Here is a 144,179-nt window from a genome sequence, read left to right on the forward strand (position 1 = left end):
AGGGTGAGGTTTTCCCTCTCTTCCTTTTTTTGCTATTCTATTACTCAGGGTCCCTAATTTTTATTTATATAAGATTGAAGATTTGTTAGGTCAGCGGTTCGTGTCCACAGCACTACTCACCATGCTGCCTGGTCCCATCCTCTGCAGGTTGCGGCCTGCATGCTCTTTTCCAGCTTGGAAATATTAGGGCATACACGTGCTCACGTCTGGCTTCTTAAAGGGCCCCATCCAATTCCTGGAGTCCCTGGGTATTTTAGGCACCTTCACCAGTCAGAGGGTGCCTGAGCTTTAGGTTCCTTGTTGACCAGCAAAGGCATTTGATGGTCTAGTGCTATCATAATTTACCTGCTTTTATTCTGTGTTATTTCCTGCCTGTGTTCCTATTGTGCCATGCCTGTGTTATCCTAGACTTACAGTTTAGTTTGAACTATCCATTCTGCCTGCTCTGTCTTCACTATTACCCTGTCTGAAAGTCTGTCCTGTGTCTACCTTTATTTACGCTACCAGTGTACTGTCTGTAAACTGCTCCTGCAGTTTTCTTAGATTCTGGTGCAGTTTCTGCATCCTGAGCTTCTGGTGCTGGCACCAGAATCCCTGACCCCAGTGGGTCAGATGCCAATTATACTGGGACTATCCCAAGAGGTAGCGGTCTGGTTGCTCGTCGGCACCATAGTTCAGATCCCTGTACACAGGTTAAAGGGTGAATACCAGGGGACCGTCAAAATAACGCTCTTAGGGTTAGCCAAAAGTCAAACCAGTTAGTTAGCACAGTGATTAGCACTCACTGATCTGTCAAGGTTAAGTTTTAGGATTTGTCTTTACTGTGATGACCAGAACATATTGCCAGAATGCCCTTCTAGTACAAAAATGAAGCCAGGGGAGCATGTGGATATGTACATTCATTGTAGAACTCTCTTTTTTCTTTCTCTACCTGACCATTATAGTCGTTGTCACATTGATGACTATTCAGCATGTATGAACATATTTTGTAGACCCAGAATAAGTAAAGCTGCTTACTTTTGATAAACAGCGCACAGGAGTCCTCTTGTATCCACATGCCCATGTGAGTCAATGGAATGCCGTCCAGGTCATTTCCTATTGGCTGTCTGTATTTTTCCAGATGTTTCCACCGTCTGCATAAATGTACTGCAAATGATTTAAGGTGCAGAGAAACACTGCGCTTAGTTCTAAGACACCGACAGCGATCTAGGGAGGAAATATTGGGAGAAATGTCTCTGGTTGTTTATTTTGTGGTTATATTCTTATGTCTCGGATTTATGGATCAAGAGGCAAATGGAGCTTTCATGCAGAAGTTGGCAAAGAAGAAACTTTGTGCTGATGACGAATGTGTTTGTAAGTCTGCCAGGAGCGTAACTTTTAATGTATTTTTTTTTTTAAACTGATGTTACTGGGGCTTTATAATCTCTTGATAAATGTTCTTTATTTCATTACCAGGCCTTTTCTTCTAACGACTGCATTAATATTGGATCTTTCTAATTTCCCATTTTTAACTTGAATGTCTATGAGATTATTTCCTTCCTCGCAGAATATAAAACTCTAAGTTGATGCGGTTACACTTACAATGTCTTGTAAAGTCATCTTGTCTTGGGGTTTGTACTAAGATTAATGTATGTAGTGTATATGTAATGCACCCATGCCCTTATGTATGAAAACCCTGGGATCCTATCCAGCTTTATTATTTTCCTTTATTTGAGTATATTATTTATGTACCTTTATTTTTTCACACTATGTACTAAAGATATTGCTATTGGCAGGGGGATTTTTCATTTTACTCTTGTTTCCTTTTCTCCGATACAGATTTATGCGCATAACGATGGAGGAACAAACTTTGAATATTAATTAAGGCTAAACAACCTTTTTGGCCAGTTTAAGTTCGTGGAAAATTTACTGAAATAAGCTGAAAGGTCTTTATTTTTTATGTCTTTTAGACGCTATATCCCTTGGGAAGGCTTTTGATGATTACAATGCTCCAGACTGCAGATTTATAAACATCAAGAAAGGCGAACTGGTCTATGTCTACACTAAGCTAGTAAAGGAAGATGATGATGCAGGAGAATTCTGGTCTGGAAGTGTAAGAGTATATTTTATTATGTTTCATTTGGAAATGTATGCAATATACTAGATTTTTGCAAACCTATTTGCAACATTTGTATGGCCATCTCCACCATTATAGCAAGTAAATACTAGACCCATTTCCTCTTGCTAAATCAACTTTCTTATTGCATTGTGGCTTTTGGCTATGGAGAGTTATTGTAATTATTTAGTAGAGTGCAGGTGTTTGAAGATTTTACATACATTTCTTTTGTATTTTGGTTGCTCATATTCCATCCTGTTTAGAAATTTGGCTGTAGGACTTGATTTGGAAAGGACACATGAAAGGTGGCACAGACTTTAGCCTGTTTAACTCTGTTGCTTTGTCTTACTATAAATTTTTAAAGGGAAGCTATCAGCATGAAAACACTGTCAAATCTGCAGGCAGCATGTTATAGAGCTGGAGGAGGAAATCACAGATCCGACCAGTCAACTGTCATTAAAGTCAAGATGTCAACCAGAGGTAATTAATTAGTAGCGTCACAGCAGAAGTAAAAAATTGCCCCATTAAACGTAACCTTTAATAGTATTCATGAAAATGAAAAATTAACCCCAGTAAAAAAAACTACAACATCCCTACACTTGCCCTGCCTGAGAGCGGAACTGATGCCCTCACAAGGGCAATCTCACTGTCTTCATAGCTTTCCCTGTATTACCCTGATACCACTAAAGTCCAAGAAGGCAGGGGGTCGCCAGATATAGGCTCGAAAAATTATTTATGTACTCTATTTTAGTCAGTCACTGGTACCTTGGTACATAATAATCATAGGGCATCATAGGAAAAAGGTATATACATCGTCCAGCATAAAGTCCTCAAATGTCTAGACAGCAGTAGGGTTCACAGCTGTCTAGATATCATCAGATAAATTAGGTCCACAGGTCTACAGAACAGAATAGATCCACAGCTGTCTATCTAGGAGGCTCCATCCAACAGATGACTACCCCTAATTAGGGGCCAAGATAGGTGCTTAAACTCAGCTGACTGTCTGTTCTGTGTATCTATAGGCCTGGGAGCATAGAATACAGTGATATATAATTATGGAGCCTACTTTCATTATTTATTACGCACCTAGCAGCAGTATGCACTGTCATCTCATTAAAGGAGGGGTTTCCTTGCTTTTTACGCATATAATCCTTAAGTGGTATATCAAAATGATGTACCTTAGCTGCTATTGAACACTAAATACTGGACATATTGGCACTATAACTGCAGATAGTGATTAATACAGAGGGATGTTATCTGGTCTATTTTGCCAGTAGACCTGACGTCCATTTCTGTACTATGAGTCTATGAGTCCCTGATGAACCCCAGATTATTGACAATCTGGGGGGAAACGTGTCAGACCTGATGATGTCTAGACACCTGCGAATCTATTCTGTTCTATAGACACAAGGACCTATTTATCTTATAATATCTAGATAGCTGTGAACCCTACTGCTGTCTAGACATTTGAGGACTTTATACTGGACTATGTATTTACTTTTTCCCTACAATGCCCTATTAATATTATGTAGCAACGTACCAGTGACTGACTAAAATACAGTACGCATATCACTGACACGAGTGGTGGAACATTTGTGACAAATTTTTCAAACCTATATCTGGCAATCCACTGCCTTCTTGGACCCCATGGTTTCAGAGTAATAGAGGGAAAGCTAATAAGAGCGCTAACAAAAGGAGCCTCTAGAACAAACAAATATAAGACAGCCCAATAGGGCCTAAACAAGACATACACAGTGTGGTGACAAAAAAAGAGAAAAATGGAAAAACAGGAACGTTCTCACCCATGTATGCAGTAGAACTAGGTGTTGAATTCTCTTCCGTGTTGCGGATGTCAGACAGTAGACATTATTAATGTGTCACCACACCGAATCATTATCATCACCACAGCATAGACAGGAATCCGGAGCAGCAGGCCCTAGAATACCCTACTAGAGGGGCAGGGGCTATTGCACCCTACCTGTCTATACGAGGAACTTGCCCCGCAAGGGGACGCTCCTTGAATGGCAAATACCTCGCTGCCAGATACAATAGTCCTTTAAAGGACTGTGTATGTCTTGTTTAGGCCCTATTGGGCTGTCTTATATTTGTTTGTTCTAGAGTCTCCTTTTGTTAGCGCTCATTCATTTTAGGAGCATTTACATTAAATGTTAAGTTTTACCCCTTTGTCCCCTAGGGCAGTGTTTTCCAACCAGTGTGCCTCCAGCTGTTGCAAAACTACAACTCCCAGCATGCCCGCACAGCCAAAGGCTGTGCGGGCATGCTGGGAGTCGTAGTTTTGCAACAGCTGGAGGCACACTGGTTGGGAAACACTGCCCTAGGGGATCAGTATATTTGCCATAAATTTTTGGGAGTAATTGGTCTAGTTCGTTCACTTGACCTTACAGTTTGATAGAAAGCTAATAAGACAGTCGGATTGCCCTTTTAAGGGTGGCAGTTTAGCTCTCAGGCAGGGCAAGAGTAGGGACATTGTTACTGTTGATCAAGCATGCTCGGCTGAACACCAGTTCGGCTCGAGCATCGCGATGCTCGAGTCTCCTCCCCGCACATTTGTTGGCTGCTACAAAGCCAATAAACGTGCAGGTAAGTACTGCCACTCACTGTAATGCCGTAGCCATGTTGGTTACTGGCATTACAGTGATTGGCTGGCTGGAACGCGTCATCGGGTGCTATAAAGCACCCGATGACACGTGGTTCGGCTCAGTGTTAGTCAGGGAGAGCTGTGCTGTAGAAGGGACAGATAGTGTAGGAAATTGATTCAATTGAATTACATTTTTTTGTTAGGCAGGGTTGGTGTTAGAGACCCAAAAGTCCTTTAAAGGACTATTGTATCTGGCAGCAATATATATTTTTATTACAACCTGCGCTAAATAGCTTGCAATTGTTTGGCCGCTGTAGACAGCGAGATTATCTGCGCTACATCTCCTGTCTAACGTGTGCGCAGCCTAAAAATATCTGTGACATCCAGTGTACTTTTTCCGTAGACGCTGGGGACAGCGACATTATCTGCGCTACATCTCCTGTTTAAATTGTGTGCATACTAAAAATATCTTTGACATCCAGTGTACTTTTTCCGTAGACGGTGTCGGCTGCGAACAGTTATATGACCTGCGCTACATCTCCTGTATAACGTTTCCGCATCCCAAATATCTGTGACATTGAATGTCATTTTTTCTTAGCTGCTGGTGACAGCAGCGACATTACCTGCGCTACATCTTCTGTATAACGTTAGCCGCTGGGGACAGCAGCGATATTACCTGCGCTACATCTCCTGTATAACGTTAGCTGCTGGTGACAGCAGTGACATTACCTGCGCTACATCTCCTGTATAACGTTTGCGCATACCAAATAGCTGTGAAATTCCCTGTAATTTTTTAATAGCCGCTGGTAACAGAGACATTACCTGCGCTACATCTCCTGTATAACGTTTGCACATCCTAAATATCAGTGACATTCAGTTTAATTTATTTGCGCATAAACTTACAAAACCTGAGCTACTGTATGTGTGACATACTTGCAAGCATATATACCATTTAATATGCAGAAGACGAGCAGTAAGGGACGGGGAAGTGGCCGTGCTGCTGATGGTGTACGCAGAGGCCGTGGCCCTGGGCATGGAGAAACTGTGCCTGCTGCCAGAGCACAAGGAACACACTCATCCACTATACCTAGCTTCATGTCCCAGATTGCAGGGCGGCGCAGGATACCACTCTCGAAGTAACACCAGTGCGACCAGGTGGTCGGTTGGATTGCAGTAGATAATGCTTCCAGTTGGTTAAGCACCACCCTGTCTTCCACAAAGTCCAGCCCCTAATGTTTTAGATGGTCAGCTCAGCAGAAGGCCCTCGTCCATAATGTTTTAGATGGTCAGATCAGAAGCAGGCATTCACCCCTAATGTTTTAGAGAGTCAGCTCAACAGCAGACCCTCCCCCATAATGTTTTAGATGGTGAGCTTAGCAGCAGACCCTCACCCCTAATATTTTAGATGGTCAGTTCAGCAGCAGACCCTCACCCCTAATGTTTTAGATGGTAAGATCAACAGCAGGCCCTCGCCACTAATGTTTTAGAGGGTCGCCAACAGGCCCTTGCTCCTAATGTTTTTGAGGGTCACCAGCAGGCCATCAATCATAATTTTTCAAGGCTGTGTATGATGCCCTCCTTTATGTGTAATAAAGGGTGTATTGGAGTGCCGGTTCCTTGTAATTTTTGGCAGCCCTTTCACCAAGTGCATAGGCTTTATGAGTGTAGGAGTCCCACTACCTGAACAATTGTACCACAATGTGAATAAGGCCCTCCATGTTGTATCGGAGTGCCTTTTCCTTGTAATTTTTGGCAGCACTTGCACTTTATTTACAAGTAAATATACAGGAAAGAATGTTTCCTAACAATTTTTCCTCTAAAATCGATTTTATCTTCGGTTTTGTGCGTACTATTGTCAGTCTGTAAAAGTGGCGCACTACTCGGACAACATCGTTCCCAGCAGCAACCTGGGAGTCCAAGATGCATCAAGACATCCTCCCTATGCTGTTCCCGAACCATTTCAGTGGTGTTTCCATCAGGTTCTGACCTTTTACTATGAACTAGACACCCTCCCCTCTTCAGAGCTGGGGGTGCCTGGTTTAATGCTCGGGTTCTCCCATTGACTTCCATAGTGCTTGGGTGCTCAGTAGAGCACCCGAGCATCCCGAGGTGTTTTACTCGAGCACCTGAGCACTTTGGTGCTCGATCAACACTAGACATTGTAGATTTTTTTTTACTGAGGTTCATTTTTTATATTTATATGAATACTATTAAAAGGTTACATTTTAGGGGGTAATTTTTTGTTTCTGCTGTGACACTATAGAGCTGGGGGAGCTTAGAATATTGATATAGTTTGTAAGAAAATATTCAGTGAAACTTCTTATGCTGTATATTTATTTCAATTCTTAAGAGTCCAGTTGGCGGTCCTTCTCAGTGACTGACAGCTAACTCTGCATGACTAAAGCATACAAATTCAATAGCTCAAGACCTTCTGGCGGCAGCTTATCCCCTGGGAGAACAAAAGGACTATCCAAAAATATTAATTTCACCCGATCCTTCTCCCCCCCCTACATTTAATCTTTTCCCATAAAACTATACATCAATCTGCTCAGCTCCTCCTGCTCTATGACATGCTGATTGCAATTCTTTTTCTTGGTTCCATTAACCAAAAATTTCAGCAATGGGGTATTTATACATGAACTTTTGTAGACTGTCTGCTGTCTTTCACATGGTGTTGGATAGCTTTATCTCCATATGCTGCCAACTATTAGAACCAAACTTTCAGTTTTCATATTCTCTTTCTGTATTATTCCTCAAATATTCCTCAATGGATTTGCTTGCATATAAGGTGGCATAAAAGAATTTGTCAGCCATTGATGGAATTTTCTTTCACATCCTATATGCCAATGTGAACTGAAAAAATTTAATCTGCCCTCTTCTATATACAGTACAGACCAAAAGTTTGGACACACCTTCTCATTCAAAGAGTTTTCTTTATTTTCATGACTATGAAGGCATCAAAACTATGATTACTGCTTTGCACACTCTTGCCATTCTCTTGATGAGCTTCAAGACGTAGTCCCCTGAAATGGTCTTCCAACAGTCTTGAAGGAGTTCCCAGATATGCTTAGCACTTGTTGGCCCTTTTGCCTTCACTCTGCGGTCCAGCTCACCCCAAACCATCTCGATTGGGTTCAGGTCCGGTGACTGTGGAGGCCAGGTTATCTGGCGCAGCACCCCATCACTCTCCTTCATGGTCAAATAGCCCTTACTTTCAAAGTTTTCCCAATTTTTCGGCTGACTGACTGGCCTTAATTTCTTAAAGTAATGATGGCCACTCGTTTTTCTTTACTTAGCTGCTTTTTTCTTGCCATAATACAAATTCTAACAGTCTATTCAGTAGGACTATCAGCTGTGTATCCACCTGACTTCTCCTCAATGCAACTGATGGTCCCAACCCCATTTATAAGGCAAGAAATCCCACTTGTTAAACCTGACAGGGCACACCTGTGAAGTGAAAACCATTTCAGGGGACTACCTCTTGAAGCTCATCAAGAGAATGCCAAGAGTGTGCAAAGCAGTAATCAAAGCAAAAGGTGGCTACTTTGAAGAACCTAGAATATGACATATTTTCAGTTGTTTCACACTTGTTTGTTATGTATATAATTCCACATGTGTTAATTCATAGTTTTGATGCCTTCAGTGTGAATCTACAATTTTCATAGTCATGAAAATAAAGAAAACTCTTTGAATGAGAAGGTGTGTCCAAACTTTTGGTCTGTACTGTATATCACTTAATATATGCAGAAACATATGAATAATTAAAGGCTTACTTTTGAGAAGAAGAAAAAGTGTCTAATCGTTGCTTGGTTTTCAAGGTTCATTGAAATGGACCGTCAGAAAAGAGTATGAATATCTGCCTATTGTATTTTACGTATTTAGCCCTATGCATTTCCTTATATTGGGTGGAGATGGCCATCACTTAAAAAAAACTCCACTAAAGATAGACAGTTATTTCATTTGTCCTGTGTATGTATTTGGGAAGGTTTCTTTTCTCTCCTTGAGATGTAAGATGACCATACACGTGCAATAGGTGATAAAAGCTCTTATAAGAGACTTATAAGCTTTTTTTTTTTAAACGCTCCGATTAGCAAAGCAAGGGCGGAGGCTCGGTTTCAGAAGATCTTCAGTGTTTGTATTCAGGTCGGCTCAAAATAGGTACACCTACCTACCTACTATGCTAAGCAGTAGGGGTATGCCGAGACTGCTGTACGGAGGGTAGGCTAAATGGACCCACCCCATTGAGTAGTTAGAATAAAAGGGGACTTGGGAGGGTGGGGCAGAAACGAGCCGCCGGTAAGGTGAGGAGGAGGCTGCGGCTTATAAGCAGTATAGCTCTGCCTCCCCTCACACAAATGCGGCGAAGAGCCATTTGCCTATAACTTGTATTCTGGTCGGCTCAAGATAAGTACGCCTACCTACCTACTATGCTAAGCAGTAGGGGTATGCCGAGACTGCTGTACGGAGGGTAGGCTAAAGGGGCCAAAAATAACAAACACAGCTTGGGGCAATAGTGTTATTAACAAAATTACAATACCAGATTCCTGAAAGCATTAAACATTTCACACTGTGGATTTGGTATATATTGTGCATAACAAGCCGACTGCCATCTGCCCAACTTCTTAATAACATGAACTGAGACGTTGTGCTTGGAGGCGGCGAAGCCGCACCAGTGCGAAAGGAATGCCCTGTGATGGAACTGGGACTGACCCCAACATTCCTCATATTCGGATGAATTTGAGAAAGTTCTGACAACTTAAAGGCGCAGAACCCAGCTTTAGCAGAAGAGCATCCCCTGGGGTTGCTTCGGTAAAGCGCATCCAATCCTGCACTGCCATAACTGGGCACTACTTATTACCAGTGGGGAAGTATCTAACCTCTGTGAGCTGACCCGCTCGGGCCGTCTTTGTGGACGTTTAAGGTAAGAACTTAGCCTGACCCATCCCATGACAGCTGATCCTTCCTCAGATAGCTCTTGCATGTTGTGGCGCAGGTGAACTCGCCTGGTCTGAGGAAGCCGTAGAAGGCTAGGTACACGGTTGTCTTGATGAATAAACTAGTGTGCTTACTGAAGGGGTTTTGCGTAGTTTATCTGAAAGCAATCTGAACATTGACCCTGTAAATGGCTGTCGTGTAGGGCGGGCCACAGCGGACCCCTTCTGGATACCCTTCAGTAGCATTCTAATTGGATGGGCTGAAAACAAGGAGGGTAGATTAGGATGCCATAGATACAAATGATGTTGAAACCCAGGTATAACTTAATAGTGCTAAATGACAGCTTGTGGTGAGAGTGTCAAAAATGCAGCAAAGGCCAGTAGGTAAGAGATGTAGCCCACTCCTGCCGAAGAATGGGTTCTCTTAAAATTACAGAACGAGGTCCATGCCTTCTTATATATCCTCAGGGTGTTACAGGACAGGGCTTTAGTCATAAGGGACCTGGCGGTGGCGAGATGATCCGTTAGTCCATCACTAGCTGGTCGAGCCTGGGCACTGGAGATGGTACGCGGTCTGCTTGTGGAGAGACCTGCAAAAAGAGAAGAGCCAATAGCCCTGTATGGAAACCTGCGGAAAGACCATTGATAACATACTGTACCCAGTCTGCATGTGGATGGGACCCTAACAGGATGAGACAACATCCCTGTACAGAGTAAAGGCTAAGAGAAACTCTGGTATGCTGAGTTTCTATTCAACCTCACTTGCTTAGATTTGAGGACCACCGAGACCTCCCCAAAGACTATGGTCTTGTTGTCTGGCGCCTCATGAGCTGTTACGCTAAGTTCACGTCCTTGCCGTCAATTATTTCCTGTCGAATGTTGGCTGGAACGAAGTGGAACAGTGCGATAGGGAGTACAGAACCTGACCCACCAGCAACACTAGCCTGGAGGCAAAAAGAACCTGCCGGACTTTGGCACACCAAACGGGCAGCTGTATCGCCTGCCTCGACCGACTCTAGTCTGGCCTGAAAGTTCAACATTGATGACGCCATGGAGTTGATGGCCGCGTGCAGTTGCTTAAGCGAGGTCTGAATAGTGTCCATGGACACCACCTGCGGATTTTGGACCTCCGGAACTGAAGACAGAAGACGGAACAGTTCCGCCTTCCTTGCAGAAGCTGGAAATGGAATGCCTCTTTTGGATAACTCTGCCATCAACTTGGGCACAGTCCATGACCTTAATGATGGTGTGGAGTCTCTTGCGGAATGTGACACCACGCTCCCACGGGATGATGATGTATCGTCCATCAATGATTCTTGAGGCATCCTACTAAAACACAACATGATTAATGCAGAAGATGAATACCCAACACCAGTTTGTACAATTCACCAGTATCGCGGACCACCGATGTGCCAAGAACCGCCGTACCATCACACGAGATGCCGTCCAGCATGCGGAGCACCCCTTCACCGAAGTGACTGGATATGGGAAGATGTGTACATAGCAGAATAGAATGTGACCTAAGTAGCCTAGCAAGCCCCGAACGAGTGTAGACTGAGACATGAGAGTGGACGAGGCATACAGTGTAGGACTGTATCCTGTGGTCGTGACAATACTTAACGTGACAGACATATTGAATTGATGCCTGTAGACGTGACAGGACTTAAACGTGTCTGTAGACGTGACAGACGTATCGAATTGATGCCTGTAGTCGTGACAGGACTTAAACGTGTCTGTAGACGTGACAGACGTATCAAATTGATGCCTGTAGTCGTGACAGGACTTAAACGTGTCTGTAGACGTGACAGACGTATCGAATTTATGCCTGTAAACGTGACAGGACTTAATTTTTTTTAATTTATTTTTTTATATATATATATATATATATATTTTTATCGAGTCTGTGGCCGTGACAGGCTAGAGCCTAACCGAGGATATAATAGACACGTGAGAGACCTGTCGGACAGACAGACTTGCCATAACCAACTTTGTAAGTGGAATGTGAGTACGCACCCACAATGCTACTGTACCTGGCAACTGCTACCTTGCTGATGAAATGAATGAACGTAGCTGAACATGTTAAAAACTGAGTATTAGCAACTGTACCAACCCCCTAGTCTTAAATCTACTCCCGTGATGCACAATAGCTTACTTTGACCCTGTTGCTAAATGTGTCTACTAATAATAGCTGCGTCTGCTGGTACGAAGCCGTGCATCGGGTGGATAGAAGGAGCCACAAACCTATGGATGCATATATGAAAGAAAAACCTGTAGACAATTGACCCAATAATTGATAAGTAACGCGCTGCTTGAGATGACCCCGCTAGAGAAAATGATGGGCAATCAACTTGCGACACACGCTGCGGAACCTTAAAGAGTCCCCTTGTATTTGATTTTTATATATATTTTTTTGAACCACTATCATCTGCTGCCTGGAGGCTGCAGCAGACCAGATGAATCAAGAGCCTACTAGAAGCAAAACAGCCTTGCATGCACCCTGCCTGACTACGAACCCGTGTAATGAGAGTCTGCTGCGTGGGGAGCCGATTTTTATTATTTTCTTCTTTTTTAATTTTTTTATTAAACTGACACTTTTTTTTTTTTTCTCAACCCACACCCAATTATTTTTTTTTTTTCTTTGAACCACTATCACCTGCTGCCTGGAGGCTCCAGCAGACCAGATGAATCAAGAGCCTACTAGAAGCAAAACAGCCTTGCATGCACCCCTGCCTGACTACGAGCCCGTGCTATACATTACAATGTGTCGAGAGCGGAGTCGCGCTGACTCCTGCAACCTGAGAGTCTGCCGCGTGGGGAGCCGATTTTTATTATTTTCTTATTTTTTTAATTTTTTTATTAAACTGACACTTTTTTTTTTTTCTCAACCCACACCCAATTTATTATTATATATTTTTTCCTTTGAACCACTATCACCTGCTGCCTGGAGGCTCCAGCAGACCAGATGAATCAAGAGCCTACCAGAAGCAAAACAGCCTTGCGTGCACCCCTGCCTCACTACAAGCACGGCGGCCCGTGCAATACATTACAATGTGTCGAGAGAGGAGTCGTGCTGACTCCTGCAACCTGAGAGACTGCCGCGTGGGGAGCCGATGCTGCCAGGCAGAAACGTTCGGGTGCGGTGGTGCTCCTTTACCTAAAGGAGCCGACACACCGCCGGTCAGACTGAGAGGACGAAAGACCGCAGTAAGTCATTTACATTCATGAATCAGGAAAAGCAATGCAACCAAGGTCCCCGTGCAGCCAGACATAAGCCTGATGGGACTGAATATAGCCTATGTACTGCCCCGTCCTATGATGTAACAATACCGGATATACATATAAAACACTCCTCATCATTTTTAACCCCTTTAATTTATTACTATTTTCTATTTTTCTGTAACACACCTTTTTCCCCTATTTTTTTACCACTGTAATACTACACAACCATAACCAGAATGTATCAAGACATGACAGGCAAATGTAAGCTGTAATAACACCGCCGACCAGCAGATTGCATGCTGGGACAACCTAAGGCAGCAGAGCACAGCTCTGAACACATGGAAGCCGACTCTGCCGCCTGCCGAGACGTGCAGGTAACAACGTGCGGCGTGTCGGTGCCGATCCGTCCCCCCCTGCCCAGGAATGAAGCCGCAAGGCCCCGATCTTACCGCTGGAAGACGTGAGCGCTGGGATGCCGATGAGAGGCAGAGACCGTATACTCACGTGCGTAAAGGGGCCCGGAAGTGGCGCAGAAACGAGCCGCCGGTAAGGTGAGGAGGAGGCTGCGGCTTATAAGCAGTATAGCTCCGCCTCCCCTCACACAAATGCAGCAAATATCCATTTGCCTATAACTTATTGTTTTTGGCGGAAGGTGAAGTGACAAAAAATTGCGAATCAGAGATTTTTTCCCCCCATTACATTATGCACCGTTTTTAATTTTAATAGTATGGGCGTTTTTTGCACGCAGCGATGCTTCATATTTATTTTTGGGAAAGAGGGTAATTAGAATTTTTCTATATACAGTCCTGATCAAAAGTTTAAGACCACTTGAAAAATGGCAAAAAAATCATATTTTACATTGTTGGATCTTAACAAGGTTCCAAGTAGAGCTTCAACATGCAACAAGAAGAAATGAGAGTAAGACAAAACATTTTTTGAGCATTCAATTAATTGAAAATAACAATTAAACTGAAACAGGCTGTTTTTCAGCTGATCCTTTAAAAGGCCAAATCTGTGCAAATATGTGGATTCATTGTCATTTACTGTCAGGTAGTCACATGTTGTGATGGAAAAGGCAAAAAAACTCTCCCTTTTTGAACGTGGTCGGGTTGTTGAACTGCATAAGCAGGGTCTCTCACAGCGCGCCATCGCTGCTGAGGTGGAACGCAGTAAGACAGTCATTTGGAATTTAATAAATGATCCTGAGGGTTATGGAACAAAAAAGTCAAGTGGAAGACCCCAAAAAATTTCATCAGCATTGAGCCGGAGGATCCAATTGGCTGTCCGTCAAGACACTGGATGATCCTTGACCCAAATTAAGTCCCTTAGTGGTGCTGACTGCAGCCCTATAACCATCAGACGGTATCTGAGACTGAAGGGCTTCAAAAACAAAAAACGTCTTCAAAGACCTCGTCTCCTTGAACGCCACAGAACTGCTCGTTTGGACTTTGCAAGAGAGCACCAAACATGGGACATTCAAAGGTGGAAGAAAGTTTTATTTTCTGATGAGATTTCTTTTTACCTTGATGGTCCTGATGGTTTCCAACGTTACTGGCATGATAAGCAGATCCCACCTGAGATGTTTTCTACGTGCCACAGTGGAGGGGGCGCCATAATGGTCTTGGGTGCTTTTTCCTTCAGTGGAACAATGGAGCTTCAGGAAGTGCAGGGGTGTCAACCAGCCGCTGGCTATGTCCAGATGTTGCAGAGAGCATTCCTCATGACTGAGGGCCCTCGTCTGTGTGGTAACGACTGGGGTTTTCAACAGGACAACGCTACAGTACACAATGCCCGCAGGACAAGGAACTTCTTCCAGGAGAATAACATCACTCTTTTGGCTCATCCTGCGTGTTCCCCTGATCTAAATCTAATTGAGAACCTTTAGGAATGGATGGCAAGGGAAGTTTACAAAAATGGACAACAGTTCCAGAAAGTAGATGGCCTTCGTGCGGCCGTCTTCACCACTTGGAGAAATGTTCCCACTCACCTCATGGAAACGCTTGCATCAAGCATGTTGAAACGAATTTTTGAAGTGATAAACAATAACAGCGGAGCTACTCATTACTGAATTCATGTTTGGAAGTTGGATTTCTGTTTTGGGGGGGTTTAGTTTTTTTTGAGGTGTGGTCCTAAACTTTTGATCAGCTGAAAAACAGCCTGTTTCAGTTTATTCATTGTTTTCATTAAATTGAATGCTCAAAAAATGTTTTGTCTCACTCCCATTTCTTCTTGTTGCATGTTGAAGCTCTACTTGGAACCTTGTTAAGATCCAGCCATGCTAAATATGATTTTTTGCAATTTTTCAAGTGGTCTTAAACTTTTGATCAGGACTGTATATATTTTTTAAAATATGTTACTGTCACGGGACGCTGAGGCACTCGCTCTCCTCAGCGCCGTCGGCTTCCCGTTTCTGTGCAAAGTCTCCTTCGTGATAGGGGGCGGGACTGTCTGGCTGCGCACGTCTCCTCCGTGCGGCCGGTGTCCTCATTTCCCCCAGCAACCAGGGGATGTCTGACCACCGAGCTGGGCACTCGGTGCTCAGCTGTACTTCCTAGTGCGGGTCATATGGCGTTGGCCACGTCACATGACCCCAGCTAGCCAGTATTTAAAAGGCAGCCTGCTGGCCACCGGTTGCCTGTTAATTAGGTTCTTGGCGATTTTTGGGTTTCCTGTATACTTATCTGATCCTGTGTTCCCTGACGTTCCTCTGCCTGCTCCTCCCGTACTGCGCAACTCTGCTGGTATTCTGACCCCGGCTTCCACCTGACGATTCTTTGCGGACTCCTGTGGTACTTCATTACTCTCCTGGTATTTGACCCTGACTTCTCCTGACTTTTCTCTGCTTTATCCCTTTGTACTGCGTTGCTCTCTTGGTATTCACCCGTTCCGTTCACTATCCGTTATTTGTCTTGTCTGTCCTCCCTGCATGTATCCTAACTTAGGGACTGTCGTCCAGTTGTCCCCTGTCATCAGGACTTGCGAGGCAAGTAGGCAGGGCCAGGGGTGAGGGCGGAGCTCAGTGGTCACTATCCCCCCCCCCCCTGTGTGTAGTGTACATGACCGTTACAGTTACAAAGCTTTTTTTCTTTCACACATTTTAATAGTTCCCCTAGGGAACTTGAACAAGCAATCATTAGATTGATTTTCTCATAGACTCCAATGACTTAGCATTGGAGTTTATGAGAATTTCACAGTGTTCTTGTGGACCCCCGCCAATGGCAGGGTCTCCATAGGAACCTCTCTGCAGCAACTTCAGATCATTCTGGAGGGCCGAGGCTGCTGCACACACCATCCAGCTCCCCCAATCCCTGCTAGGAGGAGCCATTGCATGCCCAGGAACAGGCACTCCCGGGTTTTTGAGCTCCCAGATGCTGTGGTCACATTTGACCACAGTATCTCAGGGGTTCAATGTGTGCGATCAACATTATCTTCAATCTCATACATTAACGCCCGGTGTTTACTGTTTAAAACAGCAGGCACTTGGTGTCTATGGCGCCTGCTGTGCTCATGAGTGGGCGCCATATTTAAATACCTGTCTCCTGATGAAATTTATGGCAAGCGGTCGGAAAGGGGTTAAATTATTATTTTGTATGAGTGCAAGGTAACCACATTATCTGTACTATTTTGTATTGTGGTGATTGAGTTGCTAATGAAAGGTCACCTTTTGCTTTTAAAATGATGCACAGTATACATAAATAGGTAAACATCCACATTAGGCTACATGCACACGACTGTGTGCCCCCCCCCGTGGCCTTATTGCGGTCCGCAATACACGGGCACCGGCTGTGTGCATTCCGCATCACGGATCGCGGACCCATTTACTTGAATGAGTCCGCAATCACGGAGATGCGGAACGGAGGCACGGATCGGAACCCCACGGAAGCACTACAGGGTGCGTCCGTGGTGTTTCCGGCCGTGCCTCCGCACTGCAAAAAAGTAGCACATGCACTACTTTTTTGCGGTGTGCACCGTTGGATGCGGATTGCGGACCTCATTCAAGTGGATGGGTCTGCGATCCTCAAGCGGCTGCCCCACGGTCTGTACCCGTGCATTGCGGACCGCAATTTGAGGTCCGCAGCATGGGCACGGAGCCCTAACTTTCGTAACGTTAGTCTGAAATTTATCAAAATGGATGATTGCAACCAAAATTAACATTCGTCATGTGACATTAAAGATAAGCGATAAGGACTAAATGATTGTTGAGCAGCTGTGATACATGTTTTCAATGAAATGGATAAGAATTTGTGTTAAGGGGGTTATACCATGATAAAAAAAATCTAACATCATTTAGTATATGACAAATAGCTTTTAACAAAGCTATAACCAGCTCTGTACCTCCCATAGATATAGAGATCTCCCCATTAATTGCTCCATTTACTCTGCTAGATTTTCTTCAGGGTGGCAGCTCCGGGGCGTGTTCTTTCTGCTGTAGCTCTCCCTGTCACACTTCAGGGGGTGTATTCCTTCTGCTTCAGCTCTATCTTTGTTACAGCTCAAGCTCTCTTTACATCTGTGTGATTTTTCACCTACTACTCTATGAGTTTCCTTACTCACTAGAAGCCATTCTCTCCATAGCAGAGAAGATATCATTTTCTATTTGTTGTCATGAGCATCAATCAGCCCTTCTAAAAGAAGATCCGGCTGGTGGCAGTTAAAGGATTGAACTGAGCATGTGTGACCTGCTCATTCAGCTCTGTAGATTGATGTGCACCTTACTATACAGGGAGTGCAGAATTATTAGGCGAGTTGTATTTTTGAGGATTAATTTTATTATTGAACAACAACCATGTTCTCAATGAACCCAAAAAACTCATTAATATCAAAGCTGAATATTTTTGGAAGTAGTTTTTAGTTTGTTTTTAGTTTTAGCTATTTTAGGGGGATATCTGTGTGTGCAGGTGACTATTACTGTGCATAATTATTAGGCAACTTAAAAAAAAACAAATATATACCCATTTCAATTATTTATTTTTACCAGTGAAACCAATATAACATCTCAACATTCACAAATATACATTTCTGACATTCAAAAACAAAACAAAAACAAATCAGTGACCAATATAGCCACCTTTCTTTGCAAGGACACTTAAAAGCCTGCCATCCATGGATTCTGTCAGTGTTTTGATCTGTTCACCATTAACATTGCGTGCAGCAGCAACCACAGCCTCCCAGACACTGTTCAGAGAGGTGTACTGTTTTCCCTCCTTGTAAATCTCACATTTGATGATGGACCACAGGTTCTCAATGGGGTTCAGATCAGGTGAACAAGGAGGCCATGTCATTAGATTTTCTTCTTTTATACCCTTTCTTGCCAGCCACGCTGTGGAGTACTTGGACGCGTGTAATGGAGCATTGTCCTGCATGAAAATCATGTTTTTCTTGAAGGATGCAGACTTCTTCCTGTACCACTGCTTGAAGAAGGTGTCTTCCAGAAACTGGCAGTAGGACTGGGAGTTGAGCTTGACTCCATCCTCAACCCGAAAAGGCCCCACAAGCTCATCTTTGATGATACCAGCCCAAACCAGTACTCCACCTCCACCTTGCTGGCGTCTGAGTCGGACTGGAGCTCTCTGCCCTTTACCAATCCAGCCACGGGCCCATCCATCTGGCCCATCAAGACTCACTCTCATTTTATCAGTCCATAAAACCTTAGAAAAATCAGTCTTGAGATATTTCTTGGCCCAGTCTTGACGTTTCAGCTTGTGTGTCTTGTTCAGAAGTGGTCGTCTTTCAGCCTTTCTTACCTTGGCCATGTCTCTGAGTATTGCACACCTTGTGCTTTTGGGCACTCCATTGATGTTGCAGCTCTGAAATATGGCCAAACTGGTGGCAAGTGGCATCTTGGCAGCTGCACGCTTGACTTTTCTCAGTTCATGGGCAGTTATTTTGCGCCTTGGTTTTTCCACACGCTTCTTGCGACCCTGTTGACTATTTTGAATGAAACGCTTGATTGTTCGATGATCACGCTTCAGATGCTTTGCAATTTTAAGAGTGCTGCATCCCTCTGCAAGATATCTCACTATTTTTGACTTTTCTGAGCCTGTCAAGTCCTTCTTTTGACCCATTTTGCCAAAGGAAAGGAAGTTGCCTAATAATTATGCACACCTAATATAGGGTGTTGATGTCATTAGACCACACCCCTTCTCATTACAGAGATGCACATCACCTAATATGCTTAATTGGTAGTAGGCTTTCGAGCCTATACAGCTTGGAGTAAGACAACATGCATAAAGAGGATGATGTGGTCAAAATACTCATTTGCCTAATAATTCTGCACGCAGTGTACAGACTGAACATCAGGGGGAGCCATTATCATAAAGTATTTGGAAAATTTCGCATATGGAGCATCTTTTGTAATAAAGTAAATTATTAAAGTGATATAACAAGACTGTTCTCTTCTAACTGTATCTTATCTTTGATAGGTTTATAGTGACCAGTACAGGGATCAGATAGGACTTGTTGGCTATTTTCCAAGCAGTCTCATTGCTGAGTTGAATGTCTACCAGGATGCTCTTCAAGAATTTCCTACAACGGTAAGTTACCTAGGAACCTCTGTTTGTATGTTCTGAAGCCAAGGACCTCTATTTTTGGACCTCAAAACTTCAAAGTGGCTTCTGAGGCTCTGAAAACTTGAGGCTGAAGCCACATATGATCTGAATGCTGTTCTATGGTTTAACGTCAAGTTTATCCATCATCAAATGACTATTTAGGAGGATCAATAGAAAATGGAATGAACATGTAGCCCAAGATTACCAAGAATGGTAACATGAAAGGTTCTACCAAACTTAGGCTACTTTCACACTAGCGTTCTGCTATCCGCTCGTGAGCTCCGTTTGAAGGGGCTCACGAGCGGAGCAGAACGCTTCCGTCCAGCCCTGATGCAGTCTGAATGGATGCGGATCCGCTCAGACTGCATCAGTCTGGCGGCGTTCAGCCTCCGCTCCGCTCGCCTCCGCACGGCCAGGCGGACAGCTGAACGCTGCTTGCAGCGTTCGGGTGTCCGCCTGGCCGTGCGGAGGCGAGCGGATCCGTCCACACTTACAATGTAAGTCAATGGGGACGGATCCGCTTGAAGATGACACAATGTGGCTCAATCTTCAAGCGGATCCGTTCCCCATTGACTTTCAATGTAAAGTCTGAACGGATCCGCTCAGGCTACTTTCACACTTAGAAAATTTTCTAAGTTTTAATGCAGACGGATCCGTTCTGAACGGATGCGAACGTCTGCATTATCGGAGCGGATCCGTCTGATGAAACATCAGACGGATCCGCTCCGAACGCTAGTGTGAAAGTAGCCTTACAAATGGTTGTCCCAGTGTTTGAGTATGATGTACAGTTTAAAATTCTCAGATGGTGTTTTAGATTTCTGTTTATAAAAGTTTAGATATAACTAGAGATGAGCGAATCGAAGCTGACGAAGTGGAATTCATTACGAATTTGAGGAAAAATTCGATTCGCATGAAATTCGTAGTAACGAATCGCATTTTTCTTAAAATGGCTGCTGCACGTGTGAGGACATGGAGAAAGGAAGTCTGGGCAGCAGGATCACTCATACTGACATGCATGCAGCCAATCAGCAGCCAGCCACCCCTGTGATGTCACAGCCGTATAAACACGGCAGCCATCTTAGATTCTGCCATTCACCAGAGTACTTAGTGCAGGGAGAGAGATGTGTCTGCATGCGCTAGGGACAGTGATAGAAAAATCATCATTGTGCTAAAAAAAAACTATTTACAAGTGCAGGGAAAGATTATTCAAGGTGTAGGGAAAGGATAGGGAGGAATCATTCCACTGCATTTCTGTTGAACAGGGTTCAGTAGGGGAGGTTACAGCCTGAGTAATAGGAACAATACAATTACACTTTGCTGCACTGACTGGCGATACAAATTGCCATTATACAGCTCTGTAATTCCAGCAAACCGTTCTTATTAGGGTGCAAGTTCTGTTTGATACAGGCATTAACAGGGTTCATTACAAGGAAATATTTATACGTTTTATTTGCCCTAGTGCGGTGCAGTTATATGTTCTAAAGCATTTTTTGGCTTGTATTAGTGGGAAAAAGGGCTTATTAGCTTATTAGACCTTTTGTCATGTATTAAATATATTTGCCGCTCAGCGGTGCACTTACAGTATCTGTTTTAAAGCCCTTTTTTGAGTGTATTAGTGGAAAAAATAAAAAATATCTTTGCCGCCTAGTGTTGCAGTTATCTGTTTAAAGCCCTTTTTTGCGTATATTAGTGGAAAAAGGAAAAATATCTTTGCGGTGCAGCGAGATATTTTACACTCCAGTTTGCCGTGTATCAGTGGCGAAATACAAATATATTTGCCGTTCATAGTTGTACTTATCTGTTGAAAAGCCTTTTGTGTAAAAATAGAAAAAAAGTAGGGCCTAATTGCCGTTCAGCGGTGCAGTGAGATATTTTACAGCCCAGTTTGCTGTGTAATACTGGCGTAATACTACTATATTCGCCTTTCATTGTTGCAGTTATTTGTTGAAAAGCCTTTTGTGTAAAAATAGAAAGAAATTAGGGCCTAATTGCTGTTCAGCGGTGATGTGAGATATTTTACAGCCCAGTTTGCCGTGTATTAGTGGCGAAATACTACTATATTCGCCTTTCATCGTTGCACTTATTTGTTGAAAAGCCTTTTGTGTAACAATAGATAAAAAATACGGCCTAATTGCCATTCAGCGGTGCGGTGAGATATTTTAAAGCCAGTTTGCCGTGTATTACTAGCGAAATACAACTATATTCGCCATTTATTGCTGCAGTTATTTGTTGAAAAGCCTTTTGTGTAAAAATAGGAAAAAAATAGGGCCTAATATCCGTTCAGTGGTGCAGTGAGATATTTTACAGCCCAGTTTGCCGTGTATTACTGGTGAAATACAAATATATTCTCTGGTCATAGTTGTACTTATCTGTTGAAAAGCCTTTTGCGGAAAAATCTAAAAAAATTAGGGCCTAATTGTTGTTCACCGATGCAGTGAGATATTTTACAGCCCAGTTTGCCGTGTATTAGTGGCGAAATAAAAAATATATTCGCTGTTCATAGTTGTACTTATCTGTTGAAAATCCTTTTGTGTAAAAATAAAAAAAAATTAGGGCCTAATTGTCGTTCGCCGATGCAGTGAGATATTTTAATCTAACATTTGGTTATTTGATCTAACAGTCTGTTAGGCAGAGAAGTGCCAGGCCGTGCAAAAGGGAGTGGCAGAGGCCTAAATGTTTCTGGCGCAGGCAGAGGTCGCAGCAGAGTAAGGGGCCGTGGCAGCAGTGGTTACCTCCAGAGGCCTAAACTCCCAGTGTCAGCTAGCGGTCGTGTCGTGACCAGCAGCCCAGCGGTTCTTAAATGGTTGGCTCGATCTTCGACTTCGTCGCAACTTACATCAGACACCCCCAGCCAAGAGTCAGTGGGTTCGTCAGACATAACTCTTAGTTGGCATGCCCGGGAGCAGGCTCTGTGCCCTCACCTGTCCTCAACCTATCTCTGTCCTTTTCTGTTCCCTCACCGCGAGAAGTATTATCTGCTGTAGGCTCAGCTCCACTTTTCAGCGAGGAAGAGCTACTAGAGGACGGTCAGCATCTAATGCCCAGCCAAGATCTGGAGGAGACATCCGCCGCTTCCTCTGCTAAGCGGGCAAGTAGTGATGAGGAGAGTGGCATGGGAGCTGGTGTTGAGAGCGGTCAGGCTCCTGACCCAGAGACCGTTGAGGAGGACATCAGTGAAGTGCAGACACTACTCAATGATGATGATGTAGCTGATCGCACTTGGGAGCAGTGATGGCCAGTTCGCAGTGTTCGCCGACGAACACGTGCGATCTGCCATCTTTATTCCCAAGCCCGGCGATGCAGAGGTAAGTCCTTACCTGTGCCTGCGATGCGAGCCACTCTGAAACACATGCGGTCACCGGGAGCAGGCAGTTCCGAAAACAGCCCGATGAACTGGCCATCACTGCTTGGGAGTCGGGTGACGAAGGGGCTTTATCATCATCGGGAAAAGAGGGTGTCAGCTTGCCCGTGAGCCAGTGGCGGAGCCAGCAAGTCGCTAGCATGGCCAGGAGTCAGCAGGGTGGCAGCAGTGGGAGGTCGGGAGCCGAACGAGCCGGGGTAGACCACCCACTTCGCGGGAGGCTACCTGCACGGGAAGTAGCGGTGCAGGGGCTCAAGGAGGCAACGGTGGTAGCAGTCAGTCAGTGCATAGTGTTGGGGGTAAAATCACCTACTCGGTGGTGTGGCAGTTTTTTTTAACCCGCCGGAGGAGGCGAATGTGGCCGTATGTAGAATCTGTGGGCAGAGGGTGAAGGGTGGCCAGGGTGCCAATGTTGGCACTACGGCCCTGCGTCAACATATGCAGCGCCATAGAGTGGCCTGGGAGAACCGTGACTCCAATGTGGTGGTCCAGCCTGCTGCAGTAACCACTGCATCATCCACTGGCACGCACCTGGTTTCTGGCAGTCAAGGCTCCACCACCTTAGCCGAAGGGAGCTGTCTGTCCTTCCCATAATCTGCCGTCCTGATGCTCCTGCTCCTCCTACTCCTCGTCACGCATTCCATCAGCAATCAATCACCAAAGCAATTGCCAAGAGACAACAGTATGTGTGCACTCATCCAACGGCACAAAAGCTGAATGTGCTCCTGTCCAAGTTGCTGGTGCTTTCCAAGTGGTGGACTCTGCACCTTTCATAGAACTGATGGCTTGTGCAGAGCCGAGGTGGAGAGTCCCAAGCCGTCATTTCTTTGCCAAAAAGGCAGTACCAGCCCTGCACACACATGTAGAACAGAAGGTGGGCCAGTCCTTGAACCTGTCTGTGTCTGCCAAAGTCTGCCAAAGTGCACGGCAGCGCCGGTGTGTGGCACAGACACACCAGCAACTTGGCCAGGTGATGCCACTTCCGCCTCCACGTTACCAAGCCGTTGGTCCAGCGACAATGTCCGCCTCTGCCTCCTCATCTTCCACCGTGTCCTCATCCTCTACTGCAGGGAGTTCCCTGCACAGTGCCCCTCCAGCATATCACATGTGCATGGCATGGCGGTGTCACGCTGTTCTGCACCTCGTTTGCCTCGGCAAACGGAGTCACACAGGGGAGGAACTGCTCCATGTCATTCAGCAAGAAATCGAATCCTGGCTTTCTGCATGACAACTGAAAATCGGAACCATGGTGATCGACAACGGGAAGAACATTCTGTCAGCTCTGCGTCAAAGAGGGCTGAGCTATGCGCCCTGCATGGCACACGTGTTCAATCTGGTTGGCAAGCAGTGCCTGAATTCTTCCACCCATGTGCAAGACATCCTAAAAATGGACAGGAAACTTTGCATGCACTTCAGCCACTCATACACCGCAAAGCATACCCTCCTTGAGCTGCAGTGGCAGAACGGCATCCCCCAACATAGGCTGATATGTGACGTTTCCACCCATTGGAATTCCACCCTCCATATGTTAGACCGACTGTACGAACAGAGAAAGGCCATCAACGATTTCCTGATGATCCAAGCAGACAGGAGTACTCCCCTGTGTAACTTCGATGTCAGCCAGTGGCAGCTTATACGTGACACCTGCCATTTGCTCAGGCCCTTTGAGGATGCCACGTTATTTGTCAGTCGCCAGGACTACGGGATGAACAACGTCATTTCACTGCTTCATGTCCTGGAACAGATGCTGCTACATATGGTTAGTCAGGGGACTGGAGACATGGTGCCTAGATCTCACGGCCACATGAGCCCTGTGGGGGCTGAGCTGGAGGAGGAGGAGGACATTGGAGCACAAGCAATGTGTAGCAAAATAGGTGTTTTTTCTACACAGGTGACATGAGAGGAGGAGCAGGAGCAGCCAGAGGAGCTACAGGGCGATGTTGAAGATGAGGCGGAAGACCTAGACACACCGTGGCAGTATGCAGTAGAAATGGAGGCAGGGAGTCCCTCTGAGTCACTTGCACAAATGGCCCGCTGCATGCTCACTTGCTTGGGTAGTGACAGCCGAATTGTCACCATTCAGCAGAGGGATGACTTCTGGCTCTCTACCTTGTTGGACCCTCGCTACCGGTCCAAAATGGGGGCCTTTTTTACACCCACGGAGAGGGAGGACAAACTGAACTACTATAGAGACATCCTATGTAGTCTGTTGGCCGCTGCCTATCTTCACCATCGTCCATCCTCTCGCAGGTCTGACCGGCAGCTAGACATAGAGCAGAACCTGAACCAGCAGGTGGTGGCATACTTGGAGTGCACCCTCCCAGCCGACCTTGAAGATCCGCTTGACTACTGGGCAGCCAAACTGGATTTGTGGCCTCAACTGGCCGAGTTTGCCCTGGAAAAGCTGTCCTGCCTGGCCAGTAGTGTGGCATCAGAGCGGGTGTTTAGTGCGGCGGCATGGCGGTGTCACGCTGTTCTGCACCTCATTTGCCTCGGCAAACGGAGTCACACAGGGGAGGAACTGCACCATGTCGTTCAGCAAGAAATCGAATCCTGGCTTTCTGCATGACAACTGAAAATCGGAACCATGGTGATCGACAACGGGAAGAACATTCTGTCAGTGCTGCGTCAAAGAGGGCTGAGCTATGCGCCCTGCATGGCACACGTGTTCAATCTGGTTGTCAAGCAGTGCCTGAATTCTTCCACCCATCTGCAAGACATCCTAAAAATGGACAGGAAACTTTGCATGCACTTCAGCCACTCGTACACCGCAAAGCATACCCTCCTTGAGCTGCAGTGGCAGAACGGCATCCCCCAACATAGGCTGATATGTGACGTTTCCACCCATTGGAATTCCACCCTCCATATGTTAGACCGACTGTACGAACAGAGAAAGGCCATCAACGATTTCCTGATGATCCAAGCAGACAGGAGTACTCCCCTGTGTAACTTCGATGTCAGCCAGTGGCAGCTTATACGTGACACCTGCCATTTGCTCAGGCCCTTTGAGGATGCCACGTTATTTGCCAGTCGCCAGGACTACGGGATGAACAACGTCATTTCACTGCTTCATGTCCTGGAACAGATGCTGCTACATATGGTTAGTCAGGGGACTGGAGACATGGTGCCTAGATCTCACGGCCACATGAGCCCTGTGGGGCTGAGCTGGAGAAGGACATTGGAGCACAAGCAATGTGTAGCAAAATAGGTGGTTTTTCTACACAGGTGACATGAGAGGAGGAGCAGGAGGAGCAGGAGGAGCAGGAGCAGCCAGAGGAGCTACAGGGCGATGTTGAAGATGAGGCGGAAGACCTAGACACACCGTGGCAGTATGCAGTAGAAATGGAGGCAGGGAGTCCCTCTGAGTCACTTGCACAAATGGCCCGCTGCATGCTCACTTGCTTGGGTAGTGACAGCCGAATTGTCACCATTCAGCAGAGGGATGACTTCTGGCTCTCTACCTTGTTGGACCCTCGCTACCGGTCCAAAATGGGGGCCTTTTTTACACCCACGGAGAGGGAGGACAAACTGAACTACTATAGAGACATCCTATGTAGTCAGTTGGCCGCTGCCTATCTTCACCATCGTCCATCCTCTCGCAGGTCTGACCGGCAGCTAGACATAGAGCAGAACCTGAACCAGCAGGTGGTGGCATACTTGGAGTGCACCCTCCCAGCCGACCTTGAAGATCCGCTTGACTACTGGGCAGCCAAACTGGATTTGTGTACTACAGCCAACTATATAATCTACATACAAATCCAAATACGTCCCAAATTAGTGAGAAAAAACTACTCATTCAAAACTGGTTAGATACTATTAATCTCCCTACTTTAACTACAGAACAAGTTGGAAAACTGTCCGCCCCACATACTCTAGCTGAATTGAAACTAGCATTAAAAAACTCCCCAATGAATAAAAGTCCTGGGCCAGACGGCTTACCAGTTTTTTATTACTCATCATTCAGTGAAGTCTTACTGCCGCGACTATTGGCAGTTTGTAATGAGGCAGGGGGGGGGAAACCATTCACCAGAGATATGTTGTGGGCACAAATATCCATTATCCCTAAACCTAATAAAGACCACTCACTGTGCTCAAATTACAGACCAATTTCGCTTCTCAATAATGACCTAAAGCTCTATGCGAAAATGCTTGCTAATAGGTTAAAAATATATTTACCTGAACTTATTTCAGAAGAGCAAGTTGGTTTTATACCCGGAAGAGAAGGGAAAAACAACATTGTCAGGGTTATAAATCTTATACAACTAGCTTCCAAATCCAATACGCCACTAGCTTTATTAAGTATGGACGCCGAGAAAGCGTTTGATAGAGTGGACTGGCTCTTTATGACTCAAATGTTAGCAAAATTTGGAATCCCAGATTCTTTCATAAGGGGGGTCATGGCAATGTATAACAATCCTACGGCGCGGATCCTGGTGAATGGTACCCTATCTCCAGTATTTACAATTTCGAACGGTACACGTCAAGGCTGCCCCCTCTCTCCCCTATTGTTTGTTCTGGTGATAGAAACGCTTCTTCAGTCTTTCAGACAAAATGCTGAAATAGAGGGAATGAAAGTAGGGTCCTTGATACACCAATCAGCTGCTTTCGCGGATGATGTACTTTTATTTATCACTAATCCAGCCCAAGCTTTTCCAGCAATTATGTCTACTCTTCAGACATACCACTCCCTATCTAATTTTTCAGTAAACTTATCTAAATCCACTGTTCTGAATGTGACCCTGGGGAAGAAATTTATGGCTACGATGAAAGAAACAACCCCTTTCCAATGGACCACTGAGTCTATAGTATTCCTAGGGATAACACTGACCCCAGACTTCTCGAATTTATTTCGAGATAATTTCCAACCATTACCAAAAAGATTAGAAGACCTATTAGGCTCTTGGGATATCCCATTTATATCATGGTTTGGTCGTAGGACACTGATTAAAACAATATTGCTGCCCACTGTCCTTTACTTTTTACAAGCTTTGCCTATCCCAATCCCAAAGGCTTATTTTGTAAAATTACAGGGAATATTATCCAAATTCCTCTGGGGGGGTAAGAGATCTAGATTACCTCTTACTCTTCTAGTGCAACACCCTACAAATGGGGGGCTTGGTATCCCGGACTTATATACCTATCATAAAGCAGTAATTGCACTTAGATGCCTGGAATGGCTGAGACCTTACCCAAATCGATTAGATCTAATTATAGAAGACAATATGTTAAACCTCCCGCTTCACTCTTTAGTCTTTTTGGACCAATCTCCAAAATACGCCAGGTTACAAACAGATAATACCATCACTAAATATACCTTTGACATGTGGAAAAACTCTAGGTGGAAGGACCATTTATTAACCAATTATCTTGCTCTGATGCAAGTGCGAGATGTCCTATGTCATTCCTCTACCCAGTTCTGGGAAACTATATCGGACAAAGCCAAAGCTGTCACTACGCCGGTTTTGTCCTTATGTCCAGATAATGACGTCCCAATATCCGAGGAACTAAAAAAGCACCATAAAGTAGCTTGCCTTTCTAATTTCCAATTGGCTCACTTTATTCATTTTATGAAATCCCACCTCAAAAATCTCAACTTGACTTCAGAAAAATCTGTTTTTGAGAAACTAGCCTTGCAATTAAAAGAACCAAAAGGAAAGATATCCAAGCTATACAGCCTTCTACTGTCCCTAACGCGCCCGGAAAAAGTTTCCTTAATCTCTAAATGGGAGAATGATTTAAAGATCCAGTTCTCAGCAAAAGAAGTGCTTAGCGTGCTAAAAGCGCCCCATAGGGTGTCCAGGTGTGTCAAACTACAAGAGAATAGCTATAAAGTGCTTTCCCAGTGGTATTACACACCACAAAGAATTAACCGTATGTTTCCAGAAAGTAGCCCGTTCTGTTGGAGGTGTGAGTCGGAAGTAGGCACTCACTGCCATATATGGTGGAGCTGCTCTAAAATTGCTTCCTACTGGCAAAAGATATGTAGAGTCATTTCAGATGTGTGCAAAATAAGTTTTCCGATCTCTGCAAAAATGTGCCTTTTCGGGGTGTTCGGGGGTCTCAGATGCTCTAGAGACACACAAAAGCGGGGTCAAATTTTATTGGCAGCAGCCAGATTACTCATTACTGTATACTGGAAAAAAGTGGAGACACCCCCACTAAAACATTGGATTCAAAGATGTGACCAATTGTTTCGCCTTGAACAGATGGCACACTGGGAGGCCCGAACACCACATAGATTTGAGGCAATTTGGAGACCTTGGAAAGATTTTAGGGGATTTACGAAGTGATAACTTTAAATATATTGTTCGTGAACACGTACGATAGTGTCCAATTAATTATCCGTACCCTAGAAAGAGCATTTTGCATCAAAAATGGTGCCATTACCCCCTCCCCTTCTCTCCCTCCGACCTCCCTTCCTCCCTCCCCCTTATCCTTTATTACTTTAAATCTTATAATTTTCTGTAATTTGACTGTTACCAGCCTGATTGTACGGTATCAACTGTATTTTCCTCATTGGCGCCCTCTTAGGGCATATCAATAATTGTATGATCTTTATGTTGTAAAAACAATAAAAACAATTTTAAAACAAACTGGATTTGTGGCCTCAACTGGCCGAGTTTGCCCTGGAAAAGCTGTCCTGCCTGGCCAGTAGTGTGGCATCAGAGCGGGTGTTTAGTGCGGCGGGGGCCATAGTTACCCCAAGAAGAACTCACCTGTCCACCAAAAATGTGGAGAGACTGACCTTTGTCAAGATGAATCAGGCATGGATCAGCCAGGATTTCCACCCACCAATGCCTATTGCATCAGACTAGATCATCCATGGTGCCACACCAACACTTTGACAAAAGAGACTGGCTTCTTCTGGCTATCTGCCTCAGCTACTATTCTGATGCTGACCCCCGCCTGATGCCACACATCTGATGCCAAGTGCTCCTTCTTTCACCCACCATCTTCAGCAGGTACTGGCATTGCCACCCACCCTCACACTCTGTCAACTTGTCACTCTGTGGTCTCCAGATGCTGCTCCTACCTCCACTCTATGTCACCTGCCGCCACTTACAGACTCATGCTGCTTTTACCTCACCACTATGTAACCTTGCCACTCTGTGGTCTTCTCATGCTGCCAATACCTCCACTTTATGTCACCTTGCCACTCTGTCCTGATGCTGCTGCCACCTCCACACTCTGTCATAGTGCCACTCTGTGGCCTCCTGATGCTGCCTCCACCTACAGACTCTGTGATTGGGCAACTCTCTGGTCTCCTCATGCTGCTTTCACCTCAGCACTATGTCACCTTGCCACTCTGTGGTCTTCTCATGCTGCCGCCACCTACACACTCTGTCATTGTGCCATTCTGTGGCATCCTGATGCTGCCGCCACCTTCACGCTCTGTCATAGTGCCACTCTGCAACCTCCTGATGCTGCCACTACCTCCACACTATGTCACCTAGCCACTCTGTGGCCTCCTGATGCTGCCGCCACCTACAGACTCTGTCATTGGGCCACTTTGTGGTCTCCTCATGCTGCTGCTACCTCCACACTATGTACCCTTGCCACTCTGTGGTCTCCTGATGCTGCCACCACCTTCACACAATGACATTGTGCCACTCTGTTGCCTCCTGATGTTGCCACCACCTCCACACTCTGTCATTGTGCCACTCTGCGGCCACCTGATGCTGCCGCCACCTACAGACTCCGTCATTAGGCCACTCTTTGGTCTCCTCATGCTGCTTTCACCTCACTACAATGTCATAAGGCAACTTTGTGGACTTCTCATGCTGTTCCCACCGTCCCTACTTCATTGCTGGGCCACTAATACACCTTTTTGGCTTGGCTGACATCATAATTTATTTGACCCTTCCTTTGATCTGTCAGAAGGAAGGTAAAATGAGATGCACAATGGATCCTGTCTGTGTAGCAGCTGTAAGGCCTGTATGGTCCCATCAGAATTTGCTTGTGATTTGGTAGCCAAAAACACAGAAGACTTGCAAATATTCCTGTAACAGGGAGCCGGCGACGCTCTCTCCCTGCAGCGCTGCCGGCATCCCATTTGTGAGGAGGAGCGAGGACGCGGCTGGCGTCCTTGTCTCCATGGTAACAAGGGGGCGGAGAGGACCCGGCCATGCACGCCTTTTCAGCGTGGCCGGCGTCCTTTGTCCCCTACACAACAAGCAGGGGGGAACTGAGCGCCGATGTCAATGAGTCAGCGCTCAGGCGTATTGATGTGCTGGACATGGGTCAAGCGATGTTGCCCACGTCACGTGACCCATCAATTAGAACTATTTAAATAGGCAACCAGGTTGCCTGTGATTGGTCTTGTTACCTCACTAGCGTTCTCTACATGTGTGACTACTTTTGTTTGACCTCGGCTTGTGTTACTCCTTGTACTGACGCGACCTCTTGGCTCCTGACCACGGCTTGTATTGACTTCGATCTTGAATTTCCCCTTTGTGCCCTTGTTACCTCCTGGGTCTTGACCTTGGCTTCCATTGGTTTCAGTTGTGGTTTTACCCAGCCTGGGAAGCTTGTTGCTTCTGTGTTTTCTGTCCTTGTCTTTTGTTTTCTCCCCTTGTTGTTTGCTCCCTTTAGGCCCCTGCACATACTTAAGGTAGGGACTGCCGCCCAGTTGTAACCTGTCAGTTAGAACTGACCGTGCAAATAGGTAGGGATAGGGGAGTGGGTGGAGTTTAGGGCTGCACTTATCCCTACCTTTTCATGACAATTCCGTTCACGTGTCATCTCTGTTTTTGGCATTAGCAAGACTGATGGATTACTGACCAAATGCTGACCGAGTTAAGGCGGATGCTCCACAGACAGGATCCATTTTTTGTGGGTTATTGTTCTAGCGGATCAGAGGAAGGGCAAAATAATCAGTGACGTCAACACAAACTTACGGCTGACACCCTCTCCACTCTGTCGGGGGTCTCTACTTGTATAAGCTTTTAATAGAACAGGTTCTATAGACATCTATGTGGAATCAGCTGACAACGGTGTAAAAGGAGTGCACTTCTTCTTGGCGCTAATATAAACCTGTAAGGCTGAGTTCATACTTCAGTTATTTGGTTAGTTTTGGCCCCGTGATCAAAATAAGTGAAGTGTGCAGTGATTCTAAGAGCGACGCCTGTCATCTGCATGTCATACAGACTTACAGTATTATTTCACTACCAAAGCAGACTCCATATGCGTGTTACTGCAAGGCACAGTGTTCTACACCACTATAAAGGCTCTGTGCAGCCAGGAAATAGCAGTTTTTTAAATTTGCCGCAAATTTATTCGGATCAAACCAAATTTTTCCCAAATAATTCGGCAAAACAGCGAATCAAATTTTTTAAAAATTTGCTCATCTCTAGATATAACGATAAGCTGGCAATACAAATTCATTCGCTCTCGGCCGTACAGCTACTCTTGAGTTTACATGTGTTTCTAAATGAGGAAAGCCATTGCTTGATGCCTCTGGTTATAGCTTATCTCCTGCTTATCTCCGGCTGGCTGCAGTGCTCGTCTGATGAGGAGGTTGAGCGAAGTGCGCGCATGCGCACTTCGCTCAATGAGGCTGATTGTAAATGTCCGCACGGGCGCATCAGGCACAGCCCTGTGCGCACGCGCGGGATCTTTGAAAAGGAGGAGGGGGCACTGAGAGAGAGCCGGAGGCGTATTTGATTACATTCAGGCGGCGCTGAAAGCATGAGGGGAGGAGCTGGGCACCAACGGTGGCGGCGGCGGGCGGCAGATTGAGACGAAAAGAAACGCCCTGGGCACCTTATCAAGAAGATTGACAGGTTAGATAAAAGCTCTTTTTATCAAAAGGAGACGGCGAATTTAACTTCTAACAACACATTTATAATCACAGGGGCGCCATGCAGATAACAATACTTTGAAAAGGGGGGGTTAGAAAGTGGTGACAGAGTCCCTTTAAGGTTCCCGGTACAAGCAACAGCACAACGTCCCATATCCTACATTCTCATTCTTTGTGAACTTCGTGCACCAGCAAGCAAAGACTAGGAATGATCCCAGCTTTGACTTCTCGATGTTTGACACCACTTTCCCTAAACCAGGTAGGCCTGTCTTACTCCATAACATCAAGGGTACATCGGTTGCAGTACACAAAACCAGTGTGCCTTTCAAAGACCCCTTAAACAAAACCTACAGTACCTCCTATCTTCTCAGAGACTGAGAAGATCTCAACAAAAGACCCATGCAGAGAATGTCCTCTACATAAAAAAACACACTCATTGCCGAAATGCAGAGGATTTAGAGAAAAACTTCTCAGGGACCGCAAAACTTTCCTCAAGGAGAACCACATTTGTTAAAGGTGTTGTGCATCAACCTCTCATCTTGCAAAAGACTGTACCGTAAACATCAAATGCTCTGAATGCAACAGTGAAGAGCACAATACAGCCTTACACCCTGGGCCAGCTCCATGGACTTTCACACCCTCAGAACAGGCTGTAGAGCACGGCGGGGAGGAGAGAGACACAGTACCTCCTGAAGTGACACCCCAGTGCACCGAAGTCTGCGGAAAAGGTCTTAGTAACAAATCTTGCTCCAAGATCTGTCTCGTCACAGTTTACCCTATTGGTCATAAAGAGAAAGCGGTAAGGATGTATGCCATCCTTGATGATCAGAGTAATAGATCTTTTGCTAACTCGACTTTCTTTGATATTTTCAATGTTAAAGGACACAGCTCTGCATATTCACTTAAAACTTGCACAGGTGTGAGTGAAGAAAACAGCAGAAGAGCTACTCGCTTCCAAATCGAATCCATAAATGGTGAAGCATCACTACCTTTACCTACCTTGATGGAATGCAATCAGATGCCAAACAATAGAGAAGAGATTCCTACACCTAAGGCAGCCTTACATCATGGACTTCTAAAATCCATAGCACATCTCATACCTGCACTCGACCCAGAGGCCCAAATAATACTTCTGCTTGGAAGAGATACTGTATCATAAGAGTCCACAAGGTGAGAAAACAAATAAACGGTCCTCACGATTCTCCATATGCCCAGAAGCTTGACCTGGGGTGGGTCATTATAGGTGATGTCTGCCTAGGAAATGTTCACAAGCCTACCACAGTGAATTCTCTTTACACGAACACCTTGGCAAACGGACGTCCATCCCTCTTTCAGCCTTGTCCTAACAGGTTCCTTGTAAGAAAAAAGCCGACAAGTGTACTGTATCCTGACTTTTCAGAAATCGAGAACCATCCTTGTGGTGAAGACCAAGACCACTTGGGGTGCAAGGTGTTCCAGAGGACAAAGGAAGACCACAAGATAGCTCCCTCTATTGAAGATAAGGCCTTCCTAAACTTAAAGGGTTTCTATCACTTCGTATGCCATAATTAGCTGTCAGACACTAGCGATCTGCTAGTGTCTGCTCTGGCCAACCATCCTACTATAATCACTTGTGGGGCAGCGGTTTTGCTAAAAAACTAACTTTTATAAATATGCTAATGAGCCTCTAGGTGCTATGTGGGCGTCATTAGCACCTAGAGGCTCCGTCTACCTTCATACACAGCCGCCGCCCAGCGCGTCCCTCCAGCCCGCCCATGTCCTCCTCCGTGTGACGCAGCGGCCGAATTCTCGCGCATGCGCCGTGCGCGGCTGTATTCGGCGCATTTGAGATGTCTGAGCTCGGAGCGGTCAGACATTCAATGCGCATGCGCGGATGTATTCGGCGCATGCGCATTGAATGTCTGACCGCTCCGAGCTCACATCTCAAATGCGCCGAATACAGCCGCGCACGGCGCATGCGCGAGAAATCGGCCGCTGCGTCACACGGAGGAGGACATGGGCGGGCTGGAGGGACGCGCTGGGCGGCGGCTGTGTATGAAGGTAGACGGAGCCTCTAGGTGCTAATGACGCCCACATAGCACCTAGAGGCTCATTAGCATATTTATAAAAGTTAGTTTTTTAGCAAAACCGCTGCCCCACAAGTGATTATAGTAGGATGGTTGGCCAGAGCAGACACTAGCAGATCGCTAGTGTCTGACAGCTAATTATGGCATACGAAGTGATAGAAACCCTATAATGGAGCAAGGATTCTTCAAGGATAAAACAAACACCTGGGTTGCACCACTGCCTTTCAAGACACAGAGACGCCGTCTTCCCAACACCAGAGATTAAGCCTTTAAACGCTTCTGTTCACTCCAACGCAACTTTCAGAAAAGACCAGAAATGATGGCACATTTTTTCTTATTCATGAACAAGATATTGGAGAACAGTCATGCAGAAGTAGCTGCACCCCTAAAAGAAAGAATGCTGGTACTTACCAATCTTTGGCGTTTACCACCCCAAGAAGCCAGGACAAATCTGATTGGTATTTGACTCTAGTTCACAATATGAGGGAGTCTCTCTCAATGATGTTCTTTTGACAGGACGAGACCTCAACAACACACTTCTCGGTGTCCTCATCAGATTCCACAAAGAACCCATTGCTGAACAAATGTCCTATTGTTTCCTAGTTAAAGAAGAGCACAGGAACTTCTTAAGATTCTTTTGGTTCAAGGACAACGACCCTACCAAAGACATCATAGAATATCGCATGAAGGTGCATGTTTTTGGCAACAGCCCATCTCCTGCAGTAGCTATTTATGGACTCAGACTTTTTGCCCAAGAAGGTGAAAAAGTCTATGGGGAGGACGTTAAGAAGTTTGTTGAAAGAGACTTCTATGTAGATGATGGCTTAAAGTCGCTACCCTCACCAGAGGCCACAATCGGTCTACTCAAAAGGACTCAAAGTATGCTTGCCAGTTCAAACCTCAGGCTACATAAGATAGCTTCAAACAGCAAAGTTGTTATGGAGGCCTTTCATGCCAGTGATTTGAAGGATCTGGACTTGGCAACCCATTACCCATGCAGCGCAGCCTAGAGCTCAGCTGGGACCTCAAGTCTGACACCTTCAATTTTCAGGTCGACCAAGAACAGAAACCCTTCACACGTCGTGGAGTCCTGTCCACCATTAACAGTCTATATGATCCACTTGGATTTGCAGCCCCTGTGATCATCCAAGGTAAGACTCTGCTCAGCGAGCTAACCACAGATATATGTGATTGGGATTTGCCACTTTCCTCAGAGAAAGAGACACTATGGGTAACACAGAGAGACTGTCTAAAGGCATTATCTAACGTGCGTATACATAGGCCATATGCCCACTTCTCTCCTGCTGAGGTTCAGTCCAAGCAGCTGTGCGTGTTTTGTGATGCCTCAGTAAAAGCAATCGCTGCAGTCGTTTACCTTAAAACTATAAACATTAAAGGCCAGGTCCAAATTGGCTTTACAATGGGCAAAGCAAAGCTGGCACCATGTCCAGAGCTTACCATACCAAGATTGGAACTGTGTGCTGCTGTTCTAGCAGTAGAGCTACCAGATCTTGTGTCTGAAATAGATTTAAATATTGATAGTACAGTATTTTATACGGACAGCAAAGTAGTGTTGGGCTACATTTACAATGAGACTAGGAAATTTTATGTCTATGTTCACAACATAGTTCAAAGAATCAGGAGGTCAACACGGCCTACCCAGTGGCACTATGTACCAACTGACCTCAACCCTGCAGACCATGCTACAGAGCTGTTCCTGCAGCCCACCTTAAAGATACCACATGGCTTACAAGACCACCATTCCTCTACAAACCTGTGCTTGGCACTCTTCAGAAAGACAAATTTGAACTACTGGAGCCAAACGTTGATGCAGAGATTAGTCCTCATGTTTCTGTACTCACCACAAACGTTTCTAACGGAGAGCTTGGATCCAAACGATTCAACAAGTTTTCTATGTGGAGATCACTGAACAGAGCTATAGCTGGCTTTATCCACATAGCCAAATCTTTCAGAACCACACCTAGGATCAGAGCACTGCTAAGGTTGGCATTACTGTCACAAGGCTCATACAGTGGACGAGCTCACACAAGCAAGAGACGTTATCATACGTTGTATACAACACAAAGTTTATGCTCAAGAACTAGGACTCATCCGAAATCAAAAGGGTTTTCCTAAAGACAGTTCCCTCAGGAGACTTGACCCCTTTATAGAAGCAAATGGATTGTTGAGAGTTGGAGGATGTATTTCAAATGCAAAACTCGAGGGTAATGAATGTACTCCTATAATACTCCCAAGCAATCATATTGCATCCTTACTTGTGCAACACTACCATGAGAGGAGTAAACATCAGGGATGTTTGTTCAATGAAGGCGCTTTACGTACAGCTGGATTCTGGATAATGGGAGCCAAAAGAGTAGTCTCATTTTCAAATGTGTCACTTACCAAAAACTACGGGGTATGTTTCAGTCACAAAAGATGGCTAACCTCCCTGCTGACTGTCTCAGTACAGAACCCCCCTTTACTAATGTTGGTCTTGACGTGTTTGGCCCCTGGTCTGTCACCACACGACACACTAGAGGAGGCCATGCAAACAGTAAACGCTCGGCGGTCATATTTACGTGCATGAGCATCAGAGCTGTGCATATAGAAGTTATCAAGTCTTTGGATACATTCAGCTTTATAAATGCTCTCAGATGTTTTATTTCCATTAGAGGCCCAGTTAAACTTATCCGCTCTGATAGGGGTACCAACTTCGTTGAAGCCTGCAAAGAACTGTATATCCCCTCAAACATTGACAGTGATCATGTAGAGAGATATCCTGCTGACCAAGACTGCAAATGGTCATTCAACCCCCACACTCTTTCCACATGGGAGGCTCTTGATTCTGTCCAAGCCACTACCTCCTGGAGTAATCTCAGTTCAGAGGCTGGTCTAGAGACACTGTTGCAGAGCACTAAGGGATTAGGTGAAACTGTAGTCAAGAAACAAGCAGAGGACAGGGCAGACAGTGTAAGAGCAATCCAGTAAACAGTTCAAGGGTCAGGGCAGGCAGCACAAAGTCAAATAAGGAACAGGCAGGGGCCTGGTCAGGCAGCAATGGGTCAAGTTCAGAAACAGACAGAGTTCAATACATGGGCAGGCAAACAAGACAATAATGCACCTTTGCAGGAAACTAGTTAACTAGAACCTATTGCTCAGCCACACACCCACAGGGAAAGGTATCTTAAATACCCTAGGCTGTGGAAGATTAAGGTGCATGCACTGGCTCTTTAGGAGCTGGAGAGAGCATGCATTCTATGGGCAGCGAGAGGCAGAGACTGCAGGAATCAGGCTTCAGCCCTCGTGGGCAGGATGGAGCTGCGCTATCCTGACAGCCTTACCGCCAGTAAGGAGCAAAGGGACATGGGGCACTGGGGGAGCAGAGTAGGCAACTAGATGAGCGTTCCAGTGGCGTTACCTAAAATGGGGATGACAGTGGGCACAGACCATTGGCTCAACAGGGTGTTTGAGCATCACCATTACATACTTACATGCCCATCTGATAGCACAATTGTATAAGGTGTGCCTTCTCTGTAAATTTCAGTGTGCTTATGAGTCAATATTCCTCTGTTTTCGTTGGGTTTATAATATTTATGATTGGATAGAGATATTTGACGACAAACATGGATTAAAAAATACTATATGTATCTGAGGTACTATATGTAGGGAACACTTAATACACATACACAATTGTCAGGATTTTTATTTTGCATATTAATTTATTTACACAAAAAAATCAATAAGTAAAATAAATGTTGAGAAAATATCTGTCATAAAAAGTCAAATCCGATTGCTTTCGTCTCAACAATCTTAACAGTAAATGCAAATCACTCAACAGATTGAATACCAGCAAAATGAACAGTTGCTTATTCAGGTTTTTTATTGCATGCGTGGAAATGAAGCAGCATTTGGCAGCTTTACTTACATCTCTAAGTTCTAGACAGATGGATAACTGAATGTACGCACAATAATGTTTTATGTATTTCTTCACACTCCCCCAAGGAATTTTTATCTGTACTGAAGAACTGGTTACACAAACACAAGGACTGCATGAGATTTATGAGGATGACTTTATACCTACCTGCCTGCTTAAACCTGTACAAAGCCCATAAATAAATTCTCTTTAATACACATTTCTAGGCTGATAGTTTGTTATTTTGTAATGTTTTAGACTATGCCTATACTTTACATCTAAGATGAGAGTGTAGAAGCTGCCTTACCTTTGACCACTTTGAGCAAACTTTCTTCACACAGTATTACTATCTTCCCGTGGTGTCATTTAGATGGATGTGTTCTCATGTTGATTTTATTAGTCTAGTTATTCCGATTTGGCCTTTCTTTAGCTCTGCACAAAAATATTATTACTTATTTCCCAATTCTCATATATTCTGTAGCACTGTAAAACCATTTCTTTTGAGCTTACAATTAAATTTTTGTACATAAGACACACACACACTAGGGCACAATTAACCAATCAACATGTTTGTGGAGTGTAGAAAGCAAACAGAATATCCTGAGGAAACCCACAAATGCAGAGAAAATATAAAAATTCCATGTACTATACATGGCATCCCAATACAATTCACACATGCGTAACAACTACCTGGCAACAATGCTAACCACTGTGCTTGCGAGAGAGAGTTTCTCGACAATATTTACTCTTCCTCATTATGGAGAGCCCGTAGTATTCATTGTACGTGTGCTCAGTCTTGTAGGCCAGGAGATGCCCCTCTGGGTTCCTTGGAATGATAATCGAATTGGCTTTCCAAAGCCTATATGATGCCAGCAGATTTTACACATGATAATTTGCATTTATTTTCCCCAGAAATCAAAATGACCTTTGTCTAGCCTACAATAGTCATCACATATATCAATTGGTCTCCATAATAGAAATAGTACCTACACAGAGGTTCTCCCCAAGGCCTTGCAACTAGAAAAGCTGTTTCTAGCTGCTTTGCTTTGATAAAGAGCTTTTTATTTCCCTGAAAAAGCTAGTTGCAGATGTGAGGCTAGCTTAGCTATTTTACTAATTTTGCTACATAAGCATGTTTAAAAGGCTGAAAAGCAGCCCTGCTGATCAGCTGTGTTAAGATAACGCAGCACTTATACAGGTGGTGTGTTCTCCTATTATTCACTATTTTCCTGCAGCAGCGAGCAGGTGAAATTATAGCTCTTCTGTCCCCCTTCACTTTAATGGGATGGCTCCTTCCTATTAACCTGAGGATAGATCATCTGTAGAGCAAAAGCAGTAAACCCCTTTAAGAATGAGCAATTTCATTTAACCATTTTGGGATTCATTTCAGATGAACCAGAAAGACCTGAAAAATAACATTCAACTGAAAGTGAGACAACAGAACTAAGTCACCCACCAAGCTTACACTGTCAATAAAAACATACAAGTTAGTCCTCTTTCTTGAAGATAAAGGGAACCAGAATGAGAAATTTGCCTTGTTTGGTTGACTGGCCTTGTGGGGTGCTCTTCGGGGTGCTCTTTGTCATTGGAGAGACAAAAAAATATGAGCATAGTATGCCAAGTGACACCACTCAATTTCTAGGAAGAATATATGTAAATTCACGTATCTTAATTCTTCTGCTTTTAGATATATTTCCTCTCTTTTTTTTTTTGTCAAGCGAGATAATTTGCATACCTTTGACTTTTTGGGGAAAGTTATTCAAATTAATTTTTCTTACAAACAGAAAGGAAAACTACCATATTTTGCGCCTCATAAGATGCACTTTTTTTTTTACCAAAGTGGGGGGAAAATGGCCCTATGTCTTATGGGGTCAATACTAAGGAGCGATTCCATTATGGAAGTGCTCATTAGTACCAGAGGACCAGGAAGTGGTGAAGGCTCTGTACTCACAGCTTCCTGGTTCTCGGCTGTCGACTGTGCTGTGGCTGCGCACAGCGTGAGGGCGCTCTGTGACCTCACGCTGTGCGCCTCGGTTCACAGCACAGCCAGTGGCAGGAAAAGCAGGAGGAGCGCCGGAGCAGTAAAGATAAATGGATTTTTAATTTTATCTGATCCATGGCTGGGGGCTTCAGCCTGCATACATGAGGCTGGGGGCTTCAGGCTGCATACATGAGGCTGGGGGCTGCAGGCTGCATACATGAGACTGGGGGCTGCATACATGAGACTGGGGGCTGCATATATGAGGCTGGGGGCTGATCTGAGGCATGGGGTCTGATCTGAGGTCTGATTGAGGGTCTTATTAACATTGGGGGTCTGATTGGGGCTGTCAGCTGAGGTCTGATCAACATTGGGGGTCTGATTGGTGGTCTGATCTGAGGTCTAATGAAAAATATTTTTTCCTATTGTCCTCCTCTAAAACCTAGGTGCGGCTTATGGGCCGGTGCATCTTATAGGGATAAAAAAAAATTCTCATGCCAGCTGAATTAAGATATGCAAAATCTCTCTTGGCTTTGTGTGAATCCCAACTTTTAGAAATTCTGAAGAAATACTGTACCAGTAGAATCAATTCGCTCATCCTTAGTCCTAAGCATAGGCTATGAGTGTTGGCAACTAGGTGGCGGCTTTCTGCCATAAACAACACCCACCACACTTGTCCATGGGCTGTGTGTACTCTTGGAGTTTGGTCCCATACAAGTAAACGGAAGTGAGTGGAAGAAATCATTTAACTTATTTTAATCTCATGCAACCTCCTGTAAGTACAGCTGTGTCTTCTACCAGAACTTTAATAGTTTGCTTGCCTAGACAACATAATGATGTTCGAAGCCTCTCCTATAAAGCTCTTGCAGTTGGCTCCAATTTGGTGGTTGCTGCTTGGCTTCTTCTAGGATAGCAAAGCAATGCCCATAGAATCTAATGGAATAAGTAGATGTAAGGTTATATAAGGAGCGGTTAGATTCGTTAGCAGGGCATGGGACAGTGGAGTAAGTGCGAGTTGAGTTTGATGAACAGAAAAATTATAAATAAGGGAAATTCATTGCCATCTGTAAATACAGTCCTGAACATGGCATATGTTGATGTTCTTCAATAGTTATGAGTAAAATAGTAAAGTTGTCAAGTGGATTTATTAAAAAACTGGTCTTTGCATTTTTCTTGTGCATACATGTCCTGATATGTGAGTCACGATATCATGTCATGAGTGGTATATCCTGTAGGTTTTTATGTGTGGCTACGCAGAGGTCATGTTGTGTATTGGTGCCTGTCAAGGGTTTTGCAAACATGTCACGATATTGTATTGAATTAATTTTATGAGAAATTACTTACCATCCAAAACCCCTACTGTTCCCAATTCAAAGCTGCATGGTTGTCCACTAGGCTCTGCTTTCTGGTCCCTCCTTACACACTGGGAGTGACTACTCAGCCAATTATAGGCATTAGTGGTGACTCGTCTCAACTAGTGATTGGCTGAGCAGTCATTTTCTGTGTTTCAAGAGGGACCAAGAAGCAGAGACCATCAGGGGACTGGCAAGCATCAGAACAGGAGCAGCAGGGTATCATTAAGTTATGACTTTTTCTTTATTTTTTTTAACTACTCACAAAAAGTTAGGAATATTTGGATATTTCAGGTGATATTTATGGAAAACGTAAAAAGTTCACACTACAGTGATATAATATCATGAAAGTAGGGCATTTAAGTAGAAGAGTGCAATGGTGATTTCCTAATCTCATACTATTTATTGAAACAAAAGCCAACACCAGTGGTGGGTATACCCCCACAAACAATTTCAATGTCTCAATAACTTGTCATGTGGCCTTGAGCATCAATTACAGCTTGACAACCACGTCTCATGCTGTTCACAAGTTGATTTATTGTCTGCTGAGACATGGCATCCCACTCTTGAAGGGCGGCCCTCAGGTCATTGAGGTCATGGCATACAGAGTTACGAGCCTCTACACGGCGACTCAGCCAATGTCATATACACTTGTAAAGAAAACCGCAGCACTCTCCAGTCTTGAATCTTTCAAAGGTTTATTCACCAATCACTTAGCGACGTTTCGACCTGTGTGGTCTTTATCAAGCAACCAGCCGATGTCATAGTTTTTCAATGGAAGTCAGGTCTGGAAAAAGTGCAGGCCACTCCATTTGAGGTACCCCAGTCTCCAGTCTAATAATGCAACCTCAATGAGCTGGGGTAGGGAAGTTCTGTATTGACTAGACACACCTGCCCACAGTATAACACCACCACCACCAAAGGCTCGTCTGGTGACAACAGTGACTGCATAGCACTCTCCTTGACGTCTCCAACATCATTGGTGGCCATAGTTTCTGCTCAGCATGAATCAAATTTCATCAGTGAATAGCACTGAGGGTAACTGGTCCCTCGTCTAGCGTAGATGCTCCCTGGCCCATGCAACATGATGACGGCCTTGGTCAGATACCTTTGCAGGTCGTCTAGCATGCAGACCATACTGATATAAACCGTTTAGAATGGTCAGACGTGACAATTTGGTGCCTCTCACCTCCCTAAAATGTGCCTAGAGTTGTCTTGCATTCATCATCCGGTTCCGCAGGGTATTGTTCACAATGAAGCAATCATCAGTGTGGGATGTGGCCAAAGGACGCCCACTTCTATGCCTTTATATGACTTTCCAGTCTCTCTGTTTCTCTGTTGCAACCTGCTCATGGCACTCTGCGACACTCTAAGCTCAGTGGCCACTTCCATCTAAAAAACATCCTGCTAGAAGCCTCACAATGGCAAGATACTGTTGATCAATTGTTAGTCTCAATTGTTGGTTTTATATCAAAATGTGACCAGCATGATGGGGAGGACTGTTTAAATACCAATTCTAATTGAACCAGGAAAGTTATTGGGCGATTCATGGATCAAACTCCTGTTGTGAATTTTGCTGTTAAGCTCCTTGTTAGAGAGCAGCAAGTTGTGCATAAAATACATTAAACAGTTGGACATGTTGGACATGTGCATTCAAATGTTTAGAGAAGGTCACATTAGGTTCACCTGTAAAGGTTCATTCTGGAATTTCACCCATTAGCCAAACATCCCTAATATTTTGTGAGTAGTGTACACCATTGTGGGCCTTCAAAAAACCTGAATCCACTGAACTACCCCTCTCTGTTAGAGAAGGATCCCAATTTATCAATGTCAGTCTATTAGTCCATAATGACAGGGATAGTTTGCAATGGCACCCACACAGATATAGTCAATTAATCGGGAAGGTTGCTCAAGCTCTTTTTCAAAGATATCATTGTTGAACTGGGCTCACTGCACAACCTGACAGTTGTTGTTTCTATCTCTTCTACAGGCTATCGATTTCTACTGCGATTAAGATGGAAAAGAATGAGTGAAAAGCTATGAAAATACTACAGTAGTTCATCCGAATGAAATTGCATGCAATAGAAGATACCGTTGTAGTTTTTCTTGGTGTTTCTCCTTGTTTTAACTTTTGTAGTATGTAAAGCAATAAAAAGGGCATATCTTTATGCATTCAGCAGACAAAACTTCAGTTTAAGTTGAAATCATGCTAGAAGCATGGTATATTGAATGTCGAAATATTACAAATTATTTCTCTAGAATTATTGCCCCTAAATTTTACGGCCTGGGGACAGCAGTTTATTTCACATTGTGACATTCCATTACTTTTGTGCCACTATTGGTAGTCTTCCAGTGCATTCTTCCTTCAAGCAACGACTTGTTCTGAATTCTTAACATTTGTTCCAGACCAAAAGGTCAGACAATACCTGGTAGTTATTACTATACACTACAGATGACATGTGTTTGTATATTTGTAAGTGCTTATCGCTGTGTACTTTATGCTTGTATTCTTGATTTCTTGTCATCTTTATTTCTTTGCATGATGTAAATACATGAATGCGTTATTTATTTTATTAATAAATGTGTTTATCTAGAAAATCTAATTTCAACCTACAGATCTAGCAGGCTTTAAAGTAATTCCTGCCGCATTAACACACAAGCTTAACATGCTGGCTTAGTTTAACAATGCAAAGTTTCTAAAGCTTAAAGTTGGTATTGTGTTACACTGTCAGGATAACGTGTTAACTCACTAATGTTGCTGTTTGCTGTATCTGTACTTGGCAATGCATACTTACCAATCTTTTAGTTGGTAAATTCAGGCTCAGGAACACTAAACCCACCAGGGACCATCCACGTATGGGAAGGTCTTCCATTAGCCCTACCAATTTTCAGCCTGCTACGGCCTGGATTTGCTGTGTGTGTCTTTGAAAATTAGGAACAGTGCCTGTAAATTTGGGTCAGTTGGCAACTATGACATTGGGATGGCCAATTTGTATTGAACGATTACAGTTGTACTCGAAGGAAATCTTTAGTTCATTTGCGCAAAGATTCAGCAAGATATCAAGAGTAATCTACCTGGAATCCTGCCCGTAATGATCCCAGTGTTTGCCACCATTGTGTGCTTTTGTTTCATTTCTTATTCCATCTTATCCTTGAGTGACCAACTTTGTATGCAAAAGGCAGTATATGTAGTGAATTTTTATCAAGTGACCCAATGTTTACCATGATGCTACACCTTAAATGGACACTTCCATCAATTTATTTTACCACATATTAGCCTCTATATGAATTTTTAAAGTATAAAACAATTGGATGGTTTCCTGGATATATATTTTTTAAGTCACTTGTATTCCATTTCCTGTCCTGGCTCTTTAACTTCGTCTTTGTTTAAACTTTTAGCATGGCAGACAACCTCCCATAACTGCCTCAGTCAGACCATCACTCTGATTCAATTAGAACATCACACATTACACTAAGCATTGCAATGTTCTTCTATTGACACCTTTATCTAGATCTAGGTCTTAATCTAGGTCCACCATGGTCTCAGTTTAGTTTCTGAGACCACATAGGAAGGTGAGCTTGCAGTGCTGCATGGCCACTGTTCTTGCTGTTGGTCTTTTCCTGTGGGTTGGTGGGGCCTGTGCCCCAATGGTAGGGCCTATTTATTAACCTAACAACATGGGTGTTGTTGGTCTGTCTGAGGGTGTGATGCTGCAGTGGCAGTGCTTGCCATTTGGTAGGGACCCACTTGAAAGAGACCACAATGATGTGTTAGGCATTTTGAACAAAAAGTTTTTTCTGCGCTTTGTGTACAGTTTATTAATTATGCTGAGAAGCAAAAGATCAATGCATGACATGTGGATGTGTGATACATGCTTTTTCTTTAGTTTAAATTATCTTTTCTAGAAGTATTGAACCATCATACTGTTATCCTAATTCTACACCTACTATTGTCATGAGGATGACTCTTCAGATAACATCTTCCCTTCACATCAGCAGTAAACTGATAATGCATTACCTGTCTATATAGGAGGTCTTATCTATGTTAACTGCTAAAGAACAGCAATAGTTTGTATTTAATTTTCAATGGTATAGTACTACTGAAATGAAAAAGCAAATCTGCCAAACATTTAAAAAAAGTCATTGTCACGGGTAATGAGAAGCGGAAAACACCAGATACACAAAAAATAAATAGAAAACAGTCTAGGCCTCAAAAACTAAGGAAGAGGGATGGTGACCTCTTAGTAATCCCTAGGCCTTTCCCTAACTCCTGATGGTGGAAATGCTCATACGCCAGATACCTATGCCCTGCTAAAACTGACAAGCCCTAAGATAGGTCGCAGGAGACGAGACAGCTGGTTCCTTCCCAGATGAAAAAACCCGCGTCTCCCTGAGGAATAGAACCAAAACACACCAGAGAACAGGCAACTTGTACTTAGCTTTGAGATAAATGGAGAAGCAGGAGATCCAAGACTAACAAACTCTAGCAATTCCCAGAGGAAATATCAACAGAAAGTCTATCCAATCTTCTCACCTCTGTCATGGGAGGGACCGTGACAGTAACCCCCTTCTACGGGTGACCTCCGGACACCCAGGACCGACCTTATCAGGATGCGCCCTGTGAAAGGCCTTTATAAGGCGACTGGCATTCACATCGGTCGCCAGAACCCACATTCTTTCCTCTGGACTGTAACCTTTTCAGTGTACGAGATATTGAAGAGATCCACAAAGAATACGTGAGTTCACTATTCTGGCAATCTGAAAATCAAGATTACCATCCACCATGACGGAATGGGGTGGCAGGGAGGACGGTTCAGAAGGTTCGACATATCTTTTAAGCAATGACTTGTGAAAAACATTATGAATTTTAAAAGCCTGCGGAACTTCAAGACGAAAAGCCACCGGATTGATAATGGCAGATATCTTGTATGGCTCAATAAACCTTGGCCCCAACTTCCAAGAGGGTACCTTCAACTTAATGTTTCTTGTGGACAGCCACACTGAATCACCCACTCAGGTCCAGACCATTTAAACGTTTCTTGTCAGCTATACGTTTATACTTTTTGCCCATTTTATTTAGATTGTTTTGAATCTTCCGTCAAATAGATGACAATGAAGAGGAGAATCTTTCCTATTTAGGTATACCAGACGTCTCAGTACCAGAAAATGTGCCAAACTGCGGATGGAACCCATATGCACCAAAAAATGGCGACTTAGCAGTGGACTCCTGTCTACGGTTATTTATGCCAAACTCGGTGAACGACAAAAATCAAGACCACTCTTTGATTCTCAGAGACAAAACATCTCAAATAAGTCTCCAGATTCTGGTTAGTGCGCTCAGTCTGTCCGTTCGACTGAGGATGAAAGGCAGAAGAGAAGGACAATTTGAACCCCAGACGAGTACAGAACGCCTTCCAGAATCTGGAAACAAACTGAGTCCCTCTATCAGACACCACATCAGAGGGAATGCATATAGTTTCACAATGTTATCTACAAACACTTTAGTGAGAGTTTTGGCATTAGGTAAGCCTGATAATAGTATAAAGTGCGCCATCTTGCTAAAGCGCTAAACAACCACCAGAATCACAGTTTATCCAGGGAATTAGGCAAATCTGTGATAAAGTCCATGGACAAATGAGTCCAGGGTCGGGATGGGATAGACAAGGGAAGTAGAGATCCTGAAGGCCGAGTATGAGTCACCTTAGCATGCGCACAAGTCTCACAAGCTGCCACATAGCCCTCAACATGTTTATGTAACCCTGGCCACCAAAATCTCTGGGAAATGAGATCCACAGTGGATCTGCTCCCAGGGTGTCCCATAAGAACAGTATTGTGATGTTCCTTTTTTTTTCAATAGTGTTTATTTATAGAAAGCATTTGAAATTTTACAAAACTTCTCCAAATCCCAAAGGGATACAGAAACGAAGACAGCCAGACAACAAGTCTGAAGACCCGTACTCATACAAGAATCCCTAGTCGGGAAGTACATCAGAATAAGTCAATGGCAAAATGTTGCTAAACAAATGAGCAGTCCCGTAATACATCATGGCATATTTATGAGTACAGGACCCAACAACCATTCACACACACACTCATACAATCTGGAGTCCCAGAACCTGGCACCTAAGCTCAAATAGTACCCTGCGTACATAACCAAAGTCCCCAAATCTGTCAGGATTCCCCCTTGCTGCAAAAGTGAGTTTGTACATCTGCAGGTCAGCGTTTATCAGTTGGATCCAAGAGCCAAGGGTAGGGGTCTTTGGTGGTTTCCAATGCAAAAGGATTGTTTTCCTCCCATAGAACATAAGTAAACGGAGCAACTTCCTTCCATATTTAGTAGGATCTATTTCTGACACTAACCCTAACAGGCACACTATAGGAGAGAGTATCCCTGGGAGTCCCAGCTTTGAGGAGATAAAATCACAAATCTCATTCCAGAACCTCCGCACAACAGGATAAGTCCATACCATATGATATAAGGATCCTCTCAGCTCTCCACACCTAGTACAGGAAGGGTCTGGGAGCCTACGCATATGATGCAGACGCACTGGAGTGAGATAAACCCTGTGTACCCACTTAAGTTGAATGAGTTGATCCCGATCGCTTATTACCGTGTTCTTCCAGACAGAGCTCAGTTCCTCCAGGTGAGACACCTCCAGATCCGGGTTATCAACCCTCCAACGCTCGAAGGAGCGACAGAGCGGTGAATCCTGCAATTTCATGATTTCAACATAGAATGATGAAATAGGTTTATAAGGTTGTTTCACCCGGGCCACAGATTCAATGGGGCCACATTTCAAAGACAAGGATAAGGATTTAAATTGGGCCTCACAGGCATGCCTCAGCTGGAGGTACCGATAGAAACACGTACGGGGAAAATTGTATTCACTATGAAGGCTGTCAAATGAACAGAATACCCCATCCACATACAATTGAGTGAGGTATTTCTCACCCCTCTGAGGCCAAATTCATAATTAGATAAGTGAAGCAGTTATTGCAGCTGCTTATTGCGCCACAATGGTATGTATGGGGACCAAGTATCACATCCCTCACTCTCGGTGTACGTCACCACAAACTGCTTCCAAGCCATCACCACTGAAACCATTGCTTCAGTGTAATGCAGGACTGAAGTTGCTCCCCCCCCGATATACTAAGTTGGCCAATGCCTCATAGAAGCCCACCAGAGCCGCCTCTAACACCACTGCCGGGTTATTGGCATCTGCCCTGATCCACCAGGAGGCATACACTAATTGGGCAGCGATGTAGTACAAATACATGTCTGTAGTCTCAACCCCCCCTGATTATATAAGGCTTTCAAAGACTTCCTAGCAATGCGAGGGGACAGATGCTTCCACAAAAAAGGGGACAAAATCTTATCTAAGTGGATATGGGGGATCTTTATAGGAGCTGCTCTGTAAAGATATAGAAGCTTCGGTAACACAGTCATTTTTATCATATTTGCTCTACTTATCAATGTCAGTGGTAAATTTTCCCAAACTTCGAGTTTACGAGTAATATACTCCGTAGTGGGGACTACATTGAGCCTATAGAACTGCCTGGGATCCCTGTGTACCTTAATCCCCAAGTAAACAAAACAATCCACTACCTTCAAACGTGAGAGGGGCTTTATATCTGCGGGATCCATCTCATCTACCAAGCAGAGGCTAGATTTACTCCAATTAACCCTAAGGCCTGAATATTTCCCAAAGCCATCTATGGTATCCAGAGCTTCCAAGGAGGGACCGGTATCAGCCAGATACACAAGAAGATCATCAGCGTAGAGCGAAATCTTTTCCTGTATTCCCGCTATAGACCATCCCTCAATCAGTCCCGATCCATTAACTAGTTGAGTAAGGGGCTCCATAACCAGGGCAAATAACATAGGTGATAGGGGACACCCCTGCCTAGTACCTCTATGTAAACTAAAGAGGCGCGACAGATACCCATTAACCATAACCCTTGCCATAGGGGCCTGGCATAGTAATTGTACCCACCTTATGAAAGACTGAGGGAAGCCCAGACAGCGCAACGTCTCCCATATAAAGGTTCACTCAACCAAATCGAATGCCTTTTCATTATCGAGAGAAGCAATCGCTCGGTTTCCCGCATTATCATGTGAGACCTGTAAATTAGTAAATAATCTTCTAAGATTAATATCAGTGGTCTTACCCGGCATAAAACCAGACTGATCGGGATCAATCACGGACAAAATTACATCCCTGAGATGTCTAGCGAGAAGTTTAGTTAGGATTTTCGCATCCACATTCAAAAGGGAGATTGATCTATAGGAGCTGCATTGATCCGGAGGTTTCCCAGATTTGTGGATTACCACGATAGTCGCCTCCGTAAATGACGGGGGCAATCTGTTACACTCAAAAGCGTAGTTGAAGAGTTTCAGCAACCGCATGCTTTGCTTGTCTATATCTGCCTTGTACCATTCTACCGGGAAACCATCCGGACCAGGAGACTTCCCCACCATCATGCTCTCTATCGCTGCCCTAACTTCCCCTACATCAATGGGAGCGTCCATAAAAGATCTATCTGCTCAGTAAGCTGAATGGTTTTCAAAAAACCCTGAATATCACTAGCTGTATGAGGTGTTTTAGAGGTATATAGGTCAGAATAATAACAGGCAAATTGAGTGCAAATATCCCCTGGTTGGCAAAATTGAACACCCTCCGCATTAGTAATAAGGGAGACCACTGTCTGAGGATTTTCTGTTTTTGCTAAATAAGCCAACGTCCTCCCGTTTTTGTGCCCTTCCGAGAATATCACTTGCTTTTGATACAATAGCTTATTCTGAGTATATTCCAACAAATGAAGATGATATCTCCTCTAAGCGTCCTCCCATGCCCCCCGGGTCTCTTGGCTAGGGCTTCGCGTATACTCATCCTCCCTGTTAGCAATCTCTTCCTCTATTTTAGTCCTAGTACTCACTAGTTCTGTCCTATGTGAGGCAATGGCATGTATAAATGTGCCGCGCAGCACCGCTTTAAAGGCCTCCCATTCAACAGTAGGATTGGTTGACCACTCATTAGAAGCCCAATACTCTGTCGCCCCCTCCAGGGCCACGCAGGCCACAGGTAGAACCTCGAGCCATCTAGCATTGAGACGCCACTGCCGATCCGGGGGTGCCAGTGGCATAGCCAAGATCACTAGTAACGGGGCATGATCAGAGATACCCCACGGAAGGTATTCCACCTTAGACAGCCACAGCCATAACTCCCTGTTAACAAACACCAAGTCTATGCGGGACAAGGTATCAAAAGAAGCCGAGTGACAGGAATATTGACGGTCACTTGGGTGAAGAAATCTCCATCCTTCAGTCAGAGCATGCGCATCAGCCCAATTGACCAGTGATCTATTATGCAAGGCCTGGGGACGAAGTCTATCTGCAATCGGATCCAACACCGCATTATAGTCACCCATCATAATTAGTGGATCAGTCGGCAAAGTCGATACCTTCCCCATAATGTCATCTAGTACTCCTTTCTGAAAAGGAGGGGGGACGTATACATCCACCACTATGTAGTCTCTTCCCCGTATAGCAGCGTGTACGATAACATAACAACCAGACAAATCAGTCTGCACGGTATGCAACTGAAAAGGGATTGACTTAGATACCAGGACAGAGACTCCCCTAGCGTAATTACGATATACAGCGTGAAATGATGATCCAACCCATGGACGCTTCAATGCCAACAGCTTTTGACCTCTCAAGTGAGTTTCCTGCAATAAAACCAAATCTGGGGAGAATTTCTTCAAGTAATTGAATACAAGAGATCTTTTCACTTTGTCATTAAGCCCCCTGACGTTCCAGGAGATAAATTTACAGGTTGCCATCATGTTATAAAGCCAACCACATAAGACGCAAAAGTCCCAGGACATCCAGGCCATTCACTCACCCACACACACCACAAGACAGAAGACAGACATAGATCACATTTAGTAACCCAGAACAATAGTATTGTTAGGCATAATCCCCCACCCTTCCCAGACCACCCAAACCTATCTGAGCCTATCATCCCAAACTTAAGGCTAGCAATTTCTTGCTAAATCGGAGAGTCCCGGCAAACTAGCTAAACAGTCCCCAATTTGAACTCTGAGAACAGAAAAGTCCACAGTGAGTGAAGATGTTCAGGCCAACTTCAGCTCCCGCAGATAACGTGGACATCCGTGCACAAAGGTAATAAACCCCAAGGGGCCATGGATACTCTCCCGTCCAGCCAGTCTGAGGCCTCCTCCGGAGTAGTGAAGAATTTAACAGAATCCCCATCCTGGATCCTTAAGCGAGCTGGATACAACATAGCATACGGAGGCCCTTTTCCCTCAGACGAGCCCTCACCGTGGTAAATTGGCGTCACAGTTTTTGGACCTCTGAGGAAAAGTCCGGGTAAAACGAGATCCTGGAGTTTTCAAATTTGATGTCCTGTAGCTGATGGGCCGCCGCCAGGATAGTATCGCGGTCCCGATAATTCAGAACTCTCAATATGAAGGGGCGCATCGGAGCTCCTGGTGGCAAGGGCTTGGTAGGTATTCTATGTGCTCTTCCAGACATTTTTTAATAAGTTGCTCCGCAAAAACCTCAGGCGACTGCCCATCAGCCCTCTCAGGTAGGCCCATAATACGTATGTTATTTCGCTTATTGCGATTTTCGGCGTCATCCACTTTCGCTTGCAAGGCCCTCACTTGCTGCTGCAAGGCCCTAACGTGGTTTTCTCCCTGATGAGCCACATCCTCCACTTCACCCAGTCTTCGTTCCACTTCCGTGGTTCTGTCACAGATTTTATGAATGTCATGTCTAAGACAGGTAAGGTCAGACTGTAAGTGGTCAATTTAAACTGTGCGAGTAGACTGACATGCGTGATAGCCAACATTATTTTATTCAAGTCGATCGCCTCTTGGTCAGGAGGACCATCAAGACTCTTATCTTCCGTTTGACTCATGATATCCACCATTAATTTAGGAGGAAGGTGGCCACCAGAAACACCCGTCTTGCGGCCCATGTATATAAGGCTGATGATAAACCGCCAAAAGAGGGTTGTCCACCCCTGGACTGCCCGTTGAGCAGGTGACACTTAGGATGAAGTTCCGGCGTTTAGGCCTGATCCCGGATCCAAGATGGCGATGGGGACACACGGAGCAGAGCGAGGTAGGAGGCCTCACAGAGGTTGTAGTCCCTTGATAGTCAGAGCAGGACCCCCAGGTCTCACAGGCGACTCCTTCTTGATTATTAAGTGCAACTCCACTGTCAAAGAGTTTTCAGAAGCACAGATGGCCAGGATACTGAATGGATTTTAAAAGAGCTGAAGCAAAGAGCGACCTCACTCCATGACAGTTAGGCCATGCCCCCCATTGTGATGTTCCTTAAACATGTGTCGTAGTTCCGAAGGGACAAACAACTTCCCTGGAGGACAGGAATCAGGTGCCTCTCCCTGGGCCTCCAACACCTCTCCCTTAAGTTCAGGATAAAGGGCGGATACAATCACCCCATCAGCCAATATCGGAGCAGGATCCTCCGAATCACCCCCCCCCCCCACCCGGGAAAGCTACGCGACAAGGCATCCGCTTTGACGTTTTTAATCCAAGGGCGATAAGTGACAATGAAATTAAATCTAGTAAAAAACAACGACCATCTGTGATAAACCACAACAAATCTGCCCACCAGATGATGAAAGATGTCATTAATGAAGTGTTAAAAGACGTTTTCCATTCGTCCCCTTCCTTGACTCTTATCAGATTATATGCCGCCCTCAAATCCAACTTAGAGAACACCTTGGCGCCGACAATCTGATTGAATAAATCTGGGATCAAAGGGAGGGGAAAGGGATCACGGATAGTGATGTGATTAAGCTCACTGAAGTCCAAACATGGCCTAAGAGTTCCATCCTTTTTTTTTAACAAAGAAGAACCCTGCGTCCACTGGTGATTTTGATGGTCTAATATGACCTTTAGCCAAACTCTCGGTGATATACTCTCGCATGGCTACTCTTTCGGGTTCAGAAAGATTATACAACCGAGACTTTGGAAATCTAGCTCCGGGAATAAGTTTGACGGAGCAATCATACTCCCGATGAGGAGGCAACCCCTGGTCTCCACCCTCAGAGAAAACATCTGAAAACTCTGAAAGGAAAGAAGGTAACATTTTAGTAGTTACAACAGAAAGCGACGTGCTGAGACAGTTGTCAAGGCGGTAATCACTCCAATCGAGAATCTGTCTCGCTTGCCAATCGATGGTAAGGTTATGTTTGGTTAACCATGGTAAACCTAGCACCAGAGGAGCAGGCAAACCCTCCAGCACAAAACATGAAATGGATTCAATATGAGAATCTCCCACCTTTAGGCGAATGTCCTGCACCATTTGAGACAGACACTTTTGAGAGAGAGAGGGGCGGAATCAATCGCAAACATAGAAATATTTTTGTCTAATGTGCTTGTTGTCAAACCATGCATAGGGACAAACTGGCCATCCATTAGATTAACCCCTGCCCCACTGTCAATAAATACTTCCATTTACACAGTTTTGGAATGCCACCTTGGCAGGCAGGAGAAATCGGGTACTACCGGTAAATGACAAAAGTACATTCTCTGATTCCCCACTCACACTACCAAGAGTAAGAAGTTTTTTTTTTCATTTCACCTTGACGTTTAACATAAGGACATACGTTAACAAAATGTTCTCCTTTACCACAGAAAAAGCAAAGTCTTTTCTTAACCCTAAAGTTTTTATCACCTGGTCCAGGAGTGACCTGCCCCAATTGCATTGGCTCTTTACCAGACATGAGCTCGAGTGTCTCTTTACCCAGAGTGTCAGAAAAGACCGCTTCCCTATATGATAGTACGTCCCGGGCGAGAGGAACTTTAGATCTTTCCCTCAGGCGTCTATTAATACGTACCGCTAGAGACATGGCCACCTCCAATGATTCTGGATTTTTGTGAAATGCCAAGGTGTCCTTCAGGTTCTCAGACAGCCCTTGACAGAATTGACTACGGAGAGCTGGGTCATTCCACTCCGTATCAGTTGCCCACCTCCTAAATTCAGAGCGATAGGACTCTGCAGAACCCTCTCTCTGCCGCAAACCACGCAACTTAGATTCGGCCAAGAAAACACGATCTGGGTCATCGTAAATAAGTCCCAGAGCTCTGAAAAATTTGTCTGCCGACCAGAGGGATTGTGATCCAGATGGCAAGGAGAAAGCCCAAGACTGAGCATCACCTTTAGGACGTAGTCTAAAATATAATTTGCGCGACTCCCTGAACCGAACAAAGTTGTCACTTCCCCCGGAAAACCTATCCTAGAGAGCGACCTTAGGTTCAGGGCAGGCTTGGTTCCCACTGCTGGAACCCATTGCCTGTGGCCTCTGAAATTGTGCAATGGCCGTACGGAGGTCAGCTACCTCCAAAGACAGCCCCTGCATACGATCGACCAGTGCAGAAACAGTATCCATAGCTGCACTGAAAAACACAAAGGATATAGTTTTTTGGGGCGGTTGATAATGTCACGGGTAATGGGGAAGGGGAAAACACCAGATACACAAATCAGTGACCTCCTAGTAATCCCTTTGCTTTTCCCTAACTCCTGCCAGTATGAGCAGATCCTGATGGTGGAAATGCTCATACGCCGGATACCTATGCCCTGCTAAAACTGACGAGCCCTAAGATAGGTAGCAGATGAAGAAACCCGCGTCTCCCTGAGGAATAGAACTAAAACACACCAGAGAACAACAAACAGAACAGGCAACTTGTACTTAGCTTTAAAATGAATGGAGAAGCAGGAGATCCAAGACTAACAAGCTCTAGCAACTCCCAGAGAAAATATCAACCACATGGTCAGCAGTGTGAGGCGGACCTAAATAGAGCCTCATTACTGATAACAAGCAGAACCTGAGGAGAGGTGAGATCCTGCCAAACAACAACATACAAAGAGGAAAACAGAGAGACCTGTCAGATAGCCTAACGTGCAGCAAGTCTATCCGATCTTCGCATCTCTGTCACGAGAGGGACCGTGATAATTATCTATGAATAATGAGCCAGCGCCTCATCTGCAGACAGCTGTTTCGAGGTGAAGAAATAGTATCCCCCCAATATTGAGTTTGCAAAGAGGTATCTTTTTGATAGCCATCTCGCCAGCACCACCTATTGGTTTAAAAATATCCCTTTCTGATGGAAGTGCCCTTTTAAGCCACGGGATAGACAGAAAGGGCAGCTTCTTATGACGCAACATCAAAAATAGCCCAACTTGATCAGCAGACAATGAAGAATTATTAGAATGAGAGATATCATCAGTTGTGTTCTGTTTGTACTGCACTGATCACAGTGAGCAGAACATTACTTGTGAGCATCTTCCACTGGCTACTTACATGTAACTTACTTCGATAGCTAAGATGCATATGAGCCAAGAGGCAGTATTTCAGGGGGCATTATGGCTGCTTATTCTGGGACATAACTGCTGTAACTTATGGGGGCACTATAGTTGGTACTGTGTCACGTTACTGGGACCATTGTGGGAAACTCATGGGCGGCGTTATGGATGGCACCAATTGGGACAATGAAGCTGCTTATTGGGGTACATGTGACATGCTACAGATGCTATTGTGGGCATTGTAGCTGGAGTTTATATTGAGGCTAAACTCATCTGGGCTTCATGTCTGGCACTACTAGGAACTTTGTGGCTGGAACGGAGTGGGGGTGGGGGATGGGGCAACTGCAGACTGCCATGTATAGGAAATGGTGGTTGTTACTGTTATGGAACACTGTGGCTGTCACTGTTACTGGTGCACTGTAGCTGGCAAAATCTGTGCCAGCAAAATAGCTTCTTATACACCTTGGTAATTTATAAAGAAGTAGTAAAGATTAGCATCCTTTTTCTATTCATTTAGTGCATCTTCCATATCTTGGAATACTGTAGCCCTAGAGAAAGCAAGTGCTCTTCAGTTACATCAGGGGCAAAAGCACAGGGGAATGAGTCAAGTATTTAAAAGCTATGTATACCTTCGGGGGGAAATTTGGACTGATTGCATTTTAATCATTTTGGGCTAAAAATAATTTTATCAATTGGTCTTTATTAAAAATATTGAGCCGTTTTGTCACAGAGGGTTAACTGTTTTTCTAGCTGTGTGAATCCTACTTACACTTTCGCTTTGTGCCAGTCATCTAATAACCCTTATCTGTAAACTACACTCATTTAAGCCACATTCTTATCAGTATGATAGGGATTGAGCTTTAGAAGGTCAGAGATCAGAGATAAGTAGGCTGTCAGCTCCCTGTCTGATGAAGCAGAGAGAAAATTCTGATCCTGCTAATAGAGCATCTCAGCTCTGTATAATAAAGACCAATTGAAAAAATGATTTTTACCTCATAATGAGTGCAATGCAATTATACACCTTGGTAATTTATAAAGTAGTAGTAAAAATTAGCATCCTTTTTCTATTCATTTAGTGTATCTTCCATATCTTGGAATACTGTAGCCCTAGAGAAAGCAAGTGCTCTTCAGTTACATCAGGGGCAAAATCACAGGGGAATGAGTCAAGTATTTAAAAGCTATGTATACCTTCGGGGGCAATTTTGTACTGATTGCATTTTAATCATTTTGGGCTAAAAATAATTTTATCAATTGGTCTTTATTAAAAATATTGAGCCGTTTTGTCACAGAGGGTTAACTGTTTTTCTAGCTGTGTGAATCCTACTTACACTTTCGCTTTGTGCCAGTCATCTAATAACCCTTATCTGTAAGCTACACTCATTTAAGCGACATTCTTATCAGTAAGATAGGGATTGAGCTTTAGAAGGTCAAAGATCAGAGATAAGGAGGCTGTCAGCTCCCTGTCTGATGAAGCAGAGAGAAAATTCTGATCCTGCTAATAGAGTATCTTAGCTCTGTATAATAAAGACCAATTGAAAAAAAGATTTTTACCTTATAATGAGTGCAATGCAATAAAAAAATGCCCCCAAATGCCCCACAACGATGATCATACTTAACTTAATTTCTATTTCTGGGTTCGGGGAGCAAGTGACCTGCAGTGGCCTGTCTGTAGTTCCACTGCTGCTCTGTTTTTTACTTTTTCCAGCCACCGCAGTAAATGGATGCAAGTTGGTATCTAGGCGAATGCAGCCAATCACAGGTCTCAGCGGTGTAAGAAGGTACCTGGAATTATCGTGGATGGAAGGTACGTGTCACCGAGGTTCCTGTCCTCGGTGAAGTAAGAGCCAGACTTTATGAGGCTGAACAGGGTGTAAATTAACACCCAGGAGAAAAGGTGACTTTTATTGTTTATGGACTTTCCTTGTGTGTGAACAAACCCCAAGCCACCTGCGTTTTGTGATACACCTTATCTGCATTTTGTTATACACCAATGTGTGAATAAACAGCGCTGTTTGATTCAAGAACTGTGTACCTTGCCTCTATACTGCATCCACTAGTCCTAACTACCAGAGCGAATCCCCACAGCGATCATAGCAGCTTGAACACTATGTCACAGCAGTGATGTACCATTCAAGCCGCTGTGACCACTGAGGCCTGTGATTGGCCTCAGTGGTCAAGGGACTAAGCTATTTCCTGGTCCTGTAGGGACTAGAAGCATCTGAGAAGGGAGCAGATGTGGGACAGGTGAGTTGGGTTTGTTATGTTCAGGAGCAAATGTTAGGACCTCAGGGTTTGATCCTCAGCTCCAAAGCTGGGAAACTCTTTTAAGTCCTCCTGGACCAAATGAGAATTCCCCCAAATTCCCAGAAGGAATAAAAAAAAAATTGGGGCGCAGTTTGTAAGACTTTACCTCTTTTGTGGTTCAGTTTCTGGCATTGTCCTAGCAAAATCAGGACTGGTGTCATATATGCTTTAAATGCAGCAAAACTGACAGATGAGCAAAAAAGAACATAATAAATCAGCTTATTGTGACTGTGACTATAGTGATCAGTGAATTATAATCTTTCAATATTTTATGTGTCTAGTCATACAAAAAATACCCTCTTTCAACAGAGCTACCATACTAAGAGTTCATAGAAATATTCAGTTATACAGTTATACAATTGTGCAAAAAGGCACATCGGATCAGAGAGCAGGACCATATTGAATGTTAAACTAAGATTTTAAAAGGCTTTTCTGGGAGTAGAATATTAATAACCTCAGGATAGGTCATCAATATGAGATCAGTGGACGACAGACTCCTGCGCACCTCCATCGATCAGCTGTTTGTAGAGGCCCCCGATTCAGCCTCCTCTCAGACTTCCGCTGAGAAAAATGCACCAAGAGGATATGCCACTGACTATACTAGCTGGTCATACAAGCAGATATTAAAAGCTGAGACTTTCGCCAATATATTCCTGTCAGGAAAATATCGGAGCCCATCATTGCACCACGTCACGGTCACTCAGCATGGCAAAGGGTCCTACCACTACGCTAACTGTGGTGTAAACACGGTCTGAAGGTGATGTAATCCAGCTCACAGCCCAGCCTGCACACAAATGCCTAGCAGGACAGCCAGTGCAATGTGAACAAAGCAGGACTGTGAGCCCCACCCATATCAGACCATGTGATGGAGGATTCCAGGTGCACAGGAATGTTCAATTGCCAGATGAAGGCACATTCAAGACATAAAACAAAATCACTGTAGAATTGCAGTGGCCAGTATGGCGGAACTGCTCAAACCCCAAACACTGTAGCGTGTTTCTCATTGGGCGAGCAGTCCCATCGCATGTGAACCACAGAAATATCGTGGCAGATATGGAGGAGCTGCTCAAACCCCAAACACTGTAGCGTGTTTATCATTGGGGGAGCAGTCCCACCGCATGTGGACCGCAGCAAACGACCATCCCGAGCAATAAATGCGTACAAAGGAGGACGCCAGCGCGGTCCACATGCACCACAGAAGCATCCTGCACAGGCCGGAGCATTGTGCGGATGAAAATACAATTGTATAAATCACTGAGAAAAATGCACCAAGAGGATATGCCACTGACTATACTAGCTGGTCATACAAGCAGATATTAAAAGCTGAGACTTTCGCCAATATATTCCTGTCAGGAAAATATCGGAGCCCATCATTGCACCACGTCACGGTCACTCAGCATGGCAAAGGGTCCTACCACTACGCTAACTGTGGTGTGAACACAGTCTGAAGGTGATGTAATCCAGCTCACAGCCCAGCCTGCACACAAATGCCTAGCAGGACAGCCAGTGCAATGTGAACAAAGCAGGACTGTGAGCCCCACCCATATCAGACCATGTGATGAAGGATTCCAGGTGCAAAGGAATGTTCAATTGCCAGATGAAGGCACATTCAAGACATAAAACAAAATCACTGTAGAATTGCAGTGGCCAATATGGCGGAACTGCTCAAACCCCAAACACTGTAGCGTGTTTCTCATTGGGCGAGCAGTCCCATCGCATGTGAACCACAGAAATATCGTGGCAGATATGGAGGAGCTGCTCAACCCCATACTGGCCACTGCAATTCTACAGTGATTTCCACTCAGACTTCCAAGCACAGCAACATACATTGCATAGTGGCTGTGCTTGGTATTGCAGCCCAGGCCCGTACAGTTGAATGGGTCTGAGCCATACATAGGCCATGTGACCAACGAATTTGATGTCACTACAATAAAAAGAGGCCAAAGCGCATGGATGAGCGCCGTGGCCTCTTCAAACAGCTAATCGTTAGGGGTGATGGAAGTTGGACCCCCACCAATCAATATCTGATTGGCAAGGGTGATGGAAGTTGGAACCCCACCAATCAATATCTGATCGGCAGGGGTGATGGAAGTTAGACCCCCACCAATCAATGTCTGATCGGCAGGGGTGATTGAAGTTGGACCCCCACCAGTCAATATCTGATCAGCAGGGGTGATTGAAGTTGGACCCCCACCAGTCAATATCTGATCGGCAGGGGTGATTGAATTTGGACCCCCACCAATTAATATCTGATCGGCAGGGGTGATGGAAGTTAGACCCCCACCAATCAATGTCTGATCGGCAGGGGTTATTGAAGTTGGACCTCCACCAATCAATATCTGATCGGCAGGGGTGATTGAAGTTGGACCCACACCAATCAATGTCTGATCGGCGGGGTGATGGAAGTTGGACCCCCACCAATCAATATCTGATCAGCAGGGGTGATGGAAGTTGGACCCCCACCAATCAATATCTGATCGGCAGGGGTGATGGAAGCTGCACCCCCACCCATCAGATATTGATGAATATTGATAGGTCAGAAAACTACTATAAAACTCTATAGATTTCTTCATTTACAATTCCAAACCCGATAAAACCTCCTAAATAGAAATCGCTAGACTGCTAGTCTATACCCTGAAGTGGGACACGGTCTTTGAGAGCTTTAGTCCACTATGAACGATGTTATGAAAGATAATATGTATCTCGCATATAACTTTGCCATCCAATCTTATTTTTCCACTCTGCTGCTTTGAAAAGTATTAGACTAAAATAAGTTATCTTTAGTAACAAGTCGCTGGTTGGAGCAGCCAAGGAGAGAATATCTCAAGGCTAGAGCAAATCTCATTGTAGGAACCTATCTGTGTTTTAATCTTACATATGCACAGTCAGTTACACAGTGAATGGGAAGCAGAATGAAGTGCAAACTGCTCGGCGCCGATATGTGACAATAACATTTATTCATTTCTTGGTTTTTGTTGTATAGTCTATCTCATTTTCCATTCTGCCTACAGCAACGGAGCAAGAAAAAAATTAAGGTAACACAACATTAAGACAATTTAATAGGAGAAAATGTTGGCACATAGTCTGCTGTGAATGTTTGCTGTGGGCTTCAAATCATGCAGATGAAATGTATTAATTTCTCTGGATTTTTTTTATTTAGAACAAGAGTATTCGCTAGGGAAAGCAATCAGCCATTTAATTGAATATTTAACAGGTAGGTTATGTAAAGCAATTAAAATTTTGCATGTAAAGTGTTAATCATAGTTTAGCTCAGGGATTGAAAGATATTTTTAGAGCTATTTCATATTTGCATAGAATATATATTTTTGTGTATGAAGCATATTTTTAAAGGGGTATTCTGACACTTTGATATTGATCCTGAGGATCTGCCATTAGTATCTGATCGGCAGGGATACGACACCCTGCACCCCGCTGATCATCTTTTCTACAGTAGCTCCAGAGCCAGAACTACACAGCTCCATCCATTGTGTGGTGGACAATACTGGTTACTGCAGTACTGCTCCCATTTTGATAGACTGGGAAGCTTCACCACTCTTACACATGTTCTCCATTTGTGGATAATAGCTTTCACTGTGGTTTACTGGAGTCCCAGAGCCTTAGGCCCCTTGCAGACGAGCGTGTCCGGATTAGGTCCGGATGCGTCCCGGTGCATTGCGCCAAACCCGCGCGAGTAGGTACGCAATTGCAGTCAGTTTTGTTTGATTTTAGTGATTGCTTCACATCTGTATTTGAATCTCCTTAGAAATTAGCATCTTGTGCTGATTTTTGAGGCCTTCTAGCTTGATTCACATTGCCAGGCAAGAAAATGGCCTATTGTTTAACCCCTTCCCGACATGGCGCATCGGGCAAGGAGTTTCCACATTCCGCTGTACATGTAAAGTGCACTGACTGAAAAGGCACAGAGGCTGTGCTTGCTGTGTCCGTGCAAACGCAGGCGGGGGGTTCGGCGGTGGAGGACTTGGAGCGGTTAGATGATAAGGCAAAAGGGGAGGTGTATGTCTGTTTCGAAGCCCCTCTAGGGGCGCATTTAAAACAGAAGGTGAGGGAGCGGATTTGGAAGGAGGAGTATGTGGATATTTTTTCCCTGCTCTACCTGGAAAGGTTTAATTTGGATAGGGCTAGGAAGGATGAGGGGAAGAAGGAGGAGGAGGAGAAGAGGAGGCATCGATTAATACCTCGGACGTTTGCCAATTGGTTGCAGGCATTTGGGATTTTGGCGAGCGTGATTGGGGAGAAGTTGCCGGACAATTGTTCTGCGCTTTTCTGTTATACGGATGTGATTGGGGAGGCCTACCGGTCGTATGGGGGGCTCGCATGGTTCAGGTATGACGAGAAATTTAGGCAGCGAAAAGCGATGCGTCCGGACATTAGATGGGACCACAAGGATATTGGTTTGTGGTTAAAGGTGACGGCACCATCTAGATCGGGTCAGCCCTTTCGGGGAGAATTCGGAAGGGGGGTCAATCCACTTTCGCGTTGGCTTCAGCAAAGGGATTGTGTTTTCTTTTCAATGAAGGGGGGTGCAAGTTTGGAGTTAAGTGCAAGTTCAAGCACGAATGCTCCACTTGTGGGGGGTCCCACGGCGCGTTGCGGTGCTTCAAGGGAGGTATACAAAGGAGTGATCCCCATAGCAAAGGGGGAGACGCCGGTGCGCCTGGGAAGGATGGAGCCCTTTCTAAATAGGTATCCTGACGCGGGCGCGGCACGGCTATTGAGGGAAGGATTTTTGTTGGGTTTTAAGATTCCATTTGTTCCGTTGGGGGCTGTGTTGGTTAAAAAGAATTTGAAGTCGGCCAGGGAACACCCGGAGATTGTTACTGAAAAGCTATTAAAGGAGGTCAAGCTAGGGAGGATGGCTGGTCCGTTTTTGGAGCCACCGGTGGCGGACCTGCACGTATCGCCTCTAGGGGTGGTTCCAAAAAAGCAAAAAAATTTTTTTTGCCTTATTCATCATCTTTCTTTTCCAAAAGGGTCGTCGGTCATTTACGGTATAGATCTGGCTTTATGCTCTGTGGTTTATACCTCATTTGACGCGGCAGTAACATGGGTACGGCAGTTCGGAAAGGGGGCGTTTTTGGCAAAGACGGATATTGAGGCAGCATTTCGATTGCTGCCGGTGCATCTGGACAGCCTCCATTTGTTGGGATGTTTTTGGGAGGGTGGGTTTTTTGTTGATCGATGTTTGCCGATGGACTGCTCGCTATCGTGTGCATACTTCGAGGCGTTTAGTACGTTCCTGGAGTGGGCGGTGAAAGACGCGTTCGGATGTGAGTCTCTGATTCATTATCTGGATAATTTTTTGCGTATTGGACCGCCAGATTCGCGCTGTTGTTCCTTGCTTGTGTACACACTAGAGTGTATGTTCAAGGAGTTTGGGTTTCCTTTAGCGGCAGAAAAGACTGTGGGGCCGACCACGGAGTTAAGCTTTCTGGGGATTGTGATAGATACCATGCGGATGGAGTGTCGGTTACCGTTAGAAAAGTTGGCAAATTTGAAGGAGGAGGTGGGGAGGGCTCAGAGGTCGCGGAAGATTAGGTTATGTCAGCTCCAGTCTCTCCTGGGTAAGCTTAACTTTGCTTGCAGGATTATGCCCATGGGGAGGGTTTTCTGTAGAAGGCTGGCCGGGAAAAAAGGCTGGGATTGTCTCGCCTATGCATTTTGTACAGTTGGGGAGGGAATTACGGGAGGATTTGCGGGTTTGGTGCTCCTTTCTTGATCAGTACAATGGTCGTTCGTTATTTATAGGGGACACAGTGGAGTCGTTTGATTTTGAGCTTAATTCGGATGAGGCTGGAGGTAGTGGGTATGGTGTGTACTGTGGTGGGCAAGGGTGCCCGGGGAGGTGGCCTGCGGCTTGGGTAGAGAGGGGTTGGGTGAAGACTATGGCTCTATTGGAGCTTTTCCCCATTGTGGTTGCAGTATTGCTGTGGGGTGAAGTGTTTCGGGACAAAAAGGTGAGGTTTCACTGCAATAACTTGGGAGTGGTTAATGTGATTAAAAGGATGTCAGCTTCGTCCCCTTTGGTGGTGCGGCTACTTCAGTGTTTGGCTTTGAAGTGCTTGTCCATCAATGCATGGGTGGTGGCGGTGCATGTACCCGGGGTTGACAACTGCATTGCTGACGCTCTTTCTCGTTCGCAGTGGGACCGTTTCCGGCGGTTGGCTCCAGATGCGGAGGAGGAGGGGTTGGTCTGCCCGAGTTGTCTGTGGGAGCTGCTGGAGGAGCAGTGGCGGGGCTGATCCAAGCATCTTTGGTGCCCGGTACGTGGGGGTTGTACATGAAGGCTTGGAGGTGTTGGGAGGATTGGTGTGTGAGGGTGGGCGTGATGGACGAGGACTTGGAGGTTCCGTTTCTGTTGTTCTTAGGCTAGTGCAAGGAGGAGGAATGGGCAGTGAATAAAATCAATGGCTATGTGGCTGGGTTGGCATTCGGATTTAGGTTGAGGCAGATGAAGGATTTCACAAAATCTTTTTTGGTGGCGCGGGCGTTAAAAGGCTGGCGTAAGTTGCGTGTGGGGGTCGATTGCAGACGTCCGGTGTCTTTTGAGTTGTTGGTGCAGTTGGGTGTCCAGTTGGAGCAAGTGTGCAGTTCGGAGAGGGAGGTGCGGTTGTTTCAATTGGCCTTCTTGTTAACCTTTTGAGGTAATGGTCGCTGTTCCCTGGAATGGTTACAGTATGGTCTGACATAGTTCCGAGGCAGAAGTGGAGGGGGGCCCGGTCAGTGGAGGGTGTTAATAGAGCCCGGGTTAAGGTTAACTGTGCTATAGGGCGTTTTATGGCAAGAAATGGCGCGGTGGTGGTGAAGCACTCTGACCTGGAAAAGGGCGTCGGGGCCTTTTGGCGGTCAGATGGGGTACACTTAAATGCAGTGGGGATGGACATGTGGAGCCTTGGCTTACAGGATGGAATCGAGGTGGAATTGAGAGTTTGGAGGGACGTGCAGTCTTACGGGGTCAAGGCTGCGCGTCAGTGGCAGGGGGAGGTCCTGGAGTTGGAGATAATGTCAAGTGGTGAGGATAGGAGGGCCCGACGGTTGGGGCTGGACCCCCATGGAGGCAAGTCGATTGTGTCTGGAATTGGGGGGCCATCAGTGGTGCCTCTGAGCTGGGATCAACGGCTGGATACTACACCAGACTGATACTGGGAGTTACTTTCCCCCAATCTGATGAACTGGCCGCTCCATTCATTCTCTATGGGAATATATTTCTGGCAGTCCAATAGAGAATGACTGGAGTGGCAGAGAGCATGCCTGACCTGTCAATCCATCAGATTGAGGGAACAGGATTCTGTTTTTTGGGATCAGTAGGGTCCCTGTAGTCAGTCCCCCACTAATCAGTTAGTTACAGGCACGTGTAGCGCGCTGTGCCAATTCATTTGCCCGCCCATTTTTCAAAGCCCCCTTCATATTTTAAAATGTGGCGCGCGTAGCGTGCTGAGCCAATTCTTTTGCCTGGCCATTTCTAAAAGCCCTGTAGGAGTTGAAAAATGCAGCGCACGCAGGGAAAAACGTTTAGCCCCGCCCATTATTAATAGGCCCTCCTATATATAATAGGCCACTCCCAACAAACACTGTACAGCTGAAATTCTATTGTTGAGGCCTGTCTCTACACATCATACGGAGAGTGGAGGGCCTGTCCTGGCTGCACTGCCTGTTTCACATCATACAATAGACAACAGCAGGCTACAGCCAGGAAGCTCCTCTGCTCTCTTCCCTCCCCAGATCCTGCTCAAGGCCTGTGGTTCCCCCGACCATCTGCCACCCGCCCGTAGCCTGCTGCCCTCCTTGGCCGTCCTCACCCAGCTCTGAATCCTCCTTCTGCAAATGGCAGGGGGACGAGCCGGAGCATCTCCTCTCCTACATAGCGCCCCATACCTCTTACATCCAGTGATGTCATCTTTGTAGTAGACATTCTCTTTCCTCATCTTCTCCATTCAGACCAGACCACCATGATGATTTTTCAGCCATCTCCCTTCTCTGCAGAGATTGACAAACAGAAATTAGTTTCCCACATTTCCATCATCTTCACATCTTCTGAACACCCTTTCCTGCCACCCCCAATACTATACTGCAGAAACAGTCCCCCTGGAAATACTACTACCACACAGCTAGTGCCCCCATCAACAATTATTGGCACACAGTACTCTAAAAAAATAACTGCGCCCAGACACTAATAGTATAAAGATAATGTCCCCCCAAAAATAATTGTGCTAAGCTAAAACTGTACCAGGGTGCCCCCCAAAGTAACAGTCCTCCCCAAAATCTCACCAATAGAAATAATTCTCTGCCAGAGCACACTTAGTAGTAATAATGCCCCTATAGTGCCCATACTAGTTGTTACGACACTCACCGCCAGGTAGATGAAGCTGCCGTTTAGTGAATAAGCCCCTTTCTCCAGAAATGCAGTTTTTAATCCAGCCGATCGTCAAACTCCCGAATGGAGCATACGAAGTGGCAACTCCCGATCAGCAATTCAGTCGAACTCCTTCCACAGCTAGCAATATACGAAAGCGCTGTCCCAATAATAAATCCCTCCACAAACGAGACCAAGCTCCGTCTTGAAAGTCAAACAGGAATCAATTTTATTGAGGGCTACCCGCCCGTATTTATGCAGGTCTCCAACTGGTGGACACGCCCCTAGGGGACCAGAATGGAGACTGACACAGGACAGACATGCAGCACTACAGAGACAATACATCCCCCACAATGCATCATGGTCTCCTCCTCTCTGCCCTGGAAACCTGAGGAGTAATCCCATTATCTCTCAAGACAGAGGGTAACCACAATACACATGTGGGGACAACAGAACAGACATCACCATTTAAACATACAATGTCACAACCCTTTTCAATACACAGACATTTAACATCCCAAAATGGCACGCATTAGACCAGGAGTTCAAGTTAGTTTAAGTCCTTTGTGAACAATGAGGCCATTTAGGTTAACTAGCAGCACACTCTTCTCCTGGGTGGCCGTCCGTTCAGTAGTTCCAATCGGTATTTGGGGAAACACACGAACAGGGGCATACGGGCAGGAAATCCAGCGAAATGAAGGCAAACAGACGAACCAGCAATATAGGCCTATACAGATGGATCTGTCACACGGCTCCCCCCTTGTGGGACACTCCGGCAGACCCGGCTTGACCCTTTAGCGGGTCAACTTGGGGATGACCGGACTAGGAGGTAGCAAGAACGTCGGTTTGCCGGGACAATCCATCTGCATTCCCATTCTGCTTACCGGGTCGGTAGCTGATGGTGAAGTTATACGGTTGTAAAGCTAAACTCCACCGCAGCAGTCTACCATTGTCTCCTGAGACCCGGTTAAGCCAGACAAGGGGATTGTGGTCCGTCACAAGGGAAAATTCCTGTCCATACAAATAAGGGCTTAACTTTTTCAATGCCCAGACCAGGGCCAAGCATTCCTTCTCCACTGCCGCATAACTCACTTCTCGGGGTAACAGCTTTCTACTGAGATATGCAACAGGGTGCTCTCCTCCATCTTCCCCGACCTGGCTCAGCACAGCCCCCAGTCCATACATGGAAGCATCTGTATGGACGAGAAAACGTTTGCTAGGGACTGGGGCAGCCAGGACAGGGGCATTTACAAGAGCCTGTTTGAGTGCTTGAAACGCAGCTTCACAAGCCGGAGACCACAGGACCTGCTTAGGGAGATTTTTCTTAGTCAGGTCAGTCAGGGGCTTAGCAATAGTGCTGTAGTCTGGGACAAAGCGTCTGTAATACCCTGCTGTCCCTAGGAAGGCTAACACCTGGGTCTTAGTGATAGGTGTGGGCCAGTTAGCTACTGCCTCTATCTTCGCCGGCTCCGGTCTCTGGCTCCCACACCCCACTCTGTGACCCAGGTATTGCAATTCAGCCATGCCTAGGTGGCACTTCTCTGGCTTCAATGTCAGGCCAGCAGCCCGAATTTTGTCCAAAACTACCCCTACATGTACTAGGTGTTCCTCCCAGGACCCACCTGTAGATCTCAATGTCATCCAGGTATGCACACGCAAATTCCTGGAATCCATCGAGAAGTCTATCCACCATACGCTGAAAGGTAGCCGGGGCATTCTTCATCCCAAATGGCATGACCTTAAATTGGTACAAGCCAAATGGGGTGACGAAGGCCGACTTGGGGATAGCATCCTCGGCCAGGGGAATCTGCCAATAGCCTTTACACAGGTCTATGGTGGTCAGATAGCGTCCCCTGGCAATACGATCTAATAATTCGTCTACCCGGGGCATCGGGTAGGCGTCAGTGGTGGTCCGCTCGTTGAGCCGCCTGTAGTCTACACAGAACCGCGTGGTCCCATCTTTCTTAGGCACCAGGACTACAGGCGAAGCCCAAGGACTATCGGAGTGTTCGATGACCCCAAGCTGGGTCATCTCCTGTATCTCCTTCCGCATTCCTTCTCGGACTGCTTCAGGGATACGGTAAGGGGGCTGTCGCAGGGGGTTCTGTCCAGGGGTCTCTACCTTATGTACAGTTAGGGTAGTGTAGCCAGGCTCTTGGGAGAACGTCGCCTGCTTCTCCCACAGAAGCTGTCTTGCCTGTCCCTTCTCTGTGGGGCTTAATCTATCCCCTAGCTGTACAAAACTAGTAAGGTCAGTCTGGGAGTCCCTCTCTAACAAATCGGGTAAGGGTAAACTCTCTGTATCATCTGCAGCAGGGGCACATACTGCAGCGACATCCTCCGGTCTCTCCTGATACTCCTTTAGCATGTTCACATGAAAGGATCGCTGGATCCTCTCATCTGAACAGCTGGCTATGAGGTAGGTAGTATCACACACCTGAGCTACCACCTTATATGGGCCCTGCCAAGATGCTTGCATCTTGTTCGCCTTCACAGGTTTGAGCACTAGCACTTTCTGCCCAACCTGGAAGACTCGCTGCCGGGCACCCCGATCGTACCATCTCTTCTGTCTCCCCTGGGCCACCTGGAGATTCTCTCTTACCATCAGGGACAGTTTCTCCATGCGGTCCCGGAGTTCCAGGACATACGGTACTATGGGGGTCCCTTCCTGCTCTGTCTCCCCCTCCCAGTGGCCTCTAATGAGATCTAGGGGTCCGCGGACCCTCCTCCCATAGAGCAACTCAAAGGGGGAGAACCCAGTAGATTCCTGGGGCACCTCTCTGTAAGAAAACAACAGATGAGGCAGGAATCGCTCCCAGTCTCTGCAAGTGTCAGAAAAGGTCCTCAACATCTGTTTGAGGGTGCCGTTAAATCGCTCGCAGAGGCCGTTAGTCTGTGGATGGTACGGGGAACTAAGTATCGGTTTAATGCCGCACACCCTCCACAGTTGCTGGGTGAGCACAGCGGTAAATTGGGTTCCCTGGTCAGAGAGAATCTCCTTAGGGAACCCGACCCTAGTAAAAATTCTAACCAGGGCATCAGCAACTGTCTCTGCCTCTATATTAGACAGCGCTATTGCCTCTGGATAGCGAGTGGCATAGTCCACCACGGTGAGAATATACTTCTTACCGGATGGACTAGCCCTGGCCAGTGGACCCACAATGTCAACGGCTATGCGGGCAAAGGGCTCCCCAATGATAGGCATAGACATAAGCCTAGCTCTTGGGTGGTCCCCCCGCTTTCCTACCCGTTGACAAGTGTCACACGTACTACAATATATCCGCACAGCCTGATTAAAATTTGGCCAAAAGAAGTTCTGCATGATCCTATAGGCTGTGCGGCAGGACCCTAGATGTCCGGCTAATGGAACATCATGCCCTATCCGCAGAATCTCCTGCCGGTATTTTGCGGGCACCACCAGCTGTCGATTCGGCGGATGGGCAACACTTTTCTGGGACGGTTTAGGGATCCTATATAACCTGTCCCCCACCCATTCATACCGCTCCCCATCTACTCCTACCTCTCCAGTATCTGCTCTGTCTCTATACTTCTGGAGAGTCGGATCTGCCTGAGTTTCCCTCCCAAACTCCTCTGGGGAATCCCAGCTAGCAAAGATCTGTCCTAGGGTATCAGTCGGGGAATCGGGTCTTACCTGGGTCTCAGCAGCAGGTGGGCTGGTTCCAGCAGCACGGGTCTGGGCCCGGGTAGTCACTGGGTTGACATCAGCAGGTCCCATTGGAGCATAAGCAGAAACCAAAGGGGCCAGGTCATTCCCGAGCAAGACATCAGCAGGCAAGTCTTTCATAACCCCCACATTCACATGTCCAGAGCCCACTCCCCAATCCAAATGAACCCGGGCAACAGGTAGACGGAACACGGCGCCTCCTGCTACCCTCACTGCCACAGTATTTCCAGTGTGTTGGTGTTCTGAAACAAGGTTCTTTTGGAGGTGGGTCATAGTGGCTCCGGTGTCTCTCAGACCAGTGACCACTTTGCCATTTAGTCTAAAGGTCTGCCTGTGTTGCTGCCGGTTATCCTGCTGGGCTGCTTGTACTGGATCCGCCTCATGTAGTATACCCCAAAATTCCTCCTGCTCAAGACAGTGAGCGGAAGACTGGGGTGGCTGCTGATGTCCGCCGGCTGGTTTTCTCCACGACTGCGCTTGGTTGTTATTGTTCAATGGGCACTCCGGTCTCTTGTGCCCCAACTGTTTGCACCCATAGCACCGGATAGGCTGAGAGTAATCCCGGGCGTTGAACCGAGCTGGCTGAACATAATTGTTCGCTGGTGGTATTGTGGGGGTGCGTTGCACTGGGGGGTGATACACAGTAGTGGTTGGAGGTGCTGCCGGTTTGTACTCCACTCGGGTAAGGACCTTGGCTGCTGTCTGGTCTAGCCTTCGTGCCTCTGTGTATTCATCGGCCAGACGAGCAGCTTCAGGTAAGGTAGCGGGTTTGCGGTCCCTAACCCACTCTCTGACTCCTGCAGGTAACCGATCAAAGCAGTGCTCCAACAAAAATACTTGCAGCACCTCTTCCCCAGTTACCGCTTGACACCCTGCCATCCAGTGGGTTGCGGTGCGGTGTACCCTGCATGCCCACTCCACATAAGAATCGCCAGCCTGCTTGTTAGTGTCCCGGAATCGCGGCCGGTACGCCTCAGGGGTGACAGCGTATCTGGCCAAAAGGGCATCTTTTACTGCCCGGTAACTTGTAATTTCCTCCTCTGGGATGGCCTGAAAAGCCTCACTGGCCCGGCCGGATAATTTCCCAGAGAGGATAGTGACCCATTCCTCTGTGGGTACCTGGTGTAAGGCACACTGCCTTTCAAAATCAGCCAGGAACCCGTCAATCTCTCCCTCCGTTTCCACAAAATGTCTAAATGCAGCAAAAGGTACCTTTCTCCTTCCATTATTATTATGGGGTACCTCTGCTGCTGCAGCTCCTCTTCCCTGGAGCGCCTGTTGTGCTGCTACTGCTGCTTGCACCTGGATCACAATATCTGCTGCAGGGTTGGGGCCAAGGTGTGCCAGCCTTATCTGGACTGCCCGGTTAAATTGTACCTCCTCGGGTGTTAAATCCAGTATGCCAGGCACATTAGCTCTCTCCGTTCCCTGTGCTGCATCCATCTCCAATAATATAGAAATAATCTCTCTCTTCTTGAGATTACTCGCTGATCGTCCTCTGCGTTCCAATATATCTTTAAGGGTAGCACGCCTTAATTCCTCATACTGCATTTCCACCCTGGGATTTGTAGCTGGCCTTCTGGGCGGTGGGATTCATCCCACTGCTGCCACCAATTGTTACGACACTCACCGCCAGGTAGATGAAGCCGCCGTTTAGTAAATAAGCCCCTTTCTCCAGAAATGCAGTTTTTAATCCAGCCGATCGTCAAACTCCCGAATGGAGCATACGAAGTGGCAACTCCCGATCAGCAATTCAGTCGAACTCCTTCCACAGCTAGCAATATACGAAAGCGCTGTCCCAATAATAAATCCCTCCACAAACGAGACCAAGCTCCATCTTGAAAGTCAAACAGGAATCAATTTTATTGAGGGCTACCCGCCCGTATTTATGCAGGTCTCCATCTGGTGGACACGCCCCTAGGGGACCAGAATGGAGACTGACACAGGACAGACATGCAGCACTACAGAGACAATACATCCCCCACAATGCATCATGGTCTCCTCCCCTCTGCCCTGGAAACCTGAGGAGTAATCCCATTATCTCTCAAGACAGAGGGTAACCACAATACACATGTGGGGACAACAGAACAGACATCACCATTTAAACATACAATGTCACAACCCTTTTCAATACACAGACATTTAACATCCCAAAATGGCACGCATTAGACCAGGAGTTCAAGTTAGTTTAAGTCCTTTGTGAACAATGAGGCCATTTAGGTTAACTAGCAGCACACTCTTCTCCTGGGTGGCCGTCCGTTCAGTAGTTCTAATCGGGCAAACAGACGAACCAGCAATATAGGCCTATACAGATGGATCTGTCACACTAGTAATCATGTTCCTCATAGCCCCCAGTAGTAGTAAATCTCCCCATAATACCCACTAGTAGTAATAATTCTCCTTATAATACCCACTAGTAGTAATAATTCTCCTTATAATATGACAGTACATGAAATACCCCCGCTTAGTGCCCGTAGTTGAGCTAATGTCCCCATAATGTATGGCAGTATAAAATACCCCTATATAGTGCGCCAGTAAATGCCCTCATAGGGCTCCTCTCCCCCTTCCCCATAGTGTTCCCCATAATATGCCAGTAAAAAATGGCCCTTCTTAGTTCCACCAGATTCCCCAATAGTGCTCCACTCCCCCATAGTGCCCCCAAATAATGCCCCATAGTGCCGCTCTCCCCTATAGTGCCTCTCATAATGTGCTAGTAAAAAATGCCCCCTTAGTGCCACCAGATGCCATACTGCCCCCCATAATGTGCCAATAAAAAAAGGCCCCTTTAGAGCCCCCATTTCCCCATAGTTCCCCCAAATAATGCACCTATAGTGCCACCAGAGGCCCCATAGTGCGGCTATCCCCTATAGTGCCCCCTATAATGTGCCAATTAAAAAAAAGCCCATTTAGAGACCCCAGATGCCCCCATAGTGCTCCTCTCCCCCATTGTGCCCCCCATAATGTGCCAGTAAGAAATGCCCCCAGATAGCCACCCCTAAAAAAATGCGGCTGTAAGAAATGCCAATGCCCCCATAGTGCCAGCTCAACCTCAAAAAAACAAAACACTAAAACTTACCTTCATCAGCAGAGATGTGATGCAGGCCTCTTCCGGCCTGTGTCCCTGCTGTGTTCTGCCTGGCTCTGCGCCCCTGTTGGTGCGCCACTGGTTTTTTATCCCCCATACTATGGATAGGATATAACTTCCAAAATTGGCACAACCACTTGAATTTATTCCTAATCCCAATATATATATATATATATATATATATATATACACTGCTCAAAAAAATAAAGGGAACACTTAAACAACACAATGTAACTCCAAGTCAATCACACTTCTGTGAAATCAAACTGTCCACTTAGGAAGCAACACTGAGTGACAATCAATTTCACACGCTGTTGTGCAAATGGGATAGACAACAGGTGGAAATTATAGGCAATTAGCAAGACACCCCCAATAAAGGAGTGGTTCTGCAGGTGGTGACACAGACCACTTTGCAGTTCCTATGCTTCCTGGCTGATGTTTTGGTCACTTTTGAATGCTGGCGGTGCTTTCACTCTAGTGGTAGCATGAGACGGAGTCTACAACCCACACAGTGGCTCAGGTAGTGCAGCTTATCCAGGATGGCACATCAATGCGAGCTGTGGCAAGAAGATTTGCTGTGTCTGTCAGCGTAGTGTCCAGAGCATGGAGGCGCTACCAGGAGACAGGCCAGTACATCAGGAGACGTGGAGGAGGCCGTAGGAGGGCAACAACCCAGCAGCAGGACCGCTACCTCCGCCTTTGTGCAAGGAGGAACAGGAGGAGCACTGCCAGAGCCCTGCAAAATGACCTCCAGCAGGCCACAAATGTGCATGTGTCTGCTCAAACGGTCAGAAACAGACTCCATGAGGGTGATATGAGGGCCCGACGTCCACAGGTGGGGGTTGTGCTTACAGCCCAACACCGTGCAGGACGTTTGGCATTTGCCAGACAACACCAAGATTGGCAAATTCGCCACTGACGCCCTGTGCTTTTCACAGATGAAAGCAGGTTAACACTGAGCACATGTGACAGACGTGACAGAGTCTGGAGACGCCGTGGAGAATGTTCTGCTGCCTGCCACATCCTCCAGCATGACCGGTTTAGCATTGGGTCAGTAATGGTGTGGGGTGGCATTTCTTTGGAGGGCCGCACAGCCCTCCATGTGCTCGCCAGAGGTAGCCTGACTGCCATTAGGTACCGAGATGAGATCCTCAGACTCCTTGTGAGACCATATGCTGGTGCGGTTGGCCCTGGGTTCCTCCTAGTGCAAGACAATGCTAGACCTCATGTGGCTGGAGTGTGTCAGCAGTTCCTGCAGGACGAAGGCTTTGATGCTATGGACTGGCCCGCCCGTTCCCCAGACCTGAATCCAATTGAGCACATCTGGGACACCATGTCTCGCTCTATCCACCAACGTCACGTTGCACCACAGACTGTCCAGGAGTTGGCAGATGCTTTAGTCCAGGTCTGGGAGGAGATCCCTCAGGAGACCGTCCGCCACCTCATCAGGAGCATGCACAGGCGTTGTAGGGAGGTCATACAGGCACGTGGAGACCACACACACTACTGAGCCTCATTTTGACTTGTTTTAAGGACATTACATCAAAGTTGGATCAGCCTGTAGTGTGTTTTTCCACTTTAATTTCGAGTGTGACTCCAAATCCAGACCTCCATGGGTTGAAAATTTTGATTTCCATTTTTTTATTTTTGTGTGATTTTGTTGTCAGCACATTCAACTATGTAAAGAACAAAGTATTTCAGAAGAATATTTAATTAATTCAGATCTAGGATGTGTTATTTTTGTGTTCCCTTTATTTTTTTGAGCAGTGTATATACATTTGTGTGTGTATATATATAAATATATATATATATATATATATACAGTCAGGTCCATAAATATTGGGACATCAACACAAATCTAACATTTTTGGCTCTACTGTATACACCACCACAATGGATTTGAAATGAAACGAACAAGATGTGCTTTAACTGCAGAGTGTCAGGTTTAATTTGAGGGTATTTACATCCAAATCAGGTGAACGGTGTAGAAATTACAACAGTTTGCATATGTGCCTCCCACTTGTTAAGAACCAAAAGTAATGGGACATAATAATAATCATAAATCAAACTTTCACTTTTTAATACTTGGTTGCAGCAAATCCTTTGCAGTCAATTACAGCCTGAAGTTTGGAACACATAAACATCACCAGACGTTGGGTTTCATCCCTGGTGATGCTCTGCCAGGCCTCTACTGCAACTGTCTTCAGTTCCTGCTGGTTCTTGGGGCATTTTCCCTTCAGTTTTGTCTTCAGCAAGTGAAATGCATGCTCAATCAGATTCAGTTCAGGTGATTGACTTGGCCATTGCATAACATTCCACTTCTTTCCCTTAAAAAACTCTTTGGTTGCTTTTGCAGTATGCTTTGGGTCATTGTCCATCTGCACTGTGAAGCGCCGTCCAATGAGTTCTGAAGCATTTGGCTGAATATGAGCAGATAATATTGCCCGAAACACTTCAGAATTCATCCTGCTGCTTTTGTCAGCAGTCACATCATCAATAAATACAAGAGAACCAGTTCCATTGGCAGCCATACATGCCCACGCCATGACACTACCACCACCATGCTTCACTGATGAGGTGGTATGCTTAGGATCATGAGCAGTTCCTTTCCTTCTCCATACTCTTCTCTTCCCATCACTCTGGTACAAGTTGATCTTGGTCTCATCTATCCATAGGATGTTGTTCCAGAACTGTGAAGGCTTTTTTAGATGTCGTTTGGCAAACTCTAATCTGGCCTTCCTGTTTTTGAGGCTCACCAATGGTTTACATCTTGTGGTGAACCCTCTGTATTCACTCTAGTGAAGTCTTCTCTTGATTGTTGACTTTGACACACATACACCTACCTCCTGGAGAGTGTTCTTTATCTGGCCAACTGTTGTGAAGGGTATTTTCTTCACCAGGGAAAGAATTCTTCGGTTGTCCAACACAGTTGCTTTCTGTGGTCTTCCGGGTCTTTTGGTGTTGCTGAGCTCACCGGTGCATTCCTCCTTTTTAAGAATGTTCCAAACAGTTGTTTTGGCCACGCCTAATGTTTTTGCCATCTCTCTGTTTGTTTTGTTTTTTTCAGCCTAATCATGGCTTGCTACACTGATGGTGACAGCTTTTTGGATCTCATCTTGAGAGTTGACAGCAACACATTCCAAATGCAAATAGCACACTTGAAATGAACTCTGGACCTTTTATCTGCTCATTGTAATTGGGATAATGATGGAATAACACACACTGGGCCATAAAACAGCTGAGAAGGCAATTGTCCCATTACTTTTGGTCCCTTCACAAGTGGGAGGCACATAAACAAACTGTTGTAATTCCTACACCGTTCACCTGATTTGGATGTAAATACCCTCAAATTAAAGCTGACAGTCTGCAGTTAAAGCACATCTTGTTGTTTTTTTTTTTTTCATTTCAAATCCATTGTGGTGGTGTATAGAGCCAAAAATTTTAGAATTGTGTCGATGTCCCAATATTTATGGACCTGACTGTATATTTATATATATATATATATATATATATATATATGTACTTGTGTGACAGATAGATAAAATAAATAACTTATCCAAGCAGCAAGCAGCAACTTACATGCTGGATAACACTGGGGCCAGGATGGAGGGGGTTAACCTGCAGTCTGGAAGAAGCTGATGGCAGGGGAAGTAGGAGAAGATCTGCGCTCTTCAGCGGCTGTCCTCTGCTGTCAGAAGGTCTGTGGGCACAGTGAGGTCATTAGGAACAGAAGCTTTGGTGGTGGGGAAAAGCTTAAAACTTGTGTGCCCTAGCTGCCTGCCTCCACCGTCCCCCACCCCTATGAACTGCAGTGCTAGAAGGTGCTGTGTAACTGTGCAGCAAAACGGGGACTGAGTCGGGAACAACATAGTCAGCAGAGTACTGGAAGTGCCCTGCGTGTGTCTGCCTCAGAGGATCTGCAGCCACCACTTCCGGATCCTGGATACAGGGAGAGGGGCGGGCTAGGCATCAGAAGCCACTGCAGCTAGGAAACAGCAAGTACCTGTTTGGAGCGAGGAAGAGGAGGCTGTCAGGTGACGCTCCCAGATTGTAGGGTAAACTACTAGTGCCGCGTCCATCGTGGGAACGGGGCTAGGTTAGAACTACTGTATTTATTTATTTTTACTTTTATTAACACTACAGGGGAAGACTACTGTATAGGTGCACAATATACACATAACTACTGTGGGGGGGGGGGGCACAATGTGGGCATAACTACCATGTGGGGGCACTAAGGGGACATAACTAAGGGGACTGGGCAGGATTAGGCATGTATAGATGAGTTAGATGTGTGGCGTAATATTTAAAATATTTGCCACAGAGCCTATGTACCCCAAGATGGTACCAATAAAAACTTCACCTCATCCTGCAAATAATGAGTCCTCACATGACAGAAAAAAAAAATTTCTAATTTACTGTCAGAAAATGGCAACAGAAAAAAATTATTCTTTAAATGCTTATATTGTGTAAAAGTATTAAAATGTATTATTATTATTATTATTATTATATACTGTCCTGATGAAGGGGCTCTCCGCCCCTGAAACGCATTGACTGAAAATAAAAAAGTATTGTTACCAATACCTACCTGCTTCCGACTCCTGCTGACAGCGCCATCCAAAGGTTCATCTTCTTTCTTCTTCTGCAGCTATTAAAATGTAAATATATACTGTATATATATATATATATATATATATATATATATATATATATTTATATATATACAGGGAGTGCAGAATTATTAGGCAAGTTGTATTTTTGAGGATTAATTGTATTATTGAACAACAACCATGTTCTCAATGAACCCAAAAAACTCATTAATATCAAAGCTGAATATTTTTGGAAGTAGTTTTTAGTTTGTTTTTAGTTTTAGCTATTTTCGGGGGATATATGTGTGTGCAGGTGACTATTACTGTGCATAATTATTAGGCAACTTAACAAAAAACAAATATATACCCATTTCAATTATTTATTTTTACCAGTGAAACCAATATAACATCTCAACATTCACAAATATACATTTCTGACATTCAAAAACAAAACTAAAACAAATCAGTGACCAATATAGCCACCTTTCTTTGCAAGGACACTCAAAAGCCTGCCATCCATGGATTCTGTCAGTGTTTTGATCTGTTCACCATTAACATTGCGTGCAGGAGCAAACCACAGCCTCCCAGACACTGTTCAGAGAGGTGTACTGTTTTCCCTCCTTGTAAATCTCACATTTGATGATGGACCACAGGTTCTCAATGGGGTTCAGATCAGGTGAGCAAGGAGGCCATGTCATTAGATTTTCTTCTTTTATACCCTTTCTTGCCAGCCACGCTGTGGAGTACTTGGACGCGTGTGATGGAGCATTGTCCTGCATGAAAATCATGTTTTTCTTAAAGGATGCAGACTTCTTCCTGTACCACTGCTTGAAGAAGGTGTCTTCCAGAAACTGGCAGTAGGACTGGGAGTTGAGCTTGACTCCATCCTCAACCCGAAAAGGCCCCACAAGCTCATCTTTGATGATACCAGCCCAAACCAGTACTCCACCTCCACCTTGCTGGCGTCTGAGTCGGACTGGAGCTCTCTGCCCTTTACCAATCCAGCCACGGGCCCATCCATCTGGCCCATCAAGACTCACTCTCATTTCATCAGTCCATAAAACCTTAGAAAAATCAGTCTTGAGATATTTCTTGGCCCAGTCTTGACGTTTCAGCTTGTGTGTCTTGTTCAGTGGTGGTCGTCTTTCAGCCTTTCTTACCTTGGCCATGTCTCTGAGTATTGCACACCTTGTGCTTTTGGGCACTCCAGTGATGTTGCAGCTCTGAAATATGGCCAAACTGGTGGCAAATGGCATCTTGGCAGCTGCACGCTTGACTTTTTCTCAGTTCATGGGCAGTTATTTTGCGCCTTGGTTTTTCCACACGCTTCTTGCGACCCTGTTGACTATTTTGAATGAAACGCTTGATTGTTCGATGATCACGCTTCAGAAGCTTTGCAATTTTAAGAGTGCTGCATCCCTCTGCAAGATATCTCACTATTTTTTACTTTTCTGAGCCTGTCAAGTCCTTCTTTTGACCCATTTTGCCAAAGGAAAGGAAGTTGCCTAATAATTATGCACACCTGATATAGGGTGTTGATGTCATTAGACCACACCCCTTCTCATTACAGAGATGCACATCACCTAATATGCTTAATTGGTAGTAGGCTTTCGAGCCTGTACAACTTGGAGTAAGACAACATGCATAAAGAGGATGATGTGGTCAAAATACTAATTTGCCTAATAATTCTGCACTCCCTGTATATATATATATATATATATATATATATATATATATACATATATACTTTGTGACAGGGTGAAGACCCCAAAACTTTATTCCCAGCAACGTTTCGGCCTACTCAATGAGGCCTTTGTCAAGCTTGACAAAGGCCTCATTGAGTAGGTCGAAACGTTGCTGGGAATAAAGTTTTGGGGTCTTCACCCTGTCACCGAAAGCTGGAAGTGCTGCCTCGTTATTGGCAAAGTACGTATCGTGGAGGAGAAGCCGACCTCTGTGGGGAATTGCACCCAGTACATGTGGTCTGACTGTGCTGCTGCGATATTTGTGAGTTTATATATATATACAGTGGGATGCGAAAGTTTGGGTAACCTTGTTAATCGTCATGATTTTCCTGTATAAATCGTTGGTTGTTACAGTAAAAAATTTCAGTTTAATATATCATATAGGAGACACACACAGTGATATTTGAGAAGTGAAATGAAGTTTATTGGATTTACAGAAAGTGTGCTATAATTGTTTAAACAAAATTAGGCAGGTGCATAAATTTGGGCACCACAAAAAAGAAATGAAATCAATATTTAGTAGATCCTCCTTTTGCAGAAATTACAGCCTCTAAACGCTTCCTGTAGGTTCCAATGAGAGTCTGGATTCTGGTTGAAGGTATTTTGGACCATTCCTCTTTGCAAAACATCTTTAGTTCATTCAGGTTTGATGGCTTCCGAGCATGGACAGCTCTCTTTAAGTCACACCACAGATTTTCAATTATATTCAGGTCTGGGGACTGAGATGGCCATTCCAGAACGTTGTACTTGTTCCTCTGCATAAATGCCTTAGTGGATTTTGAGCAGTGTTTAGGGTCGTTGTCTTGTTGAAAGATCCAGCCTCGGCGCAGCTTCAGCTTTGTCACTGATTCCTGGACATTGGTCTCCAGAATCTGCTGATACTGAGTGGAATGCATGCGTCCCTCAGCTTTGACAAGATTCCCAGTCCCTGCACTGGCCACACAGCCCCACAGCATGATGGAACCACGACCATATTTTACTGTAGGTAGCAGGTGTTTTTCTTGCAATGCTGTGTTCTTTTTCCTCCATGCATAACGCCCCTTGTTATGGCCAAATAACTAAATTTTGGTTTCATCAGTCCACAGCACCTTATTCCAAAATGAAGCTGGCTTCTCCAAATGTGCTTTAGCCCAACTCAAGCGGCACTTTTTGTGCTGTGGGCGGAGAAAAGGCTTCCTCTGCATCACTCTCGCATACAGCATCTCCTTGTGTAAAGTGCGCCGAATGGTTGAACGATGCACAGTGACTCCATCTGCAGCAAGATGATGTTGTAGGTCTTTGGTGCTGGTCTGTGGGTTGACTCTGACTGTTCTCACCATTCGTCGCTTCTGTCTATCCAAGATTTTTCTTGGTCTGCCACTTCGAACCTTAACTTGAACTTAGCCTGTGGTCTTCCATTTCCTCAATATGTTCCTAACTGTGGAAACAGACAGCTGAAATCTCTAAGACAGCTTTCTGTATCCTTCCCCTAAACCATGATGGTGAACAATCTTTGTCTTCAGGTCATTTGAGAGTTGTTTTGAATCCCCCATGTTGCTACTCTTCAGAGAAAATTAAAAGAGGAGGGAAACTTACAATTGACCCCCTTAAATACTCTTTCTCATAATTGGATTCACCTGTGTATGTAGGTCAGGGGTCACTGAGCTTACCAAGCCAATTTGAGTTCCAATAATTAGTTCTAAAGGTTTTGGAATCAATAAAATGAGAACAGTGCCCAAATTTATGCACCTGCCTAATTTTGTTTAAACAATTATAGCACACTTTCTGTAAATCCAATAAACTTCATTTCACGTCTCAAATATCAGTGTGTGTGTCTCCTATATGATATATTTATCTGACATTTTTTATCGTAACAACCAACGATTTATACAGGAAAATCATGACGATTAACAAGGTTGCCCAAACTTTTGCATCCCACTGTATATATATATATATATATATATATATATATATAATTGGTATCGCTGACCATCAGAATAAAGTTAAAATGTCATTTTGCCCGCATGGTGTATGACATTAAAACAAGACCCAACAAGCAATGGCAGAATTGCTGCCTTTTCTTTATCCTGCTTTCCAAAAAGTGAAATAAAAAGTGATCAAAATATCATATGTACCCCAAAATAGTACAAATGATAATGGTAACTCATCCTGCAAAAAAATAAGCCCTCACACAGCTTAGTTGTGAAAAAACTAAAACAAAACAAAACGTATGCTTTTCAGAAAATGGCTGTACGAAAGCAACATGGTACCTGTAGTGATGGCCTTGCGGTTCGCCCGGCGGTTGGTTTGCGGCGAACTTTGCACGTTTGCAATCCGCCAAACATGCGAACATATGGCGATGTCCGCGCGCGCCATATTTTTTTGCATTGCGCCGAATTTTGACCCATGACACATCCATCAGGTGGGACAGGACAGCCAATTGAGATGTTTCAGCACATGGACACACCCCCAACCCTATAACAGAACCCGATCTGGCAGCCATTTTACATTATGTGTTTTGCCAGTGCAGGGCCATTTTGGAGCAGGGACAGGCTTTTAGGAACTTAGGGACACCAAACGTTAGCTAATAGGGCCACAAAAGTCCTTTTAAGGAAGTTTTTTAACGTTGTGCTATCGATAGGTGTGATACACAGAAGGGTGTGATATACTTATAATATACTTTCTAACATAGAAAGTATATTTTAGTGCATTTGTATGCTTCCAGAAAATACTGATTGAGGGCTGCGATCTATCAGCTTCCACAAAATAGTGATAGAGGTTTTCCATATACCTGCGTCCACAAAATTACGGCTTGAGGATGATATACCAGCTTCAACTAACAACTGATTGAGGCCTGCCATATATCAGCTTCCACAAAATAGTGATAGAGGTTTTCCATATACCTGCATCCACAAAATTACTGCTTGAGGGTGATGTACCAGCTCCAACTAACAACTGATTGAGGCCTGCCATATATCAGCTTCCACAAATACTGTTCTTCTCTAGGGACTTTGGCACAGGGTCATTTTGAAAATGACAGGCAGAGGAAGAGGCAGGACATTCTGCAGGGGCGGTAGGGCTCGGGCAGGTGCACCAGGCCGGAGCCTAAGTGGGAAGTTGGAGAAGGTGCGTGCGATTACGTCAAAGGAAGCACCAGAGTTGGTTGAGTGGTTCACTCAGCTCTCTGCTTCTGCACCATCCTCATCCTCTGTATCTGCACGCTTCTCACTCTCTGCTGTGTGCACTTCCCAAACACACCACCACCACCACCACCATAGCCTCTCCACTCGAGTCAGAGGAATTATTTTCCCATCCATTCCCAGACCTTACCGATGCTCAGCTAATCTTGGCATTGGATGAGGAAGAGGAGGTAGCAACGGCCGCCACCCAGCGGTCTGACGACAGTACCCAGATCAGCCCAAGGAGGGTGGTCCCCTGCTGTTGCTGCCTACTCCGAGATCTCTAATGTCAGTGGTGGTGAAGGTGACGATGATGACATGTCGATGGACGTCACATGGGTGCCCACAAGAGAGGAAGAGGAGGGGAGTTCAGAGGGCGAGACGGAGCAGCAAATAGGGAGGAGAAGGAGGAGAAGCAGGCAGAACTCGCAGTGCACAGGAGGCAAAAAGCGAATGTATCTGGAGTGAGCCATCCACCATGCACGGTCACATCTTGCGCTCCCAGGACGCTGGCACATGGCTCCGCAGTGTGGGCTTTTTTCAACGTGTCAGCTGCTGACAATAGTGTTGCCATCTGCAGCCTGTGCTGTCAACTCATAAGTCGCAGTAAGCCCAACACTCACCTAGAGACGACCGTCTTAAGAAGGCACCTAGCCTCCCATCACCGAGCCCAGTGGGAGCAACGCCATCAGAACCCACAAAGCCACACTCCCAGCGCTCCACGTCCTGCCTCTTCTCCTCCTCCCATTTGTCTTCCACTCCACCTTCCACTGTGCCGTCGTCACGTTCATCTAGCACAAGACAGTCTTCCGTGGCCCAAATGTTCGAGAGTAAAAAAATGATGACGCCGGATAATACTCTTTCCCAACGGCTGACCACTGGCTTGTCAAAACTGCTAGCCCGCCAACTACTGCCATATAAATTGTGGACTCGGAGGCCTTTAGAAAATTTGTGGCCATTGTCACACCGCAAAGGAAGGTCCCTGGATGGAAATATCAAGCATGTTACCCGTGGCACCCGTGTGGATTTGGTGTTACCGCCACGGATTGCATGCAAGCCGGCCTCTTCTTCTCTTCCTCCTACTCCATCCTCTGTCTCCTCCTCGGCTGACTCCTTCTTTTCCACTGCTACCGCCTCTTCCGCTCCACCCCCCAAGCTCCCCATAACCTATTCGACGTGCCAGGTGAGACGTTGCCATGCTGTGCTGCGGCTGTTGTGCCTGGAAGCCAAGAGCCACACCGGTCCTGCACTGCTTTCAGCTCTGCGGTCACAGGCCGATCAGTGGCTAACCCTGCTCAATTTGACAGTTGGTAAAGTGGTGTGCGACAACGGTGCCAATCTGCTGAATGCGCTGAAACAGGGCAAAATGACACACGTGCCATGCATGGCAGACGTCCTGAACTTAGTCGTGCAGCGATTCATTGCCAAATACCCCGGGGTCCAGGACATCTTGCGGCAGGCCAGGAAATTCTCTGGCCATTTTAGAAGATCTTACACGGCCATGGATCGCCTTGCTGACGTTCAGCGGCGACACCACTTGCCCATCAGGCGTCTGATTTGTGACTGCCCGACGTGCTGGAACTCCACCTTGTATATACTTGATAGGCTGCTCCAGCATAAATGTGCCGTTAATGACTACCTGTACAAACTCTGTGGTAGGACAGGTTCTGGGGAGCTTGGTTTCTTGTTACCGCGCCAGTGGCTGCTCATGCGCGACGCATGAAGACTTCTGCGGCCATTTGATGAGATCACCAAACTGGTCAGTCGCAGCCAGGGCGCCATCAGTGACATCGTAATTTACGCCTTATTTCTGGAGCGTGCATTGCATCGTGTCATTGATCAAGCCGTCGAGGAGCAGGAGCTGAAAGATGAGGAAGTCACAATTCTGAATGAATTCCCGGGGGGGGGGGGGGGGGGGGCTACTCCATCTGAGACAAGTCAGCAGGAGTGTGAAGAGGAGTCAGAGGAGGATGGTGGCTGGGATCCCTGGTGTTGTCCGTGGCTGGAGGAGGAATCCGAGGACGACATTCTCCTGGGCGATGAGCAGGAGCCAGGCAGCTCTACCACTTCCAATTTAGTGCAAATGGGGCCTTCATGCTCCAGTGTTTGAAGAGGGACCCCCGTATAAAAAGCATAAAGGTCAAGGACCTGTACTGGGTGGCAACATACTTAGACCCCCCGGTACAAACACAAAATGGCAGACATGTTACCAGCATCACAGAGGGCTGTCAGAATGCAGCATTTCCAGGCATTGCTGCGAGAGATCTTGCATTCTGCTGTTGCGGGCACTGGCAGAAGAATTTTCACCCACAGAAAAACAGGTGCAGGTACCAATTCTACCGCGCCTGCAAAAAGAGGGTGGTTTGAAGATGTGTTGGTCACTTCGGATATGAGATCATTCTTGCAGCCAACCCATCGACAGCCGCCATCCGGATCCAGCCTCAGAGAACGCCTAGACCGACAGGAGTCCGACTACAACGGGTTAGCGGCCGATGTGAACGCTGTGAGAAGCGAGGAACCCCTTGACTACTGGGTGTGCAGGCTGAATCTGTGGCCAGAGCTGGCACAATTTACCATGGAATCTCTTGGCTTGCCCCTCGTTGAGTGTCCTGTCCAAAAGGACGTTCAGCGCAGCAGGGGGGATCGTGACAGATAAGCCCACTCTCCTAGCTCACAACAGTGTGGACTACCTCACATTTTTAAAAATTAATGAGGGATGGATCTCGGAGGAATTCAACACTTGTGATGACCACGTGTGATTGAATTTCCTCATGCCAGCCCACACATATCCGCCACCACACAGAACAAAGAATGGTCCTTGCCTTATGTATATACAGCGGCATAAAAGGCCTTTTATGTCAGGTGAATGCCTAATTTTTGGGGCCTGTACTGGCCAACAGTTAAATTTTTATCCTGTGACCGCCTAATGTATCTCCATCCGCATAATCCAAAGTACTTTGCTGTCAGATGAATGCCTATTGCCTAATTTTTGGGGCCTGTACTGGCCGACAGTTACATTTTCTATTTCTAGCCGCATAAGCACACCCTTCTCTCACTCCTCTGCCTCTCATTATGGTGGCGTATGAACCGCATTCACCATAAGAACTTTCTAATGTCACAGGGTCATGTGAGTGTGCCCCCACCCCATACTGTGCCCCTCACCCAGTACTGTGCCCCCTAATACCCTGCATTGTGCCCTCTTACCACACCCTGTGCAGTGCCCCTAGTCATTCCCTGAACTGTTCCTTCTTATACCCTTTAATCCGGTTATGGTATGGCGGTGTTATCCAGTCACTGTACAGAGGTGTTATCCGGTCAATGTATGGCGGTGGTATCCAATAACTGGATGGCCATAACTGTATCCCTTTCCCTGCCCCCGCCATCCTTTTTTAGACCTGGCATGAGCGGGAAAAAAATGCAGATTGCGGTGCTAAGGACCTTTGCGCCACAATCTGTGTCAGAAATACGCCTAACATAGACTTATTTCTATATAATAAATGACCACCTAATTGTTTTATTATTCAGGGGTAGGGCTAATATCTTTATTTTATATAGATTCTAGTGTATTATATGGTGATGAGCGACAGGGTCAATACTAGAATTCGAGATTATTTTCTTGATCGTTAAAAATCAGCAATGTAATATTCGCGTAATGCGCTCGAAATACAGGCGTGGGTCACTATAGCTATATTTTTCAAGCTGCTAGAAGTTTCCTGAGACTGGTGAAAATCTAGAATGTTCGAAATTACAAATATATATCACTATATTCTAAATATTAGCGAATTCTCGAAGTGCCGATATTCGCGAATAATATTCTCGATTCTAATATTCATGATCAACACTATTATTATACTGTGCCCTGTATTTCCCAGTAGAAAATGATCCTTGGGAAACACAGTCCTCATCCCTGACCACCAGGACCAGTTAGCGCTCTGTCAGTACATGGCGGCCTCCCCTCTCCGCCATGCTGCTCCGCTGTGTACTGGTGCTTATTCTGACACTAGGGCTGGGTTCATATACTATTTTTGCCATCCATTTAATGCATACCAAAAATGTATGTGTTAACAGATGCCTCAGACTGATGCCGTACAGTGGCGTCCGTTCACCATACAGTTCCATGCTAGAATTTTTTTTTACGTTAATGTATGCATTTTTTTAATGGACTCTGCAGGATACAAAAAAAACGTGGAGTGCTGCACATTTGTATACATCAAACCGATAGGAAATAAAAATTTTCTAGGCTCCAGCAGGGCACATTTTCCCTTTAAGACGCATAATAATGGCCCCTGAAAAAAATACATATTTTTTGTGGGAATTTTTGCCAATGATCCCCCTCTGGTATATCACTGTCCATGTTATGGGACTATTTGTGTACTTTTAGTAACTGTTTGCTGGCTGCAAATATGACCTGAAGGTTTTTACAGGTTCGCTTGCCATTAAAGTGAATGGGGCCCGCTGTGAACGCGCGGTTCGCGAACATTTGATAGCGAACGCGCATTCGCAAATCGTCACGGACGATGTTCGTCCATCACTACCTGTAAACTATTCCATTAAAATCTGCAATGCAAAAAGCCATAAAGTGGTCTTTTTCTTCTGAACCCTGAAGAATACCGAAACAACAATTTACATCCAAATTTATTGCATTTCTGTATGACACGAGCTGGGCACAGCATGTTGGGCCCTGAAATCAATATGTGTAAAACTTGCAATTTCCATTTTGCACGATCCCCTGCTCATTAATTTCTGCCAAATACAGATGTAGCAGAGATAAAATAGACTCTGATAACACGTCACCGTGTTATCTCGTGACAAAAGTAATTGAAATCCATTGAAAAAGGCAATTAACATTTTCTTGCCATTGTTTACTTAATGCGTAACCATCAAGTTTAGCTCAGCAACATCTGTACCTGTGGTGGCAAGTTGCTCACTCCACTCCTTCATAAGTATCTTGAGGGACGATGTTTTCAAAATGGGGTCACTTATTGGGGATTTCCACTGTATACTTACGTTATTGGCTCTGAATATGTCATGTAGCGCCCAAAAACCATTCCAACAAAATCCATGCTCCAAATGCCAAATGGTGCTCCTTCCCTTCTGAGCCCTGCCGTGTGCCCATACAGCAGCTTACATCTACATTCATGGCTTTGCATATCCAGTAGAACCCGTCTAGCATTTTAATAATTGTAATGTGAGTCTCAGATGGCGCCAGCTAGACACAGCATATTGGGCAATGAAATTACATATCTAAATAAAAACTAAAGGGTCACTTCTCGAGTTCCATTAATTTTTTCACCCCAAAGCCTTTACAGTTGTCAGCAGTAGAAGCGTAAACCACCACACTGGATTTCATATGCACATGGTGCTCCTTTACTCCTGAGCCCTGTTTTATGTCCAGGCAAATTATAAGGGCCACATGTAACCAGGAAGCACATGATAATAATAAGAGGACTTACTTACTTACTTACACACTGGCTCACGTTGTGCGCAACATATTGGGCACTGAAATGGCCTATCTGTTGAAACATTGCATTTTTCACTTTGCTCCAACTACTGTGCATTATTATTTTTTAAAAACAAGGGTCAAAATGCTCATTACATCCCTTGGTAAATACTGTGAGGGGTGTGGTTTATAAAATAGGGTCTTTTCTTGGTCGGTTTCATTTTCATACTCCACCTCAGAGCCTCTGCATCTGTCAGGCAATGCTGTATAAATCACCACATTAGGCCTCCAGTGCACATTGTACTCCTTGTCTTCTGAACCCTTGTCTTATTGTCTTGTAACTAAATTATAGTTAGTGGGTTTGGTTTGGGTCAGCTATAGAGATGTCCCGAACTATTCACCGGCGAATAGTTCCCGGCGAACATAGCTTGTTCGCCGCGGCGGGCGAACATATGCGATGTTCGGTCCGCCCCCTATTCGTCATCATTGTGTAAACTTTGACCCTGTACCTCACAGTCAACAGACACATTCCAGCCAATCAGCAGCAGACCCTCCCTCCCAGACCCTCCCACCTCCTGGACAGCATCTATTTTAGATTCATTCGGAAGCTGCATTCTTAGTGAGAGGAGGGACAGTGTAGCTGCTGCTGATTTAATAGGGAAATCGATAGCTAGGCTAGTGTATTCAGTGTCCACTACAGTCCTGAAAGACTCATCTGATCTCTGCTGTAAGGACAGCACCCCAAAAAGCCCTTTTTAGGGCTAGAACATCATTCAGTTTTTTTTTTTCCCTGTGTAATCTAATTGCAGTTGCCTGCCTGCCAGCGTGTGTGTCAGGCTCACAGCGTATACTGTGCCCACTTGCCCAGTGCCACCACTCATATCTGGTGTCACAGTAGCTTGCATTTAAAAAAAATATATACTTTTTTGACTGTAATATAATATCAGTCAGTTGCCGGCACGCGCGTGTGGTTCATGCCCTGCAAGTGCATAGCGTCACCAGCGTAACTCATATCTGGTGTCACAGTAGATCACATTTAAAGAAAAACAACAATTTTGACTGTGAATAAATAGCAGTCAGTTGCACACACGTGTTTGTGTGTTTAAGGCCCAGCTGCAAGTCCATAGTGTCACTTCAGCGCCATTAATTTCTAACATGGTGTCACATTCGATTACATTTAAAGAAAAACAACAATTTTGACTGTGAATAAATAGCAGTCAGTTGCACACACGTGTTTGTGTGTTTAAGGCCCAGCTGCCAGAGCATAGTGTCACTTCAGCGCCATTCATATCTGGTGTCACATTCGATTACATTTAAAGAAAAACAACAATTTTGACTGTGAATAAATAGCAGTCAGTTGCACACACGTGTTTGTGTGTTTAAGGCCCAGCTGAAAGTCCATAGTGTCACTTCAGCGCAACTCATATCTGGTGTCACAGTAGCTTGCACGCATAGTACAACTTAACTAATCTAAAAAAAATGACAGGCAGAGGCAGGCCACCCCGAAGGGGCCGTCGTGGACGTGGTGCTGTGATTCCCTTTGGCCCTAGAATAATGCCCAGTGTTCAGAGGCCACGTACCCTGAACTCGAAAAGTTCTGAGGACATAGTTGACTGGCTAAGGCTACTTTCAAACTAGAGTTCGGGGTTCCGCTTGTGAGTTCCGTTTGAAGGCTCTCACAAGCGACCCCGAACGGATCCGTACGGCCCCAATGCATTCTGAGTGATTGCGGATCTGCTCAGAATGCCTCAGTCTGGCACCGTTTGACCTCCGTTCCGCTCAGCAGGCGGACACCCGAACGCAGCTTGCAGCGTTCGGGTGTCCGCCTGGCCGTGCGGAGCCAAACTGATCCGTCCAGACTTACAATGTAAGTCAATGGGGACGGATCCGTTTGAAGTTGACACAATATGGTGCAATTTCAAACGGATCCGTCCCCCATTGACTTTCAATGCAAAGTCTGGACGGATCCGTCTGACTAACTTTCAGACTTAGAATTTTTTCTGAAAGATAATGCAGACGGATCCGTTCTGAACGGATCCCATCGTTTGCATTATAGGAGCGGATCCGTCTGTGCAGACACCAGACGGATCCGCTCCGAACGCAAGTGTGAAAGTAGCCTAACACAGGACACCCAATATTCTACAGCTTCCGCTCGGAACCTTGACGCACCATCCTCCTCCAGCTCAGCTTCGGGCACCTCTCAAGTTACCACTCGCCCGCCTGCTGCCACCACCAACACTAGCACCACAGCCGCTTCACTTGATCTGTCAGAGGAGTTATTTACACATCAGTTGGAAGAAATGAGTGATGCGCAACCATTATTGCCAGAGGATGTAGATAACAGGGATATGTCTCAGTCAGGCAGCATTACACACATGGACGTACGGTGTGATGATGATGATGTTGTACCCGCTGCTGCTTCCTTTGCTGAGTTGTCAGATACAAGTGAAGCGGTTGATGATGACGATGTGTCCGTGGATGTCACGTGGGTGCCCGCTCGAAGAGAAGAAGAACAGGGGGAAAGTTCAGATGGGGAGACAGAGAGGAGGAGGAGACGAGTTGGAAGCAGGGGGAGGTCATCGCAGGGAGCTAGTTGCACAGTCAGGCAGCATGCATCGGCACCCGGGGTCAGCCAGACAGCACGCCAATCAACGCATGCTGTTGCCACCACCAGAATGCCGTCATTGCAGAGCTCAGCAGTGTGGCATTTTTTTTGTGTGTCTGTCTCTGACAACAGCGATGCCATTTGCAACCTGTGCCAAAAGAAACTGAGTCGTGGTACAACTGCTTTGCGAAGGCACATGATCGCACATCACAAACGCCTATGGGATCAACACATGAATACAAGCAGCACACAAACTCAAAGCCGCCATCCTCCTCCTGGTCCAGCATCTTCAGCCACGTCAACCACTGCTGTCCTCCTTGCCCCCTCTCAACCATCCGCCACTTTGTCTCTCTCCTTGAGCAGTTCCTGCTCATCTGCCCACAGTCAGGTGTCTGTCAAGGACATGTTTGAGCGTAAGAAGCAAATGTCACAAAGTCACCCCCTTGCCCGGCGTCTGACAGCTGGCTTGTCTGAACTCTTAGCCCGCCAGCTTTTACCATACAAGCTGGTGGATTCTGAGGCCTTCCAAAAATTTGTAGCTATTGGGACACCGCAGTGGAAGGTACCCGGCCGAAATTTCTTTGCACAAAAGGCAATCCCCAACCTGTACTCGATTGTGCAAAAGGAAGTATTGGCATGTCTGGCACACAGTGTTGGGGCAAGGGTCCATCTGACCACTGTTACCTGGTCTGCAAAGCACGGTCAGGGCAGGTATATCACCTACACTGCGCATTGGGTAAACCTGCTGACGGCTGCCAAGCATGAAATGCGTGGCTCTGCAGAGGAGTTGGTGACACCGCCACGACTTGCAGGCAGGCCTGCTTCCACCTCCTCTACTCCTCCTACTCCATCCTCTTCCATAACCTCCTCGGCTGAGTCCTCTTCTGCTGCGTCTTGCTCCACATCAATGGCACCCCCTCAGCTCCCCAGGGGCTATTCCACATGCCGGATATGACAGTGTCACGCCGTCTTGGGGTTGACTTGCCTGAAAGCAGAGAGTCACACCGGACCAGCACTCCTGTCCGCCCTGAACGCACAGGTGGATCAGTGGCTGACTCCACACCAACTGGAGATTGGCAAAGTGGTGTGTGACAACGGAAGCAATTTGTTGGCGGCATTGAATTTGGGCAATTTGACACATGTGCCGTGCATGGCACATGTGTGTAATCTGATCGTACAATGCTTTGTGCATAAGTACCCAGGCTTACAGGACGTCCTCAAGCAGGCCAGGAAGGTGTGTGGGCATTTCAGGTGTTCCTATACGGCCATGGCGCACTTTTCAGATATCCAGCGGCGAAACAACATGCCAGTGAGGCGCTTGATTTGCGACAGCCCGACACGTTGGAATTCAACACTCCTAATGTTCGACCGCCTGCTCCAACAAGAAAAAGCTGTCAATGAGTATTTGTATGACCGGGGTGCTAGGACAGCCTCTGCGGAGCTGGGAATTTTTTTGCTACGTTACTGGACGCTCATGCGCAATGCCTGTAGGCTCATGCGTCCTTTTGAGGAGGTGACAAACCTAGTCAGTCGCACCGAAGGCACCATCAGCGACATCATCCCATTTGTTTTCTTCCTGGAGCGTGCCCTGCGAAGAGTGCTGGATCAGGCCGTAGATGAGCGTGAAGAGGAAGAGTTGTGGTCACCATCACCACCAGAAACTGCCTTATCAGCATCGCTTGCTGGACCTGCGGCAACGCTGGAAGAGGATTGTGAGGAAGAGGAGTCAGAGGAGGAATGTGGCTTTGAGGAGGAGGAGGAAGACCAACCACAACAGGCATCTCAGGGTGCTCGTTGTCACCTATCTGGTACCCGTGGTGTTGTATGTGGCTGGGGGGAAGAACATACCTTCAGTGAGATCACTGAGGACGAGGAACGGGACATGAGTTGCTCGGCATCCAACCTTGTGCAAATGGGGTCTTTAATGCTGTCGTGCCTGTTGAGGGACCCTCGTATAAAAAGGCTGAAGGAGAACGACCTGTACTGGGTGGCCACGCTACTAGACCCCCGGTATAAGCAGAAAGTGCCTGAAATGTTACCGAATTACCGCAAGTCGGAAAGGATGCTTTACACAGCATATAAGGGTGATGTCACAGCACAACGGGAATCTAACAGGGGAAGAGGTGAAAGTAATCCTCCTCCTAGCACGACCACGCCGGCAAGGACAGGACGCTTTACAGACGTGTTGTTGATGGAGGACATGCGGAGCTTTTTAAGTCCTACGCATCGCCACAGCCCTTCGGGGTCCACCCTCAGAGAACGACTCGACCGATAGGTAGCAGACTACCTCGCCTCAACTGCAGATATTGACACTCTGAGGAGCGATGAACCCCTTGACTACTGGGTGTGCAGGCTTGACCTGTGGCCTGAGCTATCCAAATTTGCGATAGAACTTCTGGCCTGCCCCGCTTCAAGTGTCCTGTCAGAAAGGACCTTCAGTGCAGCAGGAGGTATTGTCACTGAGAAGAGAAGTCGCCTAGGTCAAAAAAGTCTAGATTACCTCACCTTTATTAAGATGAATGAGGGATGGATCCCGAAGCGACTGACAGTGGGCGATACATTCGACTAAAAAAAGCCTGATGAGATGAGCTGCCTTGGGCTAAAAATGGTCCACACGCTGCTGTATTTTATCTCTGAATGCCGGATGACTTGCGTGACTTATCCGCCACTAACTAGGGTTCAAGCCGCAATGTTTTAGGGCACTTTCTGCCTGGGAAACATACATTTTTCTGGCTGCTGCTACAGCAGCGGTGTCATGCCCCTCCCTAACTATGTGCGGACGCCGGCCAGAATAGCAGCACGAGTTTAGTGTTTTGTTTTGGAGCCGTGCTGGATCTGCCTCTCATCAGGTGCACTGGGTGGGGTCATTAGTTTAAATAGCACTCCAGCTCAGTGCTCTGAGCGGATTATAGGAATCACTTTGGTCTTGGAAGCTAGGAAGGAAGGTTGTCTGTTCCAGCTCAGAAAGATAAGTGTGGTTTCAAGTTTGATTGTTTTGTGTCATCTCTCCCATCCAGGTTCTGTGCGAGCAGGCTGCTCCTATTTCCCCTCTTCACCATCTCAGGGAATTTAGGGTGTTTCAGCCCAGGCACGGGGACACATCATACCTACCACCAAGGTCTGCATGTGGGCTGAGCAGTGCAGGGAGAGAGGTCAGGAATTAGCTAGGAGGTGACCCTTCCCCTGCCTCTCGCCTAGAGCCTGGTTGGTGGTTTATCTGTTAGTCTGAGTGCACGTCCGCCGTGACAAGCGGCTGCAACAATACCCAATTTTTCAGGCATGTGTACATGCCTAATTTTTATGGCCTCTGGTGCTGCACTGTGGCTTCAAAAACCAAACAAAAAAAAAGGCAAATACAGGGGCTTGCGTAACACAATGAAGCTATCACCTCTATGAGTGTGTTGGCAATGTTGGCACACCCCAGATGATAAGGTCGTTGCTTCATTGTGAACAGACCATAAGCGATTGGCTGGATAATTTTGCATAGAAAAAACATAAATTTTCTTTGTGATCATCTATGGTGATCATTAAAACCTACTAGGCCAACAATGGGCCCACAATGCAGAATCATTGTTTTCTGGGTCACTTAACTGTCACTGAACTACCTCAGCACGACCATAGGCTTTGGAAAACCCCCATCGCCTGCAATCTCCCAAACGTGCGCACGAGCACAGTCATCACTACACCAAGATAGAGGTATAAAATGTATGTCATGAGTGTGTCAACTATATTGACAACTCTTTGCGGTTGTCTAAAATCTATTCCATACACGTCCCCTGATAGGGGACGTAACAGGGATTAAACTGATAGGAATAGTACTACTTAACACACCTTATAATAATAATAATAATAATAATAATAATAATAATAATACTTGCGGACGTAACAGGGATTAAACTGATAGGAATAGTACTACTTAACACACCACTCCTATCTGGTGGCACAGTAGATTGCACGCGCAGTGCCCCAAATTGGAGTTTGGAGGACCAACCAAGCATCTTTTTCCATCTCCCGGTTCCTAAAATCAATTCCATATACACGTCCCCTGATAGGGGACGTAACAGGGATTAAACTGATAAGAATAGTACTACTTAACACACCGCTCCTATCTGGTGGCACAGTAGATTGCACGCGCAGTGTCCCAAATTGGTCGTAGGAGGACCGACCAAGCATCTTTTTCCATCTCCCGGTTCTTAAAATCGATTCCATATACACTTCCCCTGATAGGGGACGTAACAGGGATTAAACTGATAAGAATAGTACTACTTAACACACCGCTCATATCTGGTGGCACAGTACATTGCACGCGCAGTGCCCCAAATTGGAAGTAGGAGGACCGACCAAGCATCTTTTTCCATCTCCCGGTTCCTAAAATCGATTCCATATACACGTCCCCTGATAGGGGACGTAGCAGGGATTAAACTGATAAGAATAGTACTTCTTAACACACCGCTACTATCTGGTGGCACAGTAGATTGCACGCGCAGTGCCCCAAATTGGAAGTAGGAGGACCGACCAAGCATCTTTTCCATCTCCCGGTTCCTAAAATCGATTCCATATACACGTCCCCTGATAGGCGACGTAACAGGGATTAAACTGATAAGAATAGTACTACTTAACGGTGGGATAGGAATGGTGTGTTCCTATCTGGTGGCACAGTAGATTGCACGTTCCATATACACGTCCCCTGATGGGGGACGTAACAGGGATTAAACTGATAGGAATAGAACAACATAACACACCGCTCCTATCTGGTTCCTATCTGGTGGCACAGTAGATTGCACGTTCCATATACACGTCCCCTGATGGGGGACGTAACAGGGATTAAACTGATAGGAATAGAACAACATAACACACCGCTCCTATCTGGTGGCACAGTAGATTGCACGCGCAGTGCCCCAAATTGGGAGTAGGAGGACTGACCAAGCATCTTTTCCATCTCCCGGTTCCTAAAATCGATTCCATATACACGTCCCCCGATAGGCGACGTAACAGGGATTAAACTGATAAGAATAGTACTATTTAACGGTGGGATAGGAACGGTGTGTTCCTATCTGGTGGCACAGTAGATTGCACGTGCAGTGCCCCAAATTGGAAGTAGGTGGACCGACCAAGCATCTTTTTCCATCTCCCGAATCCTAAAATCGATTCCATATACACGTCCCCTGATAGGGGACGGAACAGGGATTCAACTGATAGGAATAGTACTACTTAACACACCTTATAATAACGCAGAGAGAGGCAACGCAGAGAGAGGAGTCTGAAGAAGAGGAGTCAGAGGAGGAAGGTGGCTTTGAGGAGGTGGAAGACCAACCACAGCAGGCGTCCCAGGGGGCTTGTTGTCACTTTTCGGGGACCCTTGGTGTTGTACATGGCTGGGTGGAGGAAGAGACCTTCAATGACGTCAGTGAGGACAAGGAACGGGACATGGCTAGCTTGGTATCCAACCTTGTGCAAATGGGGAGTTTGCTGTTGTGCAAATGGACTGTTTGCGGTTGTTTGCGGTGCGTTAAACGGGGAGTTTGGTCTGTCACTGTGAAGCGGGTGTAACCGTTACACTACCTGATCGATACAACATCATACCTGATGTTTTAAAGCACGTTATTCCAAACAATTTTGGAATGTTAGGTGATTTATGCCCTTTATGGATTAAAACCAGACTCTGCGTCAACTATGTAATTTTCCATGGGAGTTTTGCCATGGATCCCCCTCCGGCATGCCACAGTCCAGGTGTTAGTCCCCTTGAAACAACTTTTCCATCACTATTGTAGCCAGGAAGAGTCCCTGTGGGTTTTAAAATTCGCCTGCCTATTGAAGTCTATGGCGGTTTGCCCGGTTCGCCCGTTCGCGAACATTTGCGAAAATTCGCGTTCGCGAACGGAAAATTTTATGTTCGCGACATCTCTAGTCAGCTACTGTATGTGTCGATTATGGCTTCCATGGCTTGTGCAGTGATTTTCTTGATATACCATATTAGCATGATCAATGGGGTCAGATGTCTATGATACCCACTGATCTTCTATTGAAAGGGCGTCTTGTTGTCTCTCTCTTGAAATGAATAGGAGAAAAATTGTCAGACTGAACCCAAGAGTGAAAACCCTGTCCCCCACCCGTTTTCTGATCTCTAAATTTAGTACCTGTATTAATTTCATCATGTATTATTACTAGATTTGATTAAAATGGCATAATGAGAGGTACAGTAGTATATATTTACTTACCTCTGTATACTATTTGTGAACATGTTCATTAAAAGTTCAAAGGGGTTTGTCTGGGAACAGCAAGATATGGTATACAATAATGAAATAATTTAAAGTCACTCATTAAATCCTCCAGCACCTGCAGGATCTGCAGAGTAGACGTCATGTGCAGCATTCACTTGACTGCTGCAGCCAATCACCGGCATCAGTGGTTATGCAAGGCACATACCTACTGAGGCCAGTGACTGGCTGCAGATGTCAAGTGATTGATATGACATCATCGCCACAGGACCATCAGGGACCCCTGGCATGGAGCTGATGAAGCCAATGGAAGAATTAATGGATGAGCATAGGCTATTTTGTTTTTATACCTTACTAGACATTAAGCCCGTTACAATAACGGCGCTAGAACAGTAGTGCATAAACATTAGTAGGAACAGTCTATATTAAATGTCAAGGGAACTTGACTGCACTGACTGGTGGCTGAGACTGGTGGCTGTGGCTGGTGGCCGAGACTGGCGGCTGTAGCTGAGACTGCTGGCACTGACTGATGGCTCTGGCTGAGATTGCTGGCACTGACTGGTGGATGAGACTGGTGGCTATGGCTGGTGTCCGAGACTGGTGTCTGTGGCTGAGATTGCTGGCTGTGTCTTGTGGCTGAAACTGCTGGCACTGAGTGCTGGCTGTGGCTGAGACTGCTGACTGCAGCTGGTGGCTGAGACTGCTGGCACTGACTGGTGGCTGTGGCTGAGACTGCTGGCTGCAGCTGAGACTGCTGGCACTGACTAGTGGCTGTGGTCGAGATTGCTGGCTGCGGCTGAGACTGCTGGCACTGAGTACTGGCTGTAGCTGGGAATACTGGCACTGACTGGTAGCTGAGACTGGCGGCTGTGGCTGAGACTGCTGGCACTGACTGGTGGCTGAGACTGGTGGCTGTGGCTGGTCGCCGAGACTGGTGGATGCGACTGAGATTGCTGGCTGTTGCTTGTGACTGAGTGCTGGCTGTGGCTGAGACTGCTGACTGTGGTTGGTGGCTGAGACTGCTGGCACTGACTGGTGGCTGTGGCTAAGACTGCTGCCACTGACTGGTGGATGAGACTGGTGGCTGTGGCTGGTGTCCGAGACTGGTGGCTGTGGGTGAGATTGCTGACTGGTGGCTGTGGCTGAGCTTGCTGACTGGTGGCTGAGACTGCTGGCTGCGACTGAGACTGTTGGCGATCTGGTGGCTGAGACTGGTGGCTGTGGCTGAGACTGCTGGCTGCAGCTGAGAATACTGGCACTGACTGGTGGCTGAGACTGGCGGCTGTGGCTGAGACTGCTGGCACTGACTGGTGGCTGAGACTGGTGGCTGTGGCTGAGATTGCTGGCTGTGGCTTGTGGATTAGACTGCTAGCACTCAGTGCTGGCTGTGGCTGAGACTGCTGACTGTGGTTGAGACTGCTGGCACTGACCGGTGGCTGTGGCTGAGACTGCTGGCTGCAACTTGTGGCTGAGACTGCTGGCACTGAGTGCTGGCTGTAGCTGAGACTGCTGGCACTGACTGGTGGCTGAGATTGGTGGCTGTGGCTGCTGGCACTGACTGGTGGTTGACACTGCTGGCACTGTGACTGGTGGATGACACTTCTGGCAATGTGACTGGTGGCTGTGGCTGTACGACTGGCACTGACTGCTGGTGCTGAGACTGCTGGTAGCGACTGGTAGATCAGACTGCTGACATGGGCTCTTCTCTATATGGCTGATAATGCTGTGACTGACGAACAGAAATGGCTACTGGGACTGACAACCAGAAATGGCGGCTGGTAGGTCAGACTGCTGACAGAGGCTCCTCTCTTTATGGCTGATAGTGCTGTGACTGACGAACAGAAATGGCGGCTAAGACTGACAAACAGAAATGGCGGCTGGGACTGACGAGCAGAAATGTTGGAGCTCCGACCTACTTGCCGGCGCGCAGGTGTGGGCAGTGCAGGCGGCATGTGGAGAGCCGTGTCCTGATTGGTCGGCGCACTGGTGTGAGCGGTGTGGGGGGTGTGTTATTATTAGGGTTATTCCTGCAGTATAGAAATCTTTTGCTAGAGGTAGTTGTGCATTGTGTGTATACGATATATATATATATATATATATATATTACTCTTTTTATGAGGCAAGGTAACCAAAAAATGGCTGTTCTGGCAGTTTTTATTATTAGTTTTTTTTCAATGTTCACCTGACAGAGTAGACAATGTGATATTTTTATAGAGCAGGTCGTAACGTTGCGGCGATACCTAATAAGTCTATTTTTTTTTATTTTTTTTTGTATTTACACAAATTTTTTGGGGAAAAAAATCATGTTTTTGTGTTTCCATTTTCTGAAAGTCATATATTTTTTTTGGGGGTGATTGTCTCATTTTTTGCTGGAAGAGATGATGGTTTGATTGGTATAATTTTGGGACACATATGAATTTTTGATCTCTAAGTATTACACTTTTTGTGATGTAAGGTGATAAAAAATGGCTTTTTTGGCACATTTTTTATTAAAATTTTTTGCGGTGTTCACCAGACGGGTTGGATCACATCCAATTTTTATAGAGAAGGTTGTTTCGGACACAGTGATGCCTAATATGTGCATGATTTTATTTTACACAATAAAAACATTTTATTTTTTTTAAATCGTGGTTTTGTGTTCCCATTCTCTGAAAGCCATTTTTTTAAAAACTTTTTGGGATGATTGGCTTATGTAGGGGCTCATTTTTTGTGGGATGAGGTCACGGTTTCATAGATGCTAATTTTCGGTACATATGATTTTTTTATCACTTTTTATACCATTTTTGGGGAAGTGCGGTGGGCAAAATTGCAATTCCATCATAGTTTTTCATTTTTTTTTATGGTGTTCATCATGCGGTAAAAGTAACAACTTTCATAGATCAGGCCCTTAAGGATGCGGCGATACCAAATATAAGAAGGTTTTAAAAAAAAACTTGTAATTTGAAAAAAATAATTGGGAACCAGACCCACTTGGTTCTTGAAGAGCCAGTGGGTCTGATGGCTTACAATACACTGCAGTACACTATATAGTGTACTGCAGTGTATTGAACTCACACTAAGCCTGATCAGGCGCCTGCCTTTAGCAAGAGCCTGATCAGGCTTAGACATACCATGGCAAGCCAGATGCCTGGAAGTGGTTAAACAGGCATGGAAGTGGTTAAACAGTTATTTGAAGCAGAGTGTCAGCGTTGTGTCCTGATTGGTCGGCGCGATGCTGTGGGCGGTGCTTCCGCGTGTGGAGTGCTGTGTCCTGATTGATTGCTCCACTGCGCATGCCCAGTGCAAAACTGGTGACACACACATGGACACAGCGCACTCACACTGCGCTTTTATTATGTAGTATAGGATTCTGCTTTTGCCAACTTTCCTTGAAATTCCAAACAACCCGATAAATCTCCACTCTAATTTTATATACATTTCCCTTTAACCATGCAGAAGAGTCATTGTTGTATCATTCAGTGAAGGAAAGTCTCCTGTGACCAGCAGCCCAAAATCTCAATGACAAAGGGATAACTTGAAGTTGCAGGACTCCAATTTAAAAGTAGACCCTCACCTGCCATGGGCCATTCATAATATTATCTTCCTATGTGATACAGAGGCCTTAGGGGCCTATCAGGTACCAGGGCCCATGTGTGACTGCTACCTCTTCAGCATGTTCTGCATATCAGCTACTCGAACCGCTGTGTGAGAAATAAATGGGGTCTATTTTAGATTTTGTATGATGAATTTATCACTGCCTTCTCACCAGTTTTCTGGCTACAAAATCTTAACCTTTCATTTTATTCATATTCTGTTGAAGAAATAGATTTTTTGTATTCTGAAATCTCTTTTATTGCATTTTAAAGAAGCAAAATACATGCTTCTACAAGGTCTGATGTAACATGAAACTTAAATGGATATGCATCACTATGAGAGACATAAGACCAGAAATAAGTATACCTGTCACGAATCTGTGGAAGTGGACCCACTGTGCTACAGACTGGCTGTACCCTGGAGGGGCGTGACTAAGCCGCTACCTGGTCTTCGCTAGAGCCTCTGGTGGTGAGGATAGACTTGGGCCGTTAGGGTAGCTGCCAGGTACCACTCCAGGGCAGTCCCAGAGTCGGTAGCAGCGAAGGTACTGACAGTATAGACGTAGTTAGACAGACAAGGCCATTACTAGGAGCAACCAGACAGGACCGGTGGACGAGGCAGAGACGTAGTCGAGACAGGCAATGGGTCAGGGCAGGCAGCACAGGAACGAAGTCAGACAATCCGGGTCGGCAATAGAAAGAGAGATGCAATCAAGCAGGGATCAGACGAAGAGCATAGTCTAGGAAAAAGACACGTAGTCAGGAATACAAGTGGTAGCAAGCTCAATTGCACAGGATAGGACCTTGACTCTGAGGCGCTTGGGTAGAGGGCTGAGCCACTTAAATACCTCCAGGAGAGCCAGGGTAGGTCAATGGAATCACCTGACGCAACACAGCCCCGCCCAAGGAGTGATGCATACAGCAGCCAAGCACAAGCAGCGTTCAGGTTGACTGGAAGCTGCGGAGCGGAATCTCCAGAGCAGCAGCAGAGACAGGGAAGCACAGATTATGATCACAGCACCTGGATCCGTGGCGACAAGCAGGGGAACAGCATCGCACTGAGGATGCTGTTACAATAAAAAAGTGCTTAACCTTTCATTTGTGCAAACATTTTTTGCAACTTTTTGGGTTTTTGCACTGCTCATCTCACTTATGAAAAAAATACAAAAAACAATTGGTAGGCAGAAGAGGGCTTGGCCTCCCACAACCCAACAGTATAATTTATGCCAGATAACTCTACTCCATTTATGAGCTTTTATAAAGCAAACAGAAGACGCTCCAAATTTACACCTGCACCTCCTAATAAATTTGGTGTATCGTACTCCAGAACATCTTTATTAAATGGGTTGGGCAGCGTTATAATATTGATTGATGACCTTTCCTCAGGATAGGTCATCAATATCATATCTGCTGGGAACAGACTCCCGGCACCCCATCAGCTGTTCGAAAAGGGCAGAGGCGCTCGTGTGTGAATGGAGGGTGACCACCAATATGTGACTTACTCTCCCTTCACTTTGGGATCTCATTCTGAAGATAGGAATGGGTCCCACATCTATCAGACATTTATGGCATCTCCTATCAATATGCCATAAGTGTCCCAGATGGGAATACCCTTATAACAGTTTTCTAGTCCTTCAATTGTAGCATTTTTAACAAATGTGTGGCCTACAATACAAGACTTTGTACAGCCTGTGAGTCAGATATGGTGGTATTTGAAAGCCTACATTATTGGTACAAGAATGTTGACCTTCTATGTGGAGAGTACACATACAAACACATTTTCAACAGCATAGTCAAAAATACTTCTATTATGTTATTGAACTGGATGGCAATTTTATGTTCCTAGCCGAAGAATGATTAATTGATTTCTGAAAATACCTTGTTACTGCAAGTAACCTTTAAACAATACATTTTGTTTGCCTAGGATAGTAGATTTTCTTATTTTTTTGGTGAGAAAATTAGCAACCTTGAAGGATGAAAGTTACACTGTGATAAAGATAATACTGAAATCATGGATCTTTAGCGACATCTAGAGACAGGTTCTCATTCCTTGGGAGATACCTCTTTGCATATTGACTTCTAGAGACAGAATTGAATTCTTACCCATATGTACTGTATTTGGTGAAATATAGTTTACTTATGAAACACGTTAATGATAAATATATCATGCTAGTAGAACTGCGGCACAAGGTAAAGGTCAGTGAACTTTTCTGCCATATAATATTTGATTTAGTACTCTATAACTTCTAGCAGCCTCAGCCAGCTCTGTCAATATTCTATTGAAGAAATAGATTTTTGTATTTTGAAATCTCTTTTATTGCATTTCAAAGACGCAAAATACATGCTTCTACAAGGTTTCAGGCATAATTTGCAATTTAAATGAATATGCATGGTTGGTTACATAAGAAACATAAGACCAGAAATAAGTGTACCAAATGAAATTGTTTACAATGCATTCGCAAAGTTTTCCCCCATCCATCTGCACTTATTTATAAGAAAGGAAAGACTAAAATTTGCCATGGGCATACTTATTCAGACCCTTTACTATCACACTTGAAATGTAGCTCTGGGTGCCTCCCATTTCTCTGGATCATCCTTGAGATGTGTCTCCACCCTGATTGGAGTCCACCAATGGTAAATTCAGTTTAGATATGGGACGGGGGATTCGTCGAATCCACGAATCCCTTGAATCTTGCTGGATTCGTGGGATTCGTGGACTCGAATCCCAACGTAATTTACCGGATACGAATCCGACGAATCCCGGTGGGGCCCAGACTGGTGGTGGCGGCGGCAGGGCACAGCAGAAGATGAGCGCTTCGCTGCTGCGACAGGGGAGGGAGAGGCGTTTCCTTTCCCTGTTCCTCTGATAGGCTGCCGGCACAAGGCCCGCAGCCTATCAGAGGCCGATGCCTTCGGCGCGATGACGTCAGCCTGAGCCGTACAGCGCGGGACACAGGCCAGAAGAGGCCTGCATCGCAGCGGAGGTAAGTAAGTGTTTTTTTTTTTTTATCTGTCACTGGCACATTGGCGAGGGGTAGAGGTGAGAGGCACTATGATACTGGCACATTATGGGGGGAGATGGCACTATAATACTACTGGCACATTGGGGGGGAGGCACTATGATACTGGCACATTATGGGGGAGATGGCACTATAATACTGGCACATTGGGGGGGTGGCACTATGATACTGGCACATTTTGGGGGAGATGGCACTATGATACTGGCACATTTTGGAGGAGATGGCACTATCATACTGGCACATTATGGGGGAGGTGGCACTATAATACTGGCACATTATGGGGGGAGATGACACTATGATACTGGCACATTATGGGGGGAGGTGGCACTATAATACTGGCACATTATGGGGGCAGATGGCACTATGATACTGGCACATTATGGGGGGAGGTGGCACTATAATACTGGCACATTATGGGGGGAGATGGCACTATGATACTGGCACATTGGGGGGAGATGGCACTATGATACTGGCACATTATGGGGGGAGATGGCACTATAATACTGGCACATTATGGGGGGAGGTGGCACTATAATACTGGCACATTATGGGGGGAGATGGCACTATGATACTGGCACATTGGGGGGAGATGGCACTATGATAATGGCACATTGGGGGGGAGATGGCACTATGATACTGGCACATTGAGGGGGAGATGGCACTATGATACTGGCACATTGGGGGGGAGATGGCACTATGATACTGGCACATTGGGGGGGGAGATGGCACTATGATACCGGCACATGGGGGGGAGGAGAGAGGCACTCCGCACTTGATACTGGCACATGGGGGGGGGGGGAGAGAGGCACTTGATACTGGCACATGATTAGGGGGGCATCTATGGGGGGCACTGTGAGGCCACTTCTTATTGGCACATTATTGGGGGCACTATGGGGGCATCTACTGAGGCCACAAAGAAGGTTTTTTTTTATATGGGGGGCTCTGTGTGGTACAAGTATTATCAGGGGTATTATCTGTTTCTGCAGTATAGTATTGGGGAGCACAGCGGCACAGTATTGGGGGTGGTAGGATGATTTGTCCAAAAGATGCGAGGATGATGGAAAAGTAGTAAACTAAGATTTTTTATTTTTTTGGTCAAACTGTAGAGATGAAAAATGGCTGAAAAATGGTGGTCTGGTCTGAAGGTCTGAAAGGAGAAGATGAGGAAAGAGAACATCCACATCAAAGGAGACGTCACTGGATGTAAGAGGTATGGGGCTGTATTACCCTTTATGTTCTGTAGTGATAGGAGCAGGGGCGTAACGATCGCGGTCATAGAGGGTGCGACCGTGACGGGGGTAGAGGCGGAGGTTCAAACAAACTGACGCGGTCTGAATTTATTTCTTACACCGTTCACACAATTATGTACAGGATTCGTAGGATTCGAGATTCGAAAGATTCAATATAGATTCAATATATTCGAGAACCTTTTCGGATTCGGATTTGAAAAAAATTGGATTCGTCCCACCTCTAATTCAGTTGATTGGACATGATTTGAAAAGACACACCCTTGTCTATAAAATATCTCACAGCTGGCAATGAGACCAAAAACCAAGCCAAGGAGTAAAGAACTGCATCTAGTGCTCAGACATATCACTGTAGTGCTCAGAAACAGGATTGCGTGGAGGCACAGATCTGGAATAGTGTAAAAAAAAGTCAGTAATTGGGAGAGAAGGATATTGGTCAGAGAGGGGATGAAGAACCCAATAGTCACTCTGGCTGATCTCTGAAGATCCAGTGTGCAGATGGGGGAAACTTCCAGTAGGTCAACCAAAACTGCACCTCTCCACCAATCTGGGCTTTATGGCAGAGTGACCAGAAAGAATCCTTTCCTCAGTAAAAGACACATAAAATTCACCTGGATCCCTCCATCCAACCAGATGGAGCTTGAGGAAATCTGCAGAGATGAATGGCAGAAAATCCCCAAATCCAGGAGAGCAAACCTTGTAGCATCATACCAAAGACTAGAGGCTGTAATTGCTGCCAAAGCTGCCCCAACTAAGTTCTGAGTAAAGGATCTGAAGACTTTCAAAATGCACTGTATAGTTACCCTAGTTGATCGATGGTAGGAAGCAATTACCAAATTCTCATAGAGTAGAAAACTTCTTTTATGACCCAAATATACATCGGCTTTACACGAAAGGTGTTTAATCCTTTTTTTTTTTTATGTAACATCTTTATTAGTATACAAACCATATACACAAAATAAATTCAAACTTAATATAATTAATACCATTTATATATTTTTTTTTTACCCCTACCCATTTCCCCACCAACCCCCCACCCACCCTGTGATGCGACTGCCCCCTCCCCCCCCCCTGGCAAAAAGAGGAGGGAGGAGGGGAGAGGGGAAGAGGAGAGTGGGAGGAGAAGAAAGAAAAAAAAAATCCTTTTTTTTAAAGAGTCCACATTTTCAACCATTACCAAATCTAGTTTGGACCCAACATGGGTAGTTTTGGTGGCCGCCTGGAACCTGGTGCACAAAGAGGATCCAAAAGCCTAAAGTCCACAAAGGTATGACACATTGCTGCTGAGGCACATTTTTTGCCATAAATTTCCGACAAAATCACAACAAAATGGAAATGTGTACAGGACCTGCTATTGACCTGCTATTGTATGAAGACCTTCACACCTATGGTCACATGAGCATACATGAGTGTGTCAGTCTTGTTACTGAAGAAACAGCAAAGATGCAAGGATCCAGACTCAAGAGTGTGATTAGCTGTATGAAAGTGTCTGGGTGTTTTCTGTTTTCAGGGGTTGTGCTCTTGGCTCTGTATTTGTTTAGGGGGTCTGTATTTAGGGGGTCTTGTCTGGGGTCTATAAAAGTTTAGGTTGTTTGGAGGTCTATATTTCTTTCGGGGATTTTGTGTTGGGTTTGGGACTGTTGTTGGCATCTGGGACTGTTCTGGGGTCTGCCTTAATTTATAGATCTGGTTTTGGCTCTTAGCGGCACATTTCCAAGACTGGCATTTTAGACCTGGCGTGAGCGGGGCGAAGTCGCAGATAGAGGCACAACTAACCTAATTTAGAGGTATTTCACCATAGTAAATTAACCCCTTAATTTATTTGTGCTGCTATAAAAGCTGGTGTGAGACATGATTTAGGCATCAGATCTGGGGGTCTGAATATATTTTGTGTTCTCGTGTGTGATTGGAATTTATTTGTGTTACTATAGAGTCTGCGGATGCCTGGAGAAGAATGGGACAAATGATGTCTTGGCAGCAAACTCTGGAGTTGTCAGGAGAAATTGCCATGGCAGTCTGGAATGGATGGAGAAGGTGAAGAAACACAACTTCTGCATTCAGGGAGGATGTTGCCAGTGAGTCTAGCATTCCACAGAAAGTATGCAACCACGTACTGTAACCTAGTCCTAATTACCATGGCTCTTGACAAGAGAATGTGTCTTTCAAAACAGATTGATACTATCATCAATGATCAGATACTGTCAGTATAGGGACACAAGGGGAATGTCAACAGTCTGCATTCAATAGTAGCACAGAAATGTGGTGATATCTAAGGACATGGTGGGACAGAGTGGTGGGAAAGGCATGCCTATATTTTGGGTACAATGTAAGACCTATGGTCTATTTAATCTGTCACTGTTTGGACTGTAAATTCATTTTCATACTTTAAAGTTTTGAGAAGAACTGTCCGTGCTAAAAGGGGGTTGTCTCACTTCAGCAAATGGCATTTGTCATGTAGACAAAGTTAATACAAGGCACTTACTAATGCATTGTGATTGTCCATATTGTCTCATTTGCTGGCTAGATTTTTCATCACAATTATAGAATACTCATTCCCAGGGATTACAACCACCCTGAAATCCAGCGGCAATGGCCGTGCTTACACACTATAGGAAAAAGTACCGGCCTATGCACACTCCCGCGGTCCTGACCACTAGGGAGTCTGGGGCCTTTTCCTATAGTAGTAGTATAGAAGTAGTCTCTGGTTAAGTGACTGCTGACCCATGGGAGTCAGAGACACTGCTGCGGTGCACCAAGGGATCAGGAAAAACCGTAGTTAGGAAAAACCTGAGGACAAGGTAGGCAGAGATTGTGCAGTCCAATAAAAAGTCCAAAGTCAGGGTAGGCAGCTCAGGGTCAGAACGGAGGTTTGGCAGAGGTCAGGTCAGGCAACAAAAAGTCAAATCCAGAAGTCAGCCAATAGTTGGTACACAGACAGACAAACAAGCTAACGGCACATCTTTGCAAGACACTAGAGTACTAAAACCTATTGTTCAGGCACCTTCCCATAGTAAAAGGTGCCTGAAGTACCCCTGAATAGCAAGCCATAGACTGGGGATGATTATGGTGTGCACGCTAGTGTCACGGCTGTAAGTGAGCAACTAGAGCATACACAGAAAATAGAGCCACTGACCGGACCCAAACTAGGGAGGATAAAGGGTGACCCCTGTCAGACCCTCAAAGCTTTCCATATGCTGCTAAGCACATACCCGGATCATAATGGTGGAACGAGGCATGCCCGCGTACCTAAGACTGATGACCACTGTAACCCCTACAATAGTGGAAGGGGCACGGCCACCGGTGCCCTGCTCAGTATATGGAGGGAACCATGGTCGCCTCGGATCCGGTCAGAAAACAAACAGATACACTACAATGTCTGCACACTTAGCTGAAGGTGCTGCGGCAGCAGAGAAGACGGATCCAAAGACAGGTGGCAATATCCGGAGTACTTGCTGCAGCAGAACAAAGGTCCAGTGAAAAGATAGCATACAAGTGAAGATACTCAAGCAAGAGCTACAACTCAAATGAGAAATATAATCCACACTCTACAAAAGGAGGAGGGGAGATTTAAAGGCAGAGAAATCAAACATAGGAGGAACAGCTGGAAGGAAGGAAACAGAAAGTAATGACCTCATCCCAGGGGCGGAGAAACAGAGCAGTGAGAACTCCTCCAAGCTCTGGTAGTGACATCATCACAGGGGTGGAGAAACAGAGCTGTGAGAACGTCTCAAAGCTCTGGTAGTGACAGCTAGTCCTTTAGAGCCAAAGGGAGCACACACACTCTACGAGGAACCCAAGAAGCAGGCCCCAGTGGACGGAGAGTTACTCCGTTGGCTGAGCCTGCTGGGTAGAAGAGAGGGACTCCAGAAGGCCCAGACTTCCGGAGACCAGGAGAGTTGGAGCAGGTGACTAAGGTGGCGGCCGTTCACACAGGGGGAGTGAAGCAGTCAAGGGCATGGACTGCCGCCACAACAGTAATATTAAAGTCAGCTGAAATAACATTACAAGGCATTTTCCCTGGTTCAACAGTGAATTTCCTGGTGACAGACTCAATTTAAACTTGTTAGACATACAATACCAATGTAAACTATAAGGGTTAAAATGGAGTTGGGCTGCTATTGTATGCATTCAGCCAGAAGAGCATTTGCGAGATCATACATTGATGTTAGATGAGAAGGTTTAAGTCACAGGGGACAGAGCCTACGATGATTAGTATGATCCGACCAGCATTATGCTGAAATATTGCAGTGCATTATACAGTGATGCAACAAACTCCAGCATAAATTGTAGTTAGATGATTATTTTATTGTTTCCAGGTTACAGTGGATATACAGTATGTACAGTATGTAACGTTTCGGCCCAATGGCCTTCTTCAGACTAATGCCGCTAATGGAGAAAAGGATAAGGTAGGCGCAGTATAGTTTGCGGATATGTCGCTGTGGTGATGAGCGCTCATCACTACAGCGACATATCCGCAAACTATACTGCGCCTACCTTATCCTTTTCTCCATTAGCGGCATTAGTCTGAAGAAGGCCATTGGGCCGAAACGTTACATACTGTACATACTGTATATCCACTGTAACCTGGAAACAATAAAATAATCATCTAACTACAATTTATGCTGGAGTTTGTTGCATCACTTACAATTGGGGTGGGAACCCTACTCCAAGCGAGAACCACAGAGTGCGACAAGGTTAAAATAGGATAGTGCATAATACAGGGGATAAAACATTTTTCAAGTAAGCGAGTACAACTAAAAGTACTAAAAAATGAAAAAAAAACAAAAAACGTAATGATCTTCAGCTTTCCTGCTTTATAATGTAAAAAACAACCCTCAATATCCTTAACATCTGCAGGGCCAATAATTTAAAAAAATAAGTGTTTCGCAAGATAAAATTCACCACAAAACTGACGCCCGATTTTTCAGTGAAGCAATGTTTTTTCTCTTTCCTGATTTATAGTCATAATGCTTCTTGTGACTGGAATTTTGAAGTGCACTTAAATCCGTATTCATCGAGTCACAAGCCTTTTCCAACCTGTGCAACTGAGGTGTTATTATGCTTCCTCTGTCCTTAAAAAAGACTTGAATTTTGATAACAGTGATGCAAAGAATATTTTGGATAGAATATGCTAGAGTTGTAACAAGGCTATCTTCTGAGTCCCTGCCAGTAGACAAGACAAAAGGGAGATGTTTTCACCTCGCTTGTGACCCCAATTCAGGGGTGTTGCTGTATCAAATTCTTGGTCCAACCCCCCAGCCTCAGTGGTAAAGGCCTGTTCGCATTCATCGCCGTCACACGAACAGGAGAAAACAATACTACATATTTATTACATGCAGTGATAACTCTGATTATACACATTGAGGGACATTTATTGACCTCTTTATGCCACATGTGTGCACCACAATTTGCGACTTTTTGAGCTTCTCTGCACTTTTCTGAACTGCTGCAGAAAAGCGGCGACATTTACTATAACTTTCGCCAGGAGGTACACAGACCGCAGCTTGATAAAGGATTATTCAAGTATAGACCTGAAATGTTGCCTATGTTCTGATGGAATAAATTTCTATGTTCTGAACACTCTGCACATGAATGCTCTACTGCACTTCATATAGCTGAACTATAATGAAATAAAAAGAAGGAGATAAAACTCAAAAGTTGGAGTGCTGTCTGAAATAGTTTTTTGGCTATATTGTGTCCTGAGGCTGGAGAAGGACTCTTAAAGAGACAAGCACCCAACAAAGGCCTTCTGTGGATGAGTGCTGTGGCTACAATTGTTTAATTCAGGGACACAGTGCAATATATTATTTATTTTAGGGGCTCAGTGCAATGTATTATTTATTTCAGGGGTCCTACGTAATGTACTATTTATTTCAGGGATGCAGTGCATTGTACTATTTATTTCAGGGGCGCAGTGCATTGTATTTTTTATTTTGGGGCGCAGTGCAATGTATTATTTATTTCAGGGATGTAGTGCATTTTATTATTTATTTCAGGGGTCCTGTACAATGTATTATTTACATCAGGGATGCAGTGCAAGTGCATTGTATTATATATTTCAGGGGTGCAGTGCAATGTATTTTCTATTTCAGGGGAGCAGTGCATTGTATTATTTATTTCAGGGGATACAGTACAATATATTATTTATTTCAGGGGAGCAGTGCATTGTATTATTTATTTCAGGGGTCCTGTGCAATGTATTATTTATTTCAGGGGTGCAGTACAATGTAATATTTATTTCAGGGATACAGTGCAATGTATTATTTATTTCAGGGGAGCGGTGCATTGTATTACTTATTTCAGGGATGCAGTGCAATGTATTAATTATTTAAGGGGTGCAGTGCATTGTATTATTTATTTCAGGGGTGCAGTGCATTGTAATAATTATTTAAGGGATGCAGTGCATTGTATTATTTATTTCAGGGGCGCAGTGCATTGTATTATTTATTTCAGGTGTCCTGTGCAATGTATTATTTATTTCAGGGATGCAGTGCATTGTATTATTTATTTCAGGGGTGCAGTGCATTGTATTATTTATTTTAGGGGATGCAGTGCATTGTATTATTTATTTCAGGGATGCAGTGTAATGTAATATTTATTTCAGGGGAGCAGTGCATTGTATTATTTATTTCAGGGGAGCAGTGCGTTGTATTATTTATTTTAGGGGAGCAGTGTAATGTATTATTTATTTCAGGGGATGCAGTGCATTGTATTATTTATTTTAGGGGAGCAGTGTAATGTATTATTTATTTCAGGGGAGCAGGGCATTGTATTATTTATTTCAGGGGATGCAGTGCATTGTATTATTTATTTCAGGGGAGCAGTGCTTTGTATTATTTATTTCATTTCAGGGATGCAGTGTAATGCATTATTTATTTCAGGTGCGCAGTGCATTGTATTATTTATTTCAAGGGCACAGTGTAATGTATAACTGATCTTGACTAGCAACATAATAGGGATTTTCATGGGAGGAGGGGGTTGCAAAAAGTGTGCATATATGGACAGCTACTCCCCTGAGTAGTAATAATTCCGAATAGTGCCCCAGTAGTAATACAGCTGCTCAAAATGCCCATGTAGTAATAAGGCCACCTAAAGTGCTCCAGTAGTAATAAGTCCCTCCCATAAGGAGACCTCAGTAGTTATAATGCCCCTTATAATGACCCTGTCTATTACCTCCAGTATAGTGCTTCCCATATTAACTGGTGTGATATATCAGTTGCCACCCAAAAAAAGTGATTGAGGCAGGGGTGTTATATAATTATAGTATACTTCCCATATAGTGCATTTGTATTGTGCAGCATTTGTGTGCGGTTCTGCTGAGATACCGCAGCTACACAGAGGGACAAATGTTATTGGAACAACTAATTGCAACTGGTGTAATATAGCAGTTGCCCCCCCCCCCCAAAAAAAAACTGATTGAGGCAGGGGTGTGATATACCTATAATATACTTTCTATATAGTGCATTTGTATTGTGCAGCATTTGTGTGCGGTTCTGCTGAGATACTGCAGCTATACAGAGGGACAAACGCTATTGGAACTAATAGCAACTGGTGTGATATACAAGTTGCCCCCCAAAAAAACTGATTGAGGCAGGGGTGAGATATACCTATAATATGCTTTCTATATAGTGCATTTGTATTGTGCAGCATTTGTGTGCGGTTCTGCTGAGATACCGCAGCTATACAGAGGGACAAACGCTATTGGAACAACTAATTGCAACTGGTGTGATATACCTGTTGCCCCAAAATAAACTGATTAAGGGGATTGCTATACCTGCTTTTAGCAAATACTCATTAAGGGGTTCTATATACCTGTTTCCATAAATCCTGCTCTTCTATAGGGACTTTGTCACAGGGTAATTTTGAAAATGACGGAAGGGCAGAGGAAGAGGCAGGACATTCCGCAGGGGTGGTAGGGGTCGGGCAGGTGCACCAGGCCAGAGCTTAAGTGGGAAGTTGGAGAAGGTGCATGTGATTACGTCAAAGGACGCACCAGAGTTGGTTGAGTGGCTCACTCAGCCTTCCGCTTCTGCACCCTCCTCATCCTCTGCATCAGCACCCTCCTCACTCTCTGATGTGTGCACCCCCAAAGACACTACCACCACCACCGCCACCACCATAGCCTCTCCACTCGAGTCAGAGAAATTATTTTCCCATCCATTCCCAGACCTTACCGATGCGCAGCCTTTCTTGGCATCGGATGAGGAAGAGGAGGTAGCAACGGCCACCACCCAGCGGTCTGACGACAGTATCAGCCCAAGGAGGGTGGTCCCCGCTGTTGCTGCCTACTCCGAGATCTCTAATGTCAGTGGTGGTGAAGGTAACGATGATGACGTGTCGATGGATGTCACGTGGGTGCCCACAAGAGAGGAAGAGGAGGGGAGTTCAGAGGGAGAGACGGAGCAGCAGATAGGGAGGAGAAGGAGGAGAAGCAGGCAGAACTCGCAGTGCACAGAAGGCAAAAAGCAGACTGCAAATGTATCTGGAGCGAGCCATCCACCATGCATGGTCACATCTGGCGCTCCCAGGACTCCGGCACATGGCTTCGTAGTGTGTGCTTTTTTTAACGTGTCAGCTGCTGACAATAGTGTTGCCATCTGCAGCCTGTGCTGTCAACGCATAAGTCGCGGTAAGCCCAACACTCACCTAGGGACGATCGCCTTAGGAAGGCACCTGGCCTTCCTTTACTGAGCCCAGTGGGAGCAACACTGTCAGAACCCACAAAGCCACACTCCCAGCGCTCCATGTCCTGCCTCTTCTCCTTCTCCTCCCATTTGTCCTCCACTACACCTTCCACCGTGTAGTCGTCGCGTTCCTCTGGCAAAATGCAGGCTTCCGTGGCCCAAATGTTCGAACGTAAAAAGTTGATGACACCGGATAACCCTCTTTCTCAACGGCTGACCGTCAGCTTGTCAGAACTGCTAGCCCACCAACTACTGCCATATAAACTGGTGGACTCGGAGGCCATTGGCACAGCGCAATGGAAGGTCCCCAGAGCTATATGGCCATGTTCAGCGGCAAGTGAATGTATCTCTGGCACACAATGTCCATGCCAAGATACATCTGACCACAGACACATGGTCTAGCAAACACAGGCAGGGAAGGTACATAACTTTTACTGCCCACTGGGTGAACCTTCTGACGGCCATCAAGCATGCAACCCGTGGCACCTGTGTAGATTTGGTGTTACTGCCATGGATTGCATGCAGGCCTGCCTCTTCTTCTCCTCCTCTTACTCTATCCTCTGTCTCCTCCTCGGCTGACTCCTCCTTTTCCACTTCTACCGCCTCTTCCGCTGCACCCCCCAAGCTCCCCAGAACCTATTCGACGTGCCAGGTAAGACGTTGACATGCTGTGCTGGGGCTTTTGTGCCTGGAAGCCAAGAGCCATACCGGTCCTGCACTGCTTTCAGCTCTGCGGTCACAGGCCGATCAGTGGCGAACCCCGCTCAATTTGACAGTTGGTAAAGTGGTGTCCGACAACGGTGCCAATCTGCTGAGTGCGCTGAAACAGGGCAAAATGACACATGTGCTGTGCATGGCACACGTCCTGAACTTAGTCGTGCAGCGATTCGTTGCCAAATACCCCGGGGTCTAGGACGTCTTGCGGCAGGCCAGGAAAATCTCTGGCCATTTTAGAAGATCTTACACGACCATGGTTCGCCTTGCTGACGTTCAGCGGTAACACCATTTGCCCATCAGACATCTGATTTGTGACTGCCCGATGCTCTGGAACTCCACCTTGTATATGCTTGATAGGCTGCTCCAGCAAAAACGTGCCGTTAACGACTACCTGTACGAACTCTGTGGCAGGACAAGTTCTGGGGAGGTTGTTTTTTTTTTCACCGCGCCAGTGGCTGCTCATGCGCGATGCATGCAGACTTCTGTGGCCATTTAATGAGATCGCCAAACTGGCCAGTCGCAGCCAGGGCGCCTTCAGTGACATCGTACGTTACACCTTATTTCTGGAGCGTGCATTGCGTTGTGTCATTGATCAAGTCGTCGAGGAGCAGGAGCTGGAAGATGAGGACGTCGCAATGCTGAATAATTTCCCTGGGGGGCTACTCCATCTGAGACAAGTCAGCAGGAGTCTGAAGAGAAGTCAGAGGAGGATGGTGTCTGGGGGGAGGAGCAAGAAGAGCAGGCTTTAAACTTTTCTGGGATCCCTGGTGTTGTCCGTGGATGGGGGGAGGAGACCGAGGACGACATTCTTCTGGGCAATGAGCAGGAGCCAGGGTGCTCTACTGCTTCCAATTTAGTGCAAATGGGGGCCTTCATGCTCCAGGGTTTGAAGAGGGACCCCCCGTATAAAAAGCATAAAGGGCAAGGACCAGTACTGGGTGGCAATGTACTTAGACCCCGGGTACAAACACAAAATGGTGGACATGTTACCAGCATCACAGGGGGGTGTCAGAATGCAGCATATCCAGGACTTGCTTCGAGAGATGCTGCATTCCACTGGCATAGAAATTTCCACCCACAGAGAAACAGTTGCGAGTAACAATCCTACAGCGAATGCAAGAAGAGGGTGGTTTCAAGATGTATTGGTCACTTCGGATATGAGATCATTCTTGCAGCCAACCGATCGACAGCCGCCCTCCGAATTCAGCCTCAGGGAATGCCTAGACCGACAGGTGTCCGACTACATCGGGTTAACGGCCGATGTGGATGCTCTGAGAAGCGAGGATCCCCTTGACTACTGGGTGTGCAGGCTTAACCTGTGGCCAGAGCTGGCGCAATTTGCCATGGAACTCTTGGCTTGCCCCTTGTTGAGTGTCCTGTCCGAAAGGACGTTCAGCGCAGCAGGGAAGGATCATGACCGATAAGCGCACTCGCCTAGCTCACGACAGTGTGGACTACCTCACATTTCTAAAAATGAATGAGGCATGGATCTCGGAGGAATTCAACACCGGTGACGACCACATTTAATTGAATTTCCTCATCCTAGCCCACACATATCTGCCTTTTCTGTCCGGTGAATGCCTAATGTTTGGGACCTCTGAGGAATTCAACACCTGTGACGACCACGTGTTATCAAATTTCAACCATTATAAAAATTGTCCCTGATTAAAATACATATTTTTTGTGGTAATTTTTGCCATTGATCCCCCTCTGGTATGTCACTGTCCATGTTTTGAGACGATTTGTGCACTTCTTGTAAGTATTTGGTGGCTGCAATAATGACCTGAAGGTTTTTCAGGTTTGCCTGCCATTAAAGTGAACTTGCGGTTATGCGAACATTTAATCACGTTCGCGTGATCGCGTTCGCGAATCGTCCCGGCCGATGTTCGTCCATCACTACTGCAGAGCTTAAGACACGCCCCCTTTTCACTCCGTTTAGCAGAGCAGCAGGTTACCTTACCAGCTTCAGACACGCAGAGTTTGTCAGTGAGTCTGCACTGTGACTGTCTCTTCTCTGTGGGACAGGAGTTGTTTTACTGCTTCATTAAGCAGTTTGCCTCCATGACACCTGCCTCCCCCATATCCTGTCCTATCTCATCCTCATGGAGCCCCTGCTGTCTCCTTTCCTCCCTCATGTATCCAGAGCTCCTATTCCACCCTCCTATCTCCTGTTGCTGCACTGCACAGACCTCCTGCCATTACTTCTTGTATGAATCCCCCTCAGAGCCCCTTCCACCTACTTACTGTGTTCACCCCTCCTGTCCATCCAGGGCCCCGGGCCCCTGTCTCATTCCTATGCCTCTCATTATGGTGGCGTCTGAACCGCATTCACCATAAGGACCACAGGGTCATGTGACTGTGCCCCCCACCCCGTACTGTTCCCCTCACCTCGTACTTTGCCCCCTTATAATCTGCATTGTGCCCTCTTACCACACCCTGTACAGTGCCCCTAGTTATTCCCTGTACTGTGCCCTCTTATGCCATTTTATCCGGTCACTGTATGGCGGTGTTATCCGCTCACTGTACAGAGGTGTTATCTGGTCACTGTATAGCGATAGTATCCAATAACTGGATGGCCTTAACTGTATCCCTTTCCCTGCCCACACCACCTTTTTTAAACCTGGCATGAGCAGATTGCGGTGCTAAGGACCTTTGCGCCACAATCGGTGTCAGAAATACACCTAATATAAACGTATTTCTATATAATAAATGACCCCCTAATTGTATTATTATTTGGGGGTTGGGATAATATCTTTATACTGTGCCCTGTATTTCCCAATAGATAAATGATCCTTGAGAAACACAGTCCTCATCCCTGACTACCAGGACCAGGTAGCGCTCTGTCAGTACATGGCGGCCTCCCCTCTCCGCCTGCTCCGCTGTGTACTGGTGCTTATTCTGACACTAGGGCTGGGTTCACATCCTATTTTTGCCATCTATTTAATGCATACCAAAAATGTATGCGTTAACAGATGCCTCAGACTGATGCCGTACAGTGGCGTCCGTTCACCGTACAGTTCCATTGTAAAAAAAACATATACTTTAAAGTAAGCATTTTTTTACTGGACTCTGCAGGTTACAAAAACGTGGAGAGCTGCACATTTGTATACATCAAACCAATAGGAAAAACATGATGTGATCCCACTGGTGGGTGAAGGGGGGCGTACAAAAAATGTCTTTCTTTCTTCCAGCAGTGGCATCATGACGTGTGTCTTACTGCTGCAGCGCGTCTGAGGAGAGAAAGGAGCGCAAGGAGCTGCGGTTAGTGATTGACAGGACCGCCGGCTCCCCTGCTCTCCGGCAGTGATAGGTATGTGAGGGGGCCACTGGGGGGGTCATTACACTGTGAGGGCCCCTTACACAGTATAATGACTCCCAGTGCCTCCCATTTAGTATAATGATCCTCAATGACCCTCCATTCAGTATGATGACCACCAGAGCCCCCATTCAATATGACACCTAGTGAACTTCATACAGTACAATGACCCCCAGTGCCCCCTCCATACAGTATAACCCCCAGTGTGGGGGCCATTGGGGGTCATTATTCAGAATGGGGGCAACTGGGGGTTATTATTCCAAATGGAGGGCCACTGTGGGGTCATTATACTGTGTGTGGGGCCACTGGGGGCCATTATACTGTGTTTGGGGGCATTGGGGGGTTATTATACTGTGTGAAGGGCCACTAGTAGTAATTATACTATATAGGGGCTACTGGTGGTCATTATACCATGTGGGAGCCACAGAGGGACATGAAAATGCCTCAAGGGGGCCCACTGGGATTTATCACCCAAGGGCCCACATGAACCTGGAGCCGGCCCTGGATGTAATGTTAGTTTTTTATTCACTGGGGCATTCTCATTGCCACTTCATAAAAGAGTTTCATATATTGGCCACAAAACACTACACAAACCTGACAGGGAATAAAGCTACAAGTTGCACAGATAATAAAATAACACATTTATGGCGGTTTGGTTTGCCTGGTTACCTTTCTCCTCAGTAGCTTCAAATACCTTAATATTTGTTTAGATAGTGTTTAAAGATTTTATTCTACTTTTACCATAAGAAAGCTTATTGTGGATACAGTAGGTACATGCGGTCACCTGACGCTGGATATTTTCTATTGTGTAGACCTATAGTGACATCTAATGGCTAGATTTGGTATTATGGGATTTTACAAATTTTTTAAAGCTGTCGTTTATGTTATTTTTCCATATAAAATTAAAGACACAACCATAAAAATGTGTAAAACAGGATTGTTGCAAAAACCAAAGGATAATCAAAAGAAAAACAAGCAATGCCCAAAGAGGGCTCATGAAATGAAATTAAATAGCAGCATAACATCAGTTGCATAGCTACACAGTATCACTCTGTAAAGTGTATAATAAGCAAACCAGGGAAATCTCTCAAGGTAAGTGCTGTATATTTATTTAAAACACCCAGCACTATGTACTTATATAGCGACATTTAAATATTCCCTCAATGTTTTTGCACCTTATTTCCATTTTTGTTCTTTTTTCCCTCAGCATGTTCTTGGGGTGATGTTTTTGTAGCATTTTCCATCTGTAGATTTTAATAATAATAATGCAGAATATTGCATAACAGGTTGTTATGTAATACAATTTTTATTAGGGTACTTTCGCAATCACGTTTTTCTTTTCCGGCATAGAGTTCCGTCCTAGGGGCTCTATACCGGAAAAGAACTGATCAGTTTTATCCCCATGCATTCTGAATGGAGAGCAATCCGTTCAGGATGCATCAGGATGTCTTCAGTTCAGTCATTTTGACTGATCAGGCAAAAGATAAAACCGCAGCATGCTGTGGTTTTATCTCCGGCCAAAAAAATTGAACACTTGCCTGAATGCCCGATCCGGCATTTCTTTCCATAGGAATGTATTAGTGCCGGATCCGACATTAAAAATACCGCAATGCCGGATCCGTCCTTCCAGTCTGCACATGCGCAGACCTTCAAAAATGTGAAAAAAATAGAAACGGATCCGTTTGTCTGTATGACAAACAGACAGACGGATCTGTTCTTGCAATGCATTTGTAAAGACCGATCTGGATCCGTCTACAAATGCTGTCCGTTTGCATGCAGATTGCCGGATCCGGCAGGCAGTTCCGGCGATGGAACTGCTTGCCGGATCACTCTGCCGCATGTGTGAAAGTAGCCTTAGTATGAATTTTCTGGAATGCTTTATGGTGCTTCTGTAAATTAAACAATTCACGGACTGTAGTGATAAATAAGGTACCACCTCTCACTCAAAAATAATAATTCACTGAGAATTCTCCATGAATTATTGCTTCTGTAAATTGCAACACAAAGGTCTGTGCATTTTTGGTACTATTGTTTTTCCACTTTTTTTTTAAACCAATTTACAAGTAATCTTCAAGAGAAAAAAATGAATAAAATAAGGTCACATTGTTCTGGCTACTGTGATAAACATGGAACAGATCAACTATGAGTTCAGGATGAGAAATGGGCTATAGACACTGAATCAATACACAGAACTCCTACCTATGGATTCAAATTGATGTGCAATACAAACAAAAAAGAAAAGTAATAAATAATAATTTGTGATGAGCAAGCACTAAAGTATTCGGGTGTTCGGACCAAACACATTGCTATATTTGGGTGCTCGGCGGAGCACCCGAGTATAATGGAAGTCAATGGGAGACAACCAGGCTCCCCCTGCTTGGGAGAGAAGAGGGTATCTGGGTCATAAAAAAAGGTTAGAAATTGATAAAATCCCCATCAAAATGGTTTGGAAACAGCATTAAGAGGATAGCTGGATGCATCTTAGACTCCTATTATGTACATTATACAATAGACACCACACAAAAGCTGTATGCCAAAAGCCAGGTATGTACAAGCCATCAATCTATCCATGACACAGATGACAGGCTTAGTCAACATACCTTACAATGGCAGCCTTGTACACTATGAGATATTCCAAACCAGCTCTCAACTGACTGAGAACCAGTAAACCTCAAAGTTATTTTGCATCTGTTGGATGGCTTGGGTGGACCTGCACACCTAGATCAATATCATTAGGGCGACAAAAAGTTTTCCGATTGTCCTAACATAATATTCAATAACCTTTCTATACAGTTTTGTCATGTAAAAACTGATTTGCATAAACATGGGCATATGGGAAAGACATGCAAATGAGCAGAATCTGCCTTGTTTTTCAGCTGTCATAAGACTATGAAAACCAATAGATGGCACTATTGAGTTATGAACAGCGCCCTCTATTGGTTTCAAAGTCTTATGACAACAGAATAATAGTTTTGTCAGAAGACTATGAAACCAATAGAGGCCGCTGTTCATAACTCAATAGCGCCATCTATTGGTTTCATAGTCTTCTGACAAGAATATTAGACTGAGTCTTATGACAAGCTTATTAGTGTAGCCTTTTGCATGGAAAATTTGCGATTAGAATATTCGTGATCTACACTAGTATGATATCTGACACTGGGAAAGCTGGGTAATAACTCAGTGATAAAATCTGTCACTAGGAAAGCTGGGTAATAACTCGCAATCTACACTGAGTTATTACCCAGCTTTTCCAGTGTCAAATATTATCACTGACTTACCACATAATTATTACATAATATTCGCTATATTGCTATATATTTGTTTTTTAGAATATTACGAATATTCTAAAATAAGAATATAGAGCAATATAGCAAATATGATATCAACAAATAGTCTTGTCATAACACTATGCAACTAATAGAGGGCACTGTTCATGAGAGATAATGCTTATTTGCATGTCTTTCCCATATGCCCATGTTTATGCAAATCAGTTTTTACATGACAAAACTGTATAGAAAGGGTATTGAATATTATGTTAGGACAATCGGAAAACTTTTTGTCGCCCTAATGATATTGATCTAGGTGTGCAGGTCCACCCTAGCCATCCAACAGATGCAAAAAAACTTTGAGGTTTTCTGGTCAGTCAGATGAAAGCTGGTTTGGAATATCTCATTGTGCACAAGACTGCCATTGTAAGATATGCTGGCTGTTATTTGTCTAATGGATAGATGAATGGCTAGCACATACCTGGCTTTTGGTATATAGCCTTTGTGTGGTAGTCTATTGTATGTCATACATAATAGGAGTCTAAGATACATCCAGCGATCATCTTAATGCTGTTGCCAAACCATTCTGATGGGATTTTCTATCAATTTCTTGGATACGAATGGCAGTATAAATACCACAATATATAGAAAGCCCATGTCTACAAACAACTTACTTCATTGGGATAGCCATCATCCAACTCCCCAAAAAAGAGGCATCCCCGTTGGGCAGTATCTCCGGGCAAGGCGGAACTGCTCCAGCGATGAAGGTTTTGAAGAGGAATGCAAACTCCTATACAACAGATTTATGGCAAGAGGTTACCCCAAAAAAACTTTACATAAAGCATATAATAAAGCTAAAAAAAGTAACAGGACCTTATTGCTCTCTGATGCTATAAATCAACAACAGGACAAGAAGATTATACGCTGTATAGGCAATTATGATAGCCAATACGATAAGATCCGTAATATACTCAGGAAACATTGGCATATCTTACTCGCTGATGAAGAACTAAACGAAATCCTTCCTCCCCATCCTGCCATTACCTATAGAAGGGGACAAAACCTAAAAGAAAAACTAGTGCATAGTCATTTTACACTAGAGAAAACACCACGCACACAAACATGGCTGAGCACCACAGGTTCCTATCCCTGTGGTGGATGTATGTTTTGCGCAAAAATGCCACCAAAAAAGGACTTTATTAATCCCGTAGATAACAAAAAATATATAATTAGGGAGTACATCAACTGCAAATCCACTGGGGTCATCTATGCCATACAATGTGGGTGCCCTAAACTATATATAGGAAAAACTATACAAGAACTAAGAAGGCGTATATCTAAACATCTGAGTACCATTAATACTGAGTCTGACACCTCCCTTTCAAGACATGTAAAAACAGTTCATAATGGAAATATAGATAATAATATTGAAAAACACAATGTGAAAGGGCATTAATAAAAAAATAAATACAAAATACAGTAAAAGCTATCAGATGCATTGGACAGTGTGGGGTATTCAAAAAATGTTGATGGGCCCACGTATGGGAGATTTGGACAGAAGGCTGCAGCAAGAAGAAACAAGATGGATATACCGTCTTAAAAGCTTGGCCCTTACGGGTTAAATGAGGGATTTACCTATGTATCTTTCCTCTAACAATGAACCCATAGAGGAGATTATATAATAACTATCAGTTTATTGACAAGTAAGGAGATATACACACTGTAATATAATAAACAAATACGCGTAACATGTAAACAGGGCAAAAAACCAACAGGAGCTTAATAAGTCAGGGAACCTCAAAGTGCTGATCATCAGCATCTTTATGCATAAAGATGAGTGGAACAGAAGAGTAGTGCCTCCCCCCCCCCCCTTTTTTTTCTTCAATTTTAGGAAAAAGATGCACACTTACCTAGTTTGGAGCGCAATAATAGATGGAATACGGTGTGGAATGAATCACCTGGAACGAAAGAATGGTAATAAGAAGTAAAAATGAATAGCTATTATATAGTTCAGAACTGCTAGTCTATGGATGAAAATACCAAGTAAGGAAATATAGGAAAACAAGCAGTAGTAAAGATGCAGTACTGAATGGCAGAGGAAATGTAGAGGTAATTTAGAGTTAATCTTGGACCACATAACAACAATATGCAAATAAAAAGAATATCCTTTAATATGAAGAATTAGTAACACTGCCACCAGTAGGAGGATTAGCTATGCCAACCGATCCCAAATACTCAGAGACACTTCAGCAGTAGGAGGATTAGCTATGCCAACCGATCCCAAATACTCAGAGACACTTCAGCAGTGCTAGGAAAAGTGATTGATATATAACACATTAACTCCAGGAATATAAGGACTGAGCCTAAAATACCTACTAGCGATGCCAGAAAATAGAAGTGGTGGGACATGCGCAGTAGTGAGACTGACCGAACGAGATAAGTCCAGGTTGATGCGCAGCTGCATAGAAGACATGAGTGATCCTAACAGAGGGACGCAGGCGCACGGCAGGTTCGATACACTGCGGTTCGGCACAAACGAGTGAGTGCTGAGTCTAAGTGTCTGAGCATGCGCAGTAGAGACTGTTTAGAGCGGCACGTACTGGAGTAGGCGCATGCGCAAGTTACAGAAGATACGGACTAGACGATTGGGGGAAAAAAGGAGGTGGAGATCACTGCAATATACAAGCCGCTCCCTGATAGGCCCGAAGTAACATCTTAGTAACGAAATACCACTACATTGGCTACAAACAGCATGACATCATTAGGAGGAAGGGATTAAAAGCCCTGGTCACGCCCCTTTCGGCAGCAGACTGCCCGGACCCCTGAAGACGCCAAGTTAATTTGGCGAAACATGTCAGGGGGCAGAGTGCTGTAAAGCATGTTTTTTAGACAGTGTATGCCTGTGCCGTATCTTTAACAAGATTCAAACTAATGGCAGTCAGATAGGGAGATAGAGTGGAGTGATAGTGTACTAGCTATAAAGATAGATAGTTTGGAGTGAGAGTGCACCTGCTACCGTGATATACTACAGCACTGTGGATTAACAGTGTCGGTACCAGCAAAAATCTGCATCGGCTGCTAAATATAAAGCAGAGCAGGGGAGCAAGGCGAACAGCAGCACCTCCACACCTATCTAAAGACGCCATTATCATTAGTTACAACAAATAACAATTATTATTTATATAGCAGGCAGAGCGGAGAATTTTAAATGTGAGTCCAGTGTGAACTTTTATTTATATATGATAATAAACGTTACGTATTAATTTAGAATATTATCACACGTGCTAACCCAGAGACAACCATTGGTCTTACTGACCATTTGAAATAAAAATTAAATTGTGTCTCAACACGTAGTGAAGGGTCACCCGAACAGTAATATAGCAAATATGATCTCAGCGAATAGTCTTGTCATAACACTATGCAACTAATAGAGGGCACTGTTCATGAGAGATAATGCTTATTTGCATGTCTTTCCCATATGCCCATGTTTATGCAAATCAGTTTTTACATGACAAAACTGTATAGAAAGGTTATTGAATATTATGTTAGGACAATCGGAAAACTTTTTGTCGCCCTAATGATATTGATCTAGGTGTGCAGGTCCACCCAGGCCATACAACAGATGCAAAAAAACTTTGAGGTTTTCTGGTCAGTCAGATGAAAGCTGGTTTGGAATACCTCATTGTGCACAAGACTGCCATTGTAAGATATGCTGGCTGTTATTTGTCTAATGGATAGATGAATGGCTAGCACATATCTGGCTTTTGGTATATAGCCTTTGTGTGGTTGTCTATTGTATGTCATACATAATAGGAGTCTAAGATACATCCAGCGATCCTCTTAATGCTGTTGCCAAACCATTTTGAGGGGATTTCAATCAATTTCTAACCTTTTTTTATGAACCAGACACTTTCTTCTCTTCCGTGCAGGGGGTGCCTGGTTGTCTCCCAATGACTTCCATTATATTAAATTGTATTCGAGCACCTGAATTATTCAGCCGAGCACTCGGATCTGCCGAGCATGCTTGCTCATCACTAATAATGATAATAATATTGAAAAACACAATGTGAAAGGGCATCAATAAAAAAATAAATACAAAATACAGTAAAAGCTATCAGATGCATTGGTATTAATCAATTAAAGGAAAGGCATAACCCTAAGGGGAAACATGTAAAAGCATTGCACATAGAATAGTCTATCTAATCATGTTTTTGGAGGATTCATTAAAGGGCATCTATCAGCAGATTTGTAGCTATGACACTGGCTGACCTGTTACATGTGCGCTTGGCAGCTGAAGGCATCTGTGTTGGGTCCATTTGCATATGTGCCCCCATTACTGAGAAAAATTAAGTTTTAATATATGCAAATGAGCCTCTAGGAACAACGGGGGCGTTGTTGTTACTGCTAGAACCTCTGCTCTCTTGAAAATGCTGCACACTCTCTATTCTGATAACTTTTAGAAGAATTCAAGACCAGCTATGATCACGTTAACACGGTCAGGCCCTGTTAATCAAAGTGGAGATGGTACAGCAGTTACAAAGAGAGCAGAGCCTATTGGTGTAACGGTAACGCCCTCGTTGCTCCTAGAGGCTCATTTGCATATATTAAAACAAAATTTTTCTCATGGGACCGTCACAGATATCTTCAGCTGCCAAGTGCACATGTAACAGGTCAGCCAGTATCATAGGTACAAATCTGCTGACAGATGGACTTTAAGACCTATATAGACCAAGCTGTCTAATTTAAAGATCTAACACTGGGGTGCACAACCTTTTTTGGTCTGGGGGCCGCACTGTCACATTACTCTATTTCAAGGGGCTGCAAATAAAAAAAAATGTTGATCGGTGCTGATTTGTATCGGCCTATTGCATGAGCCAATGCAAAGTGAATGGGGAGGAATGATCACTACCACAGTCATTCCTCTTTCATTTAGTTTTATTGATTATCAATAGCGCTTCACTGATTACGCAGAGAGGTGTGCTGACGATAATTTTACATCGTTCACCCTGATTAAATATGCAAATCCGCTGACAAATGAGTGATCCCTTTTTTATCAGCTGATGAGCGGCATGATCATACAGACCAGATATCAGAAATGAGCATTCACATAAACACTTCTTCCCAGTAATTGTCCCGAATGTTGTGCAGTGTAATAGGGGCTTAAAGGGATTTCCCGCTAAAAATGATTTTTCAACAAATTCCTGCAGCATAGCCCTGAAGAGTTATACATACCTACTCCCCTACTCTGGTCCTCTGCCTACATTTTCCAGTCCCGGTGCTGTTTACATCCTGCTGGACATGGGCATAGTCACTTGCACCGCTCCAGTCAATGACTGCCTTCAGCAGTGATGTGGCCACAAGCAGTGTGACAACATTGAAGCCAATGATTGACTGGAGAGGTGTATGTGGCCGTGCCCATGCACTGCTTGGTGTAAACCGCACAGGGACCGGAAAATGGAGGAAACAGGGGCAGTGAGGAGGACTGGACTGGAGTGGAGGGGAGAAGGTAAGTATGAATCTTCTCTTTCGGGGACATGCTGCAGGAACTTATTAAAAAATAATTTTTACCGAAAAAGTGGCGTAATTTCCTTCCATCTTGACTCTTATTCATAAATCAGCATTTTCATTCACTGCAGAGGATGGAGCTCACTGGTTATTACCGCCTCCAGCCGATCAAGTTACAGGCATCATGCGATAACCAGTAAGCACTTTACCCTATAAGTGGGGAAAGCGCTCATTGGTTAACACTTTAATAACCAGGCATCCAAAGGAGACCCAATTACATGGGAACACAGCCTTCTGTGTGGGCTTCGTACCAGGCAGAGCTGATCAGGGTCTACTGATCCTGCATCTCTGCGCTCCTCTGCCCCAAGACACTCGTGTTGGGCAGAGGAGCCAAGGTCCTCTGGTCGCTAGGTTCAAATTGCATAGTGCTCATTAAGAACTATGCCACCTATCTGAGGATAAGGCAGAAACTCTGATAAACCGCTTCTGCCTCTCCTCGGCTCCCCTGTGTGTCCCCATCACAGTAACACGGATCTGGAGATAGACTTGTGACCAGAATTTGAAGACATTAGGGGAAATATATCAATACTGGCATGTCCATCTGCCAGTCTTGATCTCCCTGCACTGGCGAGAGGTGCCGAATGTTTTAAGAGGCAGAACCTTCCTAAAAAATCAGGTGCATCTCTGCCCTGCTGTGCACCATATTCTGAAGTCTACTCCAGCTACAGGCGGGCATAGACTTCAACTATAACTTCCGCCACTTTCTGGTGAAAGTTATAATAAATGCAGTGGCCATCCCTCCACTCCTGCTAAGCCCCACCCCCTCAGAAAAGTCCCACCCCCACACTACTTCGGAGAAGTGTCAAGAATCCTAAAAAGTCACAAATTTTGGCGCACATATGACATGCACCACAATGTGCGACTTTTTTTTAATGCCACAACAGTGATGTAATCAGCTTCACAAATGTCCCTCATTATGTTCTACTATGAATTTGATACTTATATGGATAAAGGATTTCTGTCTAATGGGCATCATGGGATCTTTATCTAAAAACAAGTTGACACACTCAATTCCTTTGTCATGAGGGATGTTGTTATGAAGGGCGGCAACATCTAAGGTCACCCACCCGTATGTGGACTTCCATGTCTGGGACTGTAATAGCGTAATCAGACTGGCTAATTGCTTGAAATATAAATCCGTATATAATATGGATTTTTGCGACGGTAGATCAGAATATTCAGACAAATTGGATAAGAGTGAGTTAATACCAAAAATAATGAATCGTTTGGGGGATTGGTTATGTCTTTGTGTATTTTTGGCAAATGGTTACAAGTCGACAAGGTAGGGTTTATGATATTAAGGTAAACTTTTTCTTTTTTTCGGAATTATACCTCACATGTAGGACTCATGAAGCAGGTCTTGGAATTCTGTTATGTATCTTGAGGATAGGTCTTCAATATTCTACTCCCGGAAAACTACAGATTGTACTATGGATAGTAAGAACAATGATATTCAATGCAGGGATTTAAACGCTATATCTGTGTTTGCAGTACAAACCATACAGCATAAAACACATCCGCTGTGACAGGGCTGATGAATCCTTGATACCATGTCTCCATGGCAACTATAAAATGTTCCATCTTTTTAGCTTTTCTTCACAGATGGCTTCCCTTTACATATTTTGCTGGTTCTGTGTCCATTGTCTTAACAGAAAGGGTGTGCTGACTCTGCATTTGCAGTGAACGACAGAGGTATACGTTAAGAAAATTTCCTGACATTTACCTACGATGAATGCCTTTGGTGTTTGAGCCTGTATATCCATACTAAATGTTAATAGCTCCATACACCATGCTCTATATTTCATGTTAATAAAGCATGGTATACTTTTTTTTTGCCTGATGCCAATGGATAGTGTAGTTGACTGTGGCGATCCAATTAAAAAAAGAAAAGTATGCCGACATACTGTATATCGTGCAAATGGAGGCCATTTGGACACTCATTTGTCTAGATACGATTAATGTATATGCTGGTAGCTTTCCCAATGTATACGTTAAAAGTAGATTCAATGTAGGTTGCAGATGCAATGCTTATACACCCAAAGGTGTATCTGGAAAATTTCAAGCAAAGTTTTTCTGCCGGTTCATATAATACATTAAAACTGTTGTCTGGCCTTGGAGCTGACAACTCCTATATGTCTAGTGCCCCTAGACATTGAAAAGCAGACTTACTTTCCCCTGGTCCTGCTGCTGCTCCATTCCCAGACACTTCTGGTCCCCGCGAGACCAGGAAGGGGCTTGGTCCTGTGACCGTTGTGTCCAGTCACAGGCCTCAGTTGTCACATCGGCTTGAACAGTACCTCACAGCTAGTTCCCGTGACCTTACAGTGGACACAGGACACAGCCACTACCTTGTCCCGAGGGGAACAGAAGCACCCAGGATAATAATATTACAGGCTATAGCTACTAGAGAGGGGTCGTTGATCCAGGGAGTTATTCTGATTGCCTTATTGGAGTCGGGAAGGAATTTTTTTCCCCTTAAGTGAGGAAAATTGGCTTCTACCTCACGTTTTTTTTTTTGCCTTCCTCTGGATCAACTTGCAGGACAACAGGCCGAACTCGATGGACAAATGTCTTTTTTCGGCCTTATATACTACAGGGTGGGCCATTTATATGGATACACCTTAATAAAATGGGAATGGTTGGTGATATTAACTTCCTGTTTGTGGCACATTAGTATATGTGAGGGGGGAAACTTTTCAAGATGGGTGGTGACCATGGTGGCCATTTTGAAGTCGGCCATTTTGAATCCAACTTTAGTTTTTTCAATAGGAAGAGGGTCATGTGACACATCAAACTTATTGGGAATTTCACAAGAAAAACAATGGTGTGCTTGGTTTTAACATAACTTTATTCTTTCATGAGTTATTTACAAGTTTCTCTTTGTTTACAGCCATTGACATGTTCCCGAGGTTAACACGTGAGGAGCTGATAGAAATTGTGTTGATGTCTGGTGAACGCAGTAACCGGGTCATTGCAGCAGATTTCAATGCAAGACACACTACAAGACCACCCATCTCCAATGCTACAGTTAGCAAACTGCTTGCTAAGTTTCGTGAAGCTGGTTCAGTGTTGGATTTGCCAAAATGTGGACGCATGAAATCTGTCTCTAATGAAGAAACATCAGTGGCTGTCCTAGCTTCATTCAGCAAGAGCCCACAGCGTAGCACTCTACGCATGTCACTGGAGAGTGGCATTAGTCGAACATCCCTTCGGCGGATATTAGCTACTCACAAATGGCACCCTTACAAACTCCAGCTACTGCAGCATCTCAACGAGGATGACCCAGATCGGTGCACTGAATTTTCTGAATGGGCAAAACAAAAATTGGAACAGGACCCTCAGTTTACGCAGAAGATTTTGTTCAGTGATGAGGCAAACGTTTATGTGAATGGTAAAGTTAACAAACAAAACCACTATTGGTCTGACACTAACCCACATTGGATAGATCCCTCCAAGACTGTTGGAACAAAAAAAATGATGGTATGGTGTGGTATATGGGGTACAAAGATAGTGGGGCCATTCTTCATCAATGGAAACCTCAAGGCCACTGGATATGCGAAATTGCTACATGATGATGTGTTTCCCTCTTTATGCACTGAAGCTGGAATGTTCCCTGAGTTTTTCCAGCAAGATGGTGCACCACCACATTATGGGTGTCAGGTCCGAGCATTCCTAGATGAACAGTTTCCTGGAAAGTGGATTGGTCATCGTGGGCCAGTTGAATGACCCCCAAGGTCTCCCGATCTGACCCCTTTAGACTTTTATCTTTGGGGTCATCTGAAGGCAATTGTCTATGCTGTGAAGATATGAGATGTGCAGCACCTGAAACTACGGATACTGGAAGCCTGTGCTAGCATTTCTCCTGCGGTGTTGCTATCAGTGTGTGAAGAGTGGGAGAAGAGGGTTGCATTGACAATCCAACACAATAGGCAGCGCATTGAACACATTTTATAAGTGGTCAGAAACTTGTAAATAACTCATGAAAGAATAAAGTTATGTTAAAACCAAGCACACCATTGTTTTTCTTGTGAAATTCCCAATAAGTTTGATGTGTCACATGACCCTCTTCCTATTGAAAAAACAAAAGTTGGATTCAAAATGTCCGACTTCAAAATGGCCGCCATGGTCACCACCCATCTTGAAAAGTTTCCCCCCTCACATATACTAATGTGCCACAAACAGGAAGTTAATATCACCAACCATTCCCATTTTATTAAGGTGTATCCATATAAATGGCCCACCCTGTATGTTAGTACTGTATGTCCTATTATTGTCCGCAAATCAGGGTCCGAGGCCCTATTCAAGTCAATCTGTCCACAAAAAATACGGAACGCACACGGAACACATCCGTATGTCATCCGTATTATGCGGATCCATACTGTAGAAAGGCTATGCCCAGCCCATATTAATAAGTGATTAATTAGTTACTGTTTCCGTTTCCAATCCGCAAAAAATGTATCACATACAGAAACCATACGGATATGTTTTGTGGAATAACGGAACGGAAGAGGACTTAAATCAGAGAAAAAAAAAAAATCGTGTGCATGAGGCCTAACAGTCTGGACACGTTGAGAGTTGTATCGCTCTCCTCTTTTACTCCTCCCCTGTAACGCCTTCTAATTTTCAATGATTATTATTATTTATTATTAAAGCGCCATTCATTCCATAGCGCTGTACATATGAGAAGAGGTATACATAATACAGACAATTGCACTAATAATAAACAAGACAAGTTACAAACTGGTACAGAAGGAGAGAGGGCCCTGCCCGTGAGGGCTTACAATCTACATGGTATGGGAGAAGGACACAGTAGGTGCGGGTGAAGTTGGTCATGGCGGTATAGAGGCAGCAGGGTCACTGGTTGTAGGTTTGTCTGAAGAGGTGGGTTTTCAGGTTTCTTTTGAAGGATTCCACTGTAGGTGAGAGTCAGATATGTTGGGGTAGCGAGTTCCAGAGTATGGGGGATGCGCGGGAGAAATCTTGGAGGCGATTGTGGGAAGAGGTGATAAGAGGAGAGGAGAGAAGAAGGTCTTGTGAGGATCGGAGAGTGCGTGTGGGGATGTATCGGGAAAGTAGCTCAGAGAGATAGGGAGGGGACAGGTTATGGACCGCCTTGTATGTATTTGTTAGTACTTTGAAGTGAATTCGCTGGGCAATGGGGAGCCAGTGAAGGGATTGGCAGAGGGGAGAGGCAGAGGAGTAATAGGGTGAGAGGTGGATTAGTCTGGCAGCAATGTTGACGATAGATTGGAGGGGTGCGAGAGTGCTAGATGGAAGGCCACAGAGGAGAGTGTTGCAGTAGTCTAGGTGGGAGATGATGAGGGCATGTACAAGCATTTTCGCAGATTTAAAGTTAAGGAAAGATGTTTTTGAGTTGGAGGCGGCAGGTGGTGGAAAGGGCTTGGATGTGGAAGGAAAGGGCAGAATCCAAGGTCACTCCAAGGCAGCGGACTTGGTTGACTGGGGATAGTGTGCAGCCATTGATCGTGATAGATAGGTCTGTTGGGGAGGTTGAGCAGGATGGGGGAAAGATGATGATAACAACTTGGTGATGTTGAGACTTGTAGTTCTTATATCACTATAAGGGCTCGTTCACACGACCGTATGGCTTTTTCAGTGTTTTGCGGTCCGTTTTTAACGGATCCGTTTTTCAGTTTTTTGTTTCAGTAGTGTTTCCGGGTTCCATTCCAATTTTCTGTTTTTCCGTATGACATATACAGTATACAGTAATTACATAGAAAAAATTGGACTGGGCATAACATTTTCAATAGATGGTTCAGCAAAAACAGAACGGATATGGAAGACATACGGAGTACATTCCGTATGTGTTCCGTTTTTTTTGTGGACCAATTGACTTGAATGGAGCCACGGAACGTGATTTGTGGGCAATAATAGGACATGTTATATCTTTCAACGGAACGGAAAAACGGAAATACGGAAACAGAATGCATACGGAGTACATTCAGTTTTTTTTTGCGGAACCATTGAAATGAATGGTTCCGTATATATGGACTGTATACGGAATAAAAAAAATGCCCCGTATACGGAACGCAAAAAATGTTCGTGTGCACGAGCCCTAACAGCTCATGCACACGAATGTATTTTCTTTCCGCTTCCATTCCGTTTTTTTTGGCGGACCGTATGCGGAACCATTCACGTGAATGGGTCCGCAAAAACAACGGAAGGTACTCTGTGTGCATTCCGTTTCCATATTTCCGTTCCGCAAAAAAGTAGTGCATGTCCTATTATTGTCCGCAAATCACGGTCCGAGGCCCCATTCAAGTCAATAGGTCGACAAAAAATACGGAACGCACATGGAACACATCCGTATATCATCTGTATTTTGCGGAACAATACTGTAGAAATGTTATGCCCAGCCCATATTGCTTATGTGTTTGGTGATTCATAAGTTACTGTTTCCGTTTCCAATCCGCAAAAAACGGATCGCATACGGAAACCATACGGATATGTTTTGTGGAATAACGGAACGGAAGAGGACTTAAATCACAGAAAAAAAAACTCAGATATGGAACAACAGATCCGTGAAAAACGGACCGCAAAACAACAACGGTCGGGTGCATGAGCCCTTAGGGAGAGTTCACATCTCCATTTAATTTTCTGTTGTTCTGATCCCTTATGATGTTCTGCAGCATCTGAGATGTGTATCATGATGTTTCACAGCATATGGGATGTGTATTATGAGGTTCTGCAACAGCTGAGGTGTATATTATGCTGAGGTATGTATTGTTATGTTCTGCAGAAGCTAAGGTGTGTAAAATGAGGTTCAGCAGTTGCAGAGGTGTGTATTGTGATGTTCTGCAGCAGCTGAGGAGTGTATTATGATGTTCTGCAGCAGATGATTTTGCCCCAATGCCAAATTTGTAACAGGCCCACAAGGTACTATTATAATACTGGTGTCTTGTTATATGGCAGAGGGTTCTTTGGGCCCACAGGACCAGATGCGACTGGTAGCTCATAACCCCCTATACAGTAGTTACGTCACTGGCCAAAAAGACTCTGCAGTCTTTGGGAGAACTTTTCATGAGAGTCTTGTGCGAATGAAGAAATAAAAAAGATGAACACCGCCAGTCAGAGAAACATCAGCTATGAGTAATTGGATAAAATACATTTTTATTCTGTGTCTGCATCTTGTAAAGTGTTTTAAAATGTATTTTATTAGCAAATAAGGTAGGTTTTAATTAATTCTGTGGATATGCCACAAATGTTTGTTAGGAAGAATACCTGTCACCATAAAGATACAAATTAATCTGCAGACAGCATGTTATACAGCAGGAGGAGCTGAGCAGATTGGTATTGAGTTTTGTGGGAAATGATTCTCAGTATAAGGCCTCTTTCACACGACCGTTGTGTGCACCCGTGGCCGTTGTGCCGTTTTCCGTTTTTTTTCGCGGACCCCATGACTTTCAATGGGTCCGTGGAAAAAACGGAAAATGCACCGTTTTTGCAGCCGCATCCGAGATCCGTGTTTCCTGGCCGTGAAAAAAATATGACCTGTCCTATTTTTTTCACGGCCAACGGTTCACGGACCCATTCAAGTCAATGGGTCTGTGAAAGAACACGGATGCACACAAGATTGGCATCCGTGTCCGTGATCCGTGGCCGTAGGTTACTTTTTATACAGACGGATCCGAAGATCCGTCTGCATAAAAGCTTTTTCATAGCTGAGTTTTCACTTCGTGAAAACTCAGAACCGACAGTATATTCTAACACAGAAGCGTTCCCATGGTGATGGGGACGCTTCTAGTTAGAATACACTACAAACTGTGTACAAGACTGCCCCCTGCTGACTGGCAGCACCCGATCTCTTACAGGGGGCCGTGATCAGCACAATTAACCCCTTCAGGTGCGGCACCTGAATGGGTTAATTGTACTATCATATCCCCCTGTAAGAGATCAGGGCTGCCAGGCAGCAGGGGGCAGACCCTCCCCCCCTCCCCAGTTTGAATATCATTGGTGGCCAGTGCGGCCCCCCCCCCCCCTCTATTGTAATAATAGGTTGGTGGCCAGTGCGCCCCCCCCCTCCCTCTATTGTAATTATTCGTTGGTGGCACAGTGTGCGCCCCCCCCCCTCCATTGTAATAATTCGTTGGTGGCACAGTGTGCGCCCCCCATCGGCCCCCCCTCCCTCTATAGCATTAACAACATTGTTGGCCAGTGTGCGGTCTCCCATCCCCCCCCCCCCCCATCATTGGTGGCAGCGGAGTTCCGATCGGAGTCCCAGTTTAATCGCTGGGGCTCCGATCGGTAACCATGGTAACCAGGACGCTACTACAGTCCTGGTTGCCATGGTTACTTAGCAATAGTACAATAGTAGAAGATTCATACTTACCTGCTGCTGGCTGCTGCTGCGATGTTCGTGTCCGGCCGGGAGCTCCACCTACTGGTAAGTGACAGGGTCTGTGCGGCGCATTGCTAAATGAACTGTCACTTACCAGTAGGAGGAGCTCCCGGCCGGACACGAAAATCGCAGCTCCCAGGTAAGTATGAATCTTTTACTATTGTACTATTGCTAGTAACCCGCTGCCACCAATGATTGGGGGGGGGGGGGAGATGGGAGGCCACACACTGGCCACCAATGTTGTTAATGCTATAGAGGGAGGGGGGGGCCGATGGGGGGCGCACACTGTGCCACCAACGATTTATTACAATAGAGGGAGGAAGGGGGAGGGGGGGCGCACACTGTGCCACCAACGATTTATTACAATAGAGGGAGGAAGGGGGGGGCGCACACTGTGCCACCAACGAATTATTACAATAGAGGGAGGAAGGGGAGGGGCCGCACTGGCCACCAATGATATTCAAACTGGGGAGGGGGGGGGGGGGTCTGCCCCCTGCTGCCTGGCAGCCCTGATCTCTTACAGGGGGATATGATAGTACAATTAACCCCTTCAGGTGCGGCACCTGAGGGGTTAATTGTGCTGATCACGGCCCCCTGTAAGAGATCGGATGCTGCTAGGCAGCAGGGGGCAGTCATCTACACAGTTTGTAGTATATTCTAACTAGAAGCGTCCCCATCACCATGGGAACTCCTCTGTGTTAGAATATACTGTCGGAAATGAGGTTTCACGATCTAACTAATATCCAACAGTATATTCTAACATAGAGGCGTTCCCATGGTGATGGGGACGCTTCAAGTTAAAATATACCATCAGATTGGAGAAAACTCCGATCCGATGGTATAAAAGGGACTCCAGACTTTACATTGAAAGTCAATGGGGACGGATCCGTTTGAAATGGCACCATATTGTGTCAACGTCAAACGGATCCGTCCCCATTGACTTGCATTGTAATTCAGGACGGATCCGTTTGGCTCCGCACGGCCAGGCGGACACCAAAACGACTTTTTTTTCATGTCCGAGGATCCTCCAAAAATCAAGGAAGACCCACGGACGAAAAAACGGTCACGGATCACGGAAAAACGGGACCCCGTTTTGCGGACCGTGAAAATATACTGTCGTGTGCAATAAGCCTAAGGCTACATTCACACAAACGTATTTTGTTTCCATGTCCGTTCCTTTTTTTTTGCGGATAGAATGCAGACCCATTCATTTCAACAGCACACTGCGTGCAACGGGCGCTTCCCCCTAGGGCCCTCTATGTTGCGTGTCCCGGGTGTAGGAAATGCCGAGTGGTATAGTGCGGACTAAAATGTCTCTTTATGTGTGTCACGGTGCTCCTACCTGGATACGGCTGGATCCCAGGCTTTGGCTCCGAAGCAATAAATAGGGGGAATAATTGGGGGATTAAAGAATAACTTGAGTCCAGACCTTAAGATGAAGTTCAGTGGCAGATTTACTTTGAATAAACGTTCTCCAAAACTGTTTACAAGCTTTGTCTTGGTTCCAGCAGGCTTTAGCATAAAACTGGCAGGCAAACTTCACTCTGCTATATCTGTTTCTCTCTGACTCTGCTGTACTGACAGGCTGGCTGTATAACTGGGTACTTTTTTACACTAGCGTTTTTATTTTCCGGCGCTGAGTTCCGTCCTAGGGGCTCAAATCCGGAAAAGAACTGATCAGTTTTATCCTAATGCATTCTGAATGGAGAGTAATCCGTTCAGGATGCATCAGGATGTCTTCAGTTCAGTCTTTTTGACTGATCAGGCTTTTCAGAAAACCGTAGCATGTTGTATTTTTACCTCCGGCCAAAAATCCTGAACACTTTGACTGAACGCCGGATCTGATCTTTTTCCCATTGACTTGCATTAACGCCGGATCCGGCGCCATGTGTTCAGTCAATCCGGATCCAGCTTTTGCAAAACCCGAAAAATGTGAAAAAAAAGTTCAAGTCCATAAATGGCGGATCCGTTTTTTCCAATGCATTTTTTCATTGTGATCAAAATCCTGATCAGGATTAAAATGTAATCCGTTTTCACGCGTTTTTCCGGATCCGGCGGGCAGTTCCGGTGTCGGAATTGAACGCCGGATTTAAACAACGCTAGTGTGAAAGTAGCCTTAGCTTCTTCTGTATGCTGCACTTCACTTTGTAGTCTGACTCTAGGTTATGCCAGGGAACTTTCCTCCTGGCTCCTGAGGCTTCAAGCTTTGGCCTCCATGGCCAGCAGAGCTTTAGGTGCTCTGGCTGGCGTGGGCATGTCCAGCGGAGACATGCCCCTGCACACCCTTATCCTGTCTAGGGAAGACTAGAGTAACTAGAACTCCTGCCCCACCCTTCCTGCAGGAAGTAGGACTCACCCACCTCTCTCCAGAGAGGGGGTTAGAATGGAAGGGAAGGTTCCATTCTAAGTAAAGCTCTGCCATGTTTGCTTCCACCTGATGATGAACCAGGCACATTAAATGAACAGTTACATAACATTAGAAATGCACAGTGTGGAGGACCTGGAACATAATGCATAGATGACTGTATGTTAGACCATTAAGGAAAGTAGCAGGGTGTAGGAGGAGTGGCAACACCACTCGGGGGTGTTGCACGTGTGCTATCCGCATCCGTATGTCTGTTCTGAAGCCCCACAAAAAAAAATAGAACATGTCCTATTCTTGTCTGTTTTGAGGACAAAAATAGGCATTGTTACAATGGATCTGCAAAAAAAAAACGATACCATACGGACGTCATCCTTTTTTTTTTGCGAACTGCAAAACACATACGGTCGTGTGAATGTAGCCTTGCTTGTATTTTATTCATTTAGATGCCTTCTCATCCTGGGCTTTGACGTTAAGGAAGCGGTCCTATCAGTGATTGACAGCTATCTCTGTATACACAGTCATAGAGGGAAGGCTGTGAGTCACTGATAGGGCCGGCTCCATGACATATCAGTTATGGTGCCTTAAGGGGTACATTTCTCTCCATTTCGGGTACACACGCTTGTATCTAATTTTTAGTTGTTGATGGAAAATACATGTTTACTACACGGGCCACATGCAAATGGAAGATTTATAGGGCCAAGAGGCGTAAAATCCCTTTTATCCATTTTTTCATGCTTAATATGGCTGTCATTACTATTTTTAAAAGTCGATTTTTGCTGACAAAGTTAAAAAGATTGGCACCGCTGTTGTAAAATCCATTTAGCTGTTTTACTGTTTTATGTTTCAGGTTTCAGCATCATGTTCTAAGGATTGCAGGTCATTTTGGTCACTAGAGGGCAGCATATTGCAAAAAGTGAGTATTATGTTATAAACTTACTGCAGTTAAAGCTTTCTATTTCTCATTGTTGAAGGAGAAAACTAAATCAAATTTATACAACCTAAAGGAAGGGAACTGTGGCGTGCAGAGAAGAAAGGTGAAGAAAAGATAGGAATGAATAAAGAAAAGATTACAAAAACGATGAGAGAATGGGGAAAGAGGGAGAAGAAGGTAGCAGAAAGGAAGTTTAAAGGGAACCTGTCACCGGGATTTTGTGTATAGAGCTGAGGACATGGGTTGCTAGATCGCCGCTAGCACATCCACAATACCCAGTCCCCATAGCTCTGTGTGCTTTTATTGCGGAATTTTTTTTTTTTATACATATGCAAATTAACCTAAGATGAGTCAGAGCTTGAAAATATGACTCTTCTCTGGTCACACAAGTAAGATATGACTCTTTTATGTTAATTTGCATATGTATCAAATTGTTTTTTTACACAATAAAAGCACACAGAGCTATGGGGACTGGATATTGCAGATGTGCTAGTGGCCATCTATCAACCCATGTGCTCAGCTCTATACACAAAATACCGGTGACAGGTTCCCTTTAAGGAATCCTATTACTTCAAGGGTGGGTTTATGGGAAAAGAAGATCAAGTATTGCTGTCTAGAAATGGGTATACAGTAAATGGACATTTTTTATTGTACCTTATCTGTAAGATTTACCGATCTACTGTCACATTTCTGTAGAACGTTCCATTGCTATTTGTAATGTATTCTAGTTTTAGTCACCAGTCATGCACCAGTATAGAATAGATATGTTGTGAAGCCTGCTGAGGTGAAGCCTGTAAATTGAGCGATTTCTGAAAAAAAGAAATCCATATGAGATATAAGTTCATGCTTTCGGACCTTACTAGATAAATGAAACTGAAGCAAGATAACAGTAAACCAAAGTGTCATATACAGTCAGGTCCATAAATATTGGGACATCGACACAATTCTAAAAAATTTGGCTCTATACACCACCACAATGGATTTGAAATGAAACGAACAAGATGTGCTTTAACTGCAGAATGTCAGCTTTAATTTGAGGGTATTTACATCCAAATCAGGTGAATGGTGTAGGAATTACAACAGTTTGCATATGTGCCTCCCACTTGTTAAGGAACCAAAAGTAATGGGACATAATAATCATAAATCAAATCATAATATAATTATAAATCAAACTTTAACTTTTTAATACTTGGTTGCAAATCCTTTGCAGTCAATTACAGCCTGAAGTCTGAAACGCATAGACATCACCAGACGATGGGTTTCATCCCTGGTAATGCTCTGCCAGGCCTTTACTGCAACTGTCTTCAGTTCCTGCTTGTTCTTGGTGCATTTTCCCTTCAGTTTTGTCTTCAGCAAGTGAAATGCATGCTCAATCGGATTCAGGTCAGGTGATTGACTTGGCCATTGCATAACATTCCACTTCTTTCCCTTAAAAAACTCTTTGGTTGCTTTTGCAGTATGCTTTGGATCATTGTCCATCTGCACTGTGAAGTGCACGTCCAATGAGTTCTGAAGCATTTGGCTGAATATAAGCAGATAATATTGCCCGAAACACTTCAGAATTCATCCTGCTGCTTTTGTCAGCAGTCGCATCATCAATAAATACAAGAGAACTAGTTCCATTGGCAGCCATACATGCCCACGCCATGACACTACCACCACCATGCTTCACTGATGAGGTGGTATGCTTAGGATCATGAGCAGTTCCTTTCCTTCTCCATACTCTTCTCTTCCCATCACTCTGGTACAAGTTGATCTGTCCATAGGATGTTGTTCCAGAACTGTGAAGGCTTTTTTAGATGTCGTTTGGAAAACTCTAATCTGCCCTTCCTGTTTTTGAGGCTCACCAATGGTTTACATCTTGAGGTGAACCCTCTGTATTCACTCTGGTGAAGTCTTCTCTTGATTGTTGACTTTGACACACATACGCCTACCTCCTGGAGAGTGTTCTTGATCTGACCAACTGTTTTGAAGGGTGTTTTCTTCACCATGGAAAGAATTCTTCTGTCATCCACCACAATTGTTTTCCGTGGTCTACCGGGTCTTTTGGTGTTGCTGAACTCACCGGTGCGTTCCTTCTTTTTAACAATGTTCCAAACAGTTGTTTTGGTGACGCCTAATGTTTTTGCTATCTCTCTGATGGGTTTGTTTTGTTTTTTTCAGCCTAATGATGGCTTGCTTCACTGATAGTGACAGCTCTTTGGATCTCATCTTGAGAGTTGACAGCAACAGATTCCAAATGCAAATAGCACACTTGAAATGAACTCTGGACCTTTAATCTGCTCATTGTAATTGGGATAATGAGGGAATAACACACACCTGAGCATGGAACAGCCGAGAAGCCAATTGTCCCATTACTTTTGGTTCCTTAACAAGTGGGAGGCACATATGCAAACTGTTGTAATTCCTGCTCCGTTCACCTGATTTGGATGTAAATACCCTCAAATTAAAGCTGACAGTCTGCAGTTAAAGCACATCTTGTTTGTTTCATTTCAAATCCATTGTGGTGGTGTATAGAGTCAAAAATTTTAGAATTGTGTCGATGTCCCAATATTTATGGACCTGACTGTATGTATCTTAAGGAAACAATTGAGAAGCTGCAGGTACTGTAGGTAACAATAAACACACTGTAAGTCTCTTCTGGTGTAGTAATAGACAAAACAGAGGAGAGAACCCATTGATCTGATCACTAAATGGTGGATAATAAGCCAGGACATTGGAGAAGGGAAAATCTCTATGGTATCCATGTTTACAGAGTCCCACCTGTATATGATGATTTAAAGAGTTGAAGGCCTCTTCATCATAGTAGAAGACACGAGTGTTATAAATTGCACATAGATGGTGGAGACCATGTTGCAGATCTTTTATTATGACCTATGAGCTTCCAGTTCCTACTCTTTTATTACAATGCTGGAGCTTGTAGGGACTGCATAAGAGTCCTGCAGAACATCAGAGGCTGGAAGAGGCACTGGTTTTCCACATGAGACCGGGCCAGAGATGTTTACATGTCAACATCTGCTGTTTTTGTCCAAGGTTATAGCTGAATATCCCTTGAGTTGGAGAAGGAAGGGCAGCAAATTCGGCCTTCTAGTGGGAAACTCTTGGAAGTCAAGATAGAAAGCATGGGTGTGCTAATGCAGAGAGCCCCTGAGGAGCCAGTGCAGAGAATGGGAATGGTAGTGGCCCTGATTAGGTGTTGTGTCACAATGTACTCCCTCAGGAGTACACTGATCCCTGGGGATCGGTACAGTGGAAATGTGGTTTGAAGAATCAGGCCATAAGTAAACATATAAAAGTCTCTCTTTATCTGGACTCGAACTCCCCCTCCTGGCAGGAAGTAGGACCAGCCCACTCCTACCAAGAGGGAAGGAACATGGTAGTTAGCCCTGTTTCTGCCAACCATTGTCAACCATACCTCCTCTGCTGGAATAAATGGCATAACATAACATAACATGACATTACAATACATACAAAAAATTTGCAGAAACCCCCAAGTATGAGATGCTGCATTAACTGCAAGTGCATTGTGAACAGTAATTTCCAAAGCAATGCCCAGATGTCTATTAGTGAACGAAGATCAATGTTTTTCTAACTTCTTTTCTGCCAAAAAGTAAAACTGCCAAATGCCGATTTAAACAGGAGCATAGTTAGAATTCCTTCACTAGAGCCATAACATAGGTCATCAGTATGTGATTTGTGGGGGTCCAACACCTGGGAACCCTGCCGATCAGCTGATTGAGAAGGCACTGGCACTCCTGTGAGCGCCAAGGGCTTCTCTCTGCTTTTCCTACGCCAGTGATGTCACGTTCATAGTTCACGTGACCATGGGGCTGAGCTGCAATACCAAGCACTGCCGCTATACTATGTCCGGTGCGGTGCTTGGTGAGCTGTGAGAAGGCAGAGGCTCCTGTGTGTCAGAGCCTCACCGAAAAGATACCAATGACTTATTCAGAGGATAGGTCATCAGTAAAAAAATATCTCAGAAAACCCTTTTAATACAAGACACTTACTAATGTATTGTGATTGTCCATATTGCCTCCTTTGCTGGCTTGATTTTCTATACACTTTATACACTGCTCATTTCTGGAGGTTACGGCTACCCTGCAATCCAGCAGCAGTGGTCGTGCTTGAACACTATGAGAAAAAAGGAGATGGCCTCTTTGGTAGCAGGGTCCACAGGAGTACGCATAAACGCTTTTTACTACAGTGTGCAAGCACAACCACCACTATCCAATGGATGGTGCTGTGCTTCGTAAGCTGCAAGGCCTCTTGAAACAGCTGATCAGTGGGGATGTTGGGAGTCAGACCCCCACCGATAACATACTGATGACCTATCCTGAGGATAGGTCATCAGTATAAGGGTACATTCACACGACCGTATGTGTTTTGCGGTCCGCAAATTGCGGATCCGCAAAACACGGATACCGGCCGTGTGAATGTAGCCGGCCCTATGATAGAAATGCCTATTCTTGTCCGCGATTGCGGACAAGTATAGGACATGCTCTATCTTTTTTGCGGGGCCGCGGAACGGATCTACGGATGCGGACAGCACACTGTGTGCTGCCCGCATCTTTTGCGGCCCTATTTAAATGAATGGGTCCGCACCCGTTCCGCAAAATTGCGGAACGGATGTGGAGCCAAAAATACGGTCGTGTGAATGTACCCTTAGGCCTCTTTCACACTACCGTTTTTTTCCGTTTTGCGGGCCTTTTTTTGTGTTCCGTATACGGATCCATTCATTTCAATGTTTCCGCCAAAAAAATGGAATGTACTCCGTATGCATTCCGTTTCCGTATTTCCGTTTTTTCGTTCCGTTGAAAGATAGAACATGTCCTATTATTGCCCGCAAATAACGTTCCATAGCTACATTCAAATCAATGGGTCCGCAAAAAAAATGGAACACATACGGAAATGCATCCGTATGTCTTCCATATCCGTTCCTTTTTTGTGGAACCATCTATTGAAAATGTTATGCCCAGCCCAATTTTTTCTATGTAATTACTGTATACTGTATATTCCATACGGAAAAACGGAACAGAAAAACGGACCGCAAAACACTCAAATAGCCATACGGTAGTGTGAAAGAGGCCTTAGGCTGCCTTCACACGAGATGGATTTTGTTGCACAAATCATTTCTTTTCATCTGTATGTTTTGGCAGCAAGCACATGAATTTCTGAAAGCACATGGCCTAGGATGTCCTCTTTTTTGGGCTTATGCAAGTGAAGGGGCATTATAAGTATTGGGGGCTCTATAGAGGGCATTATAACAACTGAGGGCATTATAGGGGGCATTATAATTATCTGGGTCACTACAGGGGGCATTATAACTATGGGAGCACTATAGAGGGGCCTTATTACTACCGGAGGTACTACAGGAGGGACTTAATAGTACTTGGTGCACTATAGACTTATTACTACGGGGCACCATGGTGGGGCCTTATTACTAAGATCTGATGGCTCTATAGGGAGCCTTATTACTACAGAGACACTATAGGAGGCCTTACTTCTGGGGACACTATGAGGGCTTTATTACTACTGGAGACGCTACGCAGGGCTTTTCACTACTGGGGCACTATGAGTGGCTTTATTACTGATGAGGGCACTGTGAGGGGGCTTTATCCCTACTAAGGGCATTATTAGAAGCTTTATTACTACTGGGGGCACTATGGGAACATTATTACTATTAGGGGAATCTTTTCTACTATAGAGGCATT

At 45.1% G+C, this 144,179-nt stretch overlaps 1 protein-coding gene and 1 long non-coding RNA gene across 2 annotated transcripts; one reads left to right on the plus strand and one right to left on the minus strand.

Annotated features, from left to right (window-relative positions):
• The first annotated feature begins 1,145 nt into the window (after positions 1-1,145).
• Positions 1,146-44,322, plus strand: OTOR (otoraplin). The gene is made up of 4 exons (XM_040427521.1): positions 1,146-1,353; positions 1,950-2,092; positions 19,270-19,380; positions 43,855-44,322. The coding sequence occupies exons 1-4, from the start codon at positions 1,230-1,232 to the stop codon at positions 43,876-43,878; spliced, it is 402 nt and encodes a 133-aa protein (XP_040283455.1). The 5' UTR covers positions 1,146-1,229; the 3' UTR covers positions 43,879-44,322.
• Positions 44,323-55,756: 11,434 nt separating this feature from the next.
• Positions 55,757-66,550, minus strand: LOC120997445. Its single transcript, XR_005778174.1, has 3 exons — positions 66,540-66,550; positions 59,019-59,024; positions 55,757-55,880 (listed from the first exon to the last, which is right to left on the minus strand). It is a non-coding gene; the product is annotated as an uncharacterized LOC120997445 (long non-coding RNA).
• Positions 66,551-144,179: the final 77,629 nt, after the last annotated feature.

The sequence above is a fragment of the Bufo bufo genome, chromosome 4 (genome assembly GCF_905171765.1).
Source record: "Bufo bufo chromosome 4, aBufBuf1.1, whole genome shotgun sequence".
Taxonomy (NCBI): Eukaryota; Metazoa; Chordata; class Amphibia; order Anura; family Bufonidae; genus Bufo; species Bufo bufo.

Excerpts from the sequence above, each read along its gene's own strand:
- OTOR (XM_040427521.1), top strand. The coding sequence starts at position 1,230 with ATGTCTCTGGTTGTTTATTTTGTGGTTATATTCTTATGTCTCGGATTT. Across the intron at positions 1,354-1,949 it reads TGCTGATGACGAATGTGTTT|ACGCTATATCCCTTGGGAAG; the intron begins GTAAGTCTGCCA and ends TATGTCTTTTAG. Across the intron at positions 19,381-43,854 it reads TTCAAGAATTTCCTACAACG|GCTATCGATTTCTACTGCGA; the intron begins GTAAGTTACCTA and ends TCTCTTCTACAG.